The sequence below is a fragment of the Mytilus trossulus genome, chromosome 12 (assembly GCF_036588685.1).
Source record: "Mytilus trossulus isolate FHL-02 chromosome 12, PNRI_Mtr1.1.1.hap1, whole genome shotgun sequence".
Taxonomy (NCBI): domain Eukaryota; kingdom Metazoa; phylum Mollusca; class Bivalvia; order Mytilida; family Mytilidae; genus Mytilus; species Mytilus trossulus.
Window position 1 is genome coordinate 23130681 of NC_086384.1, and position 144179 is coordinate 23274859.

At 32.0% G+C, this 144179-nt stretch overlaps 4 protein-coding genes across 9 annotated transcripts in view; 3 read left to right on the top strand and 1 right to left on the bottom strand.

Annotated features, from left to right (window-relative positions):
- Positions 1–1121, bottom strand: part of LOC134693363 (TAR DNA-binding protein 43-like) — a 7264-nt gene extending 6143 nt beyond the window's left edge. Inside the window, exon 1 of the mRNA XM_063554137.1 lies at positions 747–1121. Coding sequence (XP_063410207.1) covers positions 747–984 — 238 coding nt within the window. The 5' untranslated portion in view covers positions 985–1121. The remainder of the gene's footprint in view (positions 1–746) is intronic.
- Positions 1122–14169: 13048 nt separating this feature from the next.
- On the top strand, positions 14170–43717 carry LOC134693366 (uncharacterized). Of its 4 annotated transcripts, none has more exons than XM_063554145.1 (3): positions 14170–14355; positions 40325–40672; positions 41207–43717. In XM_063554145.1, exons 2-3 carry the CDS (start codon positions 40349–40351, stop codon positions 41906–41908), a joined length of 1026 nt encoding a protein of 341 aa, XP_063410215.1. In that variant the 5' UTR covers positions 14170–14355; positions 40325–40348; the 3' UTR covers positions 41909–43717. The 4 variants fall into 4 exon arrangements, with proteins under 4 accessions (XP_063410215.1, XP_063410214.1, XP_063410212.1 ...); XM_063554144.1 differs by lacking the exon at positions 14170–14355 and adding an exon at positions 25121–25237 and having other exon boundaries at positions 41207–43714; XM_063554142.1 differs by lacking the exon at positions 14170–14355 and adding an exon at positions 32482–32605.
- A 31914-nt stretch (positions 43718–75631) lies between these two features.
- Positions 75632–99225, top strand: LOC134693368 (lysophospholipid acyltransferase 5-like). Of its 2 annotated transcripts, none has more exons than XM_063554149.1 (13): positions 75632–75780; positions 79419–79526; positions 81959–82065; positions 84390–84515; positions 88234–88341; positions 89822–89895; positions 91561–91669; positions 92397–92483; positions 93686–93852; positions 94325–94472; positions 95821–95979; positions 96999–97114; positions 98840–99225. In XM_063554149.1, exons 1-13 carry the CDS (start codon positions 75690–75692, stop codon positions 98865–98867), a joined length of 1428 nt encoding a protein of 475 aa, XP_063410219.1. In that variant the 5' UTR covers positions 75632–75689; the 3' UTR covers positions 98868–99225. The 2 variants fall into 2 exon arrangements, with proteins under 2 accessions (XP_063410219.1, XP_063410218.1); XM_063554148.1 differs by having other exon boundaries at positions 98837–99223.
- Positions 99226–108633: 9408 nt separating this feature from the next.
- On the top strand, positions 108634–112419 carry LOC134693299 (golgin subfamily A member 6-like protein 24). Of its 2 annotated transcripts, none has more exons than XM_063554049.1 (6): positions 108634–108925; positions 109469–109620; positions 110124–110234; positions 110556–110632; positions 111342–111582; positions 112135–112419. In XM_063554049.1, the coding sequence occupies exons 1-6, from the start codon at positions 108891–108893 to the stop codon at positions 112389–112391; spliced, it is 873 nt and encodes a 290-aa protein (XP_063410119.1). In that variant the 5' UTR covers positions 108634–108890; the 3' UTR covers positions 112392–112419. The 2 variants fall into 2 exon arrangements, with proteins under 2 accessions (XP_063410119.1, XP_063410120.1); XM_063554050.1 differs by having other exon boundaries at positions 110127–110234.
- Positions 112420–144179: the final 31760 nt, after the last annotated feature.

A 144179-nucleotide genomic window follows, 5' to 3' on the forward strand; every position in this document is an offset into this window, starting at 1 on the left:
CAGTAGCATGGGTTCGAATCCCGGCGAGGGAAGAACCAAAAATTTGCGAAAGCAAATTTACAGATCTAACATTGTTAGGTTGATGTTTAGACGAGTTGTATATATATATAATCATACATGTAGTGATGTACAATGTATTTCTAACTAACTGGTTATAATATTAATCATTTGTAAATGTAATCTGTATACTATGTTTACTTTCTAGCAGCAGATTTCTGATATCTGGAGTCTGATATCAACTGCCACAAAAGAATACAAATAAATAACTTTTTACTTTTAAAATTACTGTTGTGACTTCGATATGTTGTGCCTTGTGGTGTCATGTTATGATTTTAAAGCTAAACTTAAATAAGGGATCCTGGAGTCAACTTTATAAGAAGTTAGCTCAGGAAGTATTCATATCAAAATATCAAATAAATAAATGGGCAAGAATCAAAAATACCAAAGAGATATAGACTGAAATGTTTAAAAGCAAAACGTCAACAATACAGTTATCTCCCTTAGCTGTCAAACAGAAAGTTTTCAACGACCTTCAATATTTCATTAAAAGTAGCATATTAATTGATACTGTAGTAAAAACTACCTATGCAGTTATGTGCAATAATGATTACTGCATCATACTGCATAAATAATTAATCAAAATTCTGTTAATAATTCGAAAAATTAAATGATTTTGTCGAAGCGTCTGCTTGATGTTCGGAGGCCAACTGGGTTCCAGTTTGTAAACAATATTTGAAAACACTTACATTTTGGAAACACAGCAACATAAATCCTGTTCGCCCATTCCGTATCAGGTGGATATAATCTCCCGTCTGAAAGTCGTATGCCTCGCATAGCACCGGTATCGGGATTTCTGTATTTCAAACCACAGGCACCAGGAAACTGAGCTGACAGGGTAGACAGCAAGAGAGTTCCGTCGTCTTCGCTCGGGACTTCCATAGGCTCTTCGCCCTCCTCCTCTGCGACTTGAATATACTGACTCATTTCCCTTATAAATTAGACACACTTTCGGAGCATTGAGAATCAAAAATGTCTCTAATTTTGGGGTAACCCACTGTGGTCCCGAACTGAAGGTGCGCGGCGTACCAAGATGGCGTCTTCTGTTGACAATTTAAGCGATACTAGCGCCATCTTTTAGTGACCTAAAAAATTTAATTTTCATTTTAGAGTTGTCGTTCTTTTATCTTCAATTTGTTGTCGCTGGAATCTTTTAGAATAGTTATATCAGTGATTTTCAGATCTTTTAATGAATACGTGATTAGAGCAGATGTTAACAATTTGTGGTTAACATTTTTAATAAAAGAAAAGATATTGACAGTAATGATTGTTCTTGCAAATCTGTTAATAGGGGGAGGGTTTGACAGAAACATGCACATATCCAATACAAATTCTTTTGGTTTGCGTCTCATAATTATTTGGACTAGTTTGCGTCCTGATTTGATTTCTCATTTTTCTTGCATATAAGTCTTTAATTGAGATATAAGTTATTTGCTATTTTAATAGTACTTAATTGATTTTATAAATTCATCAATGAACTAATTTTCGGAACTCACATGACATCATAAATGATCATAAATTTGCGAGTATGGTCTAGAGGAAACGATGACAGTCCGTCGGAAGGGGACGATAAATGGTTGACCGTGTTAAGAGAGAGCCATTTTAAATTTAAAATCGAATAAAAAATGTTTTGTCATTTTTCTTCAAATAATTAGAACAATTTGACATTAGTTCAGGCTTAATATTCATTTTTTTTTTAAATATCAAAATGCTTGGAAAATATTTTATTTGCTCATTCTTAAAAGATGACTTTGTGAACATTGCATTTTCTAGTTAATGCTTCATCTGTTGATACCTCGGTTGATACTGTAGGGTACATATATATACTGTGAACATTTTGTGTATATTTACATATATTTACCTTTGGTGAAAGACGTGTACATGCATAATGTCAAATCTTAAAAAATACAAACTCTTTCTCTCAAAGAAACTTGTTAGACAAATGTTAGATTTCTTCAGCTATTATTTGTTGAATAGGTGCAATTAGTGTACTCGATGCACTTGGGTACTTTGACGTTAGACCGGTAATGTTATAAAGATATAAATTTGTAAATATAAAAAAGAAGATGTGGTATGCAGATTGCCAATGAGATAACTTTACACAAGAGACCAAAATGACACAGAAATTAACAACTATAGGTCACCGTACGGCCTTAAACAATGAGTAAAGTCCATACCGTATAGTCAGCTATAAAAAGACCCCGAAATGTCAATGTAAAACAATTCAAATGAGAAAAGTAACGGCCTTATTTATATAAAAAAAAAAATGAATGAAAAACAAATCGGTACACATAAACAAACGACACTGAGCACTGAATTACAGGCTCCTGAAGAGTTCATTTGTGCTCCTCTATAGATGTGTAATGGAAATTGTTCTGGCAGTCTATTGTACTAGTCTGTTGTTTGACATATTTGAATTAATGTATTTATAGAAAGTCCTATTGCGGGTGAGAGTGCTGCCTTGTAGCGGCATTAGCCTATACTCTTTTTCGAAATCGACAAGGGTTTCTTTTACGTGCAAGAGATATTCAAAATAAGCTGTTTCTCAATGTTAACGCGTATTTTGATATTCAAGTCCACTCTTGATAAGCTTTCGGATAAGGTAGAAGGTAGATGAATCTTTATTCTCATTAACTAAATAACATAGTTACAGAGATGATAATATATACAATACAACATATTTTGCATGTGTGAAATATACATAAATAAATGTAGTTTAACCAGGAGGACAGACTTCCACTGATATATAGTTTATAAATCTACACAATTTTTCTAGTAAGACAATATTGACTGTATTGAATACATTTTTAAATTTAAGAATATTAACATTTGTACAACAATAGTGTGGTAAATATTTATATCGTTCTTTTTTTTAAAAAAGGACAAGAGATTACATAATGGAATTCATCGCCGATTTCAGCAGATTCACAAAGGTGACATAGCCTCTCTTGTCTTTGAACATTTTGCCACCTCCCCGTCTCCACTGGCAAACGGTGATTTCCACATCTAAATTTACATAGTTTCAGTGCATTTTTTAACGATAAAACTGTAATATAATTTTCAAATTTAAGTTCTGTTTTGAATAATTTATAACATAAACCTTTTGATGATTGATTTACATTTGCAAACCATTCTTATCTAAACTGATCTTTTAACTTTTGTTCAATACTTAATACAATCCAATTTTTTGAGATACAATCTTGATTTTGCCAAATGTTTGACATACCACAATTATCAAAGATACTTTTGATAAATAACAACCATTTGTTTTCAATTCCATACTTATTATAATTAATATATATCAACTTATATAACATTGACGACATCTTGTTATCAAGTGTGTTATTAAGAAGGTTGCACCAAAATTTTATCATCCGTAATTTAACGTATTAAGAAATCGGATATCTTCCCAATTCCCCGTAAACCATAAAATTTGGAGTCGATCTTTTTAACCGTAAAACATGCTTACAAAAAATCAAATGTACTCTTTCCAAAATGTCAAGATTTTCGTATCCCCAGATTTCGGTCCCATATTAAAGTATAGGTAAAACAGCTTTGTCAAACATTTCAAGCTGGCATTCTATAGATAGATGGTTTGATCTACACTTCTTAATAACACAATACATAGCTTTAGTAGCTTGATCTCTAAGATATTTTCTAGTTGCAAAAAAAGATGCATTTCTAGAGAATATAACACCAAGGTATTTATAGTTCTTAACAATTTCTATCTCTTCTTTATTAATATACAATTTCAAATTATTCTGTGGTCTACCTTTTGAAAATATCATTACTTTTGTCTTGTTAATATTAATTTTAAGTTTCCAGTTTTCACAATATTCTGAAAAACTATTTAGAAGTAATTGTAAATCTGTGCTTGTCTCAGCGAGTAAAATAGAGTCGTCAGCATACAATAAGACAAATATCTTAAAATAAATATCCAGTTCATCTTCTATATCAAATGTGATTGAATCTATACCTTTTAAATCACTATTTTCCAAAAATTCATGAAGATCATTTAAGTATAAAGAAAATAATAAAGGAGAAAGATTTTCCCCTTGGCGGACCCCAATATCACTGACAAACATGTCAGATGCTTCATTGTTATGTACAACTCTTGATTTCACATCTTTATACAAATTTTCTACAACTCTGAGAAATTTACCACTTATCTTATTTAAAACAAGCTTATACAAAAGAGAGTTTCTTTGAACAAAGTCGAAGGCTTTTTCAAAGTCAACGAATGCACAATGCAATTTTTTTCGTTTAACACATAGCAACTCAAAGAGTGCATACAATGAAAAAATATGATCGTTAGTAGAGTATCCCTGTCGGAAGCCTGCTTGATTTTCGTTCAAGATATTAAGTTCATCAACAAATTCCCCCAATCTATCATTCAGAATAGATGTAAAAATCTTACCAAGGCATGACAATAAGGTAATAGGCCTGTAATTTTTGGCGTCTAATTTACATCCTTTGTTCTTGAAGGTATATCTGTAATTAGGAACTGATGGGTCCTAGCAGTCCATGCATTCCATTATTCAAAGTATCGATTTCATTATTAAAAATTGGCTATTTCTTAATTTTCACGCGTATTTTGGCATTTAGGTCCTCCGTAACCCCTCTAATGGTCATTGCGGCTCATTTTGTTTAAACACAGTTCATTCCTCTATCAATAAGCTTTGATTTGGTGTATAATGTTTTCCTTAATTAGGAGCTGAAGGGTAGCAGCGGTCCATTCCATAATTATTCAAAATAAGCTATTTCTCAATGTTCACGCGTATTTCGATATTAAAGTCCTTCGTTACTCCTCTAACATGATGCGTTCGGAACATATTGACTATATATAGATATAGGAAGATGTGGTGTAAGTGCCAATGAGACAACTCTCCATCCAAGTAACAATTTTAAAAAAGTAAACCATTATAGGTTAAAGTACGGCCTTCAACACGGAGCCTTGGCTCACACCGAACAACAAGCTATAAAGGGCCCCAAAATTACTAGTGTAAAACCATTCAAACGGGAAAACCAACGGTCTATATACCTTTTTTTCCTCTCTTGATAAGCTTTTGAATAAGGTATAAGGTAAATCTGTAGTTAGGGGCTGAAGGGTCCTTGCAGTCCATTCCATTATAAAGCTCAACAAATCTAGCTGTTAGAAATGAACTAGGACTTTTGCCATTAGAAACTTTCATAAAAACCCAAACTATGATGTACCTATCTAGATTAAAAAATTAAAATCTAAACCCACTTCTTAATGAAGCCTTTAAATTGACTAAAAGTTTAGATACTAAGGGAACATACTCTTGGTATACTCTTGCAAAAAATGTGTCACAAGATATAAATATTAACATTAAACTTATTGAGGAAACTAAAACTTTAAAACAGACTAAAATGTTAAAACCCCAATTGAAAAAAATGTTATATCAACTATTATTAAACTCTTATTGATGATAAAATAAATAACTTAAATGAAAATAATAAAATATATCTATATAAATTTCTTAAATCTAATATAAATAACCAAATGAAATACTACCTATCACACCCAAGTAAAGAGACAAGAAAAATGTTAACCAAATTTAGAATAAGCGACCATGCATTGTCTCTTAATAGAAACTGGACGATATACCAAAATACAACGAAATGAAAGAAAATGTAAAATATGTAATATCTTAGATGATGAATTTCATTTTTTCTTCAACTGTAAAATAAATAAAAATAAAAGAGAAATCTTTCTAAAATATTATATACAAAAATATGTAAATTTTAATACACTTAATTTTACTGATAAACTCGTGATAATACTATTTCCATCTACACCAAATGATGTAAAAGCAGTTGTTTCTTTTTTATTAAAGAGTCATTAGAACTGAGGACAGGAGAACAGTAACTGTTTTTATCATATTTCTTATAATATGGTCATTGCGGTACAATCGACTTGTTATGTCAATAATTAAAGGATGGAGAATAGAAAAGGTCTGGACAGTAAAAATTTAAAAAAAATACCTCGTAGAGTATTTCAATTTTGATATATGTTTTGGTATTCAGGCCGTCCATACATTGAACCAAGCGTTTCTGTCAAAAAAAATGTTTCGTCATTCGAATCATGCATTGTTTTGGGTATTAGCCGGAAGTGATCGGCAATTAGAATCGTGCATCTTCGGTAACAGGTGCGATAATGAACTTTGGACCATTACTATGGCTTTATTTCTCAATTTTTTTTCATCGTTTTTTTTGCATACGACATCAAACTATATATTAACTGAGACTACTATAACACTGTGTTATAGTAGTCTCAGATATTAATTACATTTTCGAAATAAAAAAAATATTATTTTTTTTCCTGTTGTGGCTCTTTAAAAAAAATCCTGTGTATTTACATTATATTTTATGACATTGATATGTCGAGGAGCAATCAGCCTTTTGTAGTTTTGAAAGAACGGATTTTTTTTAAACCTTGATTTTTTTCTCAGAGACAGATTATATTATGTTGAACCATTTTGACAGACAGTTTTATTTTTTTGTAAATTTGTCCTCATTATTCATCTACCTGAAATTTTTAAACAGGATGACTATGATCCCTTTAAAATAGAACAGACAAATATTGGAAGCCTCCTATTTGCTGATGATATTTTGATAATGTCCGAAACTAAAGAGGGTCTTCAGTCAAGTTTAAACCATTTGTTTCCATACTGTGATAAATGGCAGTTAACTGTAAATTGTAAAAAAAACTTAAACCATGAATTAAGCACAAGTAACAATAGCAAAAATCTTAACCATTCTTTTACTTATAATGGTGACAAATTAGAGCAAATGGAAAAGATTAAATTTCTTGGTAATATCATTAGTCTGAATGGAAATCTTATTCATTCAGCACAAGAATTAGCCAAAAAATCTATGAAAGTAATGTATTCTATAAAAACATTTTGTAATTCGATTCATCAGACTCCTGTAAATTTGTCAAACCATTTATTCAACTCACTCGTTAGACCATATTAACTTATAACAGTGAAATATGGTATATGGATGCATACTCATCCTTTTATAAAGCTTCAATTAAAGGAGATACAATTAGTAAAAAAGTAGATACCCTTAATTTCATTGACAAAAGTCCACCTGATAGAGTACTAAATAAATTTAATAAGTTAACTTAAGGAGTAAAAAAATGCTCTTGTAATATAGCTGCTCGATCTGAATTAGGCAGCTACCTTATTGATTGCTTTATAAAAAGACATACTCTTCTTTTACACGATAGACTATTAAGGGAAGAAACTAGCCCCTTACTAAAAGAGACACTTAATTTGGCAAAAACTTTACATAATGCAGGTATTTATTATTGGTACTCCTATGTAAATCATGTCAGAAGTCAAAATGATTTAGAAATTGTTAACCAAAATAAGGGTAAAAATAAAAGGCTAATATACAAATTTAGAAATAATTCCTTCATGTCATGCTCTATGCTCATTTTAACATGGGTAGGCATTATATTTGTCGATATTTTACACTGAGCATGACATGAAGGAATTATTTTGATTCTTATAGGACAAATACAGTATTTTTATAGGTCGAAGCGTACGAAAATACCGTAAAAATGTTAAGCTGTTCCCGTTTCCTCCCCGAGGAGTCTGTATATTACACTCCGTATTTTAAAAGTTTAAAAAATACGAACAGGATCAATATATGTTGTTCGATATAACATATATTATAGGGGTTTATGTTAGCTACTTGAATGTATATATTTTATAGGATAACGTTAGAAATAACTTTAATATAAACAGCAAATTTGTGCGCATGTGTCAAACATATTTTGTGCTCATGGTAGAACACGGCTTTGTTTACGTAATAAGGACGTCATATTAAAACTCCTATTTAAGTTTATATAATGATAAAATTGTAAATTTACAAGAGAATAGAAAACTCCAACTTAAAAAAAAAAAAATATAATCTATAACCTTGAACCATACCTACTTTCTCAAAACTTTGAACATAGACAACTAATTTCTAAATTTCGTATAAGTGACCACTGCTTATTAATAGAAACTTGTAGATACAGGGGAAAAACCCAGAGATTAAAGACTATGTACATTGTGATGTACTAGATGGTGAGTTTCATTTCTTTTTTAAATGTAAATTCATGCTACACATTGTGATGTACTAGATGGCGAGTTTCATTTCTTTTTTAAATGTAAATTAAATGAACAATTAAGAAAAGAAATTTTAAATGAAAATAAATATAATAACTTAAATGATGTAGATAAATTAAAACATATCCTCAATCCTGAAACAAAACAGGACACTTGCAAATTAGGCTCCTTTTAAAAAAAAAGTCACTAAGACTGAGGGCAGGGAGTCCTTGATATGATTTGAATCTCTTATATATATATATAGATTTAAAGAAAGACAAGGATTATAGTTCAAAGTGTCTGCATTGTTTATTTTCATTGTTTTATATATGTAAACTGTGTATTATGTATAACGTTTTAAGCCATTGGCCCATATGGGCGTAAAGTGTTTTTGAATAAAGTATTATCATATTAGATTATTAATTGACCTTGCATATATATGTCTACTCGATTAGAATGAATTCACGATCCAATATAGACGTGATTCTACTTCGTCAACATTATCTCCCCATTACGCCAGTTCATTTTTACAATCGAAAAAATGGAAGCCATTGTAGATATGACGCGCAAATTTGCACTCGGAAACCGATAAATTTATCCGCATTGCACCATTACGATCCTTATATGTCAGTTGTATTTTAAAAGACAAATATATCAACTAGCTAATGAGCATTAGTTAATGATCTTTTCTCATCTATGATGAGTTTATTGATTCAACTTAAAACTATTGTCTGATCGGTTGTCAGGTGGTATTTTCGTAAATTCACAAACATTTAAAAAAAATCTTATAAAATATTTCGTGAAAGGGCAGACTAGATTTTTTTAGTGATTGAAGACTATAAACCCTAGTTATCACACACAACATATTATAATTTTTCGAAGATATTCATTTTCATCATCCAACTTGAAAGACTCGTCAAGTACTTTCAGTAAAAAATAGCTATTCGAACACACCTACTCTGTTTTTGTGATTCATTAGATAGGTGTTTCACTTGACCCATATATTGCATCTTTTAGTATTAAACCAATTCACAAATGATATCGGATATGTTCCTTACGTCGTAACTACAATCCCCTTCCCTTTCATGAATGTGACCTACCGAATTAGACTATTTACCGGATTTGTTATCACATAAGCAACACGACGGGTGCCACGTGTGGAGCAGGATCGACTTACCCTTCCGGAGCACCTGAGATCACCCCTAGTTTTTGGTGGGGTTCGTGTTGCTTTTTCTTTAGTTTTCTATGTTGTGTCATGTGTACTATTGTTTGTCTGTTTGTCTTTTTCATTTTTAGCCATGGCGTTGTCAGTTTATTTTCGATTTATGAGTTTGACTGACCCTTTGGTATCTTTCGTCCCTCTTTTATGGACCTATGGGCGGTACGGATAGAAAAATACGGACTGTCAAACAGATAAATTGACTATAAAACATGCCAAAAACAATCTAAATTTACATATAGACCCACTAAGAAGGCTATGTTAATCTCCAATTATCTAAAAATCAATTTTATTGTACAAAAACTTTCATATTTAAAAAAATCACCATGGCCATAATGCAAAACTAAACTTCTAATCGTGTATTGCTACCACAAACGTTGTTTTTTAATAGTATAACACATGTTCACAAACTAAAAAAAACAGAGGAATGAATTCAAAATAAAAGTTTTTAAAGCATAAAGTATTAACAAAATTACAAGGAGATCATGAGACTATGTTTTTGAAATATTTGATAAAGTCATGTGTACGTCGTGAGTGAGATTCAGAATAGTCTGTTTGATTTTTTCTTTTTAAATAAAAAGTTTGATCATTGTCAATAGTTATCAAAAGTACCAGGATTATAATTTCATACACCAGACGCGCGTTTCGTCTACATAAGACTCATCAGTGACGCTCAGATCAAAATAGTTAAAAAGCCAAATACATACAAAGTTGAAGAGCATTGAGGACCCAAAATTCCAAAAAGTTGTGCCAAATACGGCTAAGGTAATCTACTCCTGGGGTAAGAAAATCCTTAGTTTTTCGAAAAAATCAAAGTTTTGTTAACAGAAAATTTATAAAAATGACCATATAATTGATATTCATGTCAACACCGAAGTGCTGACTACTGGGCTGGTGATACCCTCGGTGACGAAACGTCCACCAGCAGTGGCATCGACCCAGTAGTGTAAATAGTTATCAAAAGTACCAGGATTATAATTTCATACGCCAGACGCGCGTTTCGTCTACATAAGACTCATCAGTGACGCTCAGATCAAATTATTAGAACGCCAAATACATACAAAGTTGAAGAGCATTGAGGACCCAAAATTCCAAAAAAGTTGGGCCAAATACGGCTAAGGTAATCTACTCCTGGGGTAAGAAAATCCTTAGTTTTTCGAAAAATTCAGTTTTGTTAACAGAAAATTTATAAAAATGACCATATAATTGATATTCATGTCAACACCGAAGTGCTGACTACTGGGCTGGTGATACCCTCAGGGACGAAACGTCCACCAGCAGTGGCATCGACCCAGTGGTGTAAATAGTTATCAAAAGTACCAGGATTATAATTTCATACGCCAGACGCGCGTTTCGTCTACATAAGACTTATCAGTGACGCTCAGATCAAAATAGTTAAAAAGCCAAATACATACAAAGTTGAAGAGCATTGAGGACCCAAAATTCCAAAAAGTTGTGCCAAATACGGCTAAGGTAATCTACTCCTGGGGTAAGAAAATCCTTAGTTTTTCGAAAAATTCAAAGTTTTGTTAACAGAAAATTTATAAAAATGACCATATAATTGATATTCATGTCAACACCGAAGTGCTGACTACTGGGCTGGTGATACCCTCGGTGACGAAACGTCCACCAGCAGTGGCATCGACCCAGTGGTGTAAATAGTTATCAAAAGTTCCAGGATTATAATTTCATACGCCAGACGCGCGTTTCGTCTACATAAGACTCATCAGTGACGCTCAGATCAAAATAGTTAAAACGCCAAATACATACAAAGTTGAAGAGCATTGATGACCCAAAATTCCAAAAAAGTTGGGCCAAATACGGCTAAGGTAATCTACTCCTGGGGTAAGAAAATCCTTAGTTTTTCGAAAAATTTAAAGTTTTGTTAACAGAAAATTTATAAAAATGACCATATAATTGATATTCATATCAACACCGAAGTGCTGACTACTGGGCTGGTGATACCCTCGGGGACGAAACGTCCACCAGAAGTGGCATCGACCCAGTGGTGTAAATAGTTATCAAAAGTACCAGGATTATAATTTCATACGCCAGACGCGCGTTTCGTCTACATAAGACTCATCAGTGACGCTCAGATCAAAATAGTTAAAAGCCAAATACATGTACATACAAAGTTGAAGAGCATTGAGGACCCAAAATTCCAAAAAGTTGTGCCAAATACGGCTAAGGTAATCTACTCCTGGGGTAAGAAAATCCTTAGTTTTTCGAAAAATTCAAAGTTTTGTTAACAGAAAATTTATAAAAATGACCATATAATTGATATTCATGTCAACACCGAAGTGCTGACTACTGGGCTGGTGATACCCTCGGGGACGAAACGTCCACCAGCAGTGGCATCGACCCAGTGGTGTAAACAGTTATCAAAAGTACCAGGATTATAATGTCATACGCCAGACGCGCGTTTCGTCTACATAAGACTCATCAGTGACGCTCAGATCAAAATAGTTAAAAAGCCAAATACATTCAAAGTTGAAGAGCATTGAGGACCCAAAATTCCAAAAAGTTGTGCCAAATACGGCTTGGGTAATCTACTCCTTGGGTAAGAAAATCCTTAGTTTTTCGAAAAATTCAAAGTTTTGTTAACAGAAAATTTATAAAAATGACCATATAATTGATATTCATGTCAACACCGAAGTGCTGACTACTGGGCTGGTGATACCCTCGGGGACGAAACGTCCACCAGCAGTGGCATCGACCCAGTGTTGTAAATAGTTATCAAAAGTACCAGGATTATAATTTCATACGCCAGACGCGCGTTTCGTCTACATAAGACTCATCAGTGACGCTCAGATCAAAATAGTAATTGATTGAGTACTGACTACTGGGCTGGTGATAAGATAGCAACCCAACAACAAATATAGGCCTAAAAAAGATTGGCATCGGCCTCGATTCTATAAATAGGTTGTGAAGTAATAAACTTTTTGGGAAATTCTTTGCATCATTTTTTTGTTTTTGTTTTCTATTTTGATTGCCTTGAATCAAGATGAATGTTGTGGTGTATCTTGTTGCGTTGTTCTGCATTGGCGATTTTCGTTGTATCTTTTCTTGCATAAAACGTAAAAGAAACCTAATAGGGCAATGGTGTATGGACAAAATACAATATGGAAACCAGGGAACTAGAGTATAAACATGTGTATACTTATACTTATACTTATACTATTACTATATTTTAATGAAAAAAATGGCAAATTCTCTCACTATACAAAGACTTGCTCAGCCTTTTACAATACTCAAGGACTTGTATAGTAAATCCTTGCAATATTGTAGTATGCTGTTTGGTATTTAGATAGGAAAAGCATTATATCTCCTAGAATTTAAATCAATATATACGAATTGATGTGCAAAAAGTGGCGAACAATTTTTGCGCCTGTCCCAAGTCAGGAACCTCTGGCCTTTTTTAGTCTTCTATATATTTTTTAATTTAATCTCATTTATATGTTTTGGAGTTTAGTGTGACGCCCATTTTCACTGAACTAGCACACAATTTTATTTAGGGGCCAGCTGATACCACCTCCGGGTGCGGGATTTTCTCGCTGCGTTGAAGACACATTGGTGGCCTTGGGATGTTGTCTGGTCTTAGGTCCGGTTGTCGCCTCTTTGACATATTCCCTGTTTTCATTCTCAATTTTATTAGAATGTTAAGCTCTTTTTGAGCTCTACCTATTGTTCAACCACGTAAAAACAGTCAAATGACTTTTTACAGGAGTTATCGACTTTATTTGACGAATTTTCTGACTTGCATGTTCACCTGTTATATTGAAATATATGGTAAATAGATAAAACTTTTAATAGCAAACATTATCCGCAAGTGACAAGATCTATTGATTCATAGTTCTTTGTCCCCCCCCCCTTAAATTCCGTCTATATAAAAGTTTCTTTCCGTTTCCGTTTCCGTTCCGTTTTCCGTTTCCGCCGTTTCGCGTGAACACCCGTCGACTTGATATATAATTGTTCTGCTTAACTATGTACTAGATGTAAATTGAAAACTTATGTAAATGGTGTTTTTAAAATAAAACACTTCGTTATTGAGAAGAAAATTGTAATTTTGTTTGTTTCTATTAACTTTAAAAACTTTTGTCACTATAGTAAACATTACAGTAAGCATGTATCGCCTTCTCTAACCGTTAGGGATTCTTTCACTTTCTTTTTTTCCGATAATCCGAACGTCATCTTATTGTTAGTTATCAGACCATAAATGAATTATCACGTTGTGATTGGTTAAACGCCGTCACGTGGTGACCCTCTATGAGACCGTAGGGGGTTAGTAGGTTTCATAGGGGGTTTATGACGCGTTAATGGCGACGTCATCTATTAATGGTGTTGCGTTTCGTTGTTTATTTTTCAACAAAACGCCGCAGAAAAGTCCAGCGTCCGATAAATTCGTTATACGGTTAACTACTGACCCCTACGGATCCATAGAGGGTGAATAAAATTCATAGGGGACTCGGCCTCTGGCCTCACCCCCTATGGATTTTACTAACCCTCTATGGATCCGTAGGGGGTCAGTAGCGAACCATATAACTTATATTATGGTTTTGCCTGTATGATTTATATGCTAATACATGTACCTAGTAATTAGTTTATTTTATATTAGATACGGTCGTCTCATTATGTTACATGTATTGGATTTTTACCTGTATTAGCATGAAACGTGCTAATTATAAATTGACCAATACTTTTAGATAGATAAATAGATATGAAGACACAATTTTGTCATGGAAACTGAAGGTGTGATTTCGAATTTTTATTTATTAATGCTAACAATGGAGTGCGTGTTGAAGCAGATGTTACTTAACTGTTGTAAATTAATGAATTAACTTTATGTAACCAATATCCGTTGAGATTTGTTACCGATGTTACTAAATCAACCGATGACCTATCTATGAAATAATTGATGTAACTTTATTAACCACTGCTCGCTACATCACGTGTGAGGTAAGCATAGTATTTTTTATATTATTTGCGTTTTGCTAGTTGCTTCTAGCAGCTTTATTGTGTTCTTTAGTATCTTTTAACGTATCTCTATCCGGGATTGTAGGATGTTACTTACTGTGAACATATAAACACATTTTAATCATTCTTCGCAAATTTTACGGACGCCATTACGAGTTCCTTTTCACTAATATGACCTACCAAATTAGACAATTTACCGTCTTTGTAATAACATGAGCAACACGACGGATGTCACATGGGGAGTAGGATCTGTTAACCCTTTCGGATCACCTGAGATCAGTAATCCCCAGTTTAAGTTGGGGTTTGTGTTGCGTAGTCTTTAATTTTTCTATGTTGTGTCTTGTGTACTCTTTTTTTCTGTCTTTCTTTTTCTATTTTAGCCACGGCGTTGTCTCTTAATTTGTCATCTTTGAATATATAGTATCTTTCGTCCCTCGTTTTTAATATAAAACAGTTTGCATTTCATTTTCAGACACAAAGACAACATTAAGCTGTCTAGGTGTTCTTCAATGCATATATGAGTTCAAAAGATACATATAATCTCTGAGTTCTACATCATCGGCCTGCTTTGTGATACATAAATTTAGTAAGCATTCAAAAATTCTACATGTAAATGTATTAGCCTGTTAAGGTACTTAAAGTATAGTAATTTAGTCATTAAAATTACTTAAATTATTGTAAATAGCTTAATTAACAGGCTTATACATTCACATGTAGACTTTTTAAATGCTTACTATCATTCATGTATCACAAAGCAGGCCGGTGATGTAGAACACAGAACAAAAATCTTTTGTTCATAGCGTTACTGTTATGTAATTGGGTTACCTTTCTTGTACTTCAGAACGTCATTCAGTTGTACTTTCAGTATCCACTAAAAACATGTTAGAAAAAATCGTTTTACACATTTCTAGTAGAACGAAACGAAAAATATAATCACACAATCTGCAAGTCTGTATTTTATATCCTACCCCTGATATTATTTATCATAACTGATTCACTCATATTAACATATACATCTATTGGAGGATAAAAACAATTCTGATGTTGCATTACATACAGATTTCAAAGTAATCGTCACAGCATTACTTTACATACTTAAAGCATATATTTGCGATCTCAGTATCTATTACGCATATAATAGGAGAGATCTGACTCCTACTTACTGGTGCTTATATTACGTAGATCGATTAAGAAGAGACAAAATAATTGCAATAAATAATAAACAGCTGCGCTACGAGCGCATGCTACATCCGTCGTCTTGTGTTTGAAGTTTTATGCAATAATCATAAATAGTTTCTGAGAAACGGCGCGACATGTTACCCCCCCTTTTTACAATCTAACAAAATAATATTTTGAACCATCAACAAAAGTATACATATCTTCAGATTAATATAACTAAGAAGTGTGTAAAGTTTTTAGCAATAATCATAAATAGTTTCTGAGAAACGGCGCGACATGTTACCCCCCCCCCTTTTTACAATCTAACTAAATAATATTTTTAACCATCTACAAAAGTATTCAGATCTTCAGATTAATATTACTAAGAAGTGTGTAAAGTTTTTAGCAATAATCATAAACTGTTTCTGAGATACGGCGCGACATGTGACCCCCCTTTTTTACAATCTAACAAAATAACATTTTGAATCATCACCAAAAAGTATACAGATCTTTAGATTTATATAACTAAGAAATGTGTAAATGTTTAAGCAATCATCATAAACAGTTTTTAAGATACGGCGCGACATGTGAATCCCCCCTTTTTTTTTTTTAAAAACCCTCAAAAACTCTTAAGTAATATTTTGAATCAACACCAAAAAAGAAAAATACAGATCTTTTAAAATAACTAAGAAGTGTGTAATGTTTTAAGCAATAAGCATTAATCGTTTGTGGGATACGGCGCAACGTGTGACCCCTCCTTTTTATATAAACACAAAACTCAATAATACTAAAATAAAATTTTGAATCATCATCAAAAAGTATACAGATCTTTTAATATAACTACGAAATGTGGGTAAAGTTTTAAGCAATACTCATAAATTGTTTTTGAGATACGGCGCGGCGACATGTGAAAAAAAAACACATCCGTTTTACTGAAAAACTGAACGTTCCGTAACTCAAAACGTTTTAAGCTTGTTCTCACAAAAAAGTATACAGATCGTTTGACCATCATAAGAAACAACTATGTTAAGTTTCATAAAATTTGGATACGTTGTTCTCAAGTCACGGTGCGACATGTTTACACAAGACGGACAGACGGACGCCTGACATTTGTGTATGCCATAATACGTCCCGTCAAAATTTTGACAGGTGTATACAAACTGAGGGAATGACATAACCCCCGAATGGAACGAGCCAATTGGATAATCATATCCTGCTATATACGCATTTTAGTGGAAAACCGTTGCCTTTTGTTGATGTGGTTCATAAGTGTTTCTCGTTTCTCGTCTTTTGCATAGATCAGACTGTTGTTTTTTTCTATTTGAATTGGTCATTTTTGGAAACTTTAATAGCTTGCTGTTTGGTGTGAGCCAAGGCTTCACGTTGAACACCATACTTTGACCTATAATGGTTAACTTTTACAAAATATAACTTGGCTTCCATTGGCGAGTTGTCTCATTGGCAAGCATACTTCATTGTCTTATATCTTGTATATAATTGTATTGAAATATAGATAATTATCTCTATACCTTTGTTATTTAGTTAGTGAGAATAAAGAAATATATAATGATATTATCATCCACTTATTAATTATTGAAGAAGACAAAACATCGAATAAAACCAACATCACGAGACAGAGATGCACCTTGCGAACGTTTGTCTCGAATGGTTGGCTGTATAAATTAATGATTTTTTTGTACAGTTATTATATTTTCATAGTTAGAATAATGATATTGTGTACTGTGTCACCAAAACATGGTTAGAATAATGATATTGTTTACTGTGTCACCAAAACATGGTTAGAACAATGATACTGTGTAATGTGTAATCAAACCATGGTTAGAATAATGATATTGTGTACTGTGTCACCAAAACATGGTTAGAATAATGCTATTGTGTACTGTGTCACCAAAACATGGTTAGAATAATGATATTGTGTACTGAGTCACCAATATTTGGTAATAATAATGATATTGTGTACTGTGTCACCGAATAAAGGCAACAGTAGTATACCGCTGTTAAAAACTCATAAATCCATGGACAAAAAAAAAATCGGGGTAACAAACTAAAACCGAGGGAAACGCATTAAATATAAGAGGAGAACAACGACACAACACAAAAATGTAACACACGTCTTATCGCAATGTGAATGTACACTCAAAAGTAAGAAAAAAAAAACAAATGACGCAACGTTAAAATGTAACACATACAGAAACGAACAATAATATAACAATGGCCATATTCCTGACTAGGTACAGGACATTTTAAAGGAAAAAATAGTGGGTTGAACCTGGTTTTGTGGCATGCCAAACCTCGCACTTTGATGGAAATGTTAAATATAACATTGAAATGAAACATGGTTAGAATAATGATATGACGTACTGTGTCTCCAAAACATGGTCATACAACGAACACTGAAATGATAGAATATGTGTGCGTGTTTTCTTCTATCTATTATAAAGGAGGAAATTTATATAAAAATAAGGAGATGTGGTATTATTGCTACTAATGAGGCAATTATCCCCCAAATATATAAATGAAGTGCATGTATTAAAGCAATTAAAGGCAACCGTACGGCTTTGGTCATTGGAACTCTCTTTCTTTTGTAAATGACATAATCGTCATATTTATTTGCCCATGTGATCTTCTGCAATAAAATGATCAAACTTCACTATGCCTATATATAAAGCTGCTTTTGTATTAATTTGTATTAATATAAGCATGGAAGTAATATTTAGTTCCATGGTAGAAGAAAGTCTAGCTTACTGTATCAAGGGGATCTGACTGTTAATCTTATAATAACGAAACTACTATAATAATTTTTCAATGAATCAATAAATCAGTTAGGATTCTAAAAAGAATACAACTTTCAATTCTATGATGACTCAGTTGATTGGTGTGTTCACGTTTCCCAAAATATTTGATATTTTCTTATACAGATTATAATTTAAATTTCTTGTTGAAGAACTGTGTCTTTTTATGCAATACGATTTAGTGAAATTGAGTTGTAACTTAAATAATGCTAACATCGAATCCAGCTAATTGACGGATTGATAGTTGAGAAAAAAGTCAAAGTTAGAAGAAGAAATAACCTTCATCAAGTAGCTATCAACAGCAATTTAAAACGAAACAATTTTGGTATTATTTTAGAATTATAATATAAAGTCAAACTTGTTAGACAAAAACACTACATTATCTTGAAATAATGCACAGAACTAGGCTTTGGGGTCATTCACTAGTATCATATTATAATACATTCTGCATAGAATCTTTGAAGTGAAGTATAAATTGTATTATACAAATAAACGACAAGCATTGCACTAACCAAACAAATATGCACAGGACCAACAGACACTTTTATTGTATGATAAAACACATTCATCACTTAGCAATCTAAAAAAGCAAACACACCGATCATAATTCTTAAAATGACAAGTAATGCTATGAATTTTTATCAGAAAAATATTAAGAACAATACAAATACCCACAATAGTCGAATTTGCATTTGGAGGAGGAATGTAGCTTTGGTCGGTAATTTCGCCTTAAAGTTATCATTCCTTCGATGTTGACTGTCTCTGGTTTATTTGGATGTTGATCGTTGAGTTCAACCGGTTGCTTCTGGTATCCAGTTTATTTCTGTGATGGATTCAGTTTTTTTTGTTTTTTTTGTTTTTTTAAATTGTTATTTGGATGGAGAGTTGTCTCATTAGCACTCACACCACATCTTCTTATATCTATTGTAAGATTTCTACAGGTCAAAGCTGTTTGGTTGCACATGCATGGGTAATGTGTTTATTACATTTGATGGTCATCTCGATATGTTGCTCAAGTTGGTCTATTGCTGACAGTTGTTTCCTTCTATCCAGTATTCGGTGATATTGTCGTCGAATTTCAAAGATATCGTGTCGATGCTCTATTGCGTCCTCAAGCGAATTGATAATACTAGGTCAGGTGTGGCAAGGGGAGGAAGAGTTCCAGTGTCTATGTATTTCTACAAATGCACTGTGGTCATACTTATTCCTAAGCAGCCTCTCAATATGGTATTGGCGAATGCGGGTTCAAAAGTAGGCGAGGGATATTTGCTAGTTAAAGTCCATGTCATAGACAAATAGGAAACTGAATAATCGGTTTCAAATAATGATCTGCGATTTAATTAACAATTTCATAAATAATGTGAATTTATATTAATAGTATTGATCAAGCGACACAATTGGTCATAATTATTAATCACAATCTTCATCATCATCATATACTTTAATTCTTCCAGTGGGAGATCGACAAAAGACAGCATACATATATCATGTACAATTATAAAGTTTTGAAATAATAAAATTAGAAATATCACTGAATATAATGGATGGAAAAGTATTCAAAGTTTACAGTATTTCAGATCTTCGTTTAACACTTTGAACTAATTTTCTGGTGTTAAATGTCCCAGAGATCTTTCTAATTGCCAAGCAAAAAGCCAGAAATGATCTCGTCTGATTTTCAAACAAGTGTATTTACGAAATTGTCATTTTTCAATTATGTTAATCTTTTATAAAGCAAAGGCTCTGTGTTCGAAGTTCTCAGTAGACTTTATGAATGGTTCGGTGGATCTTTAACAAATTGTCAACTCAACTTGCAGTTTCCGCTAGTACAAATTTTGACTAAATGTTTTGCGGTTTAAAATCTGCCAGTAATCTTTACATATTGCCACAGGAAATCAGGACAATTGTTCACAGACAATCTTAGAAAGTTTTTAACACTAAATATTTTGAAAATGCTAATTATATGTGTTATGAATCCATAGTGTTATCTACAGAATCCATAGTGTTATCTACAGGTATCTCTGAAAAACTGGTAAAGTGTATAAATGAATTGTTTTCGGTTAGTGATTATGCCTTCATTTCACATCCTTGCTATAGGAACAAAATCCTTTGCGTTAGTTTATTGCCATCCTGTCAACACCGTCGGTGTCGGTGTCGAAGAAGTCCACAGACACATTTGATTTCCGGACAATAACTTTAGTTTAAGTAAATGGATCTATAACATTTCACCAGGTTTAATACACCAAAGGAAGGTTGCTATTGATTTTGGAGGTTATGGTACCAATAGGTTAGGAATGAGGGGGCAAAAACATGCATTTTGTAGTTTCTGGACAAGAACTTGGGGTAATTACTCAAGAAGAGCAAGACCTTTTCAATTGAACATAATTCTGCAATAGAACAGTATAGCTTAATAGCACAGTATTGTGCAACAGCACAGTACTGAGCAATAGATAAAGGAAACAGTAGTATACCGGTGTTCAAATGGCATAAATCGATTGAGAGAAAACAAATCCGGAATACAAACCAAAAACCAAGGGAAACACATCAAACATTGTTAAATGCATAATTTTATAATACTAATATCAGACATATATTTTTTAATAGCACAGTATTGCGCAGTAACAAGATATATTCAATTGAATTAATACCAACCTTTTATCAATTTCAATGGGATTACTTTAAAGTGTCTAATTTATTTATTATTTTGGGCGGGGGGTTTACCTTGTATAACTATTTTGGATATTGACCTATTTTGAAATTGGCCTACAATGAGGTCAAAAGGGTCACTAATTGTTTGATTTCAACAAAAAATGAATAAATGCGACTTATGTTATTGTACATTTAGATATTTTCATGTTGGTCCAGGTTTCAAATTTTGTTTTTAGATGTTGTTAAATGTCGGAAATCAGATCGTACTAGGTAAATTAAATGTCTCATTACAAATTTGAAGGTTATTGACCACATTTATTTTGTGTCAAAGACCTGCTTTATGTCATAAATTGGATCCCAATCCACATTCAGACAGTATCAAGCTTTAATATTGTGTCTGAACTTGTCCCTTCTGTTCAGTATTTGACCTCTATGGTCGTATCGTGCTGCTCTCAGCGAAGCATTTTATTATTCCACAAGTACGGATAGTGTCTCGGGATTCGTCATTTATTCACACATATCTGACCGTGTCCGTTTATGCATATATATAAAGGCCATTATATCTATAGTTTAGGGAAGCCTTTAATATGTTTGACAATAAATTCTGAAAGTTTCAAAACATCCCTTAAATGTCTTTCGGTGTTATCAAATTCCAAAGCTCACATCTGTAAAGTACAATTAATCTTAGATTTTTTCTATTGTCATTCAATATAAGAATCATATAAAACTTATAGTATACAACATATGCATGTTCAATTATACGACTTTCTAGTACACGCAGCACGGACTATGTTAACATTTTTTGTTTAGACCTTGTTGAATAAACAAGATTAAGATTTTTCAGATGTAGCAAAAACTTTGAAACAATTGATTTACATGTTTTGGAGTTGTTACAGTATACGGGTATTTAATCATCTGCGTATACAGGCAATAATTTACATTAGAAAACTTTTATTGACTGTCTAAGGAAATTGATATTTCAGTAAAATATTGGCGATTTGTATTATAATTCAGCCAATTTCAGTGCTGAATCATATTGTTTTTTAACCACTACCGATTAAGTCCTGATGAAGGTTAATCCAGAAAAACGCTTCGAACGCAAGAAATTAATAACGTGTTGTTTTCAATATTTTTCATATTAAATTACAAATCTTTTTTAATGTAAAAAAATAAGCTACAGATAACTCTCCAGTTTTAGTAGGAAAGGAAGGGGTATGTTTCCTATTACTATTCATGCTTTAAAAGCTACAGTTGGATTTTGGTGGTATATGTAAAAAATAGTTCTGTGTTTATATGCATTTAAGATTAGTTTTTAAAGTGATTAAGATTATAACGCACTATTGACTGCTGTTGTTTTATTCGTTTGATGTGCTTGAGCTAATGAGTTTGCCATTTGATAAGGGTTCTCCGAATTGAGATTTTCCTTGAAGTTATTTTTACATTTTTCTTGTACTACAGAACCTATCATATTAACAATGATTATACAGCTTACTTTCAGTATCCATTTTTGAAAGAATTGTTCAACAAATTCCTGGTGGATTCAAAAGTACACAGGAACATCTTTAGGTATACTTGTTTGTTTAATATATATGGATTATCGCTATTTTGTGCATTTTTCTTTTGATCTTTTTTTGTGATAACTTTCATATCATGCTACTCGCTTGAGATGGAAAATTATCGCTATAAACTAAGAAGATACGTGGCGTTGCTTACGAAATTGACATGAAATTGACAACTAGGTAAAAAAGCGATAAACAGATTATCATTGATCATCTCAACGAGATTTATTTTTCGCTTGAACCGGTATGGCGAAAGCAAGAAAAGCAATCGAGTTGAGATGACCAATGATAATCTGTTTATTTCTACACTACCTATGATGCGGTTGACAATATCATGTCAATTTCATAAACAACGCCACGTGCCTCTTTAGTGTCTAACGATAATATTCCATCTCAAGCAAGTAGCATGCTATGGAAATTATCACACAAAAAAACCATAGTGGACACTGATGGTATACGATTTGTCCTCGAGGGTATCATCAGCCCAGTAGTCAGCACTTTGGTGTTGACATGAATATCACTTATATAGTCATTTTTATAAAATGTACTGTTTGTAAAAGTAAAAATTATTCAAAATACTAAGGACTTTGTTATCCAAGGCATAGGTTACCAAAGCCGTGTTTTGCATCTCTTTTTTTTAATATTTTGTTTTCAATGCACTTCAACTTTATATTTGTTCGGCTTTCTTACTATTTTGATATTAGCGTCACTGATGAATCTTATGCAGACGAAACGCACGTCGGGCGTATCAAATTATAAGATAGTACCTTTGATAGATTTTTACCTTGTTCATATCTCGAAAATCGATTTAGAAGAGAAAAATCATGTAAATAAACTAAATTTGAGGGAATACCATGAATTCAAAACGAAATGAAATCGTGCGCATAGACATGCTTACCTGCTATATATACATACATCACCCAAAACGCTAATACATATTCTGTGTTTTCAGTCAAAATTTCACAATCGCAATTGATCAAAATATCCTGTACTATTTTATGGTGTGTTCATAAGGCACCTGCTATTGAGATGATACAATTAGATAAAATCAGAATTATGTTTTATAGTTAAACCAGACGCGCGTTTCGTAAATACAAATTTTAATCATGGGGCCGGTTTCACGAAGCTATCCTAAGACATGTCATAAGATATATCTTAGGACATGTCTTATGATCCGCTTATGACTATCATATGACATGTCTCAGACCTCGTCTCGAATGTGTCGTAGGATGATCTTAGCTAAGACATCATAAACCTGTCGCAAGTTCTTTAAATTTTCAAATATAAATATGTTTACGGAAAAAATAATGTATGTCTTATCATAAATTATACTAAAAAGTAAAAACACAAAAATACTGGACTCCGAGGAAAATTCAAAAAGGAAAATCAAAAATCAAAAGGCAAAATCAAAAGTCCAAACACATCAAACGAATGGATAACAACTTTCATATTCCTGACATGGTACAGGTATTTTCTCATATAGAAAATGGTGGATTGAACCTGGTTTTATAGCTAGCTAAACCTCTCACTTGTATGACAGTCGCATCAAATTCCATTACATTGTCAACGATGCATGAACAAAACAAACATACTCAAAGAGTACAAATGTCAAAAATAGGGGTACAGCAGTCAATATTGTGTCATCATCTCAATATCACTATAAAAACAACAAATGTAACGAAGAAGCACAAAAAGCATACATCAAATTTAACATACTCATTTTGCTTTTCTTAGACCACTCAATTTATCTATATAAAGTCTACCCGTAAAGGATAGAAGGTTTTCATTGCTGGTGTAAAATTGTGCGTTTGAAATTCACACAGGTAGACATAAAAATAATTTGGTCGTTCAAAGTATGAACTTCTAAACGTATTGATTAATATAATGACATAATTTGCAATACTAGTATATATAAATTGTGTAATTAAATATGTAAGCTATAAACAATACATCAATATAAATATAAAATTATTAATGCAAAATTATGAAAAAAAGAATATAAAATGATGACATTTTTTGGTACAAGTGAGTTAAATTCAATTTCGTTAACGGATAAAATCGTGCAATCTTGATAGCAATACATCGAATTTTCATTGTTGACAAATCATGATAATCCGTCAATCTCGAAAGATAACGTTATAAGCAGGAACAGGAGAATAGATAATTAGATGGATATAATAGAATATTTTTTTCAAAATTAATATAAAATATGAATAAACGTATAACTATCCTAAGACCATCATAAGACATCTCTCGCGTTGTCCTAACTTTATGATTAACTTTAAGAGATATCATAATTTAGGACCACTTTGTGAAACCCACTTAGGACTAAGATATGGCGTAAGACCATCCTAGGACATGTCTTAGTAGTCGGCACGTATGTGCTGACATGAATTACTATTGCTATGGCCATATTTATAAGTTAACTGTTTACAAAACATTCAAATTCTTGAAATACCAAGGCTTTCTACTTCAGGAAAAGATTACCTTAGCGTATTTGGCAAAACTTTTATTGTTATATAAACAATAAAGTTGATGATATACAAATTGATTTCCTGTCTTATATCTCTACACAAGTACAGGAAGGACGCACTTATTACGCATTAATATGATAGGTTTCTTACTGCGATGTGTGCACAATCAAACTCGACCAAATTAAACGGGAGAACATTAGAAGTTTCTATAAAGGTAAAATAACTTTCGATAATCATATTTTGAACTTGTGCATCTGTAGTGCATCATTTCTATCCACAAACTAATTTAACAGACTTTTTGATTTTACAAAATGTTCAGATCTATCAATAAATACTCTAAAATAAAGTGTTCAAAAAGTCAACAAGTATTAATAAAAAAATCGTTATAAAACTAGTATATTTATTTATATATATAAAAAAAGAAAATGTGAAATTATAGCAAATTAGACAACTCTCCAAAACAGACTAAACGACACAGAAATTGACAACTGTAGGCTTTTAACAATGAGATAACCCATACTGCATATTCAGCTATAACAAGACCCAAAATCCGACATGTAAATCAGTTCAAACTAGAATACTTACGGCTTAATTAATGTACAATAAAAGAACGAAAAACAAATAATAAACACAGCAACAAACGACAACCACTGATTTACAGGCTCCTGACTTAGGACAGGCACATACCTACAGAATTTGGCGGGGTTAAACATGTTAGCGGGATCCCAACCCTCCCTAAACATATGACAGTGGTTTTCATCCACTAAAAAGTGTTTTTCAAGCTTCTCCTGTGCTTTACAAAGGAAGCTTTTATTTTAATCCTTGACAAAATAGTTTAAAGAGGGAAATAAAGAAACCATGATATGATGGGAAATGCGGAAATAACAGAAATCGAAACAGCTTAGTTAGATAAAAGATTGTGTGCAACACCTACGGATAAAACTTAGAGAAAATGTTATAATAGAATACGAGTTTTATAATAAAGGTTTTTTTTTAAAATCTATTTTATAGGACAAAAAAGTTTAATCATGAAGAATTAAAAAATTATAAATGTATATACTTTAAAACGCAACAAATATATTGATCAAGAATTTTTCGAATACTTTAAAAACTATAAATTCTTATTTTATTATTATCAAATCTTTGACCAATCTAACTCTAATAAAGTTCATAATAACAAAACAGCTGATGCTAATGGTGTTACAAATGTATGTTCATTTATAGCAAAGCATTTAAATTGCTTAACCAAAATTTATCGAAAACACTTTTTTCTTCTCGCAAACTACGTTTTATTTAAAAAAAACGTATATAGATGCCTCTATTATGTGGTAATAAACTAGGGCTAACAGAATCGGTTAGCAGTAGAACATGTTATGCCATTCCTTGTTGTATCAGTATATACAAAATGCTTTTATTTTTCTCGTTTCAATTGTTTTACATTGTCATTTCGGGGCCTTTTATAGCTGACTATGCGGTTCGGGCTTTGTTCATTATTGAAGGCCCTACAGTGACCTATATTTGTTAATTTCTGTGTCATTTTGGTCTATTGTGAAGAGTTGTCTGATTGGCAATCATACTGCATCTTCTTTTTTTATCTTTACTTAAGGAATGACTGTAATATTTTTTCTGTCTATGAAGAAATAACATAAAAAAAATTATGCACACTGAATAACGCGTGAAGCGGGTTATTTAATAAACTCATCAAAGATACCAGGAGTAAACAGTGTGCATCACAATTTTTATGTTATTTCAAATAGACAGAAAAAATATTACAGTCATTTCTTATAATTTAATTCTTAATTCCATTTTAAACCGTAGAAAACCATGAAAAAACGTTGATGACGTCACGGTCACATGACTAAATTATGTCTTTGGGTTCATAACAAAATAACCTCAGCCAATCAGAAGACGCGTTACATCCAAAATTAAATTATTAGTAATTATATTGATATCGGTAGATAATGTGATGCTTCTTACCTCAATGACAAACATATATCATATGCCAACTATATGCAGATGAGCTTATGATAATACATATATGGCTCAGTGTGTTAAATAGATTTGACTTTTTTTCTACACAAAAATACTGTAAGTCGGGAAGGATTTGAAAAATTAAAACTTTAATTCAATAAATAGATTGTTAATTTGACCAAAGAAAATAAATATTTTGGAAATTAATTTAAGTCTGCGATAAAAAAAATTCTAGCAGCTAATCATCTGTGTAGAAAGTATTAAAGTCGATGTTTTGCGTTAGAACATCTTTAATTATTCTGCTGCGATAAACAGAAAGGATATCCACATTTGGAACTGTTTAAAAGTTGTCAAACCTGGTACTTGCAATATATATATTAAGATAGAGAAACAATTTGGGTCTTGCATGATTGTTTAGTTCCAAATAGAAAATTGAGCCAATTATCGTGTTGTGTAATTAAAGCTACAGTTTACATTGCAGTTTTAGAAAATTTGAAACTGATGTTTCCAATGGCTATTGGTATTCAGTTGGATTTTTTTAAATCTGTATTCTAATATTTAACATTTATTCATAATTTATATATTACATACTACACAAAAAAAAATCATAAAACAATGGTAAAATAATGTATTATGTTATATATCGTCTACACAATATTTAAATATTGAATGCAATGACACGTTCTGCAGTCTCTTGCGCATGTAAACTGTCCTTTTAAATAGTGTGATTTTTCAAAAACATTTCATATGTATCTAATACCACACATTAAATAGTTCTACAGGTAAGTTATATACTGTTTTAAAGGAATAAGTTTGATAAGATTATACATATTACTATCCGTTCATATGTTTTAGTTAATGACTACTTCTGAAGTTACAATTCTCGCTTTAGGTCAAATAAAATTAATAAAACTAACATGTCCACCTTTGAATGATCTAATTGAACCAAATATAAATACCTGTTCATTCATTTTATCAGAATCAACAATATCAAATAAAATCAATAACTTCTGTTGGACAGACGGGTGAAATTAATTCAAATAAACTTAAAAAGAGGCTCTTGATTTACTTGTCTAATGATAATAATTATGTTAGTAAATACAGCTTATTGGATTTACACAATATAAATATCCAATAGATAATATTTTATTTTATACACAAATTATATAAATCCATGAAAGAATTTAGCGGAGTATGACATATAAACATATAAAACAAAAACAAAAACCATTTGAATAATTAACCATTACGTTCTTTTTCTGCAGAAAATAAAATACTAGTATTTCCCAGGTTGTTTAGCTCTTTGACATTTCTTACAGGTAATAGTTGCGCTCATCTAATACAAAACGTTAACTTAATTCAAACTTATTTAACTTGAAAACGAGTTTATGGACCCCTCTCTTTAAAATGCCATTTGGTTTGATAACGTAAGAAGAATAAGTGTGCCAACTGTCATGAGAACGTAAAATAGTACTTTTTGTTTAATTTGATAGAAATCCTGCATAAATGATGTTTTTTGTTAAATTCGTGAAAATTTGATAAATATGAGTTATCGAAAAAACAAATTGCACCAATTTAAAGGACATTCATATAAAACAGAATTTACAAATAATTTAACAAAAAGCAGTTTGTGTTTATCTTTTAAAACCAAAAAGTTATGTATTTCTTATGGTATGTATAGCCTATATGCAAATTTTCAACAAAATTTCAATATGGATCGAAACTGTATAGTTTGTCCTTAACAGTCCAATGCACTTACATTTGAATGGGATTCGGTTTACAAGGAAGCATCTTAAAACAAACGCTTGTTTTTGCTGGGAAAGAGAATCTAAATGTTGATTGATTCGTCTTACATGTATGTATTGTTCCATTGCACAAAATGTACTGTTTCGATAATTATCTAAAAAAAAAACTAAAATCAACAGCTTGTTAAAATGTTTGATTATAGTACGAAACAAATTTTGCATGTGTAAACAGTTAAAAATATAATAGTTTCGACAAATAAAATTAATCTTTTATTCTATAATCATTATAACTTAAACTTTTCAGTCTGTTGTTTAATAATACACTAACATTTGGAAAATGGATGATCAAACTAAACAAAAAGTCAGAAATAATAAGATTATGTTAGTTTATAAAGAGTATAAATAAACATGTGGGTCCTCCTGACTAAAATGTTTATGATTTGAAACTACTGTATTGTATATATGTTTTGTAAAAAGATTCATGTACATATTATGCATTCTCTCTGTGTACCTGTGTATCTACAATGGTTATGGGAATAAAGATATTGTTGTTGATAACTGATTTTAACTGTTACATAAGTAAATAAACACGGTGTACAGAATGTATATAATAAAAATTTAAATTTGCAAACTACATTTCACATCAAATAATAACAGTTCTTTAAAATATTGTCACTAGCGCTTTCATGCCTTCTGGCAATCTTCAGGCGACGTTTTAAAAATGTCCTTGACGACAATGCCGTTGGTAACGTTTATTACGTTACAATAACGGTAAGGGGAGATAAATCAAACGTGTTCACGTAGATCCGTTCAATTTTGGCTGAAAGTCCTTTATAAAGTGTGCTTCCTTTGCCAGTCTTTTATATTTGTTCGATTCGTTCATTTTATAGAACGGATGCTGAAAGTCAAAATTGAACGGATCTACGTATTCACGTTTGATTTATCTCCCCTTAAATATAAATATAGGCAGGAGCACAGATTCAGATTCAGATTCAATATTTTATTAAAGTCTCACTACTTGCAATACATAAATATACAGTACATACAGAGTATATACACAATATAAAACAGACAATACACAAATATAAATTACAAGTACCATTCTATTAAGAATTATGAGAGACTATAAAACCATTTCTATATAAAACTAGTTAAAATACATACGATTATTAAAATCATTTCATTTTAAGAATATAAAAAGGTATTTCTTCTACTTAAAATATCAAAGCAGGTTTTGGCAACCATATCATAACAATTAATGTTTTTAAATAAATAAACAAATTTATCATCATCAGACAAATCATTAAAATCTACATTATATTTCATAGTTCATAGCTTCGCTATATAAACAAAAGGGCAAATCTGCATATGAAGGACATGATAGTATTACATGTTTTTCGTCTTCTATGTTATCATTACACATAAAACACACTCTTTCGTCTACATTTTTATTTTCATACCGCCCTGTTTCAATTCTCAACGGAGCTACTCCGCATCTAAATTTAGCAAAAGCACTTCTATATCTATAAGATAATGTTTTAGATAAATATAATTCACTACCATAACTGTCTTTAAATAATTTATAAGTCCGCAATTTTTTACCAACATCTTGTGTTAATATTCTATTTTGCCAATTTTCTATATACTTATCAAGTAAAAATTCTTCTATCTGCATAATATTTTGTTAACACAGTACATTATTTAAATCAGTATACAAATCTAAATTACATTCTTTAAACTTAGACATAATCCTAAAACACCAATTTCTTCTCTTATCAAGAGCATTTCTATAACACCATTTAAAAATTCTATTATTTAATATATCTGTGCACATTATGTTACATCTAGCCCAGTGTCGGAAAACACAAGTCTACTGCTTAACACTTGGAGGTCTCCAGCCCATATCCCCTTGAATTGCATCGTTTGAGGTATAAACCTGTGTGAATAATCTTTATGAATTTACATAATTTAATCAATTCGGGTTTGTATTTGAAGTCATAATCTATTTGTATTTGACAATATATGCATTTTAAAAAAAATAATAATGTGACAGACAATGTTCCTATTTTCTTCAAAGTATTTACATTCTAATATATAATGCATTTCATCACCAATATCATTTGTATTACATAGAAGAAAATGGCTATTATTTCTTACTATATTGTTCCATCTACCCTGTTGACTAGGGGGCTTGTGATTTGTGATCCTAAATCTGAACAAATCAATAGGCAGTTTGTTCCCAAGAATTTCAAAATAACCTTCTTTTCCAAAAAAAATCTTTAAAAAGTTTGCTTTTTAGTGCTTTTGAGAGTTTTCAAGTAAAGAATGTCAGACTTGTACAAAATGATCTTTAAGTCTGAGTTTAATGAATGAAACGAACCACTTGCAATTTATAAAAGATTGCGTTTCCCACACATTTTGGGATACCACATTCGTTTATAATAGTCTTTTTCTGTTTAACCATGACATGAAAAAAAATTACATAGTCATTAATAGACATGTGATAGCACAATTTACATAAATATATGATAGTGTTGTCTCTTAACCAGTGTTAAGTTTCACCCAAAATGAAATCAATCTAGTTTTTATGTTTAATTCTATAGGATAGCTCCAAAGCTCCACATAACTCATGTAAGAGGGTGTAGATGTTTTCAGACTTCATAACAATTTACAAAAAGTCTAATTGTTTGATAGCTGGTTTTAACTGATGAAAGGATAGTATTTTTACCCTTTTTAAATTAGAGATTTTGACCATCTTAAATTTTAATAACTATGTTTGAATCAACTTCAAACATTTGGAAAAAGTCGAAATTGCTATAAATTAAAAGTCAAAAACTCATTCAAAAATTTGACAGTTAAAATCAAAATTTCGAGATTTTAAAAGTTTGTAATTTTGAGTTTAAGGTGGCTCGTGGGTACAAAAATTTCAGCAAAAAATTTAATTGTCAGTTTATTTTCGATTTATGAGTTTGACTGTCCCTCTGGTATCTTTCATCCCTCTTTTATTACGATGTATCACTACAACACTTGATCACGTAGAATAATGCTATACAATGTTTTCTTTACACATATTTAATTTTCATATTAAGAATATTTATATAAACGTATCACCTCCCCCGATATTCCATATAAACTTTTATTCAAACCGTGATATAAATAATTGTATTTTCGTATGTATATACTAAAAATATTATCTTTGTTTCAATTTGTTACCTTACAATATTTTTATAGTTGTAAGTATTGTCTTGAAACAATTCAATATTAGTTTTTAAAGCTAAAGTAAATGATTTGGTTTCCTTTGATTTAAAAATCGACGAAATGTAATGTTAATAACAAGCTTGAACGACTGTTCGAAAATTGACCTTATTTGAAATGAATTCAGTGGAGATTGGCAATATCTTTGTGTACAAGTAAGAAGAAAAAACGTTTAAAACGCATCACCTAGCTGGTATATACTGATATAACGAACTGTGTGATGATCGAAAAGATATCTGAATTTTTCAGTTTTATTTTATAAATATGACACGCGACTTAATCAATATCAATTAATTTACTCAGCAAGGCTTCCTAAATACTAACAATGTAAATGCAGTTATAACACTTGACTTTGAAATAACGTAGATCAGTTTTATTAGATTAAATTCAAGCGTCCATTACTACATGTACTAATCACAATGCAATTATATGTAAATAGATATGATGGTAAATGTAGTTTCCGTTATCAAGGGTCAAACGATAAAGCTAAATATTAGCCAACGGTAATCCTCTTAAAATAACACATTGACCATTTAGGTAGATGGGGCATTTTATTTTTTTAGGATCATGTTTAGGAGGTTACGAACCTACGGATACATGTACATAATGAGGTTTGTGTCCGTTTAGCTCTTACATTACATTACATGAACTCAGTAGATGTATTTAGGTCATTTAAAAAAACATGCAAAACTATGTTATTTTAGTCTAAACAAAAATACAAACCACAGACATGAAAATATATCAATATAACGCTTCTATATGTTAGATATTACTTAGATATGAATGTTTTGTTATACATGAATGTACAGTTCACATTATGTTATGTTATAAAACATCCTTAATATTTTCTCAAACCGTTGGATTTAGCCAGAATTAACTTTTTTTAATTTATTACCTTTCAGACATGAAGTTGGGCTATTATTCATATAATTTGTTATTAGGATTTTTCACTTTTTCTTGCATTTTGATACATATAAACAGTTTTAATGATTTGGGAGGAGTATGTTGGTTTCATAATATGTTTTTAACAAAAAGAAGTGTCTCATTTTTTTAAGTCACTGGTGTAACTAAACGACAATTGGAAGGGTAGGTGTTATCTTTCAGCTTTTACAATTGTTTATCCCCGACATTATTACCTGTAAGCATGGTATGCAAAAGAAAGAAAAAAAAATCTACGTTGAATATTTAGTGAAAATCTTAAAAGTAAGTAAAAGCTACATCTTAAATGGAAAAAGTGTCCATTGTGTACCCTTATAAAAATATTTTCCGAAAAATTTCCTGAACTTTTATTTATGAAAAGATATTGATTGAAGAAACATGCATCAGGAACAACATATTAAATAGGGGAATTGAACACTTATTTTGTAACTAAATTTAAAAATACACCTGAAAATCAATGGTGTTACTGTCAATAGTGAGACCACTTTATACAGAAAAAACACCACTGACCAGTTTAGTAACACCACTGAATATATTATGACAATCTGTATTTTGTTTCTTTCACGTTTACCAAGCGAAACATCATATTATTTATGAAATATTATACTTATTTAACAATGTTTGAACAATATTATGTAGTAAGTATACAAAGTTTTCACAAACTGATGTATGCTGGTAACATCAATGACATTATTTAGTAACACAATTGACATTTTTAGTTATTGATGTTATGTTAAACAATTTGAGATTTTTTAGCCTAAGAATAGTTTTTTCTTTTGCTCAGTGTTCTTTGTTTTTGTGTTCCTTACTTAATAAAAGAAATTTGAAATGTGTTGTCATAGGTCATTGGAGTTACTGAAGGGTCAGTGGTCTTACTATATAAAAATGCAATATTTTTTTTATTTTTTTTTTATTAATAAATGAAAGTGTGTTTAGGTCGTATACGAAGGACTATGCATTTGCTAATCATTTTATCTTACACAATTTACATATATTCAATTTAGGTGTATTTTTAAATAATTTAAATGGCCATAATTTTGACATTTTATGAAATTTATGATAAAATAAAATGCATACCTATAAAAATATATCTAAAGAACAGTTTTTTTATATTCAATAATATTTATTATTAACTAAATTCATAACTAATATTGGTAACACAATTGACATGGTTCTATCAGAGGATGACATAAAATTGTTAAAATTAAAGGAACTCTTCATTTTTCCCATTGCATAATTCTGAAAATAGTTGCTACCATATTATAGAACAGGAGGCCATATCTAAATTTAAAAAAAAAACAATGACATCATTTTCGAAAAATTTTCCTCATCGAAATTCAAGTTTTTTTTTTATAATGACCCATTTACGAGTGATACTTAGTTATATAAATTCAAACACAAATCAACAACTTGTTTAAGCATTTAAGTATAGAACAATACAAATTCTGCAAATGTGAAAAGACATTTTTCTTTTCAAAAATGTATAATAGTTTCAACGAAAACAATCGTTCATTCATTATATATTCAGTATCACTTTTAAATATTTTTACGTGTTAATTCTTTGATAACTGGTGTTGATTGATGAAAGGTTAGCATTACAGCGGTGCTTTGTTTTTGGGTCAATGATCATTTCATTTCTGCCAACCACCAAATTTCATTTCAGCTAAACTTTGACATGTTAGTTACGTTTATAATACAGATATACATAACAAATGTATGACTTTGACAAATTAATCGTAAATCCCTACAACATGAACATCCGGTCTCTTTATCAGTAAAGCAGGATAATCTTTGATTCGACTTCCGACTTGTCTACACCTTAGACGTGTTTATAATTCAATTTTATTAGGGGTTATCTGTCCATCTCAGTGCAGTGGCGGATCCATATTTATAAATGAGAATGAACCAACTAAACATGTATCCGCCACTGCACTGAGATGGACAGAAAACCCATTATTAAATTTAATTATAAACGGTTCATTCTCATTTATCCAACTTTTAAAATTTTGGGAAGTTCAGGTAAAAAAAAAGTTGGATAGATGAGATCAAAGGTAATCAAGAACAAAGTGTTTTTCAATTAGAGTTTGGGTTGAATGACAGGTAAAAAACAAGACTGAAAATTATACCCGGATTCTATTTTCTGTAGTATTTTTTTTAGCAAAGTATGTTAAAAAGGACAACTGACATTTAGTTAATGTAATGCATATCATTTAAAAGTATTTGTAACTTTTTAACCGTTAATTAAATGTGAATTGAATAGAAAAATAGTTGCACTTGTATTCATGATTACAGTGTCATCAGCCTAAAGTAAAAGATACAATCTAAAATATACAGCAATTTCATTATCAAGGAAATTTGAGCAGTATTGTAAACATTTGACAAACCTTAAAAAGAATGTGTCAAAAAATCAACTTATCATTTAAAAACAATGAAAAGAGTTCAGGAGACAAATATTCTCCTTCGCGTACGCCTACATTGCTAATAAAAAAAAAGTAACTTGATGTGTTACAACCTAATCGTACATAAAATTTGGCATTTTAATACATACTGTGAATTACTTAAATCATTTAACCATCAATACATTATTGTTGTAACTTATGCCATAATGCACATCTATCCGTAACTTGTGATATAATGCAGAGGGGAGTAGAACCTTTATCGGGACTCTGGGATCGGGTGTTTTTAAGCTCCGGATTTCGGGATTGACCCCTTCGGAATCCGGGAATTTGCCCCCCCCCCCACCAAATGCACATCTATCCACCGAGTCAAAGGCTTTCAGTTAGTCAACAAAAGCACACAATAAAGGTTTGTTACATCGCAAGTGAAGATCAAAATTATCTATAACAATTAAGCCCATTATTCAGCACACGTGTAAATAATTTACCAAAACAGCTAAGAACCGTTATCCACCTGTAAAAATCGGCATTTGTAGAGTCTCCTTAACATTCATATATTGGTACAATAATATACCTTCAGACCAGGCGTCTGGAATACAAACAGATTCAAAAACGATATTATACAAAACATTTTATCAGCAGAATCTTGCTTCAAAATTCATTAATAATAAAATCATTTCCACAGGCTTTACTATTTTTCAACCCTTGAATAGCCTCTCAACTCATTTTCTGAGATAGCTATATTCACTTCAGTATTTAAACTAACATTATTATTAACATCCATTTTTTCAAATGTTATAACAGTATCATCATTTCATCTAGAGCAGAGTTCAATTTCTTAAAATGTTCTTAAAAACAATAATTTTATGTTAGATTTTTCAACTTCTTAATGAAATTTTTTATTATACAATCTATATTGAGTACGTACAACTTTAGTGTACTACACATTGTTAAATTTATCTTGCTTTCAGCAGTTTTAACTCTCCAGTTATAGCTTTTTGCTTTATGGTACAATTTACGTTTCTCTGCACATTCTCTATTGAACCATGGTTTCCTAACCTTTCTTTTTTTTAAAAGAATTATCTCCCTTTCTAATGCCCTTTTTAAATACCAAGTCATATTTTATGGCAACTTGTAAAATTTAAGAATTACATTCATCAACTATTGAATTAACAACAATATTATCTATCAGATCAGTATACATTACTTCAAGTTAAATATGAAGCTGTAACGTGTTATTCATTCAATTGTTGTTAAACAGAAAATGACAATCATTACATTCATTTACATTTAGTAACATTTAGTAACAACAGTGGAATCGTCAATATCAATATTTATATTTTCAACAACAAGCATCTTTACATGACATTTCAATATTAAAAACCCAAACTATTATGTATTTAGCAAGGCTTTTCACCTCAAATTTGAATCCCTTATTACATGAATCTTTTCAATTAACTAAAACTTTGGATTCTAGTGGCACCTATTCATGGTTCACTTTTGCAAAAGATATTCTTTCTGAATCTAACATTGATATAGATAGACTAAAAACCTGTGATAATTTAAAACAATTAAAAAATATTAAAAGCTATAGTAAACCCCAAATAAACTCATACTACAACAACCTGTTGATAAATAAGTTAACATCTATTGATGATAAAAGTAAATTAATTTTTTATAAAGCACTTGAGCCAAATCTATTGATCAAACCTTACCTCTCTAACCCAAACTTTGAATTTAGAAAATTAATTACAAATCTTAGAATAAGTGACCATTCATTATTAATTGAAAAAGGGAGGCATTTTAAAATTCCTCGCGAAGAGAGCCAAAAATGTTAAGTAATAGATGATGAGAAACATTTCCTAATAAATTGTTCTCATAATTCAAATATTAGATTAACATATTTTGATTGCATTAATAGAGAAAGTAATTTATTTGCTAATCTCACTGACAATGACAAAGTTATATATATACTTAACCCATCAACACCAACACAAGTGAATAAACTAGGATCCTTTATAAAAAAGTCAATGGAACTGAGGACAGGGGACCCTTTAATATTTACCTGAATTTGTGTATATATATTGAGTTACTTAGTTATTGTCTTTATTTGTTTTTGTTGTTATATGTCTCAAACTGTAAAGTTTATATGGCAATAAAACTTTGAATTGAAATTGAATTGAATTGAATATTGAATTGTGAATATATCACTATTCAAGAATTGGATCATAAGAAAGAATTTAAAAATCTAAAATATTTGCAAACTGTATTTTTATCTTTGAACAATCTGCTATTTGCATTCAATAAATTTAAGTCTTTGCTTCCCAATAATAACCTATTTCCGTAATTATCTACAGTTTTATTCACACTACAAAGATGTGTACAAATACATAATGCATTAAAGTCTATTAAGTCAAAATTCTGCTTAATCCTCCTGGTCAAGTTGAACTGATTCACCAACATTCTATCCAGTATGCTTGTTAAAGTCGCCAAGAAGACAGACCTTGCAGTTTTTGTCGACTGCATACTTTAAAAGTTCAGTTTCTATAACATCGAAAATGTTAATAAACCTATAGTCACTGCTCTCAGGTGGTATGTAACATGCACCAAATAAAACAGGCTCATATAAAATATTATTAACAATAATTTAAAACACAATGCATTTTCACTATAACATTCAAGAACTTCAATATTTTAATAAAAACTCTTATACAAAGACCACTAAACCACCAGATTTATGCTTTGCACCTTTTCTGTTTAAAGGTGGCACCTTAACAAAATTTTACACTTTACAATGGTACACCTGGTAAATGGTTATCAAAGGTGCAAGGCTAATTATTTAATACGCCAGGCGCGCGTTTTGTCTTAATATTAAGATTTGTAGGTAACGCTCGTATCAAAATAGGTTTTTTTTCCAAATAAGTAAAAGTGACTCGGTTTTGTATGAGTAGTTGGTATGAATTCACTCAATGTTCCAGGGGGAGGTTTTATTTCTTCTGTAATTCTAGTAATTGGTATGAATTCACTAACTGTTCTAGGGGGAGGTTTTATTTCTTCTGTAAGTCTAGTAATTGGTATGAATTCCTAAATGTTCCCGGGGAGGTTTTATTTCTTCTGTAAGTCTAGTAATTGGTATGAATCCGCTAAATGTTCCAGGGGAGGTTTTATTTCTTCTGTAAGTCTAGTAATTGGTATGAATGATTATTCACTAAATGTTCCATTTTTTTTTTTATTTCTTCTGTAAGTCTAGTAATTGGTATGAACTCACTAAATGTTCCAGGGGAGGTTTTATTTCTTCTGTAAAGTCTAGTAATTGGTATAAACTCACTAAATGTTCCAGGGGAGGTTTCATTTCTTCTGTAAGTCTAGTAATCATGAAACATTTTTAATTAAACATTTTTCGTCATGTTTCCTGTAAAATGGCGCAAAGGTGGTATTTTTTATTTTTTTTTAGCGAAAATGAAAAATAAGCTTGTGGCGCAAATTAAATACTGTATTTAAATATTGTTTACCACAAATGCCATGCATGTGCCTTTTGGTATATAAGGACAATGGGATAATAATAACTAAAAGTAAAGGCTAATCCCATTAAAATGAAGCTTGTAAATGGCTTCTAGTCGATGAAGAAAGGAAATTTTAAATGTTGTAATTATACTAAGTCCTCAAGGGTTAACTTATCACCTTTTGATCAATAGTTTATTTCCTGGTATAACTTCATTTCGGCCATTATAGTGAAGACTAGTTAGTCTCACGGATGTGAGGAACATATTTAGTTCTTGTATTTTGAGGAAAATTCTAGCACAAATTGAATACGTTCTTAATTGTAAGTATAACTGAAAAATAAAAAAAAGAAAGATGTATTCCAATAGTTTATTCATTAATTGATGAAACCAAATGAGTTACACCTTTATCTAATTCAATAGTTAATACACATGATGATGTTATTAATTAAAATTGAAAAGTAAAGAAAAAAGTATCTGCCTAATATTAATTTCATAGTATTCATGAATGGTGCGGAATGTTTGAAAAGGTATTCCTATTATTCAACTTTTCTTTGCCCCATGTGCCAAACGCATATAACAGGAGGAAAAATGCAGATGCAGACCACTGAGTTAAGAAAAGTTGTAAGCCAAATGTTTATGATAGATATCATTAATCAGTCTCTGGAGTAAGGGTCTTATCTGTACTCTTAATTTTTAAGTCTTTTGATATTCTTTAAGTTGCATGCCCATATATTGATTCGAATTATATATAAGTCTGAAAATAGAACCCAACATTATTTTTGTCCCTCAGCTGGATTCGAGCTCACACCTTTGATAGTCGTACACTACAGCACATATTTATTTTAGCACCCTTTAAATAATTTATATTTATGTTAATATAATGTGTTTTATAGATATAATATACGTAGACAACATTCGTATGTTTGAATGTGCTTCAGGGCTGTTTTAACTCATTCATGTATAGAAAAATTCTTTGTTTAGAAACAATAGGATACTCCATACTAAAACATGTTTTATATTCTTTACAATTATGAAATCAATAATTTCATTAATTGTAAGCACATACATTTCTTTATTCTAAAATAAACGAAATTAAAAAAAATTTGAATTCATGTTAATAAGGTATTAATAAAAAAAAGTTAAATATAATCCAGAAAACGTCTTTTGGTACGGTTAATTTAGAATTGATAGATCATGTTATGAAGTAGTATTTGCTAAAAAAAAAAATACCAATCAAGGGACTTTGAAATTTCCAGAGCCGCTAGTCGAGGGAAATTTGGTTATAAATTATTACGTCAGAATAGTTTTTTTTATTAATCTACATTGATACGCAATAGACATCAGCCTTCATCTTGTCTATGCACCAGAAATCAACCGATTGAATAACTAAAATAGCATGAACAATCGTCAAACTCGGATGACGGGATAGTATTTTAATACATAATTATTTAATTTAATGCTGACCAAAACATTCTTGTTTTTCCTATTTCAGAAAGGTTTTTAAGAACACTTCAACATGAGGAGGATAAAATGGACAATAGTGTCCATGCTAGTAACAATTGTGATCCTTTTAGTATACCTGTCTCTGTTTACACAAAACACGAACTATATCACAACTGAAGAAGACAACCTGAAACTGCAATCAGAACACAATATTAAAAGTAGTAAATCATCATCAATTAATCTACCAAAGGATTACAAAAGCAAGTTTCCAGACATCATAGATCTGATCGTAAAAATGAATGTATCGCCTCTACTGGTTACCCTTATAAACAGAGCTTATCTACCTTTTGCTTTTAGTTGGTTGTGTAATACAGAGCAAATGGGAATTCATAAACAGGTACATACTATCTAGATTTAAACTCAAACAGAAAGATTATTCGTGTGGCAGTTTAAAGTGTTTTTTATATAAAATTATGTATAAGATTATGAACGAAAAACAAATATGATACCGGTATACAGCAACAAACAAACACTCGCTGAATTAAAGGCTCCTGACTTGGGACAGGCACATTCAGACTATGGCGGAATTGAACATTTTAGAAGGCACATAATCTTCCCCCTAACCTATGGTGTTGTAACAGTACATGCACAACACATAAAATTCAGATGAAAAGGGCTTAACTCAGCAGATTGATACCAAGCAAAAAAAACAAGACACAAAACACAGAGTTAACATGTGTACTTATACATCCCCGTATCTGATATACACTTAGCAAGTGCAGTTCGGCCAAATGAGAATGGCCTGTGTATTATCGATACGGAAGGTATTCATTTCAACTAGAAGAGCCCACATCATATATGTATGTTTTGTTTCACCAATACATTGTGTATACTTAATACTTAATAATAGTTATTGGTGTCTACCTTTTAGGTTTTATTCATTACAACAGATGAAGAATCGAAAGACCAGCTAAATAAATTATGGCCAAATATAAACGTGGTAGCCATTTCTGGAATGTCAGCAGTGTCGACCGACCAAGCTTATAGTCATGCTGGGTATATACGCCTTATGATACGCAGGACACAAATATTACTAGATATTTTACAGAATAACATACCAATATTTTTATTTGAGGTAGATTGTTTATGGATAAGAAACCCTGTTCCGTCACTGGTCAAAAATGAAGGATATGACATTTTAGTAAATCCGGTTTCAAATCGACCAGGTGTGGTTGCTGGTGGTTTCATATATATGTTTCCTACTAATGCAACAAAATTCTTATGGACTGAATTGAATGCTAAGTTGCTGACATTGGAGAAAAAAATATCCAATTTATCCCCTGAAAAGGGTATACCTGAAAGTGAGAATGATCAAATGTATTTGTCAGACCTTGTAAAAAGACGAGTTAGTGGGTTGAAACCTAAATATTTACCGTTAGATGAATACGCAGACGGTAAATGGTATTCATTTACAGAAAAAACAAGGACAACGTTAGACCCTTATGTGATCAACAATAACTGGGTTATTGGTAATAAAAATAAGATTTCAAGAGCAAAATCATGGGGTCATTGGTTTATTCTATCGGATAATACTTGTGATGGTGAACAGGTTAAAAAGATTGTAAAACTTTGATAAATGCTCTTAAGTACTTATGAAACAGGAAGTTTTTAAATCAAGGTGTCTCTCACTTATAGAAATGGGAAGTTGTTTAAGAAAAAATCTATCTTACTTTAGAAACCGGAAGTTGTTTAATCAAATATACTAATCGAAAGTGATAACTCGATAATCTGCAATCAAAATCAATCAAAAGAACAATCCATTTGAGATTAACGTGAGGTCGGTCATTAATGTTACAAAAGATCAATGCTGTAAAGCTCTAAATTTCCCCGTGTGCTTTGAGCAAAGAAATACAATACCAAAGGTAGACAAGAAAACAGATATACTAATAAGTCTAGGAAAGATGGATAGCTCATTCTCAATAGAAATTAAAAAAAAGCACAAAACAGTTCAAAAAGTATTAAACAAAGTGATGTCAGGAAAATGAGTGACTAATTCTATGTTTTTTTTTTCATTTATGCACTATGGGGAAACAGTCCTTATCTTGCTTATCCAAAATCTTTTTTGTGCTCTATAATTGTGATGGTAATGTTTTTGAGATCAGCTTGTGCATGCCCCTGTGATCACAAATGACGACTTACGAGGAGGTCGGTCTTGCACGGGTAGTCTTTGTCGAATACCTTCTTCAGTGTCGATGTGGCATGCAGTGTGTTGGCGAGACAAAACAACCATTCAACAAAAACATGAATGGCCATCGAAGTGACTAAACGTGCAAGCCTGACCCAAGTTTTATGAATATCGTACACAATCCATTAAACCAAAATACGCGAACAGAATTCAATTTTGTAAATTGTTTTTGTTTATCTTTCTAGAGTTATGCCCCTTTTTAATTGGAAAAATTGCAACAGCTTTAGCGTGGGATGGTATTATTTTGTTTACTTTCGCAATTTTGTGTTTGTGTGTTGTACATACATACAGACATACATACATACATACATACATACATACATACATACATACATACATACATACATACATACATACATACATACATACATACATACATACATACATACATACATACATACATACATACATACATACATACATACATACATACATACATACATACATACATACATACATACATACATACATACATACATACATACATACATACATACATACATACATACATACATACATAAACGACTGAGAACGCAATGACTGAAAAAAAACGACGAAAAGACAGACAGTTAACAAAACAAGGAAGTCAGTTTATATCTTCAAATAAAGAAAAGCAATATGTGACCCAAATATCGCTGATTGGTAACCAAAAAATTGTGGCTTATTTTTGAAATGATTGAATGTTAAAATGGAATAAGGTAATGATGGTGTTAAAACACCTTTTTTTGAAAATATGTAATTGTATGTATATTCTTGAACAAGTCAATAAAAAGCACTATTTTACTTCAGGGGTAAATAGATGATTGTGTACAGCTACCATTTGAATTAAACTTTTAATGTTTTATTTTTAGCTCACCTGACCCAAAGGGTCAAGTGAGCTTTTCTCATCACTTTGCGTCCGTCGTCCGACGTCGTTAACTTTTACAAAAATCTTCTTCTCTGAAACTACTGTGCCAAATTAAACCATACTTGACCATAATCATCATTAGGGATCTAGTTTGATCAGTTGAACAGGTCAAGATCTACTCTGCCAATAAATTTTCAGATGAATCGGACATTTTCTCCATGTCGGATATTTTTATTGACTGTACAATCGCTTTCTAGTTAACTGTAATATCACCTGGAGACTTCCTGTACAATCACTTGGAGCTTTCCTGTAGAATTGCTTGGTCAATTTATTAAATATATGGCATATGCATTACATTGGTTGTTTCTTGCTGTCCTATTATAATCATCTATGGTATTTGAAGTGAAAATAAGCACAAAACCAGTAATTTTGACAATTGAGATTCTATCAAGGAACCCTTCTAAGGTGACTATATCAGAGACAAAAACAAAATATGTACAATAGATATAAAAAAAAAAGTGTGGTATGATTGCCAAAGAGACAACTCTCCACAAGAGACCAAAATGACACAGAAATTATCAACTATAAGTCACCGTACGGTCATCAACAATGAACAAAGCCCATACCGCATTGTCAGCTATAAAATGCCCCGAAATAACAATGTACAAAAAGACGGACAAAAAAAAAGGACAGTACAAAATATGTAAGAATCTAATGTAAAATAAATATGAAAATAATCCTCGTACAAAATAAATTTTCATACATACCGAAAAGGTAACTAGATGCTCTGGAAGAGTAATTAGCATATTTTGAATATAAATTACTTACCAGCAATTTAAAAAAAAAATAATAAAAAAATACTTGAACAATACAACAAAGAATTTTTCATCACAAATCGGGATATTGTAACTTGATAAAGGAATTCGAATGTGGATTGGTGGTAGCTAACCACTGAATCAAGAAAAGAGATGTATATTTCAATAAACATGATATTAAAATAAGAAGATGTGGTATAATTTCAAATGAGATGTCTGTTTATTACAAGTTAAAGCTACTGGTAGAAAAAGCTCCAGTAAAATTAAAGTTTATCAAGGATGGGAGAGGACTTGTTATCTGAAAGACAGAGAAAACACAAAATCGTTCAACATGATATTTTTTTTTTATATCAATGTCACGATTCAGGAACTTTTCAATATTCCAAACTATAGCATCCGCCAAACGAACGAAACAGCTGTGTTTTTTTTTAAGTGAGAGCAATATTTTATCAAACCACATATATATCTTCAATATTAAAATAAGGAGATGTGATACGATTGTCAAAGTTAAAAAAAATAATGGGTCTAAAATCAAATATTTTATTTAATATTATAGTATTTCGCTATATTTTTCTATAAATGAGCTTTATCTTATACTTAATAGAAAAATGAAATAAAAAAATGGGGTCACCGTTCATTTACGCTCTTGACTTGAAATAGGCACATAGAGAATTTGGCAGGGTTAAAAATGTCTGTGTGCGCTCGCTTCTCCCCGAAACTAGCACAGCACAAGACCGAACTATAAAAAAAATCAGTTGAATGATCGGATCATCATTTAATACTATCATTAACGATATCAGCTAGACCAGGTGCGGATCCCGCCTTTCTGCAAAACGGGGATTCAAACCACGGAACACCCTGAAACGTCCACAAATAAAAAAAAAATAAGGGTAAAAAATGGGGTTTTAACCACCAAAACTTCCTCTCCCCGCATACCGGATCCGCTAATGCAGGCTGCATCTATTCAAATGAAAGCTTCAAACATCAGTAACACTTTGAGGGTGTAATCTAGGTCTAAAAAATGATAACAATACTAAATAACTAACTGTTATTAAATCTTAACAGTAAAAGGAGAGAGAAATCATGCCATACATAGTTTAAACATATTTATTCATCATCTATACTCGTGAATATATAATCATACAAAATACACAATAATAACAGGATTCGGAAACAAGCTATATTTAGCTTATATTAATCCGTTTCCTTGAAATACCCACTCCAGTTAACTATTACATAAATATAGCATGCAATATTACAATGATATGAAACAAGAATAAATAAGTAACTATATAACTGAATAAGAAAGGATAAAAAAAAAGAATTCTAAAATAATGAAAATAAATACAACAAAAGAATAAAAAAAGAATACTACACTGAAATATTATACACATGTTTAGATGAAATGCAACTTTGTGAAAATAGAGAATAACAATTTATCCTGTAAATCTCTTGCACTTAAGTAAGAATTTTTGTACTTTTCCAAAAATATCTTTATTTTGGTCTAAATTTAGAGCTTGTGATACAAATAAAAGTAAATCTGTGTTTAGTGTGACTAGATAATTAATTGAGAAAATAATGTCATTACGCAATTTGTCATATTTTTTACAATGCAATAAGAAATGACCTGTCGACTCGATCAAACCACACGAGCAGTTTGAAGAATCTACTAGATTTCGTTTGAACAAATGTTCATTTAGAGAACTACTATTCATCCTTAACCTGGCATGCAATACTTGACCCATTCTTGTACCAGTGTAGTAACAATTAGGGCATTTATTAATTGGGTTTCTTAAACGACTTTTAAAAATGCTTAAAGACGTAGAATTTCTCGTTTGGTCTGGTAACTTATTCCAAAATTTAATAGACGAAGGAAGGAAATAATCGGAGTATAGATTAGTTCTTGTACGAATTTCCGAAGTATTTTGAGTCTGACGAGTGAAATGGTTATGTAAATTAACTATTTGATTTGGTACCAAGTTTTGTAAATACATATATTGTATTGGATTGCAGTACTTATTTTTAATAAATATTTATATGACAAAAATATCATGGAAAACATAAACTGATCATGATTGTGGCAGAAGAGAGAGTAGTAAGAATTATGTACTTAAGAGTTATAATTATTCATATGCCACTAGAAACTATTACAGCAAAATGCAATGAGTGTGTAGGTAAAGGTAATACCTTTGACTAGCTTGCTTGCGAGCTGGGCCGTGAAGTCATAACAAGGTATAGTAGGTTACCCTCCTTTTGGAGTAGTCTAGTTGGCCAAACGAGGAAAAGAACAGCTCTAATAAAGCGATTGTACATGGAGGCTTCGAGTGATATTACAGTAAACTTGCAAGCGATTGTATAGTAATTAAAATTTCCGACATTGAGAAAATGAATATATTTGGATTTCTACTAGGACAATGGCTTTGACACATTCAGACAGTTAAAACTATATATCAGAAAAGGTTCATGCATGTGAAAATTCAGGTAGCAAACATTGATTTGTCGATGTTTATTTGACATTTTTGATCGCTGGTGTGTGACAATTTTGATGTTTTACACGGAGCTACACCATACCAGACTCAAGCTAGCGACCAATCCTAGCGACCAATTCTAGCGACCGCTAAAGAACACAATGAGAATCAACTTGTCAAAGAATCATAATGTGGTATATGAGAAAACCACAAAACGAAATAGTGAAACAACGTTCTGTTAAAAATAAAATCTGGCTACCAATACGGTTTATATTGTTTTTTAACCTTTAAATAACTAGAAATATTCATCATATTAAGTCCGATGGGACACTACAACATCAATGTCGTTTGTAGCCTAATGTACTGACTAGTTTGGTTGCTAAATGTCAGCATCAATATAAATCAGTAAAGGGAGAACGTCCCAGAAAATCGTAAAAAGTCAAAATATCGTAATACAATAGAAAAACAAAGGAGATAGGGTATCTTTAATCAGCAAATGCACAGCGAAAAAATACACAAAAAGCAAAGGAACAATCTTTTTTAGCGAACGATTTTTATTCTCCTACATAAACACATACTTTATGTTATTATATATATATTTATAGAATGGAAAGTGCGCTCCTCTACGTATTTTACTCTATCGAGAAGGGCAGTTGGGAAAAAATGTAAACTATATTTTGAGGTCTTCTTTACGTTTTCTCGGTTTTCCAAACTCTTAACCGAGATCGTAAACAAAAAACAAGGATTGCAAATAAAATATTAAAAACGGATCGTATATCCCCCAATCACATAATAGTTATATACGAGTAATTTACGGATACGAAATGAGAATAAAAAGTAAACAAATTGAATTAGAAAAAAAAAACCAACAGTGTTTGTCTATGATGATTTGCTCGCACGATTATTTTTCATATTCAGAGAACCGTAAATAATTTTAAAAAGAACATATTTTAATAAACATGTGTACCTAGTTTCAACTTGATCTGACTACAACGTCATCTTAGATTCAATCCAATACAGTATAAATGGATGGATAAACGGACAAACGAAAGAACGAACGAACAAACCTACAGACCAGACAACATTCTGGTCTTTACTGTTGTGTGCGGAGCATAGAATAACTATTTAATGTGAGTTGACTTAAACTCGTTCCTGTGTACAACGTATAAGCTTTCAAATAAACGAAATAAGAAATACATTATGTTCGAAAGAATTACTATATACTGGCTTACGAATATAGTCCTTAGTGTGGACAGTGTGTTACTTGCAATTTTTTTTTATACCCCTTCCAAATGTATTTCTTCATGTTTTATGCCTCAAATAGCAAGAAGGGGGATTAAAGCACACTGTAAAAAAATTTGGGTCTTGAATTTTAAAGTAAAGTAGTGATTTGGTCCGGTTAATAAGAAAAAGTTAACAAATAGCACATCGAAAGCTTTCAAAAGATTCCAGGACCCTCTTAGCATAAATTTGTCCATATTTAGAGTTAGAGCCAGACTTTGGATGGCCAGTGAAGTCTTCAGGTGCACTTTCCCACCCAGGGACTAATACGAGTTGAAGATATGGATAATAGCTTTCAATCTAACCACCTGCGGTCAAGAACTTTGCCGTAGGGGGATGGGAGTGAAGCGACTGCTGCCACCACCCGTAATGATCCAAAATGAGAAATTGAGTATGTTGTTGTCAGCTTCCGGTGCACTTTCCCACCTGGGCATTTTCATGAATAAAAGGGTCTGGGCTAAGCTTTCAATCCAACTAGGTGTGGGGAAAAAAATTTGCCGTAGGGAACTGTACAGAAAGACTGAAAAATGAGTCCATACCCATAACTGTATATGTACCTCAGACTTGTGATGGCCAGTGAAGTCTTCAAATGCACTTTCCCACCCAGGGACTAATACGAGTTGAAGATATGGATAATAGATTTCAATCTAACCACCTGCGGTCAAGAACTTTGCCGTAGGGGATGGGAGTAAAGCGACTGTTGCCACCACCCGTAATGATCCAAAATGAGAAATTGAGTATGTTGTTGTCAGCTTCCGGTGCACTTTCCCACCTGGGCATTTTCATGAATAAAAGGGTCTAGGCCAAGCTTTCAATCCCACTAGGTGTGGGAATAAACTTTGCCGTAGGGAACTGTACAGAAAGACTGAAAAATGAGCCCATACCCTTAACTGTATAGGTACCTCAGACTTTGGATGGCCAGTGAAGTCTTCAGGTGCACTTTCCCACCCAGGGACTAATACCAGTTGAAGATATTGATAATAGCTTTCAATCTAACCACCTGCGGTCAAGAACTTTGCCGTAGGGGGATGGGAGTGCTGCCACCACCCGTAATGATCCAAAATGAGAAATTGAGTATGTTGTTGTCAGCTTCCGGTGCACTTTCCCACCTGGGCATTTTCATGAATAAAAGGGTCTGGGCCAAGCTTTCAATCCCACTTTCTGTAAGGGCTGCGTCTTATAACACCATTAAAATGAAAGTAAATAAAAAGGTTGATGCCTCTATTCACATTGATCGAAAAAAACATTCATTGATAGTATGTCATTAGTGAAATGATTTACACTGAATCATCAATAAATAAAGGGTTGATTAAGCACAGAAAATGAGTAAACATTAGTCAATTTTAAAACGGCATGATAGTAATAGTTAAAAGGAATTCAAATTAAGAGATGTAGGAAATCCTTTTTGCCGACAAGCTGACGTTATCGTAAATCTTCGCCCTCAAATATAAACCATTACGTACATCGGATATTCGTCTTTACAATGAATGACAAAAATATAATCTGAGATGTTCACTTACAAGATGATATTTTGACAAAAAGTAAAAAAAAAAAACAGCAACGTCGCTCTAGTAAGACTAGAAAATATGATTTGAAAAGTTATGGAAAGCCAAACCTAAATATATTTTTGATTGACTAAATATTAATTATATTTCCGGAGGACTCAAAGTGCTAGTTTGATATTCAAAGTATATAAGCGAAAATCTAACAGAGATCGCTAGAGTGAGACCTCCTGGTCTGTCACTATACATAACCATTGTTAATCTTGCCTATTTCGTATATAAATAGATGCTATCAAAAGGATTTCCTAGAAAATACCATCTTCGATATGTACGGAGGGCTTAATGTGTTACTTTTCAAATGAAAATCGTAAAAAAATTCAGATAGATGGGTACAAGGCGTTGGCTAAATCGTCCTGATCTATTAATTTTCCTAATATTACACATAGAGTTGGTTAATATATAGATATACATGATATAACAAGGAATTTGAATATCCTTCTCGTTCTATAATTATGAAGGGCTCAAAGTGCCAGTTCGATATTCAAAATATATAGTGAATATCTACCGGAGACAACTGAAAAAAAACCAGTGTGACCCTCCTTGTCTTTCAATATCCATACAGTTTGATAAGTTTGTCTATTTTTTGTTTATATATATTCGGATGCTATGAAAAGGATTTCCAAGAAAAATATCATCTTCGATGTATACGAAGGGCTTACAGTGTCACTTTTCAAATAACAATCGTCAAAAAATAAGATAGAAGGGCACAGGTCGTATGTGTCGTTGTTCTCCTCTTATATTTAATGCGTTTCCCTCAGTTTTAGTTTGTTGCCCAAATTTTGTTTTTTGTCCATAGATTTACGAGTTTTGAACAGCGGTATACTGCTGTTGCCTTTATTTAGATCTCCCTGATTTATCAATCTTCCTAAATTTCAGACACAAAGCTAGTTAGTATATAGATATTTATGATATCAAAAGGAAATCGGTTACACTTTTCGTCTTATATATTTTTTGAGTGCTTAAAGTGCCTGTTCGATATTAAAAAAGTATAGTGAAAACCTATAGTTACCGGTGACCGCTGTAAAAACATTGAGACCCCCCCCCCCCCCTTTGACATTTCACTAAACATTACTTCACCTTGCGTAATAATTTTTTGTAGTGCTACTGTTTTGACGTTGGGTGACTGGAGTAACCTGTCGCATCGGCTTTTATCCTTCGTGCATATTTGGAATATCAAACTGACACTTTGAGCCCTCCGTAAACATAGAAGACAAGAAGTTTACTCAAATGCATTTAAGTCACGTTTTATCTTTATATGAACTTATTATCTGCATAGTATTGGGAAGATTGAGAGATCAGGGATCTTACCATCGCCTTATGCCCTTTACCCTGAATTTTGGACAGTTTTAAGCTGAAAAGTGACAATTTAAGCCCTCCGTAGATACTACAGATGACATCATTCTTGAAATTCATTTTGATTGCATCTTTATATATATGTTACAGTGAATTTGTATAATCAGGGATTATGTAGAATTCCTGATTTTTCAGGGATTATGTAGAATCACTAAAATTATTAGTGATTATAAAGATTCCCTGAAAATGACCAGTGATTTTATATAATCACTGATAATTTTAATTATTATTCTACACATTCCCTAATATGATTTCAGGGATAATCACTAATTAAAGCTTCAAAAGATGATGAAACAAATTAGCATAGACAAATTATCATTTTTCTTTTCTTATTCCTTGAAACTATTTTAAGTAAACAGTTTTCATTCCTGATCTAATTATATGTGAATCTTAAGTGATGAGTTTTCCCCTTTATACTTAATTCAACTGTTGAACCTCATTATGTTGGGTTTAAGAAAACGTATCCTCAAAAGTTAAAGCAAATTGCAGAGGAAAAACAAAATGCAACATATGCATATCTCAAACCAATTACACTAGTGGTTCCAGGAAAGGGAGATCCCAAAAACTAATGGTCATTATTCACGAAAAAACTGAAGAAGGATATCGGATTGCCATATATCATGGAATTCTGCTCGGATCTTTAATACAAAGCAATCAGTTTGCAGTTGCTGATTTCAATTCATTGGTACCTTTAGATTGTTGTACTGAAAGCTCTATTTCTCTGAGACGTGCCGTAAAATCTGATTTGATATGGCGGACAAGGTTTTTTTCAATGTTGATATTGTGGTAAAAACAGATGTGAATTTGATAGATATGCCTGTAAAAAGCTGGGCAAATGTGTAATAGTAGATGCAATCCAAATTTAGTTTGTAAATAAAATGTTTATTTTTAAAACATTGTGCATAACATTAAAAGAGGGACGGAAGACACCAAAGGGACAGTCAAACTCATAAATCTAAAACAAACTGACAACGCCATGGCTAAAAATGAAAAAGACAAACAGAAAAACAATAGTACACATGACACAACATAGAAAACTAAAGAATAAACAACACGAACCCCTCTAAAAACTAGGGGTGATCTCAGGTGCTCCGGAAGGGTAAGCAGATCCTGCCTGCTCCACATGTGGCACCCGTCGTGTTGCTTATGTGATTACAAATCCGGTAAATAGTCTAATTCGGTAGGTCACATTCATGAAAGAGAAGGGGATTGTAGTTACGACGTAAGGAACATATCCGATATCATTTGTGAAATGGTTATTCCATAACGGTCAACCAACTCGTGATGGCGTCCGTAAAATTTACGAAGGGATGATTTCAACTTCACCATTTGGAACTCTTGGTTTAATGGCTTCCTTGTAAGCAGCAACCCTCTATCAAGAAAATCATGATAGGAAATGCAAGCACGGGAATATCGTATCAATTGGGAGATATATACCCCGTATGCAGGTGCTGCTGGAATGTTGCTACTTAGAAATGGAAAGTTCACAATTGGAAAGCTGAAATCATCTCTTTTGTCGTAAAGTTTTGTTTTCAACCGACCCTCATTAGATATAGGAAGATGTGGTGTGAGTGCCAATGAGACAACTCTCCATCCAAATAACAATTTAAAAATTAAACCATTATAGGTTAAAGTACGGCCTTCAACACGGAGCCTTGGCTCACACCGAACAACAAGCTATAAAGGGCCCCAAAATTACTAGTGTTAAACCATTCAAACGGGAAAACCAACGGTCTAAGGGTTACATTGTCAATTTCTAGATGTAAGTCAAGATATGAAGCCGACTTAACTGTATCTGTAGTATCCTTTGTCTCTAGTTCGATGGGATAGATGCGTTCCACGTACATAATCGCCAAATTTTGAATTGTTTAGTGAAAGAACATCATCTATATAGCGGAAAGTAGAGTTAAAGGATATTGCTAACTTCTTATCTTTTATTACATTTGTCAAAATGATTGTACCCATAGATAACAACAATTTCATTTTATTTCATATTCTCAACCTAAAAACAAATACTAAAACAATACAATAAAAAGAATAATCATTATGCCATTTAATATTTTCATACTGACTTTATCTTTTTTTTTTTTTTTTTTTTTTTTTTAATAATTATTCAGTTTATTGCACTATTGGTTGTTAACAAATACCCTAAGAGGTACAACTATCCCAGATAGGTTTATCTGACTTTATCAACCCGCCCGTGTGGGTTCGCTTCAAATTATTAATACTGATACAATCAGTATGAAAAAGGGCTCGCTTGATATTATTACTGATAAAGTCAGTATTAAAAACAAAACATCAATTATTCTATATATATTTTGCATATCATTTAATTATATTGTGCTTATCATTTAAATATATTGTGTTTGACATTTCAATATTTTTGTGTCTTTCATATTAATATATTATGCCTAACGTTTTAAAATATTGAGGTTATTATTTGGATATATTACTGTAACAGTTAACTTTTAAAAAATATATTTCAATATGTTATATATTTTAGTATCATTTCAGTTATTCTGTATAATCCCTCACGTTTTTTCTAGTGATTATATATTATACCTGAAATTTTAGGGATTCTACATAATCCTTGATTATACAGATTCACTGTAACATATACATACTAGTAGTCGAATTTTATGAACATTGAAAGACCAGGTGTGTCTCACTGTCATTTAAGAGGTCTTCAGTATGTTTTCGCTTAAAAAGTCTTTTATGTTTGTCTTTCCATAACTATTTCTAAATGTTTCTAGCGTGATCGGGTTTTGTTTTTGTTTTAAGAAATAATATATCTAAAGTTACATCTTTGTTGTCGTTCTATTGATAAAGATCTATATTTCATAAACACAAATCTCGACTCACATAAGGGTTTTTATTTGAGGACAACGAGAGTTTGCAACAGCTTGAAGGGGTCATTAGGCAATTTCTTACATTTCTTTTGACTCCTCTTATAATGTTATATATGACAATCATGCTTTGAAAGTTATCGAATATTTTAATTTTGTTTGGATTTTTAACCAAATTTCAATATCAAACCGACTGCTAGCAGCCGGTTGGATATTGAATATCGAATGACGAATAACGAAACGGCCGCTAACTTCACATATATCCCATAGAACTAACTATGCCCTAGACCTTCACATATATCCCATAGAACTAACTATGCCCTAGACCTTCACATATATCCCATAGAACTAACTATGCCCTAGACCTTCACATATATCCCATAGAACTAACTATGCCCTAGACCAATACAATATTGTGTCAGCATGAAGTGAGGTACTGATTATGTCGAATAGTCAAACTTTACTTCATCCGGCTGACCAAACTAACAGATTTTGCACATGGGCCATAAAACCAGAGGAAGAGGTAACTAAGGATTCTAAAGTGGATAATAACACGTATGCCAAGACCAAGTCAGAGTTGGTCAGCATATGGTGGGATGAACCCAGTATGTCGCATACTTAAAGTCCAACTTAACGATTGACGGCTGACCGATCTAAGAGATTCTCCAAGTGAGTCATTATTTCAGTGGTAGAGGAAGGGATGGATTTTGAAATGGCAAATAGTCACTTCGCAAAATAATTTTCAGCGGATTTGATTTTTGTTTCTCGGCTAATTGGTATTCAAATTCGACTTTACATACTGTACATACACACTCATCAGCACTCACTTTCACCCCCGATTTGGATTTAATAAAGTTTGCATACGACATCGATAGCAAACTTCTCTCCGCTCATCCATCATGTCCTTGGTATGACGATATTCTTTTTCATCTTTTTTCCATTCATCGGAAGTTATATTCCGTTGAGCGCTTATTAAACCTATTATTCCAAGCTGTGATGTATATGTATTCTAGATGTTGCATCTATCTCTAATTTAGATTCAGAGTATTCATTTACACTTTTATGTAGACTAGCCAAATAATTTCTTTAGTTCTGACTGGCGAGATTAATGGTGACATAACCATGTGGTTCTGACCAACACCGATAGCACAGTAGACATGAACTCTGCTCTTGTGATATCACGACAGTGTTCTCGATACATAAACTCATCATAGATACCAGGATTAAAATTTTATATATACGCCAGACGCGCGTTTCGTCTACAAAAGACTCATCAGTGACGCTCGAATCAAAAAATGTTTTAAGGCCAACAAAAGTACGAAGTTGAAGATCATTGAGGACCAAAAATTCCTAAAAGTTTTGCCAAATACAGCTAAGGTAACCTATTCCTGAGGTAGAAAAGCCTTAGTATTTCAAAAATTTGATGTTTTGTTAACAGTTAGTTTATAAGTATGCACATATCAATGATAACTCAAGTCAACACAAAAGTGCTGACTACTGGGCTAGTGATACTCTCGGGGAAATAAATCTCCACCAGCAGTGGCAACGACCCAGTGGTTGTAAAAAACTCATCATAGATACCAGGATTAAAATTTTATATATACGCCAGACGCGCGTTTCGTCTTCAATAGACTTATCAGTGACGCTGGAATAAAAAAATGTTTTAAAAGCCAAATAAAGTACCAAGTTGAAGAGCATTGAGAACCAAAGATTCCTTAAATTTTGCCAAATACAGTTAAGGTAATCTATTCCTGAGGTAGAAAAGCCTTTGTATTTCAAAAATTTGAAGTTTTGTTAACAGTGAATTTATTATTATGCATATGATCTGGATTCTTGGTCGGTATTTATGAGTTGTTTGAAATAATTTTGTGACCGATAAACGGTGATGACTAGTTGTACCGTCAACAAACAGTAATCTTCACACTTTTTTGTTAGCAAATTCATTCGAGTTCCAGTGGATCAGATATCTATTTGTTTTGTAAAAAAACACCCTTAGGCTGTGTGGAAGATAATGAGTGTATACTGTTTACCATATTCTGTATCAAATGAAGACGCTTATTTAAGAGATGAGATAATATATGTCTTCTTCAGAAAACTTTTCGTTCAAACCAGTCATCTAGAGCTTATGCAGTGATTTTCGTATACATACAAACATAATCCGTTACGCTCGATCTAAAAAGGAGTTAATTGTTTACTGCTTTCAGCTGTCATTTCTCTGTGTAGTAGTTTCTTGTGAAGAAATATCGTTCACTTCAATTCATTTAAATAAAAAGATGATCTACTGTATGAAATTTACAATAAAAACAAACACGGCGAACATACAGGAAACGAGGATCGACAATGGTTGACACCAAAAGAATGGGATTGGTCGGTCGAATATAAAGGATCTGTGTTGATTATTCATCCTTCACTCATTGAAATGTATTTCGAAGTGCATAATTTTACTGGTCCCTGATCAGAATTAAACAAAAAAACAAACCCCTTGTAAAACACCCAAAACTAAAGTTATATCTAAATAACCGAAAGGACCAGGCATCCTATCGACACGAGCTATGTTATTCTGTACACAAGGAGGATATATGCGAAATCTTGTTTGTGACAAAAATACTAGGTGAACACAATCCTTCTATTCGCAAAAAATAGATAAGGTATTGTTAAATCTCGTATTGGAACCGACACGAATTTGAGCAGTGAACGCAATCATATTAACAATTCTATAGTTAAAATATAATAAATTGTGGTATTGTTAAATATCTAATTGGAAATAATGTTTGATTTGAACTTGATTTAAAAGAAAACTTGTCAAATAAACTGGCTGAGGAGATACGCAAACTCGTCCACCGTAAGTATAAAAGTTTAAAAATCAACGTGTGATTATTTGTGTGTAGAAGTAACTTTTAATACTGATGGAATAATCTCTTTGATTTGAGTTTTTTTCCCCAAAGACATCAAGGGATATTAAAATCATTCAAAGCATCATCGGGGTCTTTCTCATATAGCATTGGACGAATCGACCAAGAATAAAAAGGGCATAGCAGTCGAGATACAAAATAAAAATTCATTGGAAAATATGGACGGTATAAATACATCAGCAAATCATAGTAATTATAATCAAATAAACACGTTAGTAAACTAATACTCCGTAAACGTGATGTATCTACAATTACTATGTAGCAGTGAAAGCGAAAATCTACTGCCTTCGGTATCTTTAATGAGTTTGTTTACTAAGTATTCGAAACACGAATCAATTCATCGGCTTGTTCAGGGGTCGTGAAATGGAGTATATAATGTTGCACACCATCTATGTGCTATTGTTTGAAAGACTAAACGTATCTTCTAGCTGTATGTACTTGTAGAGGCGTAAATTTACTACAGCCAAATTACAAATTAATTTATCATCTTTTCAAGATATTCGGGATATTGATGATACTTCCTATACAAAACAGTTAACGTCTACTGATTTAAGATGATCAAACTAATAGTTACCAAGTTCAACATATTTGACGTCTGATCTAATGTCGTAAACCAATTATTTCCTATCCATTTTCAATGTCATTATGTTTAATTATAATTTGTGTGTATTTAATATTTTGTATACATTTTATAGTGTCCATATACTGATGTGTGAATTTTAACGGTCAAGATGTATCTCTTGTCATCTATAGCTGACAAAGCATTCTTGTCAACTTTTTAAAAATAGTGGGAAGATGTCTCTAAATAATATTAATTGATTTGCTGTGATACTGAACATTGTTTCTTTTCTTCAAAACTTATAGTTTTTAAATGACATTTTTCTTAACACCTTTTTGCTTTACATATATTTTACCATCTACTATGTGGGTGTACATTTTGGTATTTAAATCAACAAACTCGTCACTATTTAAACTATCATAAATAAGGCCAATTTCAGTTTGGTCATCACCTGTTTCAATTTTTCAACATGTGGGAAGATATCCACCCGTTTGAATATCACGAACTACACTATCTGTGTCGGTAAAGAAAAGTTTAACATAATTTTCATATAATTTTCGTATAATTTTGTAATTAAATTGTGATATTCATGTTTTTAAAACATGAAAAATACAATACCCCAAGTAAAATTGGCTAAATAAATTTCAGCTTTGTTTTTTTATATGAACTGCTATCAACTGTTCTGTATAAGTAACTCTGGTGTAAAACGTTGGTTTAGCCACACATTTATTTTTGCATTTATGAATCGGATCTCATGCATATAATATTTATAGTTTTTGCAAACATAGATCTTTCACATCATGAACATATCCTGACATGGCTATTGATCTGAAAGTTGTATTTTGATATATATATATAAATCAAGCAATAGGGTATGAGCAAAAAAAAAAAATATGATACAAGTCCATTACATTCCTAATGACACATATTGTTTAAGATTCCAATAATTGAGCACATACTTGTTGCGTTTTTTTTATGTTGGTTAGAAGTGGATAATCATTTGGTGCTTCAAGTGTGTTTTTTTTATATTTAAGGTCGCATTCAATTATTATCTTAAAGACTTTTCAAATTTGTTCCCTTTCATATGGATTTACCCAATCAAAATCTCCTTGTAGGTAATGGTTGTGCCATAGCCCTCCCAAATAAATTGCTAATAACAGAACAAGTATTAAGTTGTTTGTAATTATTCATGGCCAACCTCAAATTGATTATAGGCTTTACCATGTTTTTGTTTTTTCATGGAAATTCTTGCTTTAATTGCCCTTTCAAGCAAAAGCAGCACATCTGTTATCTGAAAGCAGTTCCAATTAAAATTTTGTAGTTTTGACGCTTACATCATAAAGTTTTGCTCAAATGTTTCAAATACTGAGCATTTGAGCATATACAAAATCTTCAACACTCATATTTTCACCATTTATAAAGTTAAATCACAAAAATACTGTACTCCGAGGAAAATTCAAAATGGAAAGTCCCTAATCAAATGACATAATCAAATAATAAAACACATCAAACGAATGAACATCAACTGGCATATTCATGACTTGCTATAGGAATTTTCAAATGTAGAAAATGGTGGACTGAACCTGGTTTTATAGCGCTAAACGTCCCACTTGTATGACAGTCGCATCAAATTCCTTTATGCAAATCTTCTTTTGGTGGTAGGTTTGTTTCTTTCAATCTGTTTTTTCCGACGTAGTCGGTATAGGTTCGGGTTGTGCCCTTTGAACTTAAAGACGCTTAACTATGGCAACAGAATACGCATGCTCGAAAATCCTTTCTGTGATTGGACACAATGCTGTCATGGTGGGTGATTTGGTTGTGTTTGAAAAAACGTCTCGAAAATTATATCGTGATGGAAAGCAAGTGAAAACCTATAAATATTTGCACTAGATCTTACAAAAATTTATATTTTTATTAAAATAATTGTTTCTCAAATAGCTCTTTGCATCCATGACAGCTGTTTATTCGGAACAATTATAATGTTTAATGTAAACTTTGTTGTACGAACGTACATGACTTTTAGAACGCACCTACGCATGTGAGATTTCCGCGGGGTTTTGGTGAATGTAAACAGAAAGATACTACTTATACTACCAATAGTTTCTAGTTTTGATAACCATGAATTAAGTTTAATGTAAACAGTAGTAAATGTATATTTGTTTCTTGTTATTTGCACTGGATTTTTTGACAAAGAATTTTTTTAGGTGTCGTTACAATATTCTTATATATTATTGCCTTAAACAGACTTAGTAAAGAATTTCTTGTAGTTACATTCAGATGGAGATTTTATTAAAGAGGCCCTGCATCATTAAGTCATTGTGCTTCTGAAGGTTATCGAAATGATAGTTTTAAACATATACTCAAATTTAAATACGTCGGATATCTTTTTTAAAGATAGTTCTTGTTTTTATCTACACAGTCATATGGATATGCAACCTTTTGTATAAGTACATTATGATATACGTCAATTTCTGTTTTTATTGTTTTTAATAGGCCCTTTATTCAATTTTACGCCAGACTGTCTGAGGAATTCGGCATCAATCTAAATGAGTCAATAATCGTAATTATCTTTCCTATTTTCTTTGAACAAAATAGTGTTGAGTATAAAATTAATCTTTCCCTTGCTAATTGTCAACTCTTTTTAAACAAATGTGCGTTTAACCCAATGTGAAAACGAATAAGAAATACTTTTGTAAGTTGATATTTCAAATTTTCATTTTTGTGAGCCGTACCGTGATATTGTTCAGTAACGTGGTCAGTAAAGTGATAGCGGTAGCGATCCTTTTTTGTTTACCCTCCATCGCAAATACAAACTTGAATAATGAGTAGTCTTCACTCGGACTTCTCTTGAACTGAATTTTAATGTGCGTATTGTTATGCGTTTACTTTTCTACTTGTTTAGAGGTATAGGGGGAGGGTTGAGATCTCACAAACATGTTTAACCCCACCGCATTTTTGCGCCTGTCCCTAGTCAGGAGCCTCTGGCCTTTGTTAGTCTTGTATTATTTTAATTTTAGTTTCTTGTGTACAATTTGGAAATTAGTATGGCGTTCATTATCACTGAACTAGTATATATTTGTTTAGGGGCCAGCTGAAGGACGCCTCCGGGTGCGGGAATTTCTCGCTACATTGAAGACCTGTTGGTGACCTTCTGCTATTGTTTTTTTATTTGGTCGGGTTGTTGTCTCTTTGACACATTCCCCATTTCCATTCTCAATTTTATTATTCATTCTCTTTTTTGGGGGGGGAGGGGGTGGTCTTTGTCCTGTTTAGTAAAATGTTTTAAATAGTGCAACACCAAAAAGTGTCCATGAGTTGAAACTTGTCATCCAAAGGAGAAGCCTTTGATCTTTAACATTGATTATCGATAAAAGGTCTATTACGTTAAATCCTTTACTCTTTTGTATTTCTAAGAGATAGGCTTCAACTTCCTCTCCGTATAAAAACAAGATTTATACTGAGACCATGTTTAATCTTTCTTTTTTTAATTTTGAGGGAATCTGAAAAGCAAATGCGCAAAACTTGAACTCATCTACCAACAATTGTAGTGTTATGAATTACCAACTTGTCATGATCTGGATTTGATTTTACTTCACACTCAAACTCAGATTCTAAATCTAAATACAAAATCATGGAAAAATCAATGTTACCACTTGTTCCACTTTTCTTTCTTATAGCAATTTTACTTTTAAAATTGAGAATGGAAATGGTGAGTTTCAAAGAGACAACAACCGGACGAAAGAGCAGAAAACAGCCGAGGGCCATCAAATGGGTCTTCAACACCACGAGATGTCCCGCACCCGGAGGCGTGCTTCAACTGACCACTTGACAAATATATGTACTAGTACATTGATAATGGATGTCATAATAAACTCCGAATAATATAAATGAAGAATTGAAAATCCTACAAAACTAACAAAGACCAGAGACACCTGACTTGGGACAGTCCCTAAATATGCAGCGGGGATGAATATGCATTGTAAGATCTCAACTCTCCCCCTATACTTCGAGCCAATGTAGTAAAGCAAACACACAACAATGCGCAATGGTAAACTCAGTTAAAGATAAGTCCGAGTTCGATGTCAGAAAAGATAACAAAACAAACTAAGCACAATGGGAATGATACACGAATTACCAGAGGACTCCTAGCATTTACTGACATGCCAGCTTTAAACTGATTGATAAAGTATGTCTTCATCATATGAATATCAATCACAATCCCTTCCGTTAGGGATTTAGTATCATACCATCTTAAAATATTTTAGAGGAACATATCCCGTGTCATGCCAACAACTGGTTTTACAAGAAATGTGTATAATCCGATGCAAAGACCATATGAATGAACCAATATTAACGTCAACATATGCCATCTTAAAATTATAACCTGACAACAGTATCGTAACTATATCACTTCTAAATAAGTCTGTTAAAAGTTTTGGTAAGCATTTGAAGTAAATGCCGACATTTTTTTGCACTGTAAAGAATATTACCATAAAAAATTGAAAATGAAATACATGAATGTACAAGGGCATTTTTCAATAAAAGTGTGAATTTCAGACCGCAAAAAAAATATGGAAAATCAACTTGTCTAAGATTTTATTTCAAGAGTTATTTGTAATACCTCTATTATAGACCTGTTTGTAAATAAAAAGTGCAATCTTAAATACTCTGTAAAATAATATGATTTTCATAATTTATGTACTCTTTCGTATGGGACATTTGTCCACTACGAAACTGCTTCTTAAAGCACATCTTATTTCTCCCATACTTGTTTAGTAGGTGACCGTTTCGTAGTGGACATATTCACATGTTTTTTTTCCCACAATCCCCACAATCCCTATATTGCAATAGTAACAAGAATGATTATTTTCATCAAAGCGCGTACTAAGCTGTGCACTGATATTTTGCATAATTTTAAAACTAGATACTGAAGGAGATTTGACCCGTTTCGTAGTGGACATATTAAAATACGGTATCACTCTGGTCTATTTTTTTGTTTTGGCCAACAATGTAACTGCCGTTATAAAAGCACCACTTCTTTTGTAAGACCCTTATGTTTATATCTCTTGCAAACATTGATTTTACAAAACTGTTTATTAGCAAAATTTAATGACTTCGTTTCGTAGTGGACATTTTGTCAGGAATGTCAGGGACACAACTTCTAAAATAAAAAAATCCTTTGTCAAAAGCTGTTTATTAAGATATGGTGGCTCTAAACATACTTTTGAATAATTAAAAAACTTACATAAAGTAAAAATAACATGTATTTCTACCTTTTTTACAATAAAAAAGAGTATGAATGTTGAACAGGCGGTCTAGTGACATGCCATTTTGGTTATTTTGAACCATTCAGGAATCAATATCTTATTAATTCCTCAAAAAACAGTATGTTTCTTTGCTTTAAAATGTTAAATCTAATTCAATGTACTGATTTCACAAAAAAATACTTGAAAAGATCAAACCCTTTTTTTAAAAAGTAGGTCGGACAAGACATCACGTTTTTATCCCCACAATCCCCACAATCCCTATATTGCAATAGTAACAAGAATGATTATTTTCATCAAAGCGCGTAATAAGCTGTGCACTGATATTTTGCATAATTTTAAAACTAGATACTGAAGGAGATTTGACCCGTTTCCTAGTGGACATATAAAAATACGATATCACTCTGGTCTATTTTTTTGTTTTGGCCAACAATTTAACTGCCGTTATAAAAGCACCACTTCTTTTGTAAGACCCTTATGTTTATTTCTCTTGCAAACATTGATTTTACAAAACTGTTTATTAGCAAAATTTAATGACTTCGTTTCGTAGTGGACATTTTGTCAGGAAATTCATGGACACAACTTCTAAAATAAAAAATCCTTTGTCAAAAGCTGTTTATTAAGATATGTTGGCTCTAAACATACTTTTGAATAATTAAAAAACTTACATTAAGTAAAAATAACATTTATTTCTACCTTTTTTACAATAAATTAGAGTATGAATGTTGAACAGGCGGTCTAGGGACATGCCATTTTGGTTATTTTGAACCATTCAGGAATCGATATCTTATTAATTCCTCAAAAAACAGTATGTTTCTTTGCTTTAAAATGTTAAATCTAATTCAATGTACTGATTTCACAAAAAATTACTTGAAAAGATCAAACCCTTTTTTTTTAAAAGTGGGTCGGACAAGAAATCACGTTTTTATTTAAATGCGGTCATAAGATTTCTGCATGTTGATTTATATTTTAGAAATGAAGTCCTTGTACCGATGATAAAACCTAATACATGTTTGATATTGAAAACACTGATGTAATACATTTTACAGTAATATGTAGATTTCTTTCGGTAAAAATCTAATACTTTGTTACATACATAGATATATAAACACCATAAGATGGTGACAAAGAAACGTCACCATCTAAAAATGGATTATTAACAAAAGGAAATAAAACAGTCATCTCTTCAATCATAAATTCTTTAATTAACATACTGAATATTATTAAATGTTTGTATCAGATGTTGATTCGGTAGGTCTTTGCTGATTTTAATCGATAATATTAACTGATTACAATACAGAAACAAGTCCACAATAAGTGGTGCACAGTTATTTCCAATTGGTATTTCGATAATTTGTCGATATACGGAATCTCCAAAGCAAACTAAAATGTTATCTATTAAAAATTGAAGGCAAGTTATTTTAATTTATCAACGCATTTATTTTTTAAATCATTACTTAATCCATTTTTGTAAAATGATTTTGTTACTTTGAATGTTGGTGTCTTGTTTTTGTTTTGAGTGCTTTAAAATACATTTCGTTTTTATTTCAAAATTAAACGAATCACTTCGCATATTGCTCCATCTTATAATTTTTCGTTAAATCATAAGTATTAATCCAATTTGTTCGACACAAATGTTGTTCTTTCTTTCGAAATTTTGATCCTCAGTTTGACAGGAGTGTCTAAGAAAGTATTCCTGTTATTAGTCAATTTTAAACCATCGTTTCTCATGTATGATCCTTTAAAGTATGTCCCCTTGTAACACATTGCAAATTCAGTACAAAATTAATATGTGCAAAGTTTCCACCTTTCGGTATTTAGCTGACTGAACATTGCTCATTCCAGACCTCCTTTACACCTGTTCTACATTAAAGATGCCACCTTTCGGTCTTTAACTGACTGAATATTGCTCATTCCAGACCTACTCTACACATCTTCTTCATTTACGATGTTATTTAAACACTTCATTAAGAATTTTCTTCCATTTTATTACTTCACGATATTGATCTTTGGCTTTCTCTTCGAGTACGTTTACGGATTGACAAAAACATTCATCGTTCTACTCCTCACACTTAGTCATTGTTCACTTATATGTATGCTCTATTTCACCTATATACTATATAGTTCAATTTCAATAATTTATCGATACTTTATACAATTGAACACTTATTTGCGCTCATATTATGTTATTGTGCTGTAGTATGGTTGGAAATGTTTCTGGTGGATTTATCCTAGCAGTTTTGTAAGAAGGGGCGAAAAATGTTACTTTGACTGGTTCATGGAAAATGAATTGCTTTAAAGACAAGAACTTTAGTAAAAGTGTATAGATGTAAAACACATTTTTAGAAGAAAGATCTATAACACGATAAGACGTTTCGGATTGGTTTTGGAGGTTCACAGTGACCACAAAGGGGCCAAACACAATCATTTGTATGGTTTTAAGATAATAAACTAAATATAAGGGATATTTCTCTGATCAATATTTCAGCACAAAGTTCAAAATCACAATAAGATTTGTTTTATTAATTTGGGGGTTATTGTCATAGCTGTTTAGGAATAAGAGCCAAAAAGGGGGTTTCAAAAACATTTTTGTCAAATTTGTAATGGGGCCTACAAAAACTATTTTTCTAGTTTGCAGGCAACTACTTTAGAATCAGTAACCGATCTAAATTTCAATACCAAATTATAAAACACAGTAGGAAGGTTGGATTTTATTTAAGGGGCCATTATAGAAGATGTATAGAAATAGGAGCCAAACAACGGTGCAACAAGCGCAATTATTTGTCTACGTCTAAGTGTGAAAGTCCCTAGGAAACTGACAACATCATTCCACATTTCTTATTTGTCATCACAAGGGTGGCTAATTTTTCAGACTTTCTGTACAGTTCCCTACGGCAAAGTTTTTTCCCACACCTAGTGGGATTGAAAGCTTGTCCCAGGCTCTTTTATTCATGAAAATGCGCGGGTGGGAAAGTGCACCGGAAGCTGACTACCACATACCCAATTTCTCATTTTTGTCCATTGCAGGTGGTGGCAGCGGTCGCTTTACTCCCATACCCTACGGCAAAGTTCTTGACCGCAAATGGTTAGAATGAAAGCTATTATCCATATCTTTAACTCGTATCAATTCCTGAGTGGGAAAGTGCACCCGAAGATTCACTGCCCATCCAAAGTCTGAGCTACATATACAGTAATGGCTATGGGCTCATTTTCAGACTTTCTGTACAGTTCCCTACGGCAAACTTTTCCCCCACACCTAGTGGGATTGAAAGCTTGTCCCAGACCCTATTAATCATGAAAATGCACAGGTGGGAAAGTGCACCACAAGCTGACAACAACATACTCAGTTTCTCATTTTGGTCCATTACGGGTGGTGGCAGCAGTCGCTTTACTCCCATCCCCCTACGGCAAAGTTCTTGACCGCAGGTAGTTAGAATGAAAGCTATTATACATATCTTCAACTCGTATCAATCCCTGGGTGGGAAAGTGCACCTGAAGACTTCACTGACCATCCAAAGTCTGAGGTACCTATACAGTTATGGGTATGGGCTCATTTTTCAGTCTTTCTGTACTGCAGTTCCCTACGGCAAAGTTTTTTCCCACACCTAGTGGGATTGAAAGCTTGTCCCAGACCCTATTATTCATGAAAATGCCCAGGTGGGAAAGTGCACCACAAGCTGACAACAACATACTCAGTTTCTCATTTTGGTCCATTACGGGTGGTGGCAGCAGTCGCTTTACTCCCATCCCCCTACATTTTCTCGATAATATCCAAATAGTAAAGAAATATTCACTGGCTCTAACTCCAAATATGGACAATTTTATGTTCAGGGGGTCCTGAAATATTTTGAAAGCGTTTGATGTGCTATTTTATAACCTTTTCTTATTAACCGGACCAAATCACTACTTTACTTTAAAATTCATGACCCACAATTTTTTTACAGTTTGCTTTAATCCCCCAAACTTTCTATTTGAGGCATAAAACATGAAGAAATACATTTGGAAGGGGTATAAACAAAAATGGCAAGTAACACACTGTCCACACTAAGGACTATATTCGTGGACAACGAAAAATCAAAGGACGATAACTGTACTCGGATCATTTTAGGATGCCGAATAGTTAGAAATTCAGTATATTAGTAATTCTTTCGAACATAATATATTTCTTATTTCGTTTATTTGAAAGCTAATACATTGTACACAGGAACGAGTTTAAGTCAACTCACATTAAATAGTTATTCTATGCTACGCCTACAACAGTAAATACCATAATGTTATTTGGTCTGTAGATTTGTTCGTTCGTTCGTGTGTCTGTGTATCCATCCATTTATACTGTGATTGAATATAAGACGACGTTGTAGTCAGATCAAGTTGAAACTAGGTACACATGTTTATTATATATGTTCTTTTTAAAATTTATTTACGGTTCTCTGACTATGGAAAATATATTTGCGAGAAATTGTCATAGACAAACACTGGTGGTGTTTTTCTAATTCAATTCGTTTTCTTTTTATTCTCATTTCGTATCCGTAAATTACTCGTATATAACTATTATGTGATTGGGGGATATACATGTACGATTTGTTTTTATATTAAATTTGCAATCCTTGATTTTTGTTTACAATCTCGGTTAAGAGTTTGGAAAACCGAGAAAACGTAAAGAAGACCTCAAAATATAGTTTACATTTTTTCCCAACTAGCATCTCGATAGGGTTAAATACGTAGAGGGGCGCACTTTCCATTCTATAAATACATATACAATAACATAAAGTATGTGTATGTAGGGGAATAAAAAGTCGTTCGCTAAAACAGATTGTTCCTTTGCTTTTTGTGTATTTTTCGCTGTGCATTTGCTGATTAAAGATACCCTATCTCTTTTGTTTTTCTATTGTATTACGATATTTTGCCTTTTTACGATTTTCTTGGACGTTTTCCCTTTACTGATTTATATTGATGCAGACATTTAGCAACCAAACTAGTCAGTACATTATGCTACCGACGACATGATGTTGTGTCCCTTCTGACTTAATATGATGGATATCTTTAGTTATTTAAAGGTTAAAAAACAATATAAACCGTATTGGTAGCCAGATTTTATTTTTAACAGAACGTTGTTTCACTATTTCGTTTTGTAGTTTTCTCATATACCACATAATGATTCTTTGGCAAGTTGATTCTCATTGTGTTCTTTAGTGGTCGCTATAATTGGTCGCTAGCTTGATTGATCGCTAGGATTGGTCGCTAGCTTGAGTCTGGTCATTAGTCATGTTAGTACAATGAAAAATTCGGGAAATTTTCCCAATTTTTTTTTATTTTTTTTTATTGATTTTTCTCCCGTAATTGGGGACTTCGTCCCCATATGAATCAGTGTTAGGGTCTGGGGGGAGTTCAGGAATATATATAAATCAGTGTGAGGGTCTGGATGGAGTTCAGGAATATATATAAATCAGTGTAAGGGTCTGGGTGGAGTTCAGAAATATATATAAATCAGTGTAAGGGTCTAGGTGAAGTTCAGGAATATATATAAATCAGTGTGAGGGTCTGGATGGAGTTCAGGAATATATATAAATTAGTGTGAGGGTCTGGATGGAGTTCAGGAATATATATAAATTAGTGTAAGGGTCTGGATGAAGTTCAGGAATATATATAAATTAGTGTGAGGGTCTGGATGGAGTTCAGGAATATATATAAATTAGTGTAAGGGTCTGGATGAAGTTCAGGAATATATATAAATCAGTGTAAGGGTCTGGATGGAGTTCAGGAATATATATAAATTAGTGTAAGGGTCTGGATGGAGTTCAGGAATATATATAAATCAGTGTAAGGGTCTGGATGGAGTTCAGGAATATATATAAATCAGTGTGAGGGTCTGGATGGAGTTCAGGAATATATATAAATTAGTGTGAGGGTCTGGATGGAGTTCAGGAATATATATATAAATCAGTGTAAGGGTCTGGATGGAGTTCAGGAATATATATAAATCAGTTTGAGGGTCTGGATGAAGTTCAGGAATATATATAAATCAGTGTAAGGGTCTGGATGGAGTTCAGGAATATATATAAATTAGTGTAAGGGTCTGGATGGAGTTCAGGAATATATATTAATCAGTTTGAGGGTCTGGAATGAGTTCAGGAATATATATAAATCAGTGTGAGGGTCTGGAAGGAGTTCAGGAATATATATAAATCAATGTAAGGGTCTGGGTGGAGTTCAGGAATATATATAAATCAGTGTAAGGGTCTGGGTGGAGTTCAGGAATATATATAAATCAGTGTGAGGGTCTGGATGGAGTTCAGGAATATATATAAATCAGTGTGAGGGTCTGGATGGAGTTCAGGAATATATATAAATCAGTGTAAGGGTCTGGATGGAGTTCAGGAATATATATAAATCAGTGTGAGGGTCTGGATGGAGTTCAGGATTATATATTAATCAGTGTAAGGGTCTGGATGGAGTTTAGGAATGTATATAAATCGGTGTGAGGGTCTGGGTGGAGTTTAGGAATATATATATAAATCAGTGTGAGGGTCTGGATGGAGTTTAGGAATATATATAAATCAGTGTAAGGGTCTGGGTGGAGTTCGGGAATATATATAAATCAGTGTAAGGGTCTGGATGGAGTTCAGGAATATATATAAATCAGTGTGAGGGTCTGGATGGAGTTCAGGAATATATATAAATCAGTGTGAGGGTCTGGATGGAGTTCAGGAATATATATAAATCAGTGTAAGGGTCTGGAAGGAGTTCAGGAATATATATAAATTAGTGTAAGGGTCTGGATGGAGTTCAGGAATATATATAAATCAGTGTGAGGGTCTGGTTGGAGTTCAGGATTATATATTAATCAGTGTAAGGGTCTGGATGGAGTTTAGGAATGTATATAAATCAGTGTGAGGGTCTGGGTGGAGTTTAGGAATATATATATAAATCAGTGTGAGGGTCTGGATGGAGTTTAGGAATATATATAAATCAGTGTAAGGGTCTGGGTGGAGTTCAGGAATATATATAAATCAGTGTAAGGGTCTGGATGGAGTTCAGGAATATATATAAATCAGTGTGAGGGTCTGGATGGAGTTCAGGAATATATATAAATCAGTGTGAGGGTCTGGATGGAGTTCAGGAATATATATAAATCAGTGTAATGGTCTGGAAGGAGTTCAGGAATATATATAAATTAGTGTAAGGGTCTGGATGGAGTTCAGGAATATATATTAATCAGTTTGAGGGTCTGGATGGAGTTCAGGGATATATATAAATCAGTGTGAGGGTCTGGAAGGAGTTCAGGAATATATATAAATCAATGTAAGGGTCTGGGTGGAGTTCAGGAATATATATAAATCAGTGTAAGGGTCTGGGTAGAGTTCAGGAATATATATAAATCAGTGTAAGGGTCTGGATGGAGTTCAGGAATATATATAAATCAGTGTAAGGGTCTGGATGGAGTTCAGGAATATATATAAATCATTGTGAGGGTCTGGATGGAGTTCAGGAATATATATAAATTAGTGTGAGGGTCTGGATGGAGTTCAGGAATATATATAAATCAGTGTAAGGGTCTGGATGGAGTTCATGAATATATATAAATCAGTGTGAGGGTCTGGATGGAGTTAAGAAATATATATAAATCAGTGTGAGGTTCTGGATGGAGTTTAGGAATATATATAAATCAGTGTAAGGGTCTGGATGGAGTTCAGGAATATATATAAATCAGTGTGAGGGTCTGGATGGAGTTCAGGAATATATATAAATCAGTGTGAGGGTCTGGATGGAGTTCAGGAATATATATAAATCAGTGTAAGGGTCTGGATGGAGTTCAGGAATATATATAAATCAGTGTAAGGGTCTGGGTGGAGTTTAGGAATATATATAAATCAGTGTGAGGGTCTGGATGGAGTTCAGGAATATATATAAATCAGTGTAAGGGTCTGGATGGAGTTCAGAAATATATATAAATCAGTGTGAGGGTCTGGAAGGAGTTCTTCCTCTCTGTAATTTTTAATTTGGTTTATCTTATATTTTTTTTTGCTCTTTGATGATGTTGTGGTTTGGTGTTGTTGTTTCGTTGTTTTGTTGTTGTTGATATTTATCTATTTGGGTTTTTTTTTTGGGAAAGAAGTAATTTTGCTATGTTATCTTATATTTCATTCCCAAGAAATTTGAAAGCTTATGAGGGAAAAAAGTTCCGTAAGATTGTGTTAGGCTTTATTGTTGTTTTGTTCTTGTTTTTCCCTCAGTTTAAGTTTTTTTGAAGGGTTGAACCTCTTTTGTGTATTTGTTGTTCATTTGTGTTTTGTTAATTCATTTTGTTTGTTTATTTGTTTATAATTGTTTGTTTATTGTTTTTGTTTTGTATTTTGTTTTTAATGTTTATTTTGCGTTTTGTTTTCTTTGTTTATTGTTTTCTTTTTGGTTTATTATAGTTGCTTTTTTCATTGTTTATTGGTTTTTTATTCATTGTTTTGTTTCTTTGTTTTCTGTTTGATAAGTTTTTTGTTGTTTGTTTGTATTTGTATTTTTTTATTTTGTTTACTTTGAAATGGCAACCATACAAATTATTAAAACCAGGTTCAATCCACCATTTTTTACATTAGAAAATGCCTGTACCAAGTCAGGAATATGACAGTTGTTATCCATTCGTTTGATGTGTTTGGACTTTAGATTTTGCCTTTTGATTTTGGACTTTCCTTTTTGAATTTTCCTAGGAGTTCGGTATTTTTGTGTTTTTACTTTTTAGTTTCTCCTTGTTTGGCTGTTTAAGCTTAGATAACAATTTGATATAGCCTCTATACGTCTAAAGACTATGTTCACATTTTTTGGTCAATTAAGACTCGAGTCGAAGATGTTCTCTTTTCATATTGTTTAGTATATGTTGTTCATAAATTTTAGCAATTTGGCAATGTGAAAAAAAGAAACATTGTACAGTTTCCAATATTAAAGACTTTCAGAAAATTTCGTAAACTGATTTGTTTTTTCAATGAGTTTACGCTATATTCATCTAACACAGTTGTCGATATCAACGATTTCGACGAAATAAGGTCTAAATCGACGTATTATGTTCTAAATGTCTAGTAATACTACAGTTATCTTTTATTTAGACAATTTAGTTTCTCTTTGTTCGTATGTTTAAGTTATCGATATCGACGATATCAACGATATTCTCTAGTCGATATCGACAATTTATGTTCTAAATGTCTATTTTCTACATCCTGATATAAAATTGAGAATGGAAATGGGGAATGTGTCAATGAGACAACAACCCAACCATAGAAAAAACAACAGCAGAAGGACACCAACAGGTCTTCAATGTAGCGATAAATTCCCGCATCCGGAGGCGTCCTTCAGCTGGCCCCTAAACAAATATATACTAGTTCAGTGATAATGAACGCCATACTAAACTCCAAATTGCACACAGGAAACGAAATTAAAATAATACAATAAAATTGAGAATGAAAGACTAACAAAGGACAGGCGCAAAATGCGGCGGAGTTGTTCATGTAAAATGATAAACGAAAAGTAATTGGCAGAGACAACCCGAATAAAAACACCGAAACAGAGAGAATTAGCGTATGATCGCAGGCACTTTGAGGAAGTTGCAGGGTTTAACATACTTAATGAGCTCTCATCCTTGCTTTAAATCTAGAACGCGGTGGTGAAGCATCATTAAATACATACAAGACGGATAAAGCAGATGGAAAATGTTTGAATTATCGGATCGTCAACTTCCAGATTAACAACAAATAGACAAAATACAGAAAATTACGGTCTCAAATACGTGCTGTCATTTGTCAATGTATAAAGTTAAATGACAAAAACGAATATACATGTACATGAAACAATGAAAATACTACTACCAGAACTTCTCGTTTATGGAGATTAGTGGTATTTGACCCATGGAGACCGCAGTACTTTGATTATTGCATTATAGACTAGATCTTTATTAAAAGATTTGTTTGGTGCTCTTTTTTTCAAATATTGTATCAGTCTTGAATCACGATTCCACAGATGCAAATAGATATCCTCCAAAATCTGCTTTAGCTCCTTTTTTTTTAGTCGAAAAAAAGTAAAATCGCAAAAATACTGAACTCCGAGGAAAATTTAAAACGGCAAGTCCTAAAACAAATTGCAAAATTAAAGGCTCAAACACATCAAACGTTTAAATAACAACTGTCATATTCCTGACTACTAGTATAGTCGCAAATAGCGTGTATTTGAAGTTTTTTTTAGCTCATCTAGCCTGAAGGGCCAATTTTTTATCACTAAGCGTCCGTCGTCGTCCGGTGTTCACTTTTACAAAAATCTTCTTTTCTGAAACAACTAGGCCAAATTTAACCAAACTTGGTCACAATCATCATTGGGAAATCTAGTTAAAAAATGTGTCCGGTGACCAGGCCAACCAACCAAGATGGCCTCCATGACTAAAAATAAAACATAGAGGTAAAATGCAGTTTTTGGCTTATAACTCAAAAACTAAAGCATTTAGAGCAAATCTGACAAGTATTTAAATTGTTAATCAGGATAAGATCTACTGCCCCGAAATTTACAGATGAATCGGACAACCCGTTGTTGGGTTGCTGCCCCTAAATTGGTAATTTTAAGGAATTTTTGCTGTTTAAGGTTATTATCTGGAATATTATTATAGATAGAGATAAACTGCAAACAGCAATAATGTTCAGCAAAGTAAGATTACATAACCATTTTTCGTAAATCTTAGTAATCGGTTACACAAATTTTCTCCTGTAAAACTACTAGGTAAAATTAATTCAAAATTAACCACAATTATCTTTGTGATATCTAGTTTTAAAAATGTGTCCGGTAACTCGGCCAACCAACAAAGATGGCGGCCTTGGCTAAAAATAGACCATAAAGGGTAAAATGCAGTTTTTGGCTTATAACTCAAAAACCAAAGCATTTAGAGCAAATCTAACTGATATAAAAGTGTAGATCAGGTCAAGATCTATCTGCCCTGGAATTTTCAGATGGATCGGATAACCGGCTGTTAAGTTGCTGCCCCTGAATTGGTAATTTTAAGGAAATTTTGCTGTTTTTTTGTTATCTTGAATATTTTTATAGAAATAAACTGTAGACAGCAATAATGTACATAAAAGTAAGACCTAAACATAAGTCAGCATGACCAAAAAATGTTCAATTGACCCCCTAGGGAGTTATTGCCCTTCATATTCAATTTTTAACAATTTTCATAAAATTTTCCACAGAAACTACTAGGCCAAGTTCATTATAGATGAGATAAATGTAAGCAGCAAGAATGTTTAATAAAATAAGATCTACAAAAACATCACCATCACCAAAAACACAATTTTGTCATGAATCCATCTGTGTCCTTTGTTTAATATTCAAATAGACCAAGGTGAGCGACACAGGCTCTTTAGGGCCTCTAGTTTTATCTAACCTGTCTTAAGTCAGGAACCTGGTCTTCAGTCGTTTGTTGTTGCAGTTCATAAGTGTTTCTCTTTTCTCGTTTCTCATTTTTATATAGTTTTTGGTTGCTATGCAAATATGTGAGAATCTAGGTTTCACTAAAAAGAACATATCGTAATACATACTGTTGCAAGAACATTCTGACTTGGGTCTTTTCAATCTGATAAATTAATAAAACAGTAGTTAACTGTGTTTAAATATTGAAAATCGAACGAAGAAGAGACATATAGCACTGCATTGACATGGTAAGAGTCTACTGCTGTACATGCACCACCCGTTATGGACAGATATGCTTCAGTCTATTAAAAGCTATAAGCCAAATAATATCAACTAATCATGATAATAGATAAAGAAACTTATGAAAAAGAAGATATGCATGTGTGACGTGTGTGCTTATTGCGAAACCTAATGGGGTTTAACAAATGAGGTAATAAAAGAAATAAATGTGACCGGCATGAACCAGGTGTCTCCACAATTAATGTGTTCGAAGTGCTAAAATCAGTTTTCAATTGGTTTTTAACATTTCATTCCATAAAACAATTTCAGGCAGAATATTTCAATTGTGTTCCAGTCAAAACACAGTCAATTATGGACATTTAAAATCCCACGTTAATTTAAATTTGTATCTTTAATTCAATAAACGTCGTATTTTTTTGTTTCAGGGTCATCTTCTAAAGCCACCATGTAAAGTTACTGCACACTGAGATCACTATATATATAGTAGTCTCAAATGCACAAAACTGTTTTTTATTATTATTGTTACATTTCCGTGTAACCGTAGCTAGTAAAGATGTCTTGAACAGTCAAATTAGTAATTATGTAAAAATTATAAAAAAAAACAACAAAATTAACCTATAACATATATAATTCTAATATATATTTTTCACTCTTTTGGTCTTTTGGAAAAGTTGTTAGTGCTGTATTTGTTTTAGAGCCCTCTACAAAGAAAGGCCCAGACAAGGTTCACATATGGCACAATATGGCCTTAAATATCAACTTTATCATAAAATCCCCAAAAGGTCACAATTTGATTCGTAAATGGGTGTTTTTGAAAAGACCTGATGCTAAATAAATCAGTTCTTTTCATAAAAGTACATAATATTCTCCAAAGTAGGCCCATTTTTACACATTTTGTCAAAATATGGTAAATTTGTTCAATTTTTAGACCTAAAAGCTTTAGGAAAACATTGGCCGGCATCTACGATCCAAAATGTTTTGAAGCCAAAATATTAGAAATTTGGTATTTATAATTATTCATCAATATAAAGACTTTTTGGATCGTGGATGGAGGCCAAGGTTAATTATTCCAAAAACAATTTAAATTGTTTAAAAATTTGACCAAAATTGACCAAAAATACTAATAATGTATATTTCAAGGGTCATAGCATCAAAATTTTTAAAGGAAGGTGCCAATAAAATATATTTTTATATTGATACTAGTATTGTTACAAGTATTTCTATGCAAAATTTGTAATTTATTAATTTTAAATTTAAGCTTGAATCGGAGCGTTTTTAATGATGAAATCAGCAAGTTACAATCTATCACATAAACTGAATCAATTGAAATAGACATTTTTAAGTGTTTAAAAAGTGTATAAAATGTTTCTTTAAATGAACATGAAAATTGAGGCCAAAATCGGTCCTATCCAGACCTTCTCTTTTATATAACACATTGTTATAAATTATATCTTATTGTATCAATCCCGGATCTGTCACATGTCCGAATTCAGCACATGTTTTATAATTAGTTTTTACTGGTATATAGGAGTCCATTGAGCGATATTAATAAAAGGAAACAAATTTAAGAAAACCAGTCAAAATTCAGCATGGCGGTCGTCGAAAAGTTCATCCAGGATATTGCAGACAATTTAGGGGCTTCAGAAATGGCCATAAGGTTTCTGTTGTCTTTATTTGCAGGTAACATTCAAAACCACAATATGGAGTGTTTTGTTTGTAAAGTTCACTTTGTAATGTTATAATTACTATTTAAGATAAGATATCTCAAAATAGATTTTTTTACCTGTACAGAAGACTTTGTAACAGCCTGACATCTGCGTAATAAGAACACCTTACAAGCTTAGGACACATTTTATTACACCTGGAATACATGATATTGACCCTCTTTATGACACTTGATGGAGAAGTTAGTCATAATCCTGATTCTTATTCTAAGGTCAATATATATGTTGATTTGTGTTTACTTGTTTTATCTAAGTACTATAGTTTCTCTGATGTCACACTGTACTTTAATAGGTTAATTTTTAGGCACATATTCAGATTAGTATGTATGCCTTACATGTGTATATTTTACTGTCACTTGCATGTTATTGTTTTCAGGTTATGTACCATTTTCTTTTACAGAAGTATTGTTATATATCACTCACATGTATCATGTATATTCCACATGTTCCATGGATCACCAAACATACAACATCAGTGATTTTGCTAGCGCTCGTCACTTTCATATTTTACGAAAAGGTTTTTGGAAATGACGAAAATATTTCATATCAATTTTGGAAAGTGTAAAAATATTTACACATAAAATTACTTGAATTCTACCTGTCTTCATGTTTCTGACAAGTTTATGACCCTCAGGTAATTAGCGTTTACCAAAGGTGTTAAAAGTTGTGATGACAAGAAATCTGCCTATCGCCAATCAGATGGGTCACTAATCCCTTAATTATTATTATAAAACCTCATAAATGACCATCATAATAATCTATTTTTAAGTTAAATCAGTCAGTCAGCATTTCATTTTAATCATTTCTCACAATTCTGTCGTTTTTTTGTCATTTGCAGTTGAACAAAATTGATAGGCCCTAATCTTCCCGGACATTTCAACTTTATTTTAATTTCAATATTTCCCTTGCGATCATATTTTGTAGTTTGCTTGTCGTTGTTTCGTCATTTTGACGTATTTTCGTCATACTTTATATAAATATTCATCATAAACTTTTGACAACTTCGATTAAGAAGAAAAAACTTTATTCAAAACGTATTTTTTTTCACTTGCAAACAGGTGCTTCCTGTTCTATGTATTGGGCATGCGTATTACCAGATCCCTGTTCTTATCTTCATATCAGCATCACATCAGTCAATTCATTCAATATTGCCAATAACTGCCTACATTTAATAGCAATGTTAAGTCTTCAAAGATCCTAGACTAGTCCTTAAACACTGTTGAAGGACTTGGACATATATGTAAAGCTAGTTTGATAAACATCCTAGACCCCTTGCTATTATAAGAAATAAGACTGATTTTTATAACGTGCAAAAGTGACTAAAGCCCTCCAAATCTTAGCTGAAACCCTACAACATATATATATGTCGTGTACAAGTTGCGATTTTGTACAGGTTATAACATGTACAAAAATATTGTACATGTTATAACTTGTATGATGCAAAAATACAAGTTATAACATGTACAAAAGTACCCCATACATGTTATAACCTGTACAAAATATTGCTTAAAAATGGTTTTAACTTGTACAAAATTTAAAATAAATCTTAAAGAAGTAAAATATACATTTAAATTCACCAATGCATAAAGAACAACAATAAATAGGCTAATATACATGATATATCTTTATATCAATATCTTTGGATCTATTCTTCAACATTGTTGGCCTTCAGCATGACTTATGTAAATTTATAACTCACTTTTTGTTTTTAAACTATAATATCATTGCATGAGGCGAATGTCATTTTGATGTTTTGAATACATATCATTTACTTTGAAAGCATTTATTTGTAGTCTTTGGATGTTGTCTGCTGCATTTGCGGGTTGTTGTCGTTAGACACATACCCAATTTCAATTTTTAATTTAATTTGTAGACACATCTATCCTGGATAATCTCTTATGTCTTTGAGTGTCAACTAGAATGAAAGTATTTTACTATTGCCTTCAAAGTGGACACTCACAATTATAATTCATCAAATAAAGATAAGTCCATAGATAGGCATAAGAGGATCATAAGACATGTCCTAAGATATATGGGTCGTTTTCAAAAAATGTCCAATTTTCAGTACACCCATGCTAACTTGATGGACTGCATAAAACATACAATTACATGAAAACACATTTTGCCAACATTATTCAAGAAACATATATTTCTGAAACTTTGTGATCATTGTCCTCAACAGAAAAAGACACGTTCTGGCCTATTTATTGTTGTTCTTTATGCATTGGTGAATTTAAATGTATATTTTACTTCTTTAAGATTTATTTTAAATATTGTACAAGTTAAAACCATTTTTAAGCAATATTTTGTACAGGTTATAACATGTATGGGGTACTTTTGTACATGTTATAACTTGTATTTTTGCATCATACAAGTTATAACATGTACAATATTTTTGTACATGTTATAACCTGTACAAAATCGCAACTTGTACACGACATATATATATATATAATTTATTATTATACCTCAGCTATCAATTCTATATAAAATAAGTCAGGGACTACACTTAACGCTTGCCTAGTTGCACAAGGCCACCAGATTTTCGGCTGGGCAAATATATTTAATCATCAGGGACATCCTGATCGCCAAGCTGGCAACTGTAAAATATGTTGAAGTGAAACCCATATCTACCCTTTCCCCAGCAATATGAACAAAAACTGTTTTCCAAAGAAAACCTGCTTGTCTTATCAAAGCATGATAGTAAACATGGTAAAATCCAAACCAAAGCGACAATTATGTCAATATGGCATACACCTCCTTCTCTCAGCACATGTTCTTAACTCTCTGTCAAATCAGCTACAATTATTTCATTATTGTTTAGTGTTTTCTTCTAAACTGCTCAATAAGCATCACAATATGGAGGTTTTCCAGTTGTCCTGGGAGAGATTACAAGCCTGTATATGTATAAGACAGTAACTTATCCCTGAATCGCGACACCATGTATACACTTCAGTTTTATTTTATTAGTTTAACAATAGGTTGGGCTCCTAAAATTTCAACTGAGCCCTTAAAAAATGTATTTTAGGGGCCCAGCTAGCCCCTTGAGGAAAAAAATTAAGTTAAGTTCCTGTAAGTACACAATGCTTTGACTATTATTTCTTATTGCAAACATTGAACTACGGTACATGTATCGGACTGGCCAATAGTTTCCAACTATTAGACAAGTTAGACTTCAATGAAACTATTTGATTGCAAGCATTGCGGAATTTTCAATGCAGTTACAGGATTGGAGGATTTTGAAATACTGGGGGAGTAACAATGTCTCCTTTAACAATTGTATGTATGGTTGTCTGGTTGACGTCAATTCAAGATGTAGCCTTAGGATTTCAGAATATTTACGAGGTAAACATTATGGTTGGATTTCTGCTTTTTATAATACAATAGTTTATTTATCACCGCCATTTATTGTTTGTTGTCTTTTTCGATATAATAAAACACTTACTGACTGGATTTTCATGGAAAAGTAAGTTTTTTGTCTCCTCAGATACGCCTCAGGACAAAAGTTCCACCTCTGGGCACAATAAACTTACATTTCCACTCATCATACCCAGTCAAATAGTATACACTGTCACATGTTTATTTATTTTTTAGGTTATCCACTAGCTTTTCTTTATAGAAGTTTCATATTTGGTAGATCACCTAACATACAACATATATATTTTACGATCTGTGGAATTTCTCTTTGTTACTTTAACTATGGTATGTATATAAAATGTATGTTAAGTTTGATAAAAATTATACAATTATTTTTTTGTTTTTTTATGTTTCAAAATGCAAGCATTTACTTAAATATTAATTAAATGTTACAGACTTGGGGAATAGCTCTGGTAGCAAGGATGGATGCAATTATATAAGAACAGATAAAAACACATCTGCTTCCATTTTCTATATTTTAATCAGACAAAGATAAGGTCACAAACAAAAATACAAGTTTAATACTGGCAAAAAGGAAACAACTCTTATCTTATGCACAGAAACATAACCAAAACCAAACATCAGAGTTCACATAATCTTTTTTTCCCCTGCTGGTCCTTGAAAAATATCTGCTGGTCCTCATCACTATCAATTCTATTGAAAAATACTAAAATTCTGTAAGTAGTAGGCAAAATTTTGATGGAAAAATCCTGTCGGACCACCACTTTTTGTGAACTCTGAAACATACTGATATATTATATAACACAAAATCACCTTTTAAGAATTAAAGGACAATAAGTAAAAGGGAACAATATATTTAAACTACATTGTCATACACATGTTAATAACAGTTATTGAAATGGCTGTTTAATTGTCACAGACTATAAGCAAAGTAAAATTCTCTGAATGAAAAAAACACTAAAAAATAACATGACAAGCTTAAGTACAGAAGTATTAATGATAATTCAGTTATTTTTATTACAAGCGTATTTACCTCACCTTTCAGCTAAACGACATTTATTTATTATGTTTCATTGACTTACATTCATTGCACATTTAAAATGTTAAATGAACTGCAAAACATTGTGACCTTCTGCAAAAACTAGACTGACAAAAAATTCCGGATAAATAAAGTATTTCATTTCACCATTTTGACAAAGTAATTATAAGATATATATTGATAAAAAAGAACTAAACAATCACACTGCAATACGTTTACATACACCAATGAGTCAGCAACCTAATAACACAGAATTAAAAAGAAAGAAAAGTGATCTAGATATATACAGGTTCTCAACATGGACTGGGGGCCTTGGTGTCTAAGTTGTCAAATTACTATATCACTACCCCATCAACACCTAGCTGATGAGTTCAAATCCAGCATGGGGCAGGTGAGCTGACTTCAATCTTAAGGATGTACTTAGGTGAGATTTTAGAATTTGTGTCAAATGTTCGGACTCCTTGGTGTTTTTCCATACAATACAAGGTAAAATATTCTGCCCCATAACACCCATTTATATTTTTATATGAGACTTAATCATGTTAATAACTCATGAAAGGTCATTTACCAAAATTTTAGAAGATTCTTGATTTTCTTTCTTTTGCTTTGAGACAATAATAATGCAAATACAAATTAAGGTAAAAGTCTGAGTCAGCCTTTTCCTGCCGTATTTTAAATCTCAAATATCTCGAAAGGAGGTCTATGATCTATCAACCTTTTTAGCTTATTTTTATCCTTCAAGATTGCTCTACCAGCTTAAAGTATCAATTTTAAATTCTTGATTTATTAATTTTCACCTAACCTCACCCAAGTACAACCTTAATTGATCATGTTGATATGGATTGTCAGTATTCCTGCCGGAGGCTGGTGGTTCTCTACTGGCCCTCTGGCTTCGTCCACCAATAAAAACTGACCGCCATAAATTGCACAATATTGCTTAAAGTGGCGTTAAATACCAACCTCTCGACCAATCAACATGGACACTGTCCAATATTCCATATTTTTATTTTCATGAATTTGATATCAATGTCAATTGCAGGCCTTGTTGCTGTATTGATTGAAAGAATGTAGACAATCATAACAAAAAATATCGCATGTTCGTGTACCATTTTGCTGTTTAATTTTTACCATATAGATATTGATACATGTACATTTGTACATTGAACTTTATACTTAAGAAATATTTGAATTTATATTGATTTATCTTGTGTGTACCCGTAACTTTAATGCTGATTTTTTACTTTAAGCAAATGCTGCAATAGTAATATTGTAATACAGTCTTTGGTAATGTGTTTTTCTGCAGATGCCTTTGATTTATGAAACATAACATATATAAATACCCCCAGGTGCAGGATTTCTTGCTGTGTTGAAGAAGACCCATTGGTGACATTCGTCTGTTTTCTACCCTTTGATTGGGTTGTCTTCTCTGACAAATTACCTGTTTCAACTCTCAATTTTATCATGTTTAGGCCACACTTAAAAATATTTTGGTTTGCCCAAACCCTACCCAAAGGTTGAGACAGTAGGCATTTTCTTTTTTTTTTTCAAAAAAAGAATTTGAAGTATCAGATGTTTATTAGTCTGCATGCCTATTTGATTAAAAAAAACTTCTTCAAATCAGGACAATAAAAGAATTTGAGTAGGCAGCTTTTTTCTGAGTAGGTAGCATTTGGGCAAACAAACCTATTATTTATTATGGCCTTATTGTCAATTTCAGGTACAGATGTAGTACATTCCATGATCAATATAGCTGTCACATACATTTTGCTGCTTGTATGTCCTGGTTCAAAGTTTTCAATATTATTTGGATTTATATTTAATTCAGTAAGTATCATAAACATAGACGTGTCCCTAAGCAATGTATAAGTATTGAGTAAGATAGGGAGGAAGCATACCGTAATATTTTCTCAGAAAAAGGTAAAAAAAAGAATTGATCATATTTTGAAATTGTGCCCCAGCAGAACTTTTGTTACTGCATAAAAACATGACATACATGTATATTTAATACATGTAATATGTATATTCCTGATGTTTCTTTTTATCTTTATTTGTTAAGTGTTCTCATTATGATTCCATCATTTCAGTTTGAACATAAATTTATACTTTATTTATGAAAGTTGCTTATAAATTGGATATTTGTTATTCATTTTTACTTTCAGATGGATAATATTTTTCGGTAACTTATGTTTAATGTTTCTCTCTAGGTATTATTTCCCTAAATTGCAATAATTTTATTATCTCTCACCATGTACTAAGGTGATGTTCAAAGTTTATTGGGAAAACAGCACCAATATTTATTTTCTAAATTACACAGTTATGAAAAAAGTTTATAATCTTATATCATACTCTATACATGCTACATGAATACTCAAAATATACTTAGCATATTACTATACAACAAGTGGGTGTTACATGTAACATTATAAACCAGATCTATCATTAAAAAATTTAAAACAACACATTTTAATAATACTTATTTGCGTCCGAAGCGCTTTTTGGATTTACCTTCATCAGGAACACTAAGGTATTAATATATTTTACTTTGTCATTTTCATTAATAATTGGTTGGCAAATATTTTTATATGCAATCGTATGACATGTGATAGAGCATAAATAATTGTCCTCTTGAGACAGTTGAAATAATGTGAAACTTGTCAAGTGTTTTTATCATACCATAATTATGGGACTTTGACCGCCAGACTTTTAAAGCTGTTTTGTTACACATGTTACATGTCTCATGCTATATAGATATAGGAAGATGTGGTGTGAGTGCCAATGAGACAACTCTCCATCCAAATAACAATTTAAAAAGTAAACCATTATAGGTTAAAGTACAGCCTTCAACACGGAGCCTTGGCTCACACCGAACAACAAGCTATAAAGGGCCCCAAAATTACTAGTGTAAAACCATTCAAACGGGAACACCAACGGTCTAATCTATATAAACCAAAACGAGAAACGTGAAACACGTATATATTACATAAACAAACGACAACTACTGTACATCAGATTGCTGACTTAGGACAGGTGCAAACATTTGCAGCGGGATTAAACGTTTTAATGGATCCAAACCTTCTCCCTTTTTCTGAAACAACAGCATAACATCACAACATATAAAAACATACGATAAAATATCAATTGGCAGACTTAACTCAATCAAAAAATGTTTGATCAGATATTTTAATGCCTAAGGATATCCTCATGCAAGAGCCATTTTAGAAGTTTTATTCTCACAACAATATATACCAATGTAGATGTACATGTATGCACAATACAGTACTAGTATCATGTCCTTTTTGCACAGCTGTCTATTAACTATCTTGATAACGTAATATTTTATTTTTTTTCATACGGAAGTGTCTATTTGAAATGAATATAATAAACATTGTATGGTTGATTATGGTCATGATGGTCATCCACATCTGTCCAAATATTTTCAGTAATTCTTTTGAGGCAATCATTACTCTGCTGAGAATCTTAACTTGCAGGTAACGTTTTTGTTAGCTTTATCTGAAAGTGTGCAATTTTATGTGTTCAGTAAAATAAGTATTGATAAACATAGATACATGTAATATCTGTACTACTTAGCGTTTTGTTATGCCCACCTACGATAGTAGAGGGGCATTATGTTTTCTGGTCTGTGGCTCCATTCGTTCGTTCATCCGTCCGTTCATTCGTTCTATGTCCGCAGGTTAAAGTTTTTGGTCAAGGTAGTTTTTGATGAAGCTGAAGTCCAATCAACTAGAAACTTAGTACACTTGTTGCTTATGATATGATCTTTCTAATTTTAAAGCCAAATTAGACTTTTGACCCCAATTTCACGGTCAACTGAACATAGAAAATGAAAATGGGAGTTTCAGGTTCAAGTTTTTGGTCACGGTAGTTTTTGATGAAGCTGAAGTCCAATCAACTTGAAACTTAGTACACTTGCTGCTTATGATATGATCTTTCTAATTTTAAAGCCAAATTAGACTTTTGACCCAATTTCACGGTTCATGGAACATGGAAAATGATAGTGCCAGTGGGGCATCTGTGTACTTTGGACACATTCTTGTTTAATCTATTATGAGATTAATAAAGCACTGATTTTCCTTTTAAGCTTTAGTTATTTTATTTGTAGTTATGACACATGTTATTTTAATTTGTAGTTGTATTTAGTGATAGCATATTATAAATGTACGGATCAGACATTGACCTGGACTACACCACAATGTGTTATTTGTCTACGATTGACCGCTGTTGTTTTTGATGTCTACGATGGTCAAAAGAGTAAGGTAAGATCAATCAACAGTTGTGCTATAAAATACCTGTATCCTAGTTGCTTTAGATGACCCCCATCCCCTCTCCCCGGGAACAGAAAGATACTACATTTCAAGTTTTAGTGGTGAGATTATCAATGTCAAGATTAGCAATCAAAACCTTATGGGACTGACTTGATATCTAAATGTTCCAAGGCTGATCACTACCTTTTTTGATACACAAAATATAATGCATTGATCATAACATTCTATAAATCCTATCCATCAACATTTTCAGAAATTTATCAATGTAATATATGCTCTGATATTCAAGGGACAAAATGATGTTACACTTTTCAAGAAAATTGCATAACTTTTGCAAGGTGCAGGAATCTATAGCTACTATCTGTTCTAAAAATAGAATGGTGTCATTGTTAAAATCATCTTCACCATTCAGTGCTTACAAGCACTTTGATTAAAAACACAGGGGCTTTGTAGAATAATGAATTACAATTGATATGAAAATTGATCAGGATGAACATTGCAATAATTCAAAAACATTAAAAACTTTTAGAGTTATTATTTTCAACAATTTGTTGACATATTCATTTGTGTAAAATTAAAATATGTGATAAAGAAATTTCAGTTTTAATACAAATAGATTTCAAGGATATATTTGCAATTAAATTACATAATAAGGCAAGGATATATGGTTTGAATGTTTTTGTGATAATATAGTCATAATTTATATCTAAAATGTCTGCAAATTAAAGTTTTCTTATATTTGACTTACAATATATAGAGCACAAATTTTGAAAGTACTATAATCCATAATATAATTTCTTCAGACTGCCATTTAGTATGTATGTCCTACCAATACTATATTGTTAACTACTTTATCAGCTGGTAGCAACACAATACGCTTATAGATTAGTAGAATTTCTAGTAATGTCTAATGATACTTTTTTTGTAATTTAAAATCCATTCAGATATTTATTTAAGTATAAGTTTTTGATTTTGTTTGTAGATTTCTTCTATTTACACTAATTTTTACAATTAGATGATGATGTGACACTCCATTTTTTTTTTATTGAAGACAATATGATTGTCCTTTTTAGCTCACCTGTCCTTTTTAGCTCACCTTTCCTAAAAGGAAATGTGAGCTTTTGCCATCACTTGGTGTCTGTCGTCGTCGTTGTCTGTCTGTCGTCGTCATGAACTATTTCAAAGATCTTCTCCTCTGAAACTACTGAACCAATTACAACCAAACTTTAGCTGAATGATCCTTAGGGTATCTAAAATAAAGTTTGTGTTTTATTTTCCATTTTGTGAAAAAACATGGCCGCCATAGCTAAAAATAGAACATGGGGGTAAAATGCAGTTTTTGGCTTATATCTCAAAACAAAAGCATTTAGAGCAAATCGGTCATTAGGTCCAGATCTATCAGCCCTGAAATTTTCAGATGAATCAAACAACCCATTGTTGGGTTGCTGCCACTTAATTGGTAATTTTAAGGAAATTTTGCAGTTTTTGGTCATTATCTTGTATATTATTATAGATATAGATAAACTGTAAACAGCAAAAATGATCAGCAAAGTAAGATCTACAAATAAGTTAATATGACCAAAATTGTCAATTGACCCCTTAAGGTCAAGGAACAGTAAATGGGCTATGTCGCAGATTTTGCTAAAAATTTGCATACAACCTTGGCTTGTTGAACTTCAACTGAAAATCGAAAAAATAATTCATTTATCTCTCTTATTATCTGAAAAATTGCAGATTGATTTCTTTTATTATGGGTGAATATTTGTATAGAAAGCACACAAAATCGGTGAAAAACCTTCTAAAATTTATCTTAAAATTGCCAAATTTCTAATTCTACTCCATAGATTTTTCTTAAAAAACTAAATATTGTTGACACATAAATTTCAGTTTTAATGATATAAAATAATCATAGGGTCACAGACTTCGTTTTTTTGTCTAATAATCAATTTGTTACCTTGTTGGTAGTGTAAAACATCAAAAATCAACGCTTTACGGCCTGCAACACGATAACGTTATGATAATTTCGACGTGTTGTTGGATTTTTTCACAAAGAACGCAACTTTGAATGATGCATACCGTTAAAACGAAGTCGGTGACCCTATCTTTATTTTGCATCATTATAATGGAAATTTATGTACCAACAACATATAGTTTTTAAAAAAAAATCTATGGAGTAGAATTAAAGATTTGGCGATTTTAAGACAAAATTTATTAGGGTTTTTGCCGATTTTGTGTGCTTTCTATACAAATGTTCACCCATTTTGTAAGAATTCAATCAGTAATATTTCAAATAATAATTGAGATAAAATTATTATTTTTTCGATTTTCAGTTGAAGTTCATGGAGCAAGAGTTGTATGCTAAATTTTACTGAAATCTGTGACATAGCCCATTTACTGTAACTTGACCTTGAGGGGTTATTGTCCTTTAATGACAATTTTTCACAATTTGTTCATCATATTTGCTAACTTTAAAAAATCTTCTCCTCTAAAACTACTCAACCAAATTCAACCAAACTTCATCTAAATGATCAGTAGGGTGTATAAAATAAAGTTTGTGTTTTATTTTCTATTTCGTAAAAAAACATGGCCGTTATGGCTAAAAATAGAACACAGGGTAAAATGCAGTTTTTGGCTTATATCTCAAAAACTCCAGCATTTAGTGCAAATAAGACAAGAAGTTAAAGTATTTATTAGGTCAAGGTCTACCTGTCCTGAAATTTTCAGCTGAAATTGGGTAACTGGTTTTTCAGGTACATGTATAATGCCCCTGAATTGATGATTTTAAAGAAATTTTGCAGTTTTTGGTTATTATCTTTAATATTATTATAGATACAGTCAACCTGTTAATAGCAAAAATGTTAAGTAAAGTAAGATCTACAAATAAGTCAATTTGACTAAAATTGTCAATTGACCCCTTAAGGAGTTATTGCCCTTTAAAGACTTTTTTCACAATTTGTTCATCATGTTGACATACTTTAAAAAATCTTCTCTTTTGAAACTGCTGTATCAATTTCAGCCAAACTTAGGCTAAATGAGTTTCAGAGTATCTAGTATAAATTTTATATTTTATTTCCTTGTATGTCAAGGAACATAGCTCCAATGGCTAAAATAGAACATAGGAGAAAATGATGATTTTTTTTGCTTTTGAAGAAAATAGGACGATTCAAAGAACATTTAAATAAATTGAAAAGCCAAAATAATCATTGATGAGAGATTTAGCCAAAAAAATTTAGGGGAGCGATTCAGGCTCTTGAGAGCCTCTTGTTTCATGACAGATTAGTCTCTTTTAAATTTTATATGTTAATATTTACATAGAAAATTCTATGTTAATAATTTCTTAGGAAGAAGTATTTTTTTTGTTTTTAACAGATTTAGAATCCAAGAATTCAAATATATATAGAAAAAAAAACAATTGACGAAACACTTTAATTGAAAAATTATCAGTGTTGTTCAGTTACGATTCAAATAGTTTCGATATTTAAATACCTGAATGTGTTATCCTTTTAATGATATTGACCAGAGACTTGTATTAATTCAAATACGGTACAAAATGGAAGGAATTATATTTTTTCTACGCATTATGGTATTGGATTGTTACACAGTTAATAAAAAATATGTACATGTATATGCACACTAACATTTGGTCGATTTCTATATATTCCACACTGCTCATGTATAAAGTAACCTGTCCTTTAATATTACATTACAGGAAAAATTGTCTGAAGATCAGAAAGAATCTGCCATATCTGAAGTGCCTTCCCTCCTGGCGATCTGTGGACAGACATACTACTTTGGTACATTTCTAGCGGGACCACAGGTAAAAACTTTTAAATCAGTACATTGTATGACATTAGTAATCACTAAATTAGTTTACATTTTTATTTAAGGGACAGCTGAAGCATGCCTCCAGGTGCATTGGAGACCCATTGGTGGCCTTCAGCTGTTATCTGCACTATGAACGAACTATTGTGTCTTTGACACATTCCCAATTTCAATTCTCAATTATATTTAGGATCTAAATATAATAATTCTGTAAATTCAGAAGTTATTGCATGCATTTATTATTGCTATTTAGTCATTTTGGACTAATTTGCAATTTTAATTTTTGTCATATTGTGAAAAATCCAGTTTAGTTCATATAAAAAAATTCAAAATGCAAGTATAAATTATTGTGATTTTTGCATTATAGCATTTTTAGCATGGATAAAAACATCTCAATAATTTCTGAATTTACAGTATTCAAAAGTAAGTCATTGTTATCTTGATATATATCATGTCCTGTAGGCTGAAAGGTCTTGCTTGAGACTCGTCTTTAGTAGTTCAACTTTTAAAATTGCCCGAAAATGCAAGCCTTCACCAAACTTATCTCACATAGAGCAGACATTGTTGTAACAGATCTCATGTTCCAGTAGTCATATTATATGCAGCCTGAAGGATTAATTTCGAGGATAAAAACAAAAAAGGTCAAATAATTTTTTTGCCAATTAAAAGTGCATATATGCAAATGTATTGATGAAAGTTTTGAATCTTCCAAAATAATATCGTCAAATGATTTGCTATTGCCTTCCAACAATAATAAAACATAGTGAAGTTTTATTTTTAATTCTCACTGCAAAATGAATGCAATCTTCACCATTGAATGCTCACTCACTTAAACTTTGATTTGACATACTTTAGATCTATTTATAATCTTTTGACTTTGAACAGACTTACATAGATTCAAGTTTTAAGTGTTTCTGTAGTGTTACTGTAAAATTGTTTAGTGCATTAAGTGCATTTATTGTTGGGATTGTTGGACATTAGACACAAATGCGAGTTTGATTAGTGCCAGTTTTGAAACTGATGCATATAAATCATTCATTAAGAATTAAAATTAAGGAATAACAGTACTGTAGTTAAAGAGTTGCCACTGTCAATTGTAGATTTGACTGTTGCAAAATACAGTTTAACTTATGTTACCTGTATGCTTCAAATTCGGCTAAAATTACATTAAAACGGCGAATTTGAGGGTTTGTTTTATTTTCACTTATATAGTAGTTATCAAACATTTGTTCATTCAATCAATTCAAAATGACGCGACCCTCCTTAGATACGCCTGGTCAACTGTGGATTTGAATTCAACATTTAGCCAATGAAAAAAATTGTTACATCCAAATTGCATTAGAATGCAAGGTTTACCTGTATCTACGATACCCACAAACATTAAGTATCCAATGAATAATAATGAATCCACAGTACTGTATTTTTTCAGATGACAAGTTTCACTATTCTATATCTTATTAATTTGTTGTTTTTAGTTTAACATAAAGAGATACCTCCAGTTTGTAAATGGAGAATTTGATGATCCACAACATAAAGGACCTTCCAGGAGGTAAGTTAATGGCATGAGGAATTTATATTCTGAACATTATAATGTAATATGAAAATGAACACTGAGGCCAACCTCCCTGGGTGCGGTATTTTCTCACTGTGTTGAAGACCCATTGGTAGCCTTAGGCTGATTACTGCTCTTTGGTTGGGTTGTTGTCTTTTTGACATATTCCCTATTTCCATTCTCAGTTTTACTCTATTGTACTAGAATGACTCACTGCAGTAATCTGGTTTGAAATGTTATAATATTTTATGATATAAATAGTATATGTTTGTCAATAAGACATTAACTGAACAAGACCTTAGGCAACTATCCAAATAAGGAGATGTATTATGATTGCCAATGAAAAAACTATCCAAATAAGGAGATGTATTATGATCGCCAATGAAAAAACTATCCAAATAAGGAGATGTATTATGATTGCCACTGAAAAAACTATCCAAATAAGGAGATGTATTATGATTGCCAATGAGACAACTATCCAAATAAGGAGATGTATTATGATTGCCAATGAAACAACTATCCACCAGAGACCAAAGGACTTAAGAGGTAACAACTGTGAGTCACCTTTAGACAGCCTTCAAGGATGAGAAAATGCCATATTGTATAGTCAGCTACAAAGAGCACAGCCATGAACAAATGTGAAACAATTGAAATGAGAAAAAAAATCACTGAATTTATTAAAAAATAATTTATGATAAACAAATATGACAAACTTAATCACATTGTTTATTATTGACCTTGATATACAAGAACTGAAATTAAAAATTAAAAACTAAAAGAGCCAAAAATAAAAAAAATCTGAAATTTCAATCACATACATGTACATGTGTAGTTGAAATACTGATATTGATAAACTTCAGATTTTTTGTGCTTAAAAGAAATATACTAATCTTTGAAACGCTCTAATCTAAATAAATGGTAAATAATTTCAACTCATCTGAAATGAACACACCTTAAAAATGAACATTGATGTTGTCGGATTATCAACAGTGGAAGAATGATTGATAGAAAAATGAATACACAAATATTGGGAATAAAGAATACTGTATAATATATAAGAACAAGGACAATGAAGGACATGAATATAATCAAATAGATAAAACTATATTCTAACATGACGTCCTTCAAACACTTTGAGTACACACCCATGGTAAAACATGAATATTGCCTGGGCTGTTACCTTTTACTCCCACATCACACGCTTTTTTATGAATGAGCTTCCTAATGTCATAGAACCATGACGTAGGAATATAAGCATTTCACCGGAAAATACAAGTCTGTAAAACATAAAATCGTCATAACAAGGAAATGTGAAACAAATGATGCTGAAATGTTTTATAACTTTTAAGCCATATTTTTTTTATACATTTTAGACATTCAAGTAAATTATCATTTTAATTCATCCAAAACTATCTAAATATGTTATTTTAAATAGTTGAAGCATGTCACTAATTCAGTTTACTCAGTTCTTAGTATAGTGCGTTTATTTAGAATAAGAATCAAAATAATTCATGGGGGCTTGAATGTATCGTGATTCCACCATGGGTTGTTCCTTTATATCAAAATTTTTACCCCTCGCTTTCACTCTGGGTAAAATATTTTGCATGTCGAGAAATCAAGATATAATCAAGCCCCCATGATTTAATTACCATCTATTTCCAGTGTTGGACCAGGACTTACAAGGATGAGTATGGGTATACTATACATAGCTATGTACCAGATTGGGGGTCTGCTGTTTAATGAGGAACATATGTTAGCTGATGATTTTATGGTAATTACAGTCAATTTTAATTTTAGTTGTGATGTAATGCAATTAATATTGTTTACATTTATTATATTCATTTTAAAGATTGATTGATATATTATTTGTTGCTTAACTTCCAAAGGCAAATTTTTCAGGACAACATTTTATAGAATAATTTTCTGAACAATAAAGGAAACTTCAATATGCCATGGAACAAATTAAAACCATTTTGAAACATTTTAATATGGTATTTTCAAAATTTCTTTCCCAAACTCTCTTTGTCATTGCCTGAAAAATAGAAATCGAGCCTGCCTCTGTCCATGATCTGAATTTTAAAATTTAAGATGGATACAACATACATTGTTTTAATACACAAGTTTTCAAAAAGATTGTAAAGCACTTGATGGTTTAAACCAGATTTTTTTATGAACTGCAAAAATTTAGTGAGGTGGGTTTAGCTGTTATATCTTTAAATTTATTTCACATCAGAAATATAAACTGGATAAAGATGAAATATTTCCATTCAATGGTGTTATAAGAAGACTAATATGAAAGCAATAGTGTAACAGATTTATTGTTCAAAGATCTTTGTTTTCCAACATGCTAATGTTCTTTACTATCAGGGCTTATTCACATAATACCTAGAATAAACACAACTCAGGGGGAAAATAAGAATGGTTTTAAATGATATTTGACATGTTTGAGGTTATTTTAAAATATGTTAAAAGATAGCTTTTTAATTTATTTATTTCAGAATCGTTATTTTCTAACCAGATGTGCTTATGTGTTGTTTTATGGAAGAATCTTATTTTGTCAGTATATAGGATGCTGGTTGATAGCAGTAAGTAAAATTACATGCTCTTACATGGTTCTCATAAAAAATTGGAGTGGCAGTAGACCTATCTTAAGTAGATAGATCATTTGTGGTACTAAAAAGTAAAATCACAAAAATACTGAACTCAGAGGAAAATCAATTCGGAAAGTCCATAATCACATGGCAAAATCAAATAACAAAACGCATCAAAAACGAATAGACAAGAACTGTCATATTCCTGACTTGGTACAGGCATTTTCAAATGTAGGAAATAGTGGATTAAACCTGGTTCTATAGCGCTAACCCTCTCTCTTTAATAACAGTCTCATCAAATTCCGTTATATTTACATGATGCGTTAGATAAACAGTCACAATTAATAAAATAGTCAAAATATGGGTACATCAGTCATCATCGCATAACAATTTTAAAAGAGACAATTTAACAGAACACAAAAACATCTATCTACGAACACATGGATTGAGTGTCTGATGTCATAAAAATTTTATACGTCACATAAATTTGTCGTTCAATGTGCATACAAACAGTTTTAAAATTTACATAGGCAATGTAAGCATACAGAGTTAAAAAATTAAAAGTATGTAAGAACAAATTACAGAAATAGACCGAGATTTAAACTAGTCCAAAAGTTATAGGTAGAATTTATGAGAATCCAAAAATAGATAATTCCTCTACACAATTGAATGATTTTGACGTAAATGATACTAGACACACTTTTATATTGGCCAGCAGTGTGCATAAGTAGAAACGTTTATCTCATCGAAGATACCAGGCTTGTTTTCTAGAATGTCATGTTCACATTCATCTACAATATTTTGAATGGGTCTCAAATCAAAGCAGTTGGAAGCACCTAGGCTAGGGGAGATCATTTTTCATCATTAATGTGTGTGTATTATTATTAGTTTCATCTATGCTTTACATATATTCAAAGGATAAAATTTGATATGAATATAAAAAAGAAGATGTGATATGATTACCAATGAGACAACTCTTCACAAGAGACCAAAATGACACAGAAATTAACAATTATAGGTCACCTTATGACCAACAACGAGCAAAGCCCATACTGCATAGTCAGCTATAAAAGGTCCAGAAATGACAATGTAAAACATTAATTATGAGCATTTTGTTATTTATTGATCTCTCTGCAGTCATCTTTTATTAATATAAGAAATTCTGCACAACATAAAGGTTTGTGTTCTATATACAGGAAGGAGTATGCATACTGAATGGTCTGTCTTACAATGGAAAAGACGAAAATGGAAACATATTATGGGATGGAATACAGAATGTGAAACTGTACTCATTAGAAACAGCCACTTCATTCCATGGTTTGATATCTGCCTTCAACATTAATACCAATCTTTGGATGGCAAAGTAAGTCTATATGCAAAAGGGCTATTCCATAAAAAAAAGTCACTAGGGGGAAGAATGCCATTGATTATTATTACGTTGGTCGAGGGGAAAAGTTCCATATTTTCAATGTTATACAGATATTGGCCTTTTATTATTTCATGTGTTATTGGAACCCTTTATTTTATATGGGCGTTATGCTGCTTAGAGACATGTTTTTCTGGAACAGCCCTAAAGTTAAAAACTCAGAAGCTGTGTTTTTGTTTGAGTACATTTAACAGAAACAATTTGATAAAATGAAAATTTTCTTATACATTATATCTAATTTTACTTAAATTTGGAATAGGGAAACAGGATTTTTTTTGGTCACATGAATATTTAATAAGAACAGGAGTATGCAATGAATCATTTAGTTTTTTAAAAATACATCACATATAAGTATATATAGACATTACTATTTAGCATGAAGTCAACATGTTTTGTTGTACCTTTGTAGATATCTTTTCAAAAGACTGAGATTTATGGGCAGCAAACTATTATCCCAGTCAGTAACCCTATTTTATCTGGCATTATGGCATGGTCTAAAAACTGGATACTACATGAACTTTTTCCTGGAGTTTTTTATGGTCAACACTGAGAATCAGGTGAGAGACATTTATAAGGCTCTGTGAACAATTTGAAGATCCCTTTATGAGGGTGGAAGGACTTTTTTACAGGATGCAGTGATTAGGCTTTTATTTTAGTGGGAATTATAGGTTGGTCCTTTTCTTATCTCTGGATTTACCCATGTATTAACTTGCCAACGTTTTCGTGAAAGTTGACACTAGTTATGCTCTGATTCCACCAGATAGGATATCCATAAACATCAACACTAATTGATACCAAGTACAATCTTGTAGTACCGAAGTGCAGAAGGAAACTTTTTACCCAAGGACAATACAAGAATGGAATGCCCTACCACATACTGCCACCAATGCAAGTAGTCTTGAATGCTTCAAGACTTACCTACATGAGATGAACTAGAACAAAGTCAAGATGTTTTTAAAATTGACTGTTTATATGATGTAAAGCACAAGTTCATTAATTAATTACTTATTGTTTGTCTAAATTTGAAATGCGCATCAGAAAGTGGCAAAATAATCAACTTTTTGATGGTGGCCGCATATTGGTAGAAGTAGAAATGTCAGGTCTTTTGGGAATTAATTGATGATTATTTTGGGGGGGGATGTCACCCCTGCCACTGCCTCTCTCTCTTATTAACTAGGTTATTATACAAATGTATATACTGGATCTCTAGTACTATTTCAAGACTATTATGAATATTATGTATCTCTCCTAGAAAATTTGAACAAGTACATAAACTAAGTTTAAAGAAGCAGACTTTCAAGCTTATATTAACCACTGTGTCTACTCTTATATCTTGTGAACCACTTGTAGCTCCTTTGGAGGACGTTTCCAATGCCTTATTTAATGTTTGAACCCCTTAAAGTCCTGTTTTACCTCTGTCTGTCCTTCCGTCAGTCCGTCCGTCCCATGAATATTTTTCGTCACATTTTTCTCAGGAACTACAATACAAGGATTTCTGAAATTTTTTTGAGGATTTATACAAGTCAGCTATAGCGTGTGATGCGTTTTCAGATTCATCACTCGACAGTTTCCTGTTTACCGAACACTTGCATATTTTTACACTATTAATATTATCCACTTGCGGCGGGGTTATCATCAGTGAGCAGTAGCTCGCAGTTTCACTTGTTAGTTAATATTACAAGTTATTAATCATAGATTGTATGTATTTGTTATTTCTAAATTCAGGGGAAGTAATTTCATATAAGAGTCCCAATCAAGATGAAAGCAAATATCAATTAATTCATATTTAGATTAATGCCACTGATGAAAATTACCGTATACTTGGTGACTTATAAGATTTTTAAAATGGGACTCTTGAGTCGTCAATGTTTATATCTGTCTGTACATGTTTTGTTTTCATTACAGATGACTGCCTTATCAAAGAAAGTGCCAGCCATACAGAAATTGTCTTCCATGCCAAAGCTGCAGCCATTTGTTTGGGTTGTAAAGAAGACATTTATTACTTTCTCGTTAAGTTATGCCTTAGTTAGTTTTGGATTGTTAGAATGGAACAAATATTTTAAGGTAAAGTTTATCATAGACACCTTACTTTAAAAACTTTGATGACTTGATATATCATTTGTGAATGGGGAATAAACAGAAATCAGTATACAGCTATTTATTAGCAACACATAAATAGATTCATCCATTCATCCCGGGTATTAATTTTCATGGATTAAGGTAACATTGCATTTTCATGGATATTTGATTTCTTGGTTTTTGCCAAAGTCTCTTTGTGCCTTTTGGACATTTGTTTTTTGTTCAACAATTGAATTAGTGGTCAGTTTACAGTCTCCATCAATAGATAACTGTCTATACAATATTTCAAGCTCTGAACTGTATCAGTAGCCTGCTAACACTAAGGTTGTGAGCTGGTACACCTAATGTGTAAGATGCATTGGACTCTATGGTAATAGACAACTTTCGAGTTCGATGCATTTCCATCAAAAACTCAGTGAATGTCATTTGTGCGTATAGGGTCGTCGTCACTTCCTTGCCAATGTTGAGCCAGTGGTTGGAAAACTATAATTCTATATTGTACAAATTATTCAGCAAATTGAATTCTCAAAATTGACAATCAGCACTGTTGTCATAAGGGATTTGTCATTAAGTACCTACATAACAACAATTATTTCTAGTTTATCCTTCACAATGACAATCGACGAGTTTTTTCCGGTGACGGATGAACTCGAAAGTGGTCTATTGAGTAGAATTGTCAGTTTTCCTGCAGAAGACTATTGTTATCTCCTGGCTCTAGAGTTTTCTTCACCAATAAAAATCGGAGCAAATAAATAAGCAACTATCACTCAATCAGCCAGGGTATAAGAAGTCATTTCAGTGGATATTCTATGAGGAGTAAATATAAACAAATACCATGCAATAGCCATTTCAATGTATTTTTAAGGATGCTGAAACAAGATCAGCATGGTTTTCCACCATCACATCACCGCAAGGGATATTACATTTTATTTATTTATAAATATCATTGAATATTTCACAAAATATATTATTTATCTCATGCTTTACTATTTTTTTCCTTACAGGTTTATGGATCCATATATTACATAGGTCATGTGATATTTATGTTAGTACCATTGGTGGTTTATTTGTTTGCTAAAGTTCCTATTTCAGTCTATACATCACATAGAAGAAAAATGAGGTATGTTAAGAATATTAGCTAATTCCAAATCAAAAATGGAAACATTTATAATTCAAATGATTACTGTAACACCATAGTAATTGTATTCATTTGTTAATGTGGTTGTTGCTCTAAGGAATAAAATGTAAGATTAGATGTAATTTCTATGAAATAAATGCTGCTTTATATTATGATTTGGAAATATAAGGGGTATGGCACATAGGAGAAACAAGCAATATTTTGATATTATAATTTTTGTCTAAAATTATTGTACCCAGACTTAAAGTGGGGTTTTAATAGATTTCCTGTTGTTTATGTTTATTTGTCCTATCATACCTGCATCCTTTTGTCCCTTCTTCTAACAATTATTTTCTGCAGACTTTTATCAGGTGCTACAGAACTGAAGTACCTCATATTTGGTCAATAGCTTGATAGTTAATTATTTCAAGTTGATAATATCAGTGTCTGTAGGACACTAACTTCCTGTTAGTGGGCACTTTATATTTTTCAGTGTGATGAAAGAACTTTTTAAAGTTTTATTTTTTTCATCATAATTACTCTGTGCTAGTGAACATAATGGCTTTTTAATTAGGCAGTTACAAATAGAAGAGTTGTAAAAGAGGGGCATTCAAACTCAGAAATAAAACAAACTGAAATCACCATTGCTAAAAAACAAACAAACAGACAAACAAACAAACAAACAAACAAGCAAGCAAAAGTATAAAAAGCACAACATAGAAAAATAAAGACTGAGCAATACAAACCCCACCAAAAAGAGACGCAAAGATACCAGAGGGACATTCAATATTCATAAATGATAAAAAATAAAACTGACAACACCGTGGCTAAAAAAAGAAAGAGACAAACATACAACCAATAGTACACCACAAGACACAGCATAGAAGACTAAAGCTACACAAACCCCACCAAAAACTAGGGGTGATCTCAGGTTCTCAGGAAGGGTAGACATATCCTGTAATGTATAAGTGCATTTTCCTTCAGATGCCATATACATGTAGATGTATATGACTTATTATAGCGAACCAAATGAAAGTTTTCCACAGAGTCGTCTGCTCTTCACCAAGGTATTTAAACTTTTGCAAGTTTACCTGTCCCATTGAATCAATACAATAGCTTTTGTTCTCTGTGTATTTTATTCACTTGGACATTTAAATTACTTCTAGGAGAAATCTATCACTCATTGATTAATTTGCCTGACCAAAAAAAATATCTGCTTTGTTGATTGAAATACATGTATAAACTCACATAAACCTTTATTTAAACATTATCATTTTAAGTTTTTATTTGTGAACAGACTAAAAAATAGCAAACTTTAAATAGGTAAAATGTTGAAATTTGATCAGAAATCAACTTTTAATTTTAAAATCAGTTTCTATATCAAACAAATTGAAAATGTGCTATTGATTGAATAAATACAACATCACATGCAGTTTTATAATTACTTATTTGTACATGTATTTCCATCATTGACAGTTCAATTTTTTGTTCAGGTAAATTAATCAGTGAGTGGTAGATTTCTCTCGCAAGAAATTTAAAGGTCCCAGTGAATAAACTATACAGAGAACAATACCTGTTGTATTTGTTCAATGGGACAATAGAACCTACAAAAGTTTAAATGGACAGGTAACTTGCAGGTGAATCTGTGGTCCACAAAAATAAATGTATAAAAAAAAATAGATGTAATAAATTTGTAAAACAATGTTCTTTTTTCTTTTTTTTCAGCAGAGAATTAAAAGAAGAGAAAGTGGACTGATTGATACCTTCAACTTTGCTAAATTGTATTTGCAAGTCTCGATAATTCAAATCTAGTAACCCACCATATCACTTCAGTTTGTAGTAAAGTTTATGTTGCAATATATATTTTATGATTTACTAGTTGTTACTGCTTATAATAATTAAAGTTCACATTTTCTAATATTCTAAATCCTTTGATTTTGTTGTAGGTTAACCCTAAATAACTTTAATTTGAAGCCTATTTTTGTTTATTTTTTTGTGTTCTATTCTGTATAGTTATTTTATCATGTGTTTTTTATGTTATATGTATATTTATTGAACTGTTGAATTTATTTAAATTTGAATTAGATTTGTTTATTACTGTAATATATGTTTACCATTATAGAGAAAATATTATTTATAACGGAAGGAATTGAAAACTGTAGCATATCATGGGAGATTTTTCCATGGACTTATTTAAGCACTATTTTTTTCCCTTCAAACAATTAGAATATCAATTTTTGTTCATTAGATTTTCTTTCTTTTTTCTTCATGCTGACATAAAAGCTTGTGATATGGAATAAAAAGTCAGGCGTCTAATGTGGCAGATATATATGATTACTAAAATAGAGATTTTAGTCTTTGATTTCAGTTAATATATTAATTTATAAATGAAGGGTTGTAGGTTAAAGCGGTAGGTTTATATAATTTACCCATAAATTGTATGGTAGATAATTAGTAAATTTTTATCATCTGGAAATCAGTTGATCATTTTTAAGTCACATTTACAGTGGTCCTAAACAAAGTTCCACAAAAATGTTTATAATTTTTTTTAACCATTTTTGGTGAAATTTAAATAGTGCTGTTGGTGTGTTAAGACTAAAGATAGTGTGTCTCTTCAGTGGAGGATCCAGAACTTTGACTAAGGGGGGCCTCTGAACGACCTAAGGGGGGCCCATTCCATTCATGCTTCAATGATTCCCTATATAATCAACCAAATTTTCCCTACGAAAGAGGGGGGCCCGGTCCCCCTGGATCTGCCTATGCTCTTGTCCCTCCACTCATTCTAGAACGAACCTTAATGTAAATGTTCATGGACTTGAAACAAAATTTAAAATCTAAAGGTTAAAACATTACATTTTATAACTTGAATTACTGGACAAGTTTGGCCAAACATCTTGACCTTTAGTTAATTAGTTTATCTCATGGATGAATTCATTATCAGTTGCATTTTAAACCAATTTACCTTAAACCTGGGTTTTGTAAACAAGATAAAAAGATTTGAAATATTAAATCTAATAGTAAAGTCAAAGTGCTGATCAACTAAAAATAACCTAAAGAACACCCAAATTTGGACAATGGAACCAGAGCTTTAGATGAGGGAGATAGCTAAGTGTATATAATTTGGATACATATGAAAAATGATTGCTTTGAAGTGCCTTAGAAATGCACTTGACCTGATTTTTTCGGAAGATTAAAAATTATAAAGATTATTTTGGCATTAATTTTTAGTAAGATTTAGCTTTTCTTGAGGCATATATATAAGATTTGAAACAAAATATTAAGGCATTAATATGAATATGTGTGTAATTAGTTTCTGATAAAATATTTGTACATGGAATGAAATGTGAAATGATGGAGTTCTGATATCATTAAATCGTTGACATTATTATTGTGCCTTCCAATGTGTGCCTGTTAATTAAAGGAGGTTGTTAAAGAGAAAGTAATTGTATGTGTTTTAAATGTGTAAAAGTAACGTTGCTTTTCCCTATAGGCATTGAATTTTATTTAAGACTGAGCAAAACCATTGCAAATAAATCACATGCATGTTAAATTGTCACACACAATAAATGTTTCCCCATGTCAGAATCTAGTCCATTCTGGATAATTATATTCAAAAGAGTACATCAAAACATTGTGATTGGCTAAGAAGATAATTATATTCAAAGGAGTACATCAAAACATTGTGATTGGCTAAGAAGATAATTATATTCAAAAGAGTACATCAAAACATTATGATTGGCTAAGAAGATAATTATATTCAAAAGAGTACATCAAAACATTGTGATTGGCTAAGAAGATAATTATATTCAAAAGAGTACATCAAAACATTGTGATTGGCTAACAAGATCCTATAAATGGAAAATTAACCAATGACCTGACAAATTCTACCCTCAGAAAAAGGGGGATGGCAGGAGTGTATATTGAAAATAAAAAAATAATACGCTTGGAGGGGAGAAAGATTATATACTTCACTTGCAACATTAGGAGAATCTGTATGTATCATCGTGTAGGCATATTGTGATTGTATATGCAATGTTTTGTATCCGAAATATCTTGTGTATATAAAGTTTTATTGTTGAAATTTTGCAGTTATGCTATTTATTTGGTGTTCACATTGTATGGACAGCATTGATGTTTTGTGGGTTATTATTGTTGCATTGTTGAAAAGTGCTGTGGTATTTTATATTTGTTATATAATGATTAGACTTAAAGACCAAACATCCTAATAAGTTATACCAGAAACATTTTCCTTCAATTTTATATATAAGTAATTTTGACCTATTATAGTTTATATTTTTCTTATTGTGACTTGGATTGAGAGTTGTCTCATTGTCACTGGTATTGCATATATAACATGTTGCATTTGTTGACTATGGTCAAAAGTTTTCACTTAGCAGAAAAGGAAACAACAATTTGAATTTGAAACGACAAAATGGTACACAACAATTTGTGCAGAAAAAAACACCATTTATAGATTTTATATATATTTAAGAAATGACTGTAATATTTTTTCTGTCTATGAAGAAATAACATAAAAAAATGTGTGCACACTGAATAATACGCATAGCGGGTTATTAAACAGTGTGCACCACATTTTTTATGTTATTTCGAATAGAAAAAATATCAGTCATTTCTAATAATTTAATTCTAAATTCCTAATTCCATTACAAACCGTAGAAAACAATGAAAAAACATTGATGACGTCACGGTCACATGACTAAATTATGATTATGGGCTCATAACAAAATAACGTCAGCCAATCAGAAGACGTGTTACATCCAAAATTAAATTATTTCACAATGTGGTTGGACAATTAAGGGTGTTTGGTCTTTAATTTAATTCAGTCTTTTAAAATTTCAGGTAATGTTATTGTTTGATTAAAAGCTATATATAGTTTATGTTACTGTGGATTCATTTAGTTTTGTGTGCATCAAATCTCTTTAATTGTCAATTAAAACAAAAAGTTGAACTTTATCTTTTAGCTTTAAGCTGTGGTATAAACAATTTCTGCAAGTATTTAGGTAATGTATTTTTCTGAAAAAGACGAATATGTACAGAAAAAAATGATGAATCCACAGTTGTAGTTAGTGACATGTATGTTTTAAAGGACCTGACAGGGTAGAATTATTGTCATCATAATTCTCAATCAAAATTGATCATGCTTCTTTTAAACTTATTTAAACTATATAAAAGACGTAAAATTATATATATCTTCAAATGTTAAATTGATAACAATTTGTAATGATAATTTTGTATCATCCATTTTAACCTAAATGTTGTTGGGTTTTGCAATTAAGTTTCCTAGGACATTGTATTATTTCATTCTTTTCTTCCATTGATCTCACAATGATATAAAATTAATGTGTAATGCTTTTCATATTGGCATACCTTTTGTATAAAAGAGCAGTTAATGGCATATGATATTGAAATAGATAACAACTTTAAGGTGGTACCTAACACTACAGGGAGACAACTCTGTAAAGTCAGCTAAACGTTTTGATTACATTGTGTTGTAAAGGGAATATAAAGCTTTTCAATGATACAAATTGGTGTTTGTCAAACTGCTGTATAACCAGTGTAATTTTTCTGGCAAAACGGTTGGTTCAAAATTTTTGAAATTTTTATATTTTTGTTAAAGGGTCAAAGTAAGTACTTTAACAAAATTTTATGAAAATTAACAAGCCAAATTAAGTGTTGGGTACCACCTTAAGTAACTATATCTTTCTCAATAAACCAGTATAAAATGTGCAGCACCTTGAAAAAATATGAAAAATTTATATTTGGACTGACCAACATAAACCTAATAATAAATAGGTTTTAGTCACATTGGTTCAATATTTTTGCATTCTGTATTATTAGTGTTTCAAATATTTATGCCAATCTGCCTAAGAATAAGGCAGATGTGAAAGCATGTTAAACAATAATCCACTTGGAAGGTCCAAATGTATAATGGTGCACAAAAATAAAAAAACATTTCCTTTACCTGTTCTGGTATTTCAAGATATAATTTGTTTGAAATACACTAGAAATTATCAATGAGGTCGAGCTAACTCCATAATTTGTTATCTTTTTAAAAAGGCATGTAGAAATTTCTCTAATTACCAGACATCTAGAACGAAAGTTCTATATCTAAATCAGAATGAGGATGAATTTAAAATAGAATGGTTAAAGATTGGTGGTTTTTTTTGCCATGTTTTGGAAGTCTTCTAAATTGCCTGATTCTTATAAATACTGGCCCTAAAGTTTAACCACCTACCATACTGTTCTTTCTAATCATAACTTGTATTGTGCAATTTGAAATTTCAATATTGATCTATTTCAACATTTTGAACACATATTTCTGGATCAAAACAACACTATGGCAGTAGGTAATCTAGATTTCATTTAAACCTTTTAAGAAATTCTTGGGCATTATTTCCTTTGAAATTTTATGACAAGGTTGGATTTACTATTGCAAAAAAAATGTCTTAGTGCTGATAGCAGGAAGATTAAACTGGATACCTGTTATGTCATATTAGTCTTCGTAAAAATAATTTAATTTTTAACTAATTAATCAAACTATGTAGATATATAGATTAATTTATTGCATTCCAGATTTCTTTTTTTTACATTTATTGTCATATACTAGCATATAATATTGCAGGTGCTTGAAAAACATGTAAACTTTTAATTGTATCATTATGTGGTAACTGCTCAAAACTGATTTTGATTGTACCAATATTGTTTTAATTTTATAGTTGATTAAATTCACTTACTATCAATAAAAAGGTCTATTCTTGAAGAGGGCATCATCAGATTACTAATTGCCAAGTGAGCTTTCTCAATTCTTGGAGTCTTTGGTATTCAGTTGTTGTCTGTAAACTTTTACGAACATTTTTCTCTTATGAAACTTGTGGCCACAATCATCATTTGCTTTATAGTATTATAATGTGTCCTGTGTCCGCCCACCAACCAAGATAAAAAGGACAAAGGGTAAAATGCCAGTTGTGTGTATAACTTGAAAACCGTTATGGATAGAGAAAATATGAGAGGAAAAGAGATGTTCAATATGTTGAGGTCTACCTACCTTCTTTTTTGCCAAAAACTGTCCAGCAACTTCTGATAATCAAAATCTTAAAACACATTATACGAATGGAAACAAATGTTATATTCCTGACTTGGTACAGACATTGTCTTATATAGAAAATGGTGGATTGAACCTGATTGTTTTGCTAGCTAAACCTGTCAGTTTTATGACAGTCACATAAAATTCCATTATATAGACATCAATGTGTGATCAAAACAAACAGACATAGGTGAAAATGTCATACATTGGGTTACATCACTGAACAATGTGTTATTGTCCAGCCTGCAACTTTTGTTGCAGAAAGCTCGACAGGGATAGTGATCTGGCGGCGTTAGCTAACTTCTTAAAAGCTTTATATTTTAGAAGGTAGAAGACCTGGGTGCTTCATACTTTGTATTTAGATGCTTCATGTTAAGAACTTTCCGTCAGTCACATGTCCAATGATCTTGACCTCATTTTCATGGTTCAGTGACTACTTGAAAAAAAGTTAAGATTTTTTCTAATGTTAAATTCACTCTTATAATTAGTAATTGGATAACTATATTTGGTATGTACGTACCTTGCAAGGTCCTCATGCCCCTCAGACAGTTTTCACTTGACCTCGACCTCATTTCATGGATCAGTGAACAAGGTTAAGTTTTGACGGTCAAGTCCATATCTCATATACTATAAGCAATAGGTCTAGTATATTCGGTGTATGCAAGGACTGTAAGGAGTACATGTCCAACTGGCAGGTGTCATCTGACCTTGACCTCATTTTCATGGTTCAGTGGTTATAGTTAAGTTTTTGTGTTATGGTCTGTTTTTCATATACTATATGCAATAGGTCTACTATATTTGGTGTATGGAACGATTGTAAGGTGTACATGTCTAGCTGACAGGTGTCATCTGACCTTGACCTCATTTTCATGGTTCAGTTGTCAAAGTTAAGTTTTTGAGTTTTGGTCTTTTTTTCTAATTCTTTATGCATTGGTCAACTATATTTGGTGTATGGAAATATTTTATGATCTACATGTTTGTTAGGCAGGTTTTATTTGACCTTGACCTCATTTTCACAGTCCATTGCTAAGTGTTAAGTGTTTGTATTTTGGTCTGTTTTTCTTAATTAATAAGCAATAAGTCAACTATATTTGTTGTATTGAAGAATTGTTAGCTGTACATTTGTACATGTCTGCCCGGCATGGTTCATCTGACCTTGACCTCATTTCCATGGTTCATTGATCAATGTTTCGTTTTCTCTGGTTAATGTTGATTTTATGTGACAGTTGTAGTAAAGCTTTATATTAAGCTCTATCAACATAATATCAATGATTAGTAAAGAAGGTGAGACATTTCAGAGTGTGCACTCTTGTTGCTTTTAGGTTTGAACTTTTTTTTGTTTTGGTCCTAAAATAAATTTGTAGCTATGAGAGATCCTGGAATTCTGTGCTTATTTTGAAGACTATCCTTGTTTACAATAGAGTTACACCAATTTAATTTTGAGTCCATGTATGTAGAGCCATAAAGAAATGGGTTTAAACTGACCTCTAAAAAATTCACGATTCTGTAATGAGTTCAGTACCAAAATTCCATGCATCATTATTACATGTTTAATTTCAAATCCTTTAAACTGGCATATAAACAGATGTTTTGTTTTATTTCTTTAAATATTTGAACAATTTGACATTATTCCATGCTTCTAATATTATTTTTTGAAGAAAAGGATGCTGGTAACAAAGTAAACGTTTGTTTAACATTGTCATATCAGGGCCTATTATAGCTGACTATGCGATATGGACTTTTCTCATTGTTGAAGGTTGTATGGTGACCTATAGTTGCTAATTTCGGTGTTATTTTGGTATCTTGTGGATAGTTGTCTCATTGGCAATCATACCACATCTTCGAATTCTTTTTTATAATAAATTTGCTCTTTTTAAAAATATGACATTTATATAACTTCACATGCTAAAAGAAAGCTTGAAAGATTTCTGCAGCTGTTTTTGTTGAATACATGTAGGTGCAATTTGATATGCAACAAATTAAACAAACAACAACCACTGAATCACAGGCTCCTGACTTAGGATAGGCAAATACATACATATAATGTGGCGGGATTAAGCATGTTAGTGGGATCCCAACACTCCCATTACATTGGAAAATTATATATTAGTACCACATTAGAACGAACCAGAAAAAAATCAGTTGAAAACAGGCTTTTCTCATCAGATGGACAAAATATACACTGGTTGACCATGGCTATTTGTGTTCATCTGCCGCATAGTTCCCCGCATCAAGGAACAGTGATAATGACGTTTGTTATACTGTTCAATGTGATCACATTTATGTATGTAGCCAGTGGCGAATACAGAACTTTTCAAGGCCGGGGCCCCGCTGACTGACCTGAAAAGGAGGGGGCCTCCAGTCATGCCCCATAATCATGATCCGCCTATGGTAGCCCACAGAACAATTCAAAACAAAGTTTAAAACAAAAAAGAAATATTCAAATAATTCTCAATCTTCTTATTTTGATCCTTCCTTTGGCAAACTAAACAATCAACAAATCTTTTCATTGATTATGTCACATATATCAGATATCTACCTTATACGTCCCAGGAGATAGACACTGTTTTGTTTTCTCTCTCTTAACTTACTAACAGAAATGAGACTTGAGTCTGAGTAGTACATTTAGTACTGTATATATTGTATGCTCCCATATTGTCCAAAATTAGATTTGATGGGAAGACGGAGTTAATATGATAACCCATCAGAATACCATAACTTTGATATGTATATATACAGGACATGTTACTTGGAAGTATGTGGGCTACATCCTTTAAAATTCAGGCTGCAGCAGTGGCCTGTATATTTTATGCGTCAGTTTAAACCTAATCATAACATTTTCAATCTATCAAGTACTTTATCACTATATCACTGTAAGGTTCACATTTCAACGTATTTAGCCATACACACTTATGGTTATATAACATCACAGTACCAAAATTGCATTCAGTAATTTGATTTTTGTTCATTTTTTAGCTCACCTGGCCCAAAGGGCCAAATGAGCTTTTCTCATCACTTAGCGTCCGTCAACTTTTACAAAAATCTTCTCCTCTGAAACTACTGGGCCAAATTTTACCAAACTTGGCCACAATCATCATTGGGGTATTTAGTTTAAAACTTGTGTCCGGTGACCCGACATACCAACCAAGATGGCCGCCATGGCATAGGGGTAAAATGCAGTTTTTGGCTTATAGTTTTTGGCTTATAACTCAAAAACCAAAGCATTTAGAGCAAATCTGACCTATGGGGTAAATTGTTCATCAGGTCAGGATCTATCCGCCCTGAAATTTTCAGATGATTCAGACAACCCGTTGTTAGGTTGCTGCCCCTGAATTAGTTATTTTAAGGAAATTTTGCTGTTTTTTGGTTATTATCTTGAATATTATAATAGATAGAGATAAACTGTAAACAGGAAAAATGTTCAGCAAAATAAGATCTACAAATAAGTTAACATGACCAAAATGGTCAATTTACCCCTTAAGGAGTTTTTGCCCTTTATAGTCAATTTTAAACAATTTTTCGTAAATCTTAGTAATCTTATAGAAAAATATTCCCCTCTGAAAGTACTGGGACAAATTAAAACCCATCTTGGCCACAATCATCCTTAGGGTATTTAGTTTTAAAATTGTGTCCGGTGACCCGGCATACCAGACAAGATGGCCGCAACGGCTAAAAATAGAACATAGGGGTAAAATGCAGTTTTGGGCTTATAATTCAAAACCCAAAGCAGTTAGAGCAAATCTGACCTAGGGGGTAAATTGTTCATAAGGTCAAGATCTATCTGCCCTGAAATTTTCAGATGAATCGGACAACCTGTTGTTAGGTTGCTGCCCCTGAATTGGTAATTTTAAGGAAATTTTGCTGCCCCTGGATTGGTAATTTTAAGGAAATTTTGCTGCCCCTGTATTGGTAATTTTAAGGAAATTTTGCTGTTTTTGTTTATTATCTTGAATATTACTATAGATAGAGATAAACTGTAAACAGCAATAATGTTCAGCAAAGTAAGACCTAACAATAAATCAACATGACCAAAATGGTCAATTGACGTACCCCTAGGGAGTTATTGTCCTTTTTAGTCAATTTTTAACAATTTTCATAAAATTTGTAAATTTTCACTAACATTTTCCACTGAATCTATTGTTCATTATAGATAGAGATAATTTTAAGCAGCAAGATGTTTAGAAAAGTAAGATTTACAAACACATCCCCATTATCAAAACACAATTTTGTCATAAATCCATCGGTGTCCTTTGTTTAATATTCACATAGACCAAGGTGAGCGACACATGTTCTTTGGAGCCTCTAGTTTATATAGATAAGGCCGTTGGTTTTCTCGTTTGAATCGCTTTACATTGTTATTTCGTTTTTTTTTATGCGGTATGGGCTTGCTTATTGTTGAAGGCCGTACTGTGTCATGTTTGGTCTCTTGTGGAGAGTTGTCTCATTGGTAATCATATCACAACTTTTTTTTCATAAGCTACAAGTTGATTGGACTTCAACTTCATCAAAATCTACTTTGACCAAAAAATTTAACATAAAGTAAGATAAACGGAAGAACCAACCAACGACCGGACATAGAGAGAGCAACGTTTTCGTCGAAGTTAACGACTGCGCAGAAGAATAATTGTCGACGACGTCATTATCATTACCGCTGACAACGTCGAAGTTTCGCTGATGTCTGCAGGACTAATTCTTAGACTTCTAATAAGGTAAGTTATTTTAAGTGTTTGAATAAAAAAAAGTCGTTAGTTTTTGGTTTTTTTTAAAGAAAAGTCATCGGACTGAATTTATGTAATGCACGAAACACATGAGTTCGAAGATGAAAGACATTTTCTGTTAAACTGTCCATGCTAAGTTAATCTCAATCAAAAATTTCTATCTACGACCGCATAAGACAGTTTTAGTGACTATAGCGAAAGACTTATTCAGTATAAAATTACAACTTCAAAATGTGTTAATTCAGCATATCCTTTCATAGAATAGTTTTATATTTTTCTTGTTGGGAACTTTATATCTGGCTATACGGGATGGGTTTTGCTCATTGCTGAATATTTACGGGTACATTTTCGTCAATAAGATGCATTTGACTTTGTCTTATTACTATTAAAAATTATACCACATCTCCTTATGAGTACCTTTTATACATATGTATTTAATTTGTGACATTTACAAGCAACAGTCGCTTTTAATTTTGAGTGTATATAAAATAATAGAAATATTAATCGTTTGTTCTATTTTCCGCTTTTTTATAGACAAAATATAAAAATGACAGACGAGGACAAAAGAGAGCAACATACTTTGTATTTCTACAACGCGCTTCTAAGGGAAGCTGTTTTTGAGTGTTTACTTGAGGAGTGGAAAAACATAGAGACTGACAAAAGGACAGCTTTAAAGAAGGAAATGGGTATGTAAAAGTACGATGTGGGGGGGGGGGGGGGGTGGAGAGGGAGAGAGAGAGAGAGCGCCAGAGAGAGAGAGAGAGCGCCAGAGAGACAGAGAGAGAGAGAGAGAGAGAGAGAGAGCCTCAAAGCAAAACTGAAATAATACAAAACAGGTTAAAAATAGTAAAATAAAAAAACAACCACTGGAAATAAACACAACCAAAACTTCTTTAATAATAGGTATTGAATTTTTTTTTCTCTTGTTGTGTGTATGTCCTTTGGTTTATCTAGATTTTGTACAAAGTTACATTTGGTAAAAAGTTAACATAAATTTCCATGATTTCTGTTGTCATCATGTTAAGCAGGAACAAAGATGGCGCATGTCGCAGTGAATAAAAAATGTCTATAATTCACGAAAATTCTTGTCTTCTTAATTAATTTGACCAAGGTCATTCTTGTCCTTTAAAACCAATCTTGGTGTTAATTGTTAAGTGTTGATTTTTACATTTCTTTCTTTTTCCATTAGTAGACACGGATAGTGTGAATAGCGAAAACGAAGAGAATAAAATGAGGATCTTACAAGAATGGAAAAAGAAGGAGAATGATACGATCGCAGAAGAAAACCCGACAAAAACAGGTAACGGAACACTAATATCCTAAATTTATCGTTTGTCCTGAATATGCATGAACTATTTGCCACTGACCGTTAAGCAAATAAAAACCATTATTCGATTTAATCTTTTCCAATTCCAAATCTAAGGTCTTTAATCTAATCGCATTTAATGATAATCATTTCAGAACGATTACAGCTTTTGTTTTTGGGAATATGATGAACTTATTTATTTTGATTCTGTGTTTATGTCTGCGCTAACTTTTATTTCTTCAAATTTTATTTCCACAAACATTTGCTTTTTTGTCAATTAACTTTATAGAACGTTTTTGAAATTTTGATTTTAAGGGCCTGTTATTACAAAGATATACTACCAGAAGATCGCAGAAAACCCATTTAAGCATGCGGAAGGATATGTTTATCAGGTAAGACCTACTTACATGCTAAATATGCGAACATATACAAAATCTTCCGCGATCGAAGAAAATACAAAATATTCCCGGAAAAAGAATACAAGAAATTAAATCCGGGAAGGAGGTGGGGATATAGGACTACAATATGCGTCTGCTCACTCGTTTTTTCTCTTGCCTTTATTTATTTTTATCCGTATTCTCTACTCTTTATATTTAGGCATCTCATTAAAGACATTATTCTATATTTTTTTATTTTTTGGTTATTTATTCTTTATATCTTAGAACACCATTATTCTCTTCTCTTTTTTAACCCCATACTTCTCTATTCTTTATACAATAAAACCTGACTAAACAGAATCCTGCATAAACCGAAAAACCTGTCTAAACCAAACATGTTCTTAAGCACCGTCATATCAAGTTGCATGCGTTGTGAACCTGATAAAATCGAACAACGGCATGCAAAAACCGAAAATAATCTTAAGTCCCAAATTAAAGATGTTCGGTTTAAACAGGTTTCACTGTACATGTCTGTTCATTATTACTGCTTATTTTACCCACTGTTCTCTATTCTATAATCCCAATCATATTGTAGGCCATACATTAAGTCCCTTTTTGGTAAAATTATGTTGACCTGTTTTACTGATGCTCATTTCATAACAAAAAATATAATTTCTGTGAAAGCATTGAAAGATTTAGATGGCGTTATACTTTTAAATCGTAGAATCCAGAAAAGCAGAACGCTAAAGGCAAACCCAAGAAGAAAAGAGAAATAAGGAGGGAAGAAAAAAGAAGGCTGACGAGAACCAGAGAGGAAGAAAAGACGATAAAGGAACAATTCGAAGCAATAGACACACTGATGGAAAACTATTCAAGGGAGGTTAGAATTCAGTGGAAAAAAGAACTGAAGAGAGAACAGATGACAAAGATGAGTTGGAGAGAGAGAAGACGACAATTAGAGAAAGGTATTTACTTGAGTTAAATTGCATGTTTTGTTCTGAACAATTTCGATTCTGTTTTCAGTAGAAGAAACAATTGACTTAATTACCAATATTCTCTTATTTAAATTCTCTCTCTCTCTCTCTCTCTCTCTCTCTCTCTCTCTCTCTCTCTCTCTCTCTCTCTCTGGCTCAAGCCCCCAGGAAAAGACTGTCTTGGTTGCCTTTTGCAAATCTTTCCAGTGCTTATGCTCCTTAACCTCGTATTTAATTTGGCTTTTTGAGCGCCACTTGTAAGTTATGAAGACGCATCGCGCGCCTGGTGTACTAAATCAAAAGCCTGATTTTTCTAATTTCTAACCAAATTCATAGTGTGTCTCTGCAATTTTCAAACAAGATCCATGTTTGTTAATAATAAAAATTAAGTGCAATACAGGTATAATGGACTTCACTGTAATTTGGAAAGAGCATGTTTGTTAAAATATCATAAAAAGGTATCGTACATCTACATGTATGTAAAATTATCATAAACATGTCCCACATGTTGAAATATCATTTAAATGGTATCATATCTTGTAGGAATGAAAACAAATAAAGAAGAAAAGGAAAAAGTACAAATCAAAATGTTGATAAATGATATCAGGAACATAGATATATTAGATATGCTGTTCCCAGATGATATCGATATGGAAAAGGAAGAAGAGAAAGAAGAAAGTAAAGAAACACAAACAAATATCAATGTCAAAATCGATGAACAAAGAGAAGAAAAGAAGAAAACAGTTACAGAAAGAATTCGCTCATTTTTCATGTCACTGTGTTGTATTAAAGGACAGTAAAAAGATATGTTATTTATATAAAAAAAGATACCTCACTAATTTATTAAAATGTGTTTATTCAACAACCGCATTTCGTTTTTTTTTCTTCTTTTTTTTTGGAATTTTGGGTCATTATATATATATATAAAGAATTATCAAAATCATTTTTTAGGACAACGCAGGATGAACGACAAAGGGGGAGGAACAACAGACCGCAGTATACGGTATACGGAACCAAATTCAATCATCAGTCAACACGAATTACGAGGAGACATTCCCGAAGGAAATAGCCTAACAACAGAAAAAACGCACCCTAGAATCATTAACTTGTCGCATAGAAAATTACAATTAAGGGAAATAAATCTTTTAAAAAGAGGATTAAAATTTACACCAACACCTAATGAGGATAAAACACAACTTGGAGCCGACATTGATGAATTTGGCAGAAGATTGAGGATAAATTATATTTTTTGTGAGGATAATGAAGAAAACGAAGAAGAAGAAAATTAACCACTGGTAAGAAATAGATCAGACTGGATTCCAAGACCAACAAAAGATAAAGATTTAGAAGAAACTATTAAAACATTAAAAACAAATTCACTTACAAGCAATAAAAATGTCAAGGACAATTTAACCCGAGAGGAGAAAACAGCTTTACAAAATTTAAAATCAGATAAATCAATAATAATAAAAGAAGCGGATAAAGGTAATGCAGTTGTAGTCATGGACCGTGAGTATTACAGAGATAATATTTTAAATATGTTACAAGATGAAATGTCTTATGAGGTGACCGATAAAAAATTGGACCGACAAACAAGTACAATGATTAAGCAATTACTAAAGAAACATGAAACGGAATTGTTTAAAGAAGAGATAGATTACATTTCAAATTCTAAATTTTCAGAAAGCTATTTCTATGGTTTACCAAAAATTCACAAAAGTGAGGAAATTTCAAATGCGATATCAGAACAAAACAGTGAATACATCGAACTTTTAAGACCAAATGATTTAAAATTTCGACCAATTGTGGGCGGACCCAACAGCGTAACACAGAATTTAAGCCATTTTATAGACATTGTGCTTAAACCTTTATGTCGAGAAGTTCCAAGTTTTATACGAGACGATTTGGAATTTTTAAATCATCTACCAAAGACTGTAAACCCGAATTCCGAACTCATTACTTTTGATATTGTCAGCCTATACACAAATATCCCTCATGATTTAGGAATTACAGCCGTCAAATATTGGTTAGAAAATACGGAAAACATCATTGAAGACAGATTAACAAAAGAATTTATCCTTGCATCTTTGAAAATTATACTAGAAAGAAATATTTTTTACTTTAACGGAACATACTATCATCAGAAAAAAGGAACAGCTATGGGTACTAAAATGGCGCCTTCATATGCCACTTTGGTACTTGGATATTTGGAACAATTATTATACGAAAAAATGAGTCACAAGTACGGAAATGGATTTGCCATTTACATACGTCAAAACTGGAAACGATTTCTTGACGATTGTTTTATAATTTGGAATTCGGAAATATCTGTCTCAGATTTTCATTCTGATTTAAATTCTTTAAATCCATATATTAGTTTCACTATTAACAGAAATGTCAGGGACATGCCGTTTTTGGATATTTTGGTTATTATAACGGAAGACAATGAAATTGTCACAGATATCTTCTCAAAAGACACTGATACACATATGTATTTAAATTTTTACTCAAATCATCCAAAACATGTAAAATTAAATATACCTTTTAATCTAGCGTCTAGAATAATCACTATTACAAGTACAGACATATTACGCAATAAAAGACTGGAAGAATTAAAAGCGTATTTAAAGAAGCAACACTACCCAGAACAAGTAATAAATTACGGAATTCAAAAGGCACTGACAAAAGGACCAATTGCTACAGAATCACGGCGATCCGTAACTACCGAGGAATCATCCAACAATTTAAACAAAATTATTCCGTTTGTCACAACTTATAATCCGCGAGATTATGACATATTTAGTTTCATGCGACAAATTGAAACAAATTTACACAAAAGTGAAAGAATGGACAAAGTTTTACAGAAAAAGAAGATTATCAACAGCAAACGACAGTCAAAAAGTCTGAAACGATATTTAACATCTTCGAAATTTGACTTCAATGAAACTATGCCAATTGTAAAAAAATGTACCGATAAACGATGTATGACTTGTCCAATAGAAGAAAGTTCAATTTATTTCAAAAATGGAAAGCATTTTACTGTTAAGCAAAATATGTCTTGTAAAAGTTCAAACGTCATCTATTCTCTTATATGTTCAAATTGTGAGGAATTCTATGTTGGAGAGACAAAAAATGAGCTGCGGACTAGAATGACTTTACATAGACAGCAAACCAACCATGAAGATTTAACACTCATCAGGGCAAACGACCATTTCCATCGTTGTTCTAATGGACGATTTAAAATATTTCCATTGTATATGGTCAATCGTCAAAATGATTTTCTCCGGAGGAAGAAGGAAGAATTATTCATAAACATTCTCAACCCGGGATTAAATGATAAATGATATTCTAATTTTAACATAACATTTTAAAATCTTAAAATGACATTATGACATAAGTAGTCTCCCTTGTATTTGTTAACGTCATACTATTGTTAACGTCAATCAATTGTTTTATTTATATACAAGTCACATTACCTGAAGATCTGCGGAAGCAGTGAAAGTACTAGTAAAAAAGTGATGCATTGAAACCGTTATTATCTTTTAATAATTTTCTTATATATATATATATATATATATATATACAAATCGTCTAAACATCAACCCAACAATGTTAGATCTGTAAATTTGCTTTCGCAAATTTTTGGTCCTTCCCTCGCCGGGATTCGAACCCATGCTACTGTGATATCGTGACACCAAATCGCCTGCACTGCAGCCGTCCCGCTAGACCACACGACCACCTGGGCTCTCATAAAAAGAGCTTTTGGTGGGCATGTGTTACCTTTCCACATCAGTTTTAATCTAGCGGCGTACTACAGTACATGATATATAAGGCATGAAGATGTTATTGATACAGATCAGCTAAATTATCTATAGTAAAGGATCCTACAAATTAATGTAAGATACAGTCACAGAAAATAATTATATCCATAAGTACGTCTATATATATACAACTCGTCTAAACATCAACCGAACAATGTTAGATCTGTAAATGTCACGTCAGTTTTAATTTAGCGGCGTACTACAGTACATGATATATAAGGCATGAACATGTTATTGTTACAGATCAACTGACGTGGAAAGGTAACACATGGCCAGCGAAAGCTCTTTTTTTTAGAGAGCCCAGGTGGTCGCGGGACGGCTGCAGTGCAGGCGATTTGGTGTCACGATATCACAGTAGCATGGGTTCGAATCCCTGCGAGGGAAGAACCAAAAATTTGCGAAAGCAAATTTACAGATCTAACATTGTTGGGTTGATGTTTAGAGGAGTTGTATATACATTATATACACAGCCATGTATCACTATCATTGATGGCGATCCGATGGATACATCTGTTGTAGGGTTGTCACTGACTCAGACGTACTTATGAATATAATTATTTTCTGTGACTGTATCTTACCTTAATTTGTAGGATCCTTTACTATAGATAATTTAGCTGATCTGTAACAATAACATCTTCATGCCTTATATATCATGTACTGTAGTACGCCGCTAGATTAGAACTGACGTGGAAAGGTAACACATGGCCAGCGAAAGCTCCTTTTTAAAGAGCCCAGGTGGTCGTGTGGTCTAGCGGGACGGCTGCAGTGCAGGCGATTTGGTGTCACGATATCACAGTAGCATGGGTTCGAATCCCGGCGAGGGAAGAACCAAAAATTTGCGAAAACAAATTTACAGATCTAACATTGTTGGGTTGATGTTTAGACGAGTTATATATATATATATATATATAATGCTCTTCAACTTTGTACTAAGTCTTGTTTGGCTTTCTTTACCAATTTGATCCGAGGGTCACTGGTCAATGGTGAGTCTATGTAGACAAAACGCACGCGTGATATATTTAATTAAAAACCTGGTATCTTTGATAATTATTAGCATGTCTAAATGTTCTATTGTAATGTTTATTTATGTATTTCTCTGTCTTGAATGTTCTTGCATTAATTTATAATCTATTCCTGTCATGTAATGTTGTCATTTCATTTTTATATTTAACATTTCCATAAAAGCGCAAGGTTTGAAAATTGGCTAGCCGCAAAACCAGGCTAAACCCACCATTTTGTCGAAACATGTCCTGTACCAAGTCGGGAAAATGGCAGTTGATATCTTATAGTGCGTTTCTGTGTTAGTTGCTTTGTCGTTTTGGTTTTTTGTTGTTTCTGGTATTTCTTTGGTTTCCTCTACTAGTTGATGTGTTTACCTCAGTTTTAGTTTGTAAACCGGATTTGATTTGTTACGATGTATGAACTTTGAATAGCATTATACTACGGTAGCCTAGATTGGAATCAAATGTGAAAATCAAACAATTGGCTCCATTTTGAACCATGAACAGCTTTAAAGAAGTTGACATATCTAGAAAGAATTCGAGGGACCATATTTACATTGATTATAATTACTCATCTAGTATATATAGATTCAACTAATACTGATTTTGCAGGAGATGCACACAAAATAAGGTGGTTTAATTACTTTATCTGTAATTTGTGCATGTTTTCCTACTATGCGTACTCCTTGATAGTATCATGATAAAGAAAATATATTTGGTAAGTATATTCACAATTCACATGCGCCAGTGTGCGTCAAAAGGATTTCTCCACTTTGATTAAAAAGAATGACTTAATTTTTTTTCTCACAGAAACACATGAGTTATTTGGTAAATAAAACACTTGTCATTGTTTGAAACTTTCAGTAATCAAAATTTAGTTTTAAGCCTTTTTGAATATGCTATTCTGATCTGATCTGATCTATTCTTATACTGGTATGGCTGGTGCTGTTCCATGTTGTCTTCTTTTTCTGTTTCTTGAGAAGTATTTGTTTAACCTGTTCAGTCACTATAAAGTGTTACAATTCTTATTTAGACGCAACACATAAATAGTGACCAAAAGGTACTGCTTTCACATGAGAGAAGCTAAAAAGAAAAAAATCTACAAATTTTCAGTATTTTTGTAGGACTAACCGACTATCATATAAAATTAAGGAGATATGTACATGTTGTTAGAGACTGCTGTTGAATAGAAATGTTTGGGTTCACCTGATACCTGTTTTCAAATTAGTCCATATTGACATTTGAAGGGTCCACAATTAAAGTATGCTTGTTTTCAACTGACATAAAAAAAAATGGTGTTTTTTTATGCTAAATATACATCTGTACCATGGTCGTATCAGGCTGTGCATGGCGAAGCATTTTATTGTCGAGACTGCAACTTCGACATAGGAATAGTGATCCGGCGGCGTTAGCTAACTTCTTAAAAGCTTTATATTTTAGAAGGTAGAAGACCTGGATGCTTCATACTTTGTATATAGATGCCTCATGTTACGAACTTTCCGTCAGTCACATGTCCAATGATCTTGACCTCATTTTCATGGTTCAGTGACTACTTGAAAAAAAGTTAAGATTTCATCTAATTTTAAATTCTCTCTTATTATAAGTACTAGTAATTGGATAACTATATTTGGTATGTGCGTACCTTGCAAGGTCCTTATGCCCGTCAGACAGTTTTCACTTGACCTCGACCTCATTTCATGGATCAGTGAACAAGGTTAAGTTTTGGTGGTCAAGTCCATACCTCATATACTATAAGCAATAGGTCTAGTATATTCGGTATATGGAAGGACTGTAAGGAGTACATGTCCAACTGGCAGGTGTCATCTGACCTTGACCTCATTTTCATGGTTCAGTGGTTATAGTTAAGTTTTTGTGTTTTGGTCTGTTTTTCTTATACTTTATGCAATAGGTCTACTATATTTGGTGTATGGAACGATTGTAAGGTGTACATGTCTAGCTGACAGGTGTCATCTGACCTTGACCTCATTTTCATGGTTCAGTTGTCAAAGTTAAGTTTTTAAGTTTTGGTCTATTTTTCTAATTATTTATGCATTAGTCAACTATATTTGGTGTATGGAAATATTTTATGATCTATATGTCTGTTACGCAGGTTTTATTTGACCATGACCTCATTTTCACAGTCCATTGCTAAGTGTTAAGTGTTTGTGTTAAGTGTTTGTGTTTTGGTCTGTTTTTCTTAATTAATAAGCAATAAGTCAACTATATTTGTTGTATTGAAGAATTGTTAGCTGTACATGTCTGCCTGGCATGGTTCATCTTACCTTGACCTCATGTTCATGGTTCATTGATCAATGTTTCGTTTTCTTTGGTTAATGTTGATTTTATGTGACAGTTGTAGTAAAGCTTTATATTAAGCTCTATCAACATAATATCAATGATTAGTAAAGAAGGTGAGACATTTCAGAGTGTGCACTCTTGTAGTAATCTCAACCGATATAAGAAAAAAAAAGAGAAGAAGATAAGACAATTATGTCAACCAAAACAAGAATGTGTCCACAGTACACGGATGCCCCACTCGCACTATCATTTTCTATGTTTAGTGGACCGTGAAATTGGAATAAATTCTCTAATTTGGCATTAAAATTAGAATGATGTTATCAAAGGGAACATGTACACTGAGTTTAAAGTTGATTGGACTTCTACTTTATCAAAAACTACCTTGACCAAAAACTTTAACCTGAAATTGTCACTTGTTATATATACATATTTCGTTATAAATAAGTGTTGCTAGTTCACAGTCTGGTATCTGTATCACTCCGGAATCTGAAAGGGTTATTCCGTATCCGGACTGTTATTAACGCTCTCTCTTTTTCTTGTTACTGCGGGTGGCAGACGTAATTTTATATTGAGAGTAAAATATAACAACTAAATCTATTTCATACGTATTTGTTTGTGTCCTTTATATACAAAAGTCCCCCAAGGATACAGAATGGTGGAGGTCCCTTAAAATAATGTAAAATTGAGACATTTTCAGGGCTGTGATCGGTACAAATTATTTTACACGTGGTTATAAAAATTGAAACTGAGACAAGAGGGAAATTTTGAGAGAACATCTTGACAATTTATTAAAGCAAGCTATTATTGCTCCTGTGAGTGAAACAGAAGATTTGTTAATTACTAGCCCAATTGTACTTGTCACTAAGAGATCAAAGAACTCTGGTAAACCTTGCGCTCAAGACTTTCGATTTTGTTGCGATTTCCGTTTTTTAAATTCACGAACTAGGGAACTCAAATATTCAATACCAGACTTACAAGAATTGACCGAATCGTTCAGCGAAGTAATACCGAATTTATATCGTCAATAGATCTTTCTTCAGGATTTTTCCAAATGGGACTTTCAAACGACTCTAGCCAGTATACAGCTTTCAACACATGCTTTGGTACTTATAAATTCAGTTGCTTACCGATGGGTTTAAAAACTGCTCCAAATACATTTCAAATGCTTATGGATAAAGTCTTACACGGATTGAAATTTAAATCTTGTCTTTGCTATTTGGACGACGTTTTGATTTTTTCCGAAACGTTCGAAAAACATTTATCCGATTTAAAGGAAGTATTTCAACGATTTCGTGCTGCAGGATTAAAATAAGGACCAAAAAAGTGTTCATTTGCAGCATCATCTTGTATTTTTCTTGGACATCTTATCTCGAAAGATGGAATCCTCCCGCCACCAGACCGTGTAAAGGCGATTTCAGATTACCCACGGCCAAAGAATATCAAGAAATTAAGACGATTGTTGGGTTTATTTAACTGGTTCAGAAAGTTCATACCGAACTATAGTGCACTTGTTTTTCCATTAACTCGACTTTTGATAAAAGAGCAGATATTCACATGGCGGAGTGAACAGGAAACAGCATTTAACGATTTGAAACATAGATTGGTGAATTCCGACATACTTAGTTTTCCGAAGTTCGATCTGACTTTTCGCTTAAGTGTAGATACATCAGCACGAGGTATTGGATATATGTTATATCAGCTTGACCCAGATGACGAAACACAAAAACCACGTATTATTAGGTTTGGCTCTAAATCGTTGAGTCCATGGCAACAATCTTACGGTACAACAAAATTAAAACTTCTAGGAATGGTTGTGAGCATACTTGATTGTGCGGATTATTTGCGTGGGAATTCTTTTATAGCCGAATCTGACCACCAAGCATTGAAACCTTTGTACCAAAAACAATTTAAAGGGGCAATTTACGAACGTTGGATGTCAATACTTCAGCAATTCTCGTTTGAAATCGTATACAAAAAGGCAGACGACATGCAAGTTCCCGATGCCTTATCTAGATGCGAAAATAGCAAAGCGGAAGTTGTAGATAGTCCTGTTGAAGATGACCCGTTTTTTCCGTTCGTCGAAGACGTTTGCGGTCAAGTGAAATTACCAAATGGTCAATTTTTTCCCGAACTGATTGCTTCAAAAGTTGCCGATGTACAAGCAGTCCACTTAACTGACAATGCCTACAACGCAGATACATTGATAAGTGACCCGTATGATGCCGATACAGATGAAAGTGACGATAATATCAGAAAATAATCAGTGAGAAAAATGTCAAACCAGCGTCGAACATTGTACAAGTCAGATACTGGAATCGCTGACAAAACTTTAACAACATCTTTATTTTGAAAATTTATCAATTTCTACCGGAAAAATAAAACAACTGCAACGTCAGGATATCACATTGACAATAATTATAGACTGTCTCGAAAATGACACTTTACCCGAATCTCAAAAGGGCTAGTCGAGTTCTTTTAAAATCATTTGATTACGCCTTGATTGACAAAGTACTATTTCATTCTCGAATCGCTAAAGCTAAAAGAAACAAAATGATGGATCATTATCAGATTGTTATACCCGGGGCGTTAATTAATATACTGTGCTTAATGTTGTTCATGATTCACCCCTTGGTGGACATTGCGGGATTAACAATACTTTGGACAGGGCAAAAGAACACTTTTCTTTCCAAGAATGGGAAAAATCATTCCAGACTATGTACAATCATGTCACCTTTGCCAAGTGCGCAAGGTTTCAAATAAGAAAACAAAACAGGAAATAGTGTCTTTCCCAACGCCGGCCGAACCATTTCAAGTGTGGCAGATGGACCTATGTAGCCCTTATCCAGTTTCTGTTAATGGAAATACATATGTGTTTACAGCGGTTGATATGTTCAATAAACTATTATTTGCATACCCGTTGCGAAATAAAGATGCAATAACCGAATGTGAGGCAATTTACAGGATGTTTACTACTTATGGAGGTTTCCAAACTTTAATATCGGATCGCGTTAGTGAATTTACCAATAAGTGTACAGCCGAATTATGTAAATTGCTTGAAGTAACACAGGAGTTCACGCCAGCATTTGCCAATCATTGCTTAGGAGCGTGTGAGCGTCAACATCGAACGTTAGCAGAACGTTTAACAACTCATGTTCTAAAAGGAAAATCATGGGAAAACGAACTACATTCCGTTACATTTTCAATGAACTCGTCCGTAAACAACAGCATTGATTTTTCTCCATTTGAAATACTCTATGGGAAACGCCAAAATTTTCCGCTCATTCAATATAATAGCGCATCTTTCAAAGAAATACCCGTAGATATGCGTACGTATTTTTAGGAACTCACTTGTAAATTAAATACAATACATGAAATAGTATCCAACAATGCTATCGCATCCGGCTTACAAATGGAGGAAAAGGAGAATTTGAAACTAATAACTTAAAATTATCAATTGGTGACTATGTTTATTTACAACGTGAACCTACTGGTGTAGGACGAAAATTTCAACCAATTTTTGATGGTCCGTATGTAGTTATAAACATTCCGAGTTCACATCTTATCAAACTCCACGGCCCAACAAGGAAAAGAAAGCTGTCCGACCCCGTTCATATAAACAGGCTGAAAATAGCACATATCCGAGCACCCGACCCTGCGCATTGTTTAGCGCCTGCACATATTGAGAGTAACGAGTCCGATGAAAATGAAACTCTCAGTTCAGAAAAGAATGACGATATTGAAAACCAACCGTCCGATAGTACCGACAGTGTTCAGCCTCCTGTTAGGAGGTCTACAAGAATAGTCAACAAACCATTGCGTTTCAGAGACGACAATTTCGTAAGTGCTAATGACATTGAAAGTTCAACAGATGCCAAATCCGAAAAGGTTAAACGAATTTTGGCAAAGAAAAAAAACGGAAATCAATCATTCCTATATTTAGTGCAATTAGTCGGTGAACCATCACAAAATGCGCAATGGAGGACGTTATCTCAATTATCCCAAAAAGCGCAAGATTTGTTAATTTCACGGCCGTCGTCGCTAGTGAAATAATTTATTGTATCTACATTATGTATTATCTTGGTGATAACTGTATCGCCAATTACCTTAAATATTCCGAATTTTAAATTGCAACAGTGTCGCTAGCGTTCAATGATGTATATATAGTCAATGTGCATGGTATTTCTTTTGAATGGTTATGTTTCTTCAATTTGGATTTAAAGGGTTTGGTGATAACTGTATCGCTATAATAACCAGTGATTTTTTTTTTTAAATGCGTATTCGAATTAAAATTAAAGTTCAATAAATTGCGAATATTATCATACTAGAATGGCCAATGTGTGGTATTCTGCAAAGTTTGAAATGAAGTTAATGTTGTTTCATAAAACGGATTTGGTGAAAACTGTTTCGCCAAAGTGAACTACAGAATGGTGCTCTTGTGATTAGGATGGTAAATTTACAGTTTTTGACTTGGATAACATTTAATGAACATTTGTTTTTATACGTTGTGTACCTAATGATAAAGTTTTATGATTGTGTGTTAATATGATTGTGCGTCTGCTACCCATTTCATTGATGCACTTTTTATAAGTACATGCAATTGTGTATATTTATCTCTATGAGTAAGAACGAGTCAGAAAGTGGTGTAGGAGATGTAATGATTTGCTTTGAACGAAAACCTTTTATTTTTAATGCTGTCGTATGTGTTGAGACAAGCGAACGAGGAGTTTATGGTCTCCACTGAGAAATCGTAATATTTATTATTTAATCGATGGAATATTTAAATACTGTATCTCTATTACACTATACTTATTTGCATTATTTGCAATATTTTCTAATTGACTCTATATGATAGTTACACATGAATGTTTGGGTGCAGTGGCGAATGTTTGAGAAAGTTTTAGGTTTGAGTTGTTTAATTAGTTGTTTTGATATTGCTTAATTATATGAATATATGTACGTTGATTATAACAATATTGTATTCCGTCTGTGAAACTAGCAACCATTTAGAAATTTCAAAAATTTCTTTCTTTCGGGGCGGGGATGTTATATATATTTCGTTATAAATAATGGTTGCTATTTCACAGTCTGGTATCTGTATCACTCCGGAATCTGAAAGGGTTATTCCGTATCCGGACTGATATTAACGCTCTCTCTTTTTCTTGTTACTGCCGGTGGCAGACGTAATTTTATATTGAGAGTAAAATATAACAACTAAATCTATTTCATACGTATTTGTTTGTGTCCTTTATATACAAAAGTCCCCCAAGGGTACAGAACACTATAATTTTCTATGTTCAGTGAACCGTAAAATTGGGGTCAAAACTCTAATTTGGCATTTAAATTAGAAAGATCATATCAAAGGGCACATGTATACTAAGTTTCAAGTTGATTGGACTTCTACTTTATCAAAAACTACCTTGACCAAAAACTTTGACCTGAAATTTGCACTATTATTTTCTATGTTCAGTGAACCGTACGATTGGGGTCAAAACTCTAAATTGGCATTTAAATTGGAAAAATCATATCATAGGGCACATGTATACTAAGTTTCAAGTTGATTGGACTTCTACTTTATCAAAAACTACCTTGACCAAAAGGTCAAAAACTTTAACCTGAAGCGGGACGGACGGACGGACGCACAGACGGACGGACGAACGAACGGAGGCACAGAACAGAAAACAGAATGCCCCTCTACTATCGTAGGTGGGGCATAAAAATAAATGGCAAAACATTTGGCAAAATTTGAAAAAGAGAATTACCATAGCTACATGAGCACAACATAATTGCTGAATTTTACGTACCCAAACCAAAAGGATATTACCAAAAATAGACTAAACAGTAAAGGTTAATAAGACAAATAAAAAGAATATCAAGAACGTCTTTACCGAGAATCTGCATTTTAAGACCATGTATTATTGTGATGTTGTTCCGGAATATTATATATCAGCAAGGTTTTGGTATCATCAGATGAACTTTTTAAGAAAAAGAAAGAGACGTTATATGTCATCAACCTTCTGCCCTTACACGGGTGATGGTTATATGTTATCAACTTCCTGCCCTTACACGGGTGATGTTTTTCTTAATTTTGAGTACAAGAAGCAAGCTTTTCAGTACCTAACGAGTCGGGGAAATGTATATCCCGTATGCAGGCAAATTTGGTATATTAGTGCTGAGATGGGGGAAATTGATCAATTCAAATAAACTGAATATATTCTAGTCTATAATATTGAAATGATACACCAAGGTGAGGGACACATGCTGTTAAGAGCAAATAGTTTAATATTTTCCCGTATTTTAATGAGATTTTTTTAATGTATAAAGTCAACATAACACATTAACACTGACAGTTGTAGTTGCAGGCGAGTCGCAGTGTTTACTGTTTCCTGTAATACCACTGTCTAATGTTAGGGACAAGGTTGAGAGTCGCTCACATATTTTACCCCTAAGCAATTGTATATAAATAAACACGTAAATAAATGTGTCTAGAAAAAAGCTAATGATAAATATCAATATAATGGCATTTTTAGTTAGGTGACAATTTAATGCTGTATATACTAAAAATTACAAGTTTCTGTCTCACAGAGCTGATTATCCTAACAAATTTTCATCAAGATAAAACAATATCTATCTTTCGAAATGGTCTTAAAAAACTCATCTATAAAAGAAGCTATTACATTCTTTTATATTAAGTGTTATAACAACATCTACTACGAAAATTAATGACAGTATTAAAAAATTAGGTAATTATTCTTTCTAAGTGTGAACAAATTAGTATATAACAATAATTAAATAAATGATAAATTATATCTATAAATTTGTACAAATATAGTATCATGAGTTGATGATTAAAGAGTCTGTATAAGTTTGTTGTTTTATGCTCGCATTGAATTAAAAGGTTTGCAATAACTAAGTGTTATTTTTACAGGTATCTTTTTTCGATGAAGTTAAAGTAATTGAAAAAGTTTCTTCGAAGTAGTTATTTCACATTTTTGAGGTTTTGGACAAAAACCACGGTCCTATATAATACCAATTTTTCAGATAAGATTGTAAATGTGCTCAAACTGACAATGGTTTACAAGTACATTTTCCAATTAAAAATACATCATTAGATTCTGATTAATTTTTTTTAGCTAAAGGTTTGGCTAACCAGAAAACTGGATTCAAACCACCACTGTTTTTTTTCCTCAAATGTCTTGTACCAAGTCACGATATGGCAGTTATTAAATATTCTGTTTCTATGTATGGTAGCGTTTGTTTGTGTTGCCGTTTCGTTTTTGCAAAACAACGATAATCGCATTACCCGACCAAACCAAATCACAAAATGACGACAAGTTGAATTACATGACCAAATCAAACCGAAAAATGACGACAATATCATTACTCGACTAAATCAAACCACAAATTGGACAAGGACAGCAATTAAAGTAAAAGCTATCCTTTAAAGTTATATAACAACTTATCAGTTGTTCCTAGAAAACATTCTGTTATCACTATGACTGAATATCCGAGAAAATAGTATAACAAAGAAATTGTGTGGAATTGTTTAAGATATCGAAGAAAATTCCATACCGCAATACTAATTAGTATATAATATTCGTTTGTATGTGTTTACCTAGGGTCTTTTCATTCCAGTATTTCATAGGCATGACCCGGAAACGTCATAGAGCATATGCAGAACGTGTGAATTTGTAGGTTCTTTAAAAGCTAATGGATAGAAATGACATAAGTGTGAAAAAAGCATCATACAGTTGAATGCATTAATAGTACTTACACTGCTATGATTTAACGTTGACTATGTCATAATCACCACAGGCAAGTAATTGCTGGGGATGAAATATGCCGAGTGTCACAAAAATTAACATGTTTGTAAAGAAGCCAGGATGTTATGCTTGGGTACATAAATCTCCAAAATACCCTTTTAATTAGATATATGAATATCTTTTGACATTTTCTCACCTTTAGTGACATATTATCCACACCATCTAAATCATATATAAAAAACTTTTCGTTATCATTTTACTTTTAACATTGCTTTGAAAGGAACCATACTTAATAATCAAATTATGCAAAATTCCGGCTATTACATTCTGTCACTTTTAGCATTTGGAATAATTTTGCAGTATATTCAAGGTAATTATAATTATGACACATTGTATTCAACGAAAGTATTTCATTAATTCAAAGATTTTAAAATAAATTATACATTTGAAGTGATAAATTGCACATTAAAAGCAATTGCTGTTGCATAACATTATTGTTGCCGAAACATTCTTCAGTATGACGTGATTTAGACACTGGTTTAAATTTGTCCGTCTTTATAAAAAAGGATAAACTATCAGTAAATTTATAAAAAAATATCTTAGTTTTTGAAAGCAGATTGAATAAATTATCCGATTGTGTCACAATATGCATATTTTTAGGATTACAGAATTGAAGAGCAAAAAAGTTTCGAATGGTAAAGAGTTCTGATACAATCCCCATATAATGAAGAAATCATAATCCTTTCATCAAGTTGTCTAAGTTTCATCATCCGTGATCTTGGATTAATAACCCGTGACAACTAAATATTTTTATTTTTTATGTATCTCTGTATTAAACCCCTCTCTTTATTGCTCTCGTATTATATTCCTTTTTATGTCAAGACTTTGAAAATTCCCGAAAATTTGAAAGTTGAATATCATTCAAACATCAGTTGATACCTAAAATGTTACAATACTTTTAAAATATTGAACAGAACGCACAATAGGACAACAATACCTCAGCTAAAATACCGGATTGTTAAACAACCTGCAATAACTGTTTTTAACAACAAATGTTAGATGTATAGATTAAAACTTTGATATCGATTTTCGGTTATCTATGCATAAATCATTCAAAAATGCATCGAAGATTAAAAATAAAATCCAGATATAAATGCACAAGACCGTTTTGCCAATTGAAATTAAAGAAAGGTTAACCATTTCTCACTAGTGAAACCAAGACCAAGTCGCTGTCTCATGGTCCTAATTATTCCAGATAAAAACAAAGGGTCATGTAAGACTTTTTGCGTTTAGCATGAATAGGTAAAAGTTATATGTTTAAGGTTAGACGATTTTCCCCTCTGCACGAATATTTGGTTTGGAAATGGGAAGAGTCGATAAAGATTAAGGATTATGAAAATACTTAACTTGTATTTTGACATTTATCATTTAACATTCAATTAAACCATATTAAACTGCATTTCGAAAAAAAAAGAAAAAAACTTTTTATAAGACAGGTATTTTATTCGACATTGTAATTTAGTTTTATTGATACATAATCAATAGTTTATTTTGAAAGGTATAACTAATATAACGAAAACTATATTAGTTTACGGGTAAAACAAGTACAAAAAAATGTATTTAAATTTCGAAGAAAGCAAGTGATGTTGCCTTATAAGATAAAATATTTTAGGTGTAAACAAAATTCAAATTGGCTTTTTTACCTCAGGCATATATCACCTTAGCTGTATTTGTTAAAACTTTTAGGCATTTTAATTCTCAATTCTCTTCAACTTTGTACTTTATTTGGCCTTTTTAACTTTTTTGGATTCGAGCGTCACTAATGAGTCTTTTGTAGACGAAACGCGCGTCTGGCGTATATACTAAATTTAGTCCTGGTATCTATGATGAGTTTATTTATGTACATTTATACAATTTCAGTTGATGCTTTTTTCATGAACCCAACGCAGACGACTAGAAGCAGTGGCACAGGTTCTCAATGTCAGATGGCTACCAGTTTCGCATGTAAATGTATGATTCACTGTGATGAAATGATTCCTATTGGGATGTGCCGAATTGGATACGGCTTCAGATCAAAACGAGGCTACCGATGCTGCCCTCTCGCTGTGTTATTCATGTTCTGTTTATAGACTTGATTTTATTATTGACCACAGTACACAATAATTGATTTACAATATAAGTCTTACATATGAATTACATCTACCTCACGATTTGCATATTTTATTAAAGATCTAGACCAACTGTTATCTGCTACTTCAAAATGTATGACAGAGGAAGACACCCGAGCAACCTCAAAATTTGCTTTTAACGTGATTTTCCCCAAGGTTTTTAATAGTATAGTTGTTGTTCTTGTTATGTTACCAATGCTATCATGTCACAGATTCGAACAGATACGATGTTATTATTGTGAATGTCATTTTAGAGCAAGTAAATCAAAGACCAAATGAAATACAATTTTTCAAAAGTTATGAAAAGATTTCTCTGAAATGTTCCAACATATATATCTTAGTCACAAACAAAAATCTATATAACTATCATATTTAGTTTAAAAAACCTTATACGTTTAATAAACTTTTGTACATTTTAAAGATTTTACATTTGTGTTTACTTTAATTTTGTGCATTGAAGAATAAAACATATCTTAAGTGAACTTAAAGTGCCGATTTTATATACCATAATGCCTAAATATCCTTAGGAGAAAATCTTGCATTTGTTATCCAAACACATGACTTGGATAACAAATGCAAGATTTTCTCCTAAGAATATTTAGGCATTATGGTATATAAAATTCAAAGTGGTTTAGCTGTGATGTTCACAGCACAATTTAATTACTTATGAATGTACATATATATGTAGCACTTTCGATCTCGATAGTTCTCAAAATCGCAATGGTCACGATGCGATGGATATGACGCTGAAGTGTGTTTGGCGATTTTCGCATTTTGTCGTTGTCTTGTAAATAGCTATGCACACGTGCGATGGAGGTAACGCTAACGTACAAAGAACTCAATATGTTGAATAAGGCATGCGCAACAAAGTGTAACATAATAACATTTTATTCCTTATATACCATACTTCCAATGGATTGGTACATGTAGATAGTCTAGAAACGTATAGCTGTCAAATGTACTTAAGAGTTTTGAGAATTGATATTGCACAAATAATCTTACTTATTGCATGCTATATTTAATATCGGTGTTGTATTGTAGTTTTCAAAAAAGTATTTAATTTCCCTGGTGTGGCCATTCAGTTGGTTCATACAGACGGCGTGCACAAAGCTGAGTATACAAATGTAACGTCTTCAAATTACAAAAACCATTAACGCTGTCGGTATTTTCCCTCAGAAAACGTAAGCGTAACAAAAACACTGGACACTTAGTTTATCACATAATTCTTAACATTCATGTTCAACATATTTCGTTTTTTTCTAACAAAAATGTGCAGCAAATGCACATTATGAAAATATAAATAAATATTTGCTACGAGCAGTATAATGGAAATAATTAGCGACGATGTCGTGGATACTTTTCAGAAAACAGCGTCAAAACGCCATTTCTTTAGATTGTAACATAAAAGGTGGACATTTAAAAAATTCAGGTGTTCAGTCTGGACTATCAAATCATTCATATGTTGCAGATTTTATTAAACCTTTGGTTTTGCAAATTACGAATACCAAGTTATTTTGAAAATAAAAAGATAGCAATTACATATTGTTTCTTACCGATTCTCCCATTTTGATTATTAGTCATTCTAAATTACTACTTCTTACACATAACGAAGATCATTCCAAGCATATCTACTATGGTCGTTTTTGATTTTTTTGCGGTAAATTTCATATAATGTCAGAGTCCAAATCTATACAATTCTATTATACGAAAATGTGGGATACAATGTTAAATTTGTATAAGTTTTAGGCCAAAAAATGTTACAAGTTACACCGATTTTTTTGCCGTTTTCTATATGTCCGTTTCGTGCTTTATAGATTAAATATTAATCTACCTTACTAGTAATGAGGATTCTTATGGCATGCATTTATCATTTTATCATGAAAAAAAATCTTCTAAAAAAATATTAAAAATACATATACTTAAAGCTTAAAGCTATCAAAAAGCGCATTTTATAGTTGCCGTCAACTTTGTGCACGCCGTCACACCAAACATTAAAAGAATTATATTTGATAAGGTAGGTAAATTAAAGCAATCAATGTAAAATTGAGAAAGGAAATGGTGAATATGTCAAAGCGACAACAACCCGACCATAGAGCAAACAACAGCCGAAGGCAACCAATGGGTCTTCAATGTTGCGAGAATTCCCACACCCGTAGGTGTCCTTCAGCTGGCCCCTAAAAATATGCATAATAGTACAGTGATAATGGACGTCATACTAAACTCCGAATTATACACAAGAAACTAAAATTTAAAATCACACAAGACTAACAAAGGCCAGAGGCTCCTGACTTGGGACAGGCGCAAAATTGCGGCGGGGTTAAACATGTTTATGAGATCTCAACCCTCCCCCTATACCTCTAGCCAATGTAGAAAAGTAAAAGAATAACAATACGCACATAAAGATTCAGTTCAAGAGAAGTCCGAGTCCGATGTCAAAAGATGTAACAAAAGAAAATAAATAAAATGACAATAATACATAAATAACAACAGACTACAAGCAGTTAACTGACATGCCAGCTCCAAACCTCAATTAAACTGATTGAAAGATTATGTCTTCATCATATGAATATCAGGTACAATACCTCCCGTTAGGGGTTTAGTATCATACTATCATAAAATATATGAGAAGAACATAACCCGTGTCATGTCAACAACTGTTTTTTTTTTAAGAAATAAATGTGTTTAGCTCGATGCAAAGACCCTATCAGTGAATCAATGTTAAAGCCAAAATATGCAATCTTTAATGACCTGACAACAGTATCGTAACTATATCCCCTTTTAATAAGTCTATTTAAAGGTTTTGTTAGTTTCGGAGGAGAATACTGACATTTTTGTGCTTTATAAAGAATATTTCCATAAATTGGATGTGAAATACCTGAACGTATAAGATGTCTGCATGTTGAGTTATATTTACGAATTATTTCCTTATACCGGTGATAAAATTTAGTAAATGTTTTGACCAGTTTGTGATATCGAAAACCCTGGTGTAATAATTTTTCAGTAATACATAAATTTCTCTCGCTAAAATCTAATACGTTGTTACATACACGAGCGAATCGTACAAGTTGAGATATATAAACACCATGAGATGGTGACAAGGGAACGTCACCATCTAAAAATGGATAATTGACAATAGGAAATGAAAAATCATCTCTTTCATCATAAATTTTTGAATTAAGCTTCCCGTTTATGATATAGATATCAAGATCGAGGAAAGGGCAGTGGTCATTATTATCATTAGCTTTATTTAAAGTAAGTTCTACAGGATAAATTTCTTTAGTATACATACTGAAGTCGTCATTATTGAGAGCCAATATATCATCCAAATATCTAAAAGTATTGTTAAATTTTTGTATCAAATGTTTTTTTGTTTTAAATGCCCAGTTAATTAGGGATGTGAATTTTTTCTTAATAAGAATATGAGGCAAAGTGGTATATAGGGTAGAAAAATCAAAACTTTGAACAGATTCAAAATCACCAATATATGCATGCAATTTATCAAGTACTTCCAACGAGTTTTTGATTTACACAACTACTGATAAACTCTTCAAAGACTCTTAGCGATGGTTTCTTAACACAACATTCTTTGATCGAAGCATTATTTTGATATGAGACAATCAAATATTATATATTAATATATACTACATTCTGTACGAGAACAGACTTCTCTTTGAATAAAAAGTGATTGCAACCCTTTAATAGTGGTCGAAACAAGGTCTACATTGTTTCTTTACAACGTTTTCTTGCAATTGGTTTAAGATCCTATTCGAAACATATCACGCACTTGAAGATCTCTGTTACAGTGCGATACAAACATAAATAAGAAAACTTAAAAAAATTTGATGAGCACTTTGTTGAAAACTATTAATTAAAGTATTCATTCCGGGATCCCGGATGTAACTTTTTTAAAAGAAGAATCTTCTGGAGAAAATCTACAGAAGATCAATAAAACAACAATTCAATTTACCGTCGAATATAAGCAGAGTTTTGTTATTTTGGATGACATAAATGAAGTTTACGGTGATTTGTTTTTGAAAAGGAAGATACGTCCGGTAGACTTTACTGTGTTTGTAACATTTTTCTTTGTACTTTCCTGTAACTCAATTTTGCTAAACAAATCAGGCTCCCCCACCCGACACAACGAGTGATTTTTAAGAATGATAAACTGCACACGAGTTCGTCAATGTTTGTCAGTACAAGTTGTAATAAGCTTTGAAAATACTTCCAGTATTTGCAAATACTATTATTTCGCATGAGAACTTTCTTACATTTTGACGAAAGGAACGAACGAACGTAAAGGGAGCATCATATTAACACACATTATATTCATAATTACTCTTCATATCAGCATTACAATGGTTAATCTGTAAATTTGTGGAAACAAATATCCTCATGCATAATATATCATGTACTGTTTTCAACTGTAGATTCTACTGACGGGAAACTGTAACAGTAGGTCAACTAAAACGGAATACTTCTTTCTGTTAAGTCTAGGTGTTCATGTGGTCTAGAGCGCTGTTATTTAGAATAATTGTATAAAGATATGTACTACGTTTATAAGATAACAAAGTTAATTCTATGTGTTTTGCCGAATTTCGGGCTTCTTTCATAATTTTGTTTTGGTGAAGATTTTATACAACTTTTCTTACACAATAAGTATGAGTAATCAGTTCTATTAGAATTTATTCAGTCGGAAGAAAAACATGAATTAGTCAACACATTTTGTTTAATTGTTTCGTAAATCATAATTCAGTCATAACAACAACATTATATGGTTTCATTTGTCATACTTACTTAATATTTCAGGCTAATTTGCTTAAGCATTAAATTTGTCACTTATTCTCAAAACAGTGATAAGAACGTGAAATCTAAGTTTTCGAATTCAAGTACAGAGCACTTACAATAGAAATGTAGTTAAAGTGAGCATATTTTTGTATTTTTAAAATGGAAACGTAGTATTGAAGGGGCTTTTATACACATTGTATTCGATATAATTGAGGCAACAGTTTGAAATTTTCAAATTCGACTATTTCACATAAGGAGATATAGACAGCAGTTTTAAAAGTTATTGATATTCCTATTGTAAGTTCCTTTAAATAAATGGAATAAATTTAAATATGAAACACAATTATTGAAAGGGGGACGAAAGATACCAAAGGTACAGTCAAACTCATAAATCTAAAACAAACTGACAACGCCATGGCTAAAATTGAAAAAGACAAACAGAAAAACAATAGTACACATGACACAACATAGAAAACTAAGGAATAAACAACACGAACCCCACCAAAAACTAGGGGTGATCTCAGGTGCTCCGGAAGGGTAAGCAGATCCTGCTCCACATGCGTACCCGTCGTGCACCCGTTGAAAGTGTAGAGTACAAATAATGACTATAACAGGTACTGTAATTTAAATATTTTTTTATAAACTGATTGCTGGCCCCTAAACATGTTTCTCACTGCTTGAATTAGTTATCCATGTGAAATGACAAAGATGTCCTATCATTCAATAACCCATATTTTTCTGGCTGCTTGAGTTATTGATCCTTGTGTAATGACAATAAGGGAAAGCGGAAGATATTTTATAATTTGATCTCTTCATCAATATGGACGACTTTAAAGACGAATATTTTACAGAATTCAAATGTCCAATTAACAACAGTAACATACCCGCTGACTTATCGTATGGCAGTTATGTATCTCAATTTGTGTTCAAACAACACCTACTTCATGATCAGCCATGTATTCTTTACCCTTAAACTTCAAAACATAGTTATGAGCGATAACGATTGAAATTGTCACTCTCATAAATTGGTTGATCAATATATATGTTGACTCACTTGCTTCATGTTTTCGATATCACATAAATGTGTTACCGATTTTAAGTAATATTCCCGATAGTTAGATTTTGACTGAGTGGATTCACATGGAGGTTGTTTTATGCAAATGGTAAGATGTGTTCCCTGTTTATATACACATTAGCTGTTTTAAAGTTCATTCAATTCACTTGTGTTTGTTTTAAACCTTTGTTCTTTGAAAAATGAATGTATCAAGTCAGACATATGATTAATGTTTTCAATTCGTTCAGTTAGTCTAATGTTTGATCTTGTCAGTTGATATTGACCCTCCTGATTTTTAATTTACCTTTTTTTGGTATTTTTCGTTGATACTTTTTCAAATGTGATTACTCCATAGTTTGCAGAGATGTATTTTGTCTCCGGGTTCACCGGATTCCTCAAAAATAAAATGACAACCCCAAAACACTGCAAAAGCATTTAATAAAAAGAGGGACCAAATTTACCACGGGTACATTCGAATCGGCGTTAAAGACCAAATCAATCAATAATAGTTATCAAAGGTACGAGGATTATAATTAAGTACGCCAGACGCGCGTTTCGTCTACATTAGACTCATCAGTGACGGTCATATCGAAATATTTATAAAGCCAAACAAGTACAAAGTCCAAAATTCCAACAAAATGTACCAAATACTGCTAAGGTAATCTATGCCTGGAATAAGAAAATCCTTAGTTTTACAAAAAAAAATCAAGTTTTGTAAACAGGAAATTTATGAAAATGACCACATTATTGATATTCATGTCAATACCGAAATGTTGACTAATGGGCTGGTGAATGCACAGTCAAAGTAATGGCATACGCATTTTCAGAAAGTGATAGTATTAACTCACCGTGATCTTTCTCACAGTTGAGTTAAAAAGGGTTTTTATCACTTAATCCAGGTTTTTAATATCTGATTATATGATATTGTAGTAAGTTAAATTTGAATCAAAACGTGAAAAAAAAACATGAATTTATCTCTGAAATTCTCGGGAAACTATATATCTATTAAATGGACTCTTTCAAAATAAACAAACATTTGTAAAAGAAGCAACTATCTTAGTAAATCCAGGTACTGTGAATTCATTAATATTCGTTGGATACTAAATTACGTGGATTTCGTGGATACAGAGGAAACACGAATTTAAATGTTCAACGAATTAAATTTCCTCTAAAGGAATGTCTGCAGACTTTGTTAAAACCTCGAATCCACGAAGTTTGGTACCAACGAAAATAAATAAATTTACAGTATATCTTTCTTAAACATCGACTAGTTGTTTAGTGTTAATAACCTTAAGAGCATTGAACAGGGTTGATCGAAATTGTTATACAATTATATGCCTTTGGGTTTTGTGTAATGTCTTCATTCCTTGATTTATAAACAACATAAATTTGCTTATGCCTGGAACAAGTAAAAGACTGCCGTGACAATAGACTAATGGCTAGAACATAAAAGCAATGAAGCGTCTAAAACATTACAAAAAATGTCAGTGACCGATCGTACGCCGGCTTTAGTATTGACCAAGTGACGTTACTATATCATTTTGTTTTATGAGGTAGTGGTTTATAATTTTGATGCAGTCTTAAACAGCGATATAGATCATTTGCCATTCTGAGTGTAGATCTACCAAGATGCAGGTGTGAAAAAGATCGTAAAAAAGTAAACTAACAAAAATACTGAACTCCAAGGAAAATTCAATTCGAAGTCAAATGGTAAAATCAAAAGCTCAAGCACATCACAGGAATGGACGATAACTGTCATATTCCTTGCTTGGTACATGCATTATTTTATGTAGAAAAGGGTAGATTAAATATAAGTTCAAAGCTAGCTAAACATCTCACTTAAATGCCAGTCGCATATAATTTCTTTCTATTGACAAAATTTTTGAACAACACAAACAGACATAAAAGGCACAAATGCTAAAAAAAGGGGTACAACAGTCAACATTGTGTTTTGCAAGTTTGATTGAAGCATTTTGCCTTTCGCAACAGATTGAACTGTTTGTATATAATTTAGTTAGTTTTCTTTTGAACGTATTTCATTGTTGTCTGCTTTGCACCTTCATTTATTTGACAGATAAAGATTACAGAGGGAAACTACAATTGTTTTCATAACTCCAATCTATTGCAACTCCACAATCATAAGTGGCGGTTTAGAGTTTAGCGTATTTGTAGCTGCACTTGTAAGTTATTTCAAACTTTCTCTTGTGACCCGAAAAAATATGTGCGATTTAAAACCAAATGACACAAGAACTGAATTTAGATAAGAATGAATAGTTTTACATATTTCTTTTCAGCAAGCAAATTAAGCATGTTTCATTGTGCGTTTTATAGTCATAGTATAAGTGAAAATCTAAATTACCCTTTTAACAATTTATCGGACACTATATGTATGAGAAAAAGTTAGTCTAAAATTCATTCGGTCGGAAGAAAAATATAACTCAGTCATCTTCAAATGAAATGCTGAAGTTAAGTGTCTTCCCTTAATTCAGACATCACAAGAAAAAACATATTGTTTCATTTGTCATACTTATTTAATAACTTTTGCTAATTTGCGAAAACATCAGATTGTCACTTCGTTTATACGGCGATAAAAGTAGTAGAGTTTATGTTATTAATCATGCAACGTGTTTAGTAGAAGGATAAATATAAAATACAGATGGGTGAACAAACGAATGATATGAAGAGGATGATGATACACAAAAATCCCTATTTTATACTAAAATGTGGTATTTTAACATTCAAATTGGTCTCCCACTTATTCAACTATAATATACAGTCATTGAATATTCCAAATTGATTTTTTATCCCTAAACGTTTTATTTTGAACAGTTATAAGATATCCTACGTGAAGCAAATAACTGTTCGTTGTCTCATCGTAAATCCCCTCCCCTTGATACGAAACCGGATAGAAATGCTCGGCAGAGACTAGTAATCTATCTGTTTCTAAGCTTTGTTCAAATAAATTTTGATATTTGAAAACAAAAGTAAACAACGAAAGGAGTGATTTGAGCTTCCCGATTGTAAACGTTCTATTTCTATATAGCAACATTCCAGCATTGTCTGCATACGGAGTATATATATTCCATTTGATACCATATTTCAAGGCTTGTATTTCTTATAATAATTTCCTTAACAAGGGATTGCTGTCCATAAGGTAGCTATTTAAACAAGAATGTGAAGCCATCCCTTCATAAGTTTTACAGAATTCATAACGAGTTGGTTGACCGTCATATCTTTTTCACAGATGATAACGAATATGTCTCTAATGTCGTCACTACAATCCCGTATTCTTTTTCTAGTAAATCAATTACTTATTGTTTAACATAGAGACATATAAAGAAAATAAACTATTCTAAAAAAAATAATATATATATATATATATATATTAATTGACTTCACATCAGCCGAACTCCGAAACAGCGGTTACGTCCTCTTTACTATGCTACGTTGATTTCACAATGATAGTTTAGCGAAACAACATCAGCACTGATTCGGAGCTTGCACATCAGCCTCATAACTCATTTCCTGTCCAAACTGCATGACAATCTTTAATGATAACTATTTTCACACCAATATCTAATCTTCACGACGTCATATTTTATTATTTGACCTTCTCAACTACGACAAAAAAAACTAAATTATCTTATGCTTTTAAAATTTAAGAGATATTTTTTATATTTAAACACATGTCGTTTTAATAAAACATTTAATGGTATGTTATGATGTCTGAATATATTGTTTAGGTTCTAACCGATTTGAACATTATATTTTCATTTTAAACTGTTTATTTCTGAAAACAAACACAACAAAAGATAAATAAACAAATTAAAAACTCATCGCTAGATTTGCACGTGCAATAGCTTTTTGGAAAAAATCTGGATGATGCAAGTGAGGCATGTGTTTTACCCGAAATAACAAGTAATAGTTTTCGTCTTGTCTCCTTGTAAATAAGTTGTTCATTTTATTAAGATGTCTTTATTGGTCCATTTGATAAACGTGGAATTATCATAAGCAAGTGACACCCAAGATCCAATCTACAACCTGTAACTGAAGTAAACATTTTACGTAATTAGTTATCAAAGGTACCAGGATTATAATTTTATACGCCAGACGCGCGTTTCGTCTTCATAAAACTTATCAGTGACGCTCAGATCAAAATAGTTGTAAAGCCAAACAAACACAAAGTTGAAGAGCACTGAGGACCCAAAATTCCAAAAAAGTTGTGCCAAATACGGCTAAGGTTATCAGTTCCTGGGATAAGAAAATCCTTAGTTTTTCGAAAAATTCAAAGTTTTGTAATGCCAGGTGTTATATCATGTCTATGATGTCTTGATCAGCTGTATTGTCATTTGACACTGGGACTCTCGTCCAATAAGGTAAACCTCGAATCAATATAAAGGCAACAGTACTATGCCGCTGTTCAAAAGTCATGAATCTATTGAGAGAAAACAAATCTGGGCTACACACTAAGACCGAGGGAAACACATCAACAACATTAAGAAAAAAGCGAAACAACAGAAAAACTAAAGTGCACCAAAAGACCAAACGACAATGTAACACACAACAATGAGAAACGAACAATAAGATAACAACTGCCATTTTCCTGATTTGGTACAGGACCAATACCAGGGTCAATACAGAAGCATAAATTCATAACACTATAGTACAGACGGATAAATATAATCTAAAGCTGGGCAGATAAAACAGAAATGTTGTGAGTATGCTTAAAGGCACTGGATAACAACACTATTAAAATGAGTTAATTAAAATTAAACATAATTTTAAATGTCTGAAATAAAGAAATATATTTAAGCAAAAATGTCAAGGTATGTTCTAATTCTGATCTTAAGGTAATCATGTAATCATTGTTTTGTACATATATTTGCAGATCAATGACTTTTTATCAGTGTGTGGTCAAGCATAGATGTCCTGAAGATACTGATGTAGTAAAGTTTACACCAATATTAAGCAAAAACTGTAAGTGGCCGAATATATCGTGCATATTCACGATGAGTTAATAGAACGAAATATATTACAGTCAAAGTTCAAGTGCCATAGAAAAGTTGTTATACTGTCACGTCTATTTTTTTCTGCTCAAACTGCATGACAATTGTAATAATATAAACTATTTTTACACTCGGTAAAAAATCTTTAAGACGTAATTTTTTATAACCTGACCTGCTCAACAACATGAAAATGGAATTAGCAAAAGCTTTAAAAATAAAACATGTTCATAAAACACATGTTTTTCTCCTAAAAAAAGAAATGATATATTATGATATATGAATTAACTGTTGGGGTTTAAACAGGTTTAATTATTAAAGGTTTTTTGTTGACTGTTTATTTTTAAAAACCACAACAAAAGATAAATAATGAAATTATGCAATCGCTCAATTTTCAGAATCATAATAGTTCTTTTGTTTTGTTTCAATCTGGAGGCTTTGGTTATTAATGGCATGTGCAGTACACGAAATTACAGATGAAGAAAGTATTGTCCATTTTTTGCTAGAAAAAGAAAATAATGTATACTAATGATACCAACATCACGAACGTAGTTGAAAGGTGAATAGCTGCCACATATCTTTACATCATTCAAAGAAACTACCATTATGATTTAACGTAAGATGTATCAAAATTACCACAGGCAAATAATAACAAGGATGAAAAATACTGTCTGTCACTGAAATTAACATTATACGTAATGACAGTTGTGGTATCATGTTTGGGTATATTAATCTTTGATGTTTAAATTCTATTTTTATTAGATTCATGTCTAAATTTGTATATTAAAAAACCTTTCGTGACATCTAACCCATTTTCCTCGGGAAAAAAATCCATTATAAAACTCACTGCATCTTGTCCAAATATCATACTTCTAAGCATCACTTTGAACTTTGATTATCTCTCAACTAGATCTATTTCTCAAAAGATATGGAAAATTATGCATTTGTGATATGTTTAATTCTGATATTTGGAATAGGGCTTCAAAATTTTCGAGGTAAATATTTAATGCTATGTTAGTTATATCATTTTACTTATTTCATCAAACACTAATATGAATTTATTTAATGTGAAATCCAGAAATTAAATGTTCATGATGTACTCTCTATACCAAACATTTAGAAAGACATACATAGAAAACTTTTGAAAGCCGGAAATACAGACGGACATAGATAAAGCCCCAACATTATCGTCTTATAACTATTTTATCTGAAGAAGTGAAAATTGCAACTGTAGCTCAATTGTTAACGTCTTCGATGTATTATCCTTTGGAATCCTGGTCTTTTATATGTTAAGTACATTTTTTTTGTAAAGAAAAGACAGTACCAGAAATAAGCATTTATAGTTACAAATTAGTTGAAAAAAAGTAAAATCACAAAAATACTGAACTCAGAGGAAAATCAATTTGGAAAGTCCATAATCACATGGCAAAATCAAAAAACAAAACGCATCAAAAACGAATGGACAAGAACTGTCATATTCCTGACTTGGTACAGGCATTTTCAAATGTAGAAAATGGTGGATTAAACCTGGTTCTATAGCGCTAACCCTCTCACTTTAATAACAGTCTCATCAAATTCCGTTACATTTACATGATGCGTTAAATAAACAGTCACAATCAATAAAATAGTCAAAATATGGGAACATCAGTCATCATCGTATAACAATTCAACAGGACACAACATCTACTATGAAAGTGAATGCTTTTAAAAATATTGTATATCAAATAATGTTAATTATTCTACCAATTCGCATTGATTTAGTCGTATTGTTGACTTTTGGACTCACTCGACGTTTCCATTCTCTATTTCAATCAATTGACCACATTATTTGTTTTATTGTATTTTTCTTTCGCTCTTCATCGAATTTGTAATAACCATTTACGTTTGCTTAAACAGCATGACAGTTCTACTTTTTTTCTTCATATTTCTTGAGATTAACCATATTGTTGACAAAATAACCTATACTTTATAAAGTCGAATTTTCGTGAATTCGGATCGTATTTACTGATTTCTTTTTCTCAGTAACAATTAAACCTATACTTTTGAAGGTCATGAATGTATTAAGACGTAACACTGTCAGACATCATATGAAACTAATGCCCATTAGACCAACAGTCAATTTTATCTAAGAATCATTGCATGAGATTGATTCTCATTCTATATTAACAAAAAATACGGTATGCCTTTTTTTTTATTATTGTACGCCACACGGTTGGTTAAACTCACATCATCTGAACTTAATAGGATAGTTGTCTAATTTTCAATCACAGCACATCTCCTTATTTTCTTATTATGACATATCGTATCGTTGCACTTCTTTGTCAAATAAATGTGTGCAGGTCTTTAAGCAGCATTATATAAAAGAGCATTAGTCCAAGAGAAACAGAGACCATTGGAAATGACAAAAAAAAAGAAGAGAAGAAAAGCAAGTCAACACATCACAACAATACAAAGAAAATTGGAGGCAAATCAACAATAAAATAACAAGGGTGTTTAGGGCGGGTATTCAGAAAATTCATTTTAATATAGCCACAACACATTCGACAATCAACAATCAATTGAATTTTCTGTAGTATTAAGGATACCATTTTTGTCTATGGCGTGTGTTGTCCAATCGTGTTTATTTTAGTGTATTTGTAAACTTATTGTCTTCTTGTTGTTTTTCGATTTTTTTCATTGACTAATGAGTTTTCAATGTCCAAATTGGCATCTTCTTGCTCTTTTGTTTTTAAATATATGTTGTTGGATGCATTGATACTGACACTATTGTCAATAAAAACACGTTCAAAATTGACAGGCTCACATGGAATTAGTGTCCAAACCAATATCGAACGATAAACAACGAAAATGTTGAATCATGACATGCAGTGTCAAGCCGTACTGCAATGCATGCATATCCTAATTAGTAAGAATGTAACCCTGAAGGCATAGACATTAAATGTATAGTCAATGTCATTAGCTTGTTAATGTGTTACTATGTATGTAATTGTCTATCTATATTTAGATGACTGGTATGTTAAGTGGTAACCAGTGGCAAGGTACTTAGAGCAAGGCAAATATAGATGCACTTGATCGCAAATTAATTTTAGGATTTATCTAAAACGTAAAACAAAAAGTATGCAGTATTGTACAACATTATTTATCTTAATTTTCGTATGACTTTCACAATCTCATTTAAATAGTAAAACTCGAAACTAATTAATTGAAAGGGAGACATTGGACAATAACAAAATAGTTTTGATTTGATAACTATGGTAACTGAGATGTTTTGTTCGCAGTGTTTTTCTCATTTTTTTTACTCTAAGCTGACTTTGACCTATAATAGTTTACTTTCACAAATTGGGACTTAGATTGAGAGTTGTCTCATCGGCACAATCATACCACATCTTCTTTTGTATGTTAAATTTTGATCGCGCACAAAATGTGTTGAACACAAAAATGCAAATAACGTTACGTCATTGGCTTAATTTCCATTGTTTAGAACGTTTTCAACCAGTTTCAACGTTTTGGTGTACGCTTTTGAAAATATTACCTAGAATGCATTAGATTCTGAAACGGTGAATTATAAGGTAAAGGATAATATCAATTGACAATTGAAGACAATGGGTATACAACGGTAATTTATATCACATATTATTTATGTTTTATTCAGCTGATGCACAGTACTCATCTCCGATGCATATGATGGGAAATAGAAAGACAAGTCAGGAATGCATGATTGCAAAACAAATTATGTGTAAATGTATGAGAGACTGTGATGAAATGATGCCTATTGGAACGTGTAAGACCGGATTTTTCTTCATGTCTCGACCAGGATTCCGTTGCTGCCCGACCTCTATATTGTTTATATGTAACATTATCTAAAGTGGAAAGAATAGTGCTAATCTATGGACCATGACAAAAACCTCAAAACACATATTGTTCTATTTATTGCTGCAAAAATGATGCTTTGTTGATTTTATTGATAACATGAACAAACAAGTTTGATATTATAACATTTTAAGCATCCTCATCTCAAAACTCATATCATGTTACGTTAATGTTTTACTGTATGTCGTTCTTGTAACTAGTTTTTGTGTTATATTTTTCTGACAGCCTATTTAATTTTCATTGTTGTGTTATTAAGTAAAAGGAAATATGTTTTTCCTAATTTTATTTTACTTAAAATATCTTGCTCTTAATCTTGAAAATGAATAATTCTAATAGATGTCAATGTTTTCAATTCTTTTATGTAATTGACGGTGAACATATGAACTTTGTCCGTGAGTGACAAATACAAGAAACAGTTCTATAATGTTGTTTCAACATGCAAAGACATAACATATTTAAATATGTTTAAAACAAATTTAAGCGCGGCATAACACGAACGTTTTTTTTTTACATTCTAATAAGTCTTTTTTTTTCACTCGAAGCAAACCTATATTTAAAACAAAATATGTAATTTTAATTTGAGGAAGCACATTTTTCGTCCACTTCGTGTGTGAAGTAACGCGAGGAAGAAACTTTCAATTGATATTATTTTAGGGAGTAGCAGATACTTGTATTTGTTTTTGGTTTGACGTACCTGGAATTATTTTGTTTAACTACAGAGAATAAGGCAAAACAATGACTTGCAGCAATTCAATAAAAAAAAAACCAGGTATTTTCTTTAGGTAGAATGATACAACTTTTTATTTAAACTTGTTTTGGAGAGTATTT

Coding starts and splice junctions, on each gene's coding strand:
- LOC134693368 (XM_063554148.1), top strand. CDS start 75,690: ATGGCGGTCGTCGAAAAGTTCATCCAGGATATTGCAGACAATTTAGGG. Junction 79,527..81,958: donor TCTTTGTTACTTTAACTATG/GTATGTATATAA, acceptor TGTCAATTTCAG/GTACAGATGTAGTACATTCC. Junction 89,896..91,560: donor CATAAAGGACCTTCCAGGAG/GTAAGTTAATGG, acceptor ATCTATTTCCAG/TGTTGGACCAGGACTTACAA.
- LOC134693366 (XM_063554145.1), top strand. CDS start 40,349: ATGAGGAGGATAAAATGGACAATAGTGTCCATGCTAGTAACAATTGTG. Junction 40,673..41,206: donor AAATGGGAATTCATAAACAG/GTACATACTATC, acceptor TCTACCTTTTAG/GTTTTATTCATTACAACAGA.
- LOC134693299 (XM_063554049.1), top strand. CDS start 108,891: ATGTCTGCAGGACTAATTCTTAGACTTCTAATAAG. Junction 108,926..109,468: donor ATTCTTAGACTTCTAATAAG/GTAAGTTATTTT, acceptor GCTTTTTTATAG/ACAAAATATAAAAATGACAG. Junction 109,621..110,123: donor AGCTTTAAAGAAGGAAATGG/GTATGTAAAAGT, acceptor TTTTTCCATTAG/TAGACACGGATAGTGTGAAT.